We start from the raw sequence: 144,179 nt of genomic DNA, 5'->3' as shown, positions 1-144,179 counted from the left end.
GCCTAGGACTTTTTTTTTAATTTGTGTGAGTGTGTGTGTGTGTGTACTTTGGATCAACATTGATAATCATGGATTCGTTGTATCACTAATGAGTTGCAGATCACAAAGTAGGTTGCTGACATTATTGCCTTACTCTTGTGGATTTTTCTAACACCCTGGATAGATGTTAATTCACTCAAATTTACTGCTCCCAATAATAATAATAACAACAATAATAAGGATTTCTCGAATATGACGCACTTGTCAAGCTGACTATAGGGCTTAACAATGATTTTAGACTAATGTTGTAAAAAAGAAAACTTTTAATTTAACTCATATACATTCAACATGTATATATTTGAAATAATTTTGAGTGACAATGTAAATATATGCAAAATACTTAAAAAATTTCAGTTATTAGATCACATAAGTTAAGGTATAGCAACCAATCAAGTTGGTTTTACTTACCAATTCAAACTGATTATTATATTGTTATTATTATTATCATTGTTAAAATTTAATGATGTGAGGTAAATAAATGGTTTAAGGCATTTAATTGGGTTGTAGTATTTTTGAGTCTCTATTACACACAACTGGTAATCATAAAGTCACCCAATTACCTAAATCATTATGTCAAGTGTCTTGAGGTCACAGTTTTTAATTATATTTTAGAAATTTCACATCAGAATAGAAGATACACCTTATATTAGTGTATCCTGAGTACTGTTTCAGCACTGATTGCACTAATACTTTGTTAATACTCACTTTTGTACTTTTTGTTTGTTTCAGGTCATTGCGACTATGTCTTGTTTTGGGATGTGGATTCCCAGAGCTGCCATGTTCACAGACATGACCTCTAACTGGTATGTGTCCTATCATATCCTGATAATACGTAGTAGCGTAGGTTGTGCCAGCAAACTCAGATATAATTTTACATACACTTTGGCAAAAACATTCAAACTGTTTCCCCTACTTTTATTAAACATGAAAATCTGATTTTTGTAGACATTGATCCCACAACACAGTTAATACACAGATTAGGCAAGTTTGGTAAATTTGGTCCCAAGCACCTTAGTTAAAGTGGCAAATGCTTTGACAAATGGATGACCAGTGCTCTCGATTATAATCTCAGGATTTTCTTTCACCAAAACATTAAATCTAGGCTTGCATCTCAGATGTACCTTCTGGGAAATTGTAGCTGAACTTTCAGGTCTTCTTTTTAAGAAAATCCTCCTCTGTACCACTTCATCATGAAGTTGTATAATTGGTGATGCAAAATGCAAAACATGCACTGTGCACAATTTCTCCATTAACAGCCACAGAAGCCTGTAACTTCTTCTGAGTTGTCTGGGTGTCTTGGTGTCTTGGTGCCCATTATGTATGCAACCCATCATCTTGGCTTTTATATTTTTAATTAATTTATATCAAGCTGTAGAGATTTGCTTTGAGGTTGAATATAAGGAAGCCTGATTTACTTTTTGTATTTGAAATAGCATAAACAAATTAAAATGTGTGAAATATCAAATAGCCCAATTCTTTTGGAAGGCACTGTAATTCTTTTGTGGTTGCTGTGTATAAGCAGTGTTTATGTGTGCAGTTATTTTGCAGTGGTGGTTTACAAGATTATGATTCTGATAATTGAAGAGTTTGGAGGTACTGAAGCCTTTCTGAAAAGGTTTTCTGGCAAGACCTTCAAGATCAACACAGGACCATGCTGCTGCTGCTGCCTCTGTTTACCCCATGTGCCCATGTCACGGTATTTCTGTCTAATGGCTCACAAAGTGTTTGTGACAAATAACTCAAACCTATTTACCATGTGTGTCAGCTGCACTTTGTATTGTGTGTCATTGTATATCTTTTTTTAAGGCGGATGTTGTTCTTGATGAAGTTGGGAGCTCTTCAGTATGCCATTCTAAAGACAGTACTCTCTGTCCTCGCCATCATATTGTGGACCAATGACAACTTTGACCCCTCAGATGTGGGTTTGTGCACAATCTTTCTGCATTATCTCCTTGTACTCTCAACTTAAAGTCCATAATAATCTTTCTTCACTTCTTCAGCTCTCAGTCACTGGTACATCGATATGGATTAACCCATTTATTGGTGTCCTTACTCTCACCTCGCTTTGGGCTGTTGCCATCCTTTTTAACAATACAAACAGCAAGCTGAGGAGCCTCAAGATTATTCCCAAGTATGCATTCTATCAAGTAAGACAACATCCTATATGTCTTCTCCAAGGGGTACTTCACAAAATGTAGATAGTGGAGTAAATCAGGCTAGATCAATCATTTGTGATTATTACATGAAAACATGTGATACTGGGTAGCAAGGAGGTGATAAACTATGCAATGTGACTTGAACCAACCTCATCATAGCACAGAAGCCAGTGCTTGTCATAGAAATGCGCTTTGTGTGCCTTTAAATTTTCCTTGGAATATTCCCACCTCCCACAGTTTCATATTTATTCTTTTTCTCTTTTTTTACACCTGGGGCAGCCTGTCAATGTGCGTGCCGTGTGCTCGCTCACTGCAGTCTGTCGCAACAGCGATATATGTTTTTATGTATGTCCACATGAGGACAGCAAGCAGACACACCTTGCATCACAGTGGACAGTTGTAAGTTCATGTCCGTCCAAACATGGTACGTGTTCCCCAGCCATGACGTCCAGAACCAGAGATCTCAACAGCTGCAGCTGTCGGTGGCCACACCCCGTGTCAGTTAGACGCACACACCAGCGTGTCACTCTGTGTCTGTGTTATGTGATCATTCATTTTTAGTTATTTTTACTGCTATTTAGTTATTACCCTCCACACATCTACAACACATCTGCCACATGTGTTGTGGATGGGGGGAGCGCAACACATGCGCGATTCACACGCATGGCACATGTGTTGCGGGGGGAGCTGACACTCTGGCACGCCACATGTGCCTTGCTGTTGTGCAATGCCACACTTGTGGGGGCACTTAGACAAATTTCACAGCCAGCTTTAAAGGGATCGTCTGCTCACTATTTTCGTGCTAACAGTGTGAATGGCCACACATTTTCTAAGTGCCAAGTGAGTGGTGTTAGATGTTTGTGTGTGTCACCTGGAATTTTGCCGACACCTGCCGCGAGAGGGATCGAATGGGCTCTCACAGGGCACACTCTGTCTTTCAGCCGCTGGTGTGTTCAAATAGTTGTAGCAGCAGGTGTATGAGGCGTTAGAGGCAGCTACAATTTTACACGTATTGCATACAATTCCTGCTTCATGCTCAATTCAGCCACATTCGTATTATGTGTGAAGGGACCCTAATCCCCGCACTTCCGCACAATTTATCATGTCAATGCAACCTGCTTTGTTCTGCGTGGATGCCACGCTTTGTGCCGCTGGTTACCGCGTTAGATAAAATAATAATTTCATAGAGGATTAATCAATTGCTCTCAGAACTTGGGTTATGAAACCATCTCTCATCGCAACCAGAATCACAGAAAAATTATCTGCAGCTGCAGCTTGGCTCGTGCATGTCATGCGGTGGAGAAAGCATTTGGAATAGTCTCAAAGGGAATAATTTGTAATATCTGTATTGTAATGGATTGGTAAAACAGTTGCATTTTCATTCCTTGTTATGAGTTAGATAATGTATCTGTAAAATTATGTTTATTATAGATGTAACACCACCTCCTCATAATCGTTCAGATGCGCTGTGCTGCGGCAATGAGACGCACTGACTCGCAGTGACACAGTGTTTTTGAATAGATTGCACAATGTTCACGTCTAGGTCACAAAATTAATGTGTGCCAGAGATTTTGAACATTTGAAAATTTTCCTTGCGCACTTGCATGCTGCCGCACACAGCTCATGCACAGTTTACGATGACAAGAAAAGTGCAATCAACAACACTGGAACACTCACAACAAACCATGAACAGATGCAGGAACAAATGAAAATGAAACCCCAACGATGAACCAAACGGAAGTGACTTAAATACTACTACTTAATGACACACAGTTGAAAATAATTAAGACAACAGGTACAAGTACTAACAAAAAAGGAAACACAAGGGGGCAGCAAATACCACAAAATAAGATACTACCTCTAAAGAAAGCAAATAAGATGATTAATACTTCTTGAACAGAGACACAGAATGAACCAAACAACAAATGCAAGAACCAAAATCGAAAACACTGGAATGTGAAAAACACTGATAGGTAACATCACAGAGACCCAGAGGAATCATGGACAGAGACACGCCCACACTAGATGATACTAGACATATGCAAGAGACAGACGCTGGAGGGATTCACACCAAAGACACAAAGCAGGAAGACACGACGCATGATCACACAAACACCAGGCACTAACATTACACACACGATCAGACAGGTGACAGAACAAACACGCACACCAAGCTCACACAGAAGGAAGGGGGCGTGACCACCACAGAACTCAGACAGGGGAAATGGAGATGGACATGACCAGTGACCCACGACAGCAGGTGCACGTACAGACCAGAGAACCAGACAGATGAAGGAGGATGCAGGGGTGAGATACAGAGGACGTAACAGTTCAACACAGAAAAAGACACCAACGGGCAGTGGAGCGCACACACAGTTCAGTGTTAAGGGCAGTGGTTTGTAAATATATTTTAAAAGCCAAGTGGCCTCTGTGTATGAGTATGCGTGCATGGATATGGGGAGAGCTGACATTTGCCGTTTGTATTTTGGGTCAAGGATGAACACCGTGAAAATGGAAAGTTGATAGGACTAATATTTTTTGGAGAAATTAGGGATATTCGGTAATAACAGTGAACAATGGATGTTGATAATTAAATTCTGGACTCACACGCCATTGCAGCAGTGGCGGTAAATCAGGGGCGTAGGTTTGCATATGGACCATAGGGACAAGTCACAACCAATATTTTGGGATGGCAAAATAGTCCCTACCAATATTTAGCATTTTTGTTTATATAACAAAATCATTCACTATTTTTTTGCGAACTCGATACTATAATTTTAGTCGTCACGTTTTGTGTTTTCGACGTGCCAGAGTGACAGGGTTACCCATGTTGCAATTTCATTGGCTCACGTTCTTCTCACATGGACGTAAACAAAGCGCATCTCGTGGCAGGCAGTGCTTCATTTGTAAAGTGGGAGGTCCCGGAGCGCAGAGGATGGGTGGCTCCGGTGCAGTGTTGCCAGATGTACGATAATTATCGTATTTGTACGATAGTTTTGCCCTCTGTACGATGTACGATCAATAATGGGAAAAAACCCAATATGTACGATAATTTCAGTTGGTTGCCCAAACACGCATCTCTCTCTGACACCCAAGAATCATTTTGCAGGTGTTGCACTCAGGCGGCATCAAAGACACACCACACACAGGGCTGCTGCTGGCTTTGGGCTGCCGGGACAGTCATTTGAAAGCCCGCCCCCTCCGCATACAAAGTAATGAGTTCCCATCCAATCTCTGCAGGACAGGACAGGAAGATTCCCCAACCAACATCTTTTTTTTTTTTTTCGAAACTGTATTTCAACAAATGCAATAACAAACGAACAAAACACAAGAGCAAAGAGATATACAAGAAAAATAAAAAAAAAGTTCAAGTTCCTTATGGAGGTGTCAACATTTTTTCTGTGTTCAACAAAATCTGCACAAGTGTCCATGGCATCGGATGACGACAGCGACCTCGAGGTTGAATTCGACTCTTTCTAGTCTGGTAATTAACACGTTTGTGTTACTTCACAGTCTGGTAGTGCATTTGCTTGTGCATTTGCGTTCTTTTTGTGCCATAGTTTCCCCATTACTATAATTACTGTTTAAAAATGTGACATAAAATTCTTTGTAAATTAAAAAAAACGCTAAAATACCTACGTTGTATGCGTTTTGTTTGTGTACGATAATTTCTCCCAAAATACGATAATTTTGAGGTTTTGGTACGATAGTTTCATATTTCATATCTGGCAACACTGCTCCGGTGCAGAAAAACAAGAAGGGCGGGGGGGAGGGGTTGCGAACAATGCTGTGCGCCACACTTAAAATAAACTGCACACACCTTCACAAATGACACTAATACCCTGCCTTTTCCTCAAAAAATACTACATTTATGTTTGCTGTCTGTCTATGTCCTTTTCTGTCACTTTTGCGCTCTTTTTCATACTTTTCCCTCGTTTCAAAAGTCACCGAACGCACTTTACCGTAATATATGCAACATATAGCACACTGTTGGAAAGCACGGGTTCTTGGCTTGCTGTCAGTGTTGAAATTTTTCAGAGTGAGGGCTTACATGAGAACTTACGGTAATGAGAATCAGCGGCGCACTAGTGTGAAACTTCCGTGTTTTTCCTCTGCGTTATGACATCACAGGCTTACGTTTACCGTAATACACCATATATATCATTGGAAATCCCTTTTTTTTTTTTTTTTGGCAAATTAGGTTTTTTTGTTAGCTCCACAAGTATTTTTTTTTTGTTGTCTTGTTCTCTCAGGTGTAGGCCTATAGAATAGATTCGTGATTTTGGGTGCAATTAAGCTATTTGTTTGTTTGCCTACACACTTAATATTGTAAATAAAGTGTTAAATTATTCAGCATTATGTCATCATATGTTATGTATTATGCTGTACTTGTGCGTCTAATGGTATGAGTGGGTTAGGGGGTGATGGTGGTGAGCAGGGGGGCCGGGGGGGGGGGGGGGGTATTGTCCCTACCAAAGCTGAGACCAAACCTACGCCCTTGCGGTAAATCATGTATACATTAAAAGCTAAGTGGTCTTTGTGTACATGTATGTATGTATGCGCACTTAAGGGCCCTTGGGCAAAATCCTTAATCTTCAAGTTGTTCTTTGTGTGTAGTTGAATGCCTCGTGGCAGCACCTTCACTGGTGCTTCTGTGTCATTTTGTAAGTACTATACAGTGTATCATTATGCAATTATGTCACAGGTCTCACTTTGTTTCTCTTTAGATAGTACTTATACTGAGTCAGCTGCAGACGTCTATCATTAACATCCTGTCCTTGGATGGAACCATCGCCTGTTCCCCTCCGCTCTCATCACAAGCTCGTGGATCCAGTAAGCAACATGTCTGAAGTGTCTCTCTGCACCTGCTGCTGAAGTGAAATTTATCTAATGTAATCTTTTTTCCCCTCTTGCCCTCCTAAGTGTTGAGTCAGCAGCTGATGATCATGGAGATGTTCCTCATTACTCTGGCCACTCGCTTTTTTTACCGTCGTACATATGATGAGCTTCCCTCTGAGTCATGTGAGCTCGAAAATGACATCAAGACCATGACGGAGCAGACAGTCTGAGCCCAAACTAATCAGCGTCTTAACACTGACAACCGAAAGCAAAGTTACTGTATGTGTAGTTTGAACTTGTGTATTTATCGGGGACTGAAAAAATATCTTCTTTTTTTTTTAAATACAAGTATGTTGAAATGTCACTGTAATGGAAAATTATTCAAATGTAAGTGAAAGAACACAGTTTTAGGCTTGAGTCTACAGCTGATTTTGTAGATGATATTGTATTCAATGTAGTCCTAACAGTTCGCTGTGCAGGGAAGGAAGCATTAGGGCAGAGGTCTTCAACTGATTCCAGAAAGGGCCGAGAGGATGCAGGTTTTCTTTGCAACCACCCACTCCACCAGGCGATTTCACTGATAACCGATTCCATCTGCTCAAAGTGATATTAATCAGTGAAATGACACACTGAATGGTCCTCTGGGCAGAAAAAATGTTTTTGTGTTGTTAGCACATTTGTTTTGTTGTGGCTATTTGCAATGCATCTGTGTTTTTGCATGCATTGTGTGAGTTTGCAGCAGACAATTTGGTTTGTAACAGTGGCACAGATAAGTAGTTTTTTTGTTGTTGTTTTTTTTTGCTAGAATCAGTCACTTAGTGATACAGGCATAATATTTGGCATGAATGTTCTTCATAAACCAGTGTTTGAGAAAAAAGCACAAGCCACTTGAAAATCCAATACGGCGACCAGGTAGGGGTTAGTGAAGATCACACAGGGGTCAAAATTTAAAAATGCTCCAATCATATTAAAAACTATACCACATTATTTGTCTGACCATAAAGACTCCAAAAAGGTTTAGTTTGGACTATCTCTGACTGAATGTTATGGAGTTATGGGGTAAAAACAGCAAGAATTTTGATAACCAATAAGTTGCACCACTTTTTTTTTTTTTTTTTACCAAAATTGGAGCAGTTTTAACTTGTGACCTCTGGACAAACTGAAATTGATTTTTGTCACCACTTTTGTTGTTTTTACCCCATAATTCCACAGAATTCAGTCATAGATAGTCCAAACTATAACTTTTTTCAAATCTTTATGATCAGACAAATAATGTAGTATAGCTTTTAATATGATTGGAGCATTTTTACATTTTTACCCCTGTGTAAATCTTCAATTGGCTCCTACCTGGCCACCTATTGAAACTTCAAATGGTCCCATATGCTTTTTTGAAGAGTAGTGTCTAAGGAGTATTTGTGCTATTTGGTGCTTGTATCATTATTTGAAAGATTGTTTCAGTTATCTGCTGCACTTTAAGTAATGTGAAATATGTATCTGTCTTTGTGATGCCATAATGTTAGTGTTTGACATGCTGTATAAGAAATAAAGCAAAAAAAAAAAAAAAACTGTGATAAAAGAAAATATGTGGAATAAGATCTGCAGCAGACTTGTCTTCAAAATGATCATTTTGAAGACAATGGCTCTCCATGAGACAATGAGGCTGTCCACAAAGCCGCATCAAAATCCATGCTTTATTTTGTGACCCATCATGTCACAGTCAGACAAACATCACCTCTGTCTCTACTGGTTGGCAGATGTGACTAATGTTTACTAAATGTTGGTATTTCATTGAACACTGAGTGTGGATGAACATGGGAGCCAACAGTACAAACAAGAGAGAAATTCAACAGAGCCCACACCAAGATTCAACAGGTTACAGCCAACCTCAACACAAATGCCAACTCTGCAATGACATTACTTTATTTTACTTTACTTTACATTGAGGCTCATGCATTATTTCATGAGGAAAAATGTGTCTCTTTGTGCTGTTGAAATACAAAAAGATTTCCTCAGTATGGTTCTGGAGCTGTGATGAAGTTGATGTGTTCTTTCTTGGCCTGTGTTCAATTCCTCAGCCAGTGTAAATCAGTGCAAAATTAATTCTGGTGATTAAAAAAAAAAAAAAAAAAATCAACTAACCATCACAGCAGTTGCAACTATTTAAGTCTTTCAACAAAATCATGATAAAAATGCTCATCATATCAGTAGCCTCATGGCATTTATGGTAAAATCTCAGATTATTGGAATCAATTTGAACCTTATGATGTTTAACATGGTCAGCTGTCGACCTTTAAACAGCACGAACATCAACTTGACATATGAAGATTGTTGGTGCACTTACAATTAGTGCAGCAGATAACTGAAACAATCATGCAAATGGTGATAAAACCATCAAATTCAGCAGAAATACTCCTTAGACACTCTTTTGAAAAAACGGATTGGCCACTTGACTTCAATCGGTGGTCAGGTAGGGGTCAATTGAAGAATTACACAGAGGTCAAAATTAAAAGATGCTCCAATCATATTGAAAAATATTCCACATTATTTGCCTGATCATAAAATTCCAAAAAGTTATAGTTTGGATGATCTGTGACTGAATTCTATGGAGTTACGGGATAAAAACAGCAAGAATGGTGACAAAGCTGCAGTTTAATTTGGTACAGGGGTCAAAAGTTAAAGTTGCTCCAATTTTGGTAAAAAGTGATGCAAATTATTGGTTGAGCTAATAGGATTAATAAATGGAATAGTTTTGACAGTGTTGAATGCTTGGTCTCCAAAGTAAAGGTCAAACAAGGTCTACGTCTATTGGATTCTGTGACATGTGACATATGTTACCCCGTAACGTGATAAGTAAAGATGATACATGGTCCAAACTATTCCTTTTTAAAACCGTGTTAACTCAACTAGTAATTTGCATCACTTTTTACCAGAATTGGAGCAACTTTAACTTTTGACCCCTGTACAAACCGTCACTGACTTTTGTCACCTTTCTTGCTGTTTTTATCCCATAATTCCATAGACTTCAGTTACAGACCATCCAAACCATACCTTTTTTTGAATCTTTATTATCAGGCATGTAATGTGTCTTAGGTTTCAATATGATTGTAGCATCTTTTAATTTTGACTCCTGTGTAATTCTTCAATTGACCTCTACCTGAATGCCAACTGAAAATTCAAGTGGCCAATCAGTTTTTTTCAAAAGAGGATCGTCTGAGGACTATTTCTGCCGGATTTGATGCTTTTATCACCATTTGCAGGATTCCACTCTAAATATTCTCTTATCTGCTGCACTAAATTATATGGACCATGTCATACTGATATTTCCATGCTTACAAATGTACAAATTGTTTAAAAAAAGTAAAAAAATGTCCAATGTCCTTTTCTTAATAACCACAAGAGGGTGAAAGTGTTGCATCTGAAAACCGAATCATTCATGTAGAGATGAACAAGTAACTGAGGTGATTATTTTTAAAAATCAAATACTTCTTTGCTTCAAATGTTAGTCACATACATAAACATGGCCAAAAATAAAAGCCTGCTGCCTCGTCATTGTTAAGAAAAGTGTGTGTTTTTACAGTAACTGCAAGCTTTACCAGTGTACTGCCTCTAAAAAGTACTCATCCTTAGGTTTTTGCACATCTTTATTCTTATTATAATTATTATTATACAAAGTTTGGCCATTTTCATAGCCCAAAAGTAAATTGGACATACCAACATAAAGATAAAAAAAATATTTTTGATGAAAATTCTTTGCAATCAATGACTGCCTGAAGTCTGGCACTCATCACCAAATGCTGAGTTTCCTCCCTTGAGACGTGCTGCTCTCTGGGACATGCTGGGATATCATAACTAGCCTAGATACTGTGGATTGGGGTTATATTCTCTTACTTTTTCCCAGTGAATGCTACTGTTCATCGTGGATGTTTGACAATATTGATACCTTTGTAGGGGAAGAAGGTTCAAGTCTGTCAGGTCTTTGCTCTTACTGTATGGTTGTGAGACTTGGAATCTAACCAGTGACCTAACACATGGACTAGATACCTTTGGTGCTAGGTCTCCTCAGAGGTTCCTTGATTTCCACTGCAATCACTTTGTATCAAATGAGTGGTTACTTAGAGAAACACAGATGAGAACTGCAAATTGAGATGTTTTGAGCCTGACCCAGAAAAAGTATGGTGTGGTTCTCCATCGTCTGCATTCTGAGAGATCAACATTACCATTGCACCCAGTGAATCAAAATTTCACACATTCTTGAGAAATGTTAGTTTCTCAGAATGCAGACGATGGAGAACCACACTCTACTTTTTCTGGGTCAAGCTCAAAACTTCTCAATTGTCTGTTGTATCACTTGCATTGAGAGGGAACACTAGCTGTGGCATTCTGGCTGTTTGACACACTTGAAAATTTCTCTGGGCATTATTCAGCATGCAAGAGCTTCAGTGTTGATAGGTTTCAAAACATATGGGAATAATGTTTGACTTACAGTGAGGAAAATAAGTATTTGAACACCCTGCAATTTTTGCAAGTTCTCCCACTTAGAAATCATGGAGGGGTCTGAAATTTTCATCTTAGGTGCATGTCCACTGTGAGAGACATAATCTAAAAAAAAAAAAAAAAAAAAAATCCAGAAATCACAATGTATGATTTTTTTAAAATAATTTATTTGCATGTTACTGCTGCAAATAAGTATTTCAACACCTGCCAATCAGCAGAAATTTTGGCCCTCAAAGACCTTTAGTCCGCCTCTAAAAAGTCCACCTCCACTCCACTAATTATTCCAAATTAGAAGCACCTATTTGAGGTCGTTAGCTGCATAAAGACACCTGTCCACCCCACACAATCAGTAAGACTTCAACTACTAACATGGCTAAGACCAAAGAGGTGTCCAAAGACACCAGAGACAAAATTGTAGACCTCCACAAGGCTGGAAAGGGCTACGGGGCAATTGCCAAGCAGCTTGGTGAAAAAAGATCAACTGTTGGAGCAAATATTAGAAAATGGAAGAAGCTAAACATGACTGTCAATCTCCCTTGGACTGGGGCTCCATGCAAGATCCCACCTTGTGGCGTATGATCTTAAGAAAGATGAGGAATCAGCCTAGAACTGCACGGGAGGAGCTGGTCAATGACCTGAAGAGAGCTGGCCCCACTGTTTCCAAGGTTACTGTGGGTAATACACTAAGACATCATGGGTTAAAATCATGCATGGCACGGAAGGTTCCCCTGCTTAAATCAGCACATGTCCAGGCCTTAAGTTTGCCCATGACCATTTGGATGATCCAGAGGAGTCATGGGAGAAAGTTATGTGGTCAGATGAGACCAAAATAGAACTTTTTGGTCTCAATTCCACTCGCCGTGTTTGGAGGAAGAAGAATGCTGAGTACCATCCCAAAAACACCGTCCCTACTGTGAAGCATGGGGGGTGGAAGCATCATGATTTGGGGGTGTTTTTCTGCACATGGGACAGGACGACTGCACTGTATTAAGGAGAGGATGACCGGGGCCACGTATTGCGAGATTTTGGGGAACAACCTCCTTCCCTCAGTTAGAGCATTGAAGATGGGCTGTGAAGGGGTCTTCCAACATGACAATGACCCGAAGCACACAGCCAGGATAACCAAGGAGGGGCTCCGTAAGAAGCATATCAAGGTTCTGGAGTGGCCTACCTAGTCTACAGACCTAAACCCAATAAAAAATCTTTGGAGGGAGCTCAAACTCCGTGTTTCTCAGCGACAGCCCAGTAACCTGGCTGATCTAGATAAGAGCTGTGTGGAGGAATGGGCCAAAATCCCTGCTGCAGTGTGTGCAAACCTGGTGAAAAACTACAGGAAACATTTGACCTCTGTAATTGCAAAGAAGGGCTACTGTACCAAATATTAACATTGATTTTCACAGATGTTGAAATACCTATTTGCAGCAGTAACATACAAATAAATTATGATTGCCGGATTTTTTTTTTTTTTATGTCTCTCACAGTGGACATGCACCAAAGATGAAAATTTCAGACCCCTCCATGATTTCTAAGTGGGAGAACTTGCAAAACTGCAGGGAAAATATTTATTTTCCTCACTGTATTTTCAGAACATATTTTTTTGGTATCATCCCGAACCACACATTCATGGAAATCATCAGGGTGCTTTTACATACAACTCTATACACACACACACATCATGAGGGTGCTTTTACATACAACTGTATACACACACACACACACACACACACACACACACACACACACACACACACACACACACACACACACACACACACACACACACACACACACACACACACACACACATACAGTGAGGAAAATAAGTATTTGAACACCCTGCGATTTTGCAAGTTCTCCCACTTAGAAATCATGGAGGGGTCTGAAAGTGCATGTCCACTATAAGAGACATAATCTAAAAAAAAAACAAAACAATCCAGAAATCACAATGCATGATTATTTTTAATAATTTATTTGTATGTTACTGCTGCAAATAAGTATTTCAACACCTGTGAAAATCAATGTTAATATTTGGTACAGTAGCCTTTGTTTGCAGTTACAGAGGTCAAACGTTTCCTGTAGTTTTTCACCAGGTTTTCACACACTGCAGCAGGGATTTTGGTCCACTCCTCCATACAGATCTTCTCCAAATCTTTCAGGTTTGGAGATTCAGCTCCCTCCAAAGATTTTCTATTGAGTTCAGGTCTGGAGACTGACCAGGCCACTCCAGGACCTTGAAATGCTTCTTACGGAGCCCCTCCTTAGTTGCCCTGGCTGTGTGTTTGGGGTCATTGTCATGCTGGAAGACCCAGCCATGACCCATCTTCAATGCTCTTACTGAGGGAAGGAGGTTGTTTGCCAAGATCTTGCAATACATGACCCCATCCATCCTCCCTTCCATATGGTGCAGTTGTCCTTTCCCCTTTGCAGAAGAGCACCCCCAGTGTATGATGTTTCGACCCCCATGCTTCACGGTTAGGATGGTTTTCTTGGGGTTGTTCTCATCCTCTATACATGGTAAGTGGAGTTGATTCAAAAAGCTCTATTCTGGTCTCATCTGACCACATGACCTTCTCCCATGCCTCCTCTGGATCATCCAGATGGTCACTGGTGAACTTCAAACGGGGCTGGACATGTGCTGGCTTGAGCAGGGGGACCTTGCTGTCCTGCATTATTTTAAACCATGACAGCATCATGTGTTACTAATGTAATCTTTGTGACTGTGGTCCCAGCTCTCTTCAGGTCATTGACCAGGTCCTCCTGTGTAGTTCTGAGCTTTCTCAGAATCATCCTTACCCCACAAAGTGAGATCTTGCATGGAATCCCAAACCAAGGGAAACTGACAGTCATCTTGTGTTGCTTCCACTTTCTAATATAATCATAACAGTTTTTGTCATCTACCAAGCTGCTTGCGTTGTCCTGTAGTCCATCCCAGCCTTGTGCAGGTCTACAGTTTTGTCCCTGGTGTCCTTAGACAGCTCTTTGGTCTTGGCTATGGCTTATACAGGTAACAAATTCAAACAGGTGCAATTAATACAGGTAAAGAGTGCAGAGTAAGAGGGCTTCTTAAAGAAAAATTAACAGGTCTGTGTGAGCCAGAATTCTTGCTGGTTGGTAGGGGTTCAAATACTTATTTGCAGCAGTAACATACAAATAAATTATTAAAAAATCATACATTGCGATTTCCGCATTTTTTTTTTAGATTATGTCTCTCACAGTGGACATGCACCTAAGATGAAAATTTCAGACCCCCTCCATGATTTCTAAGTGGGAGAACTTGCAAAATTGCAGGGTGTTCAAATACTTATTTTCCTCACTATATATATATATATATATATATATATATATATATATATATATATATATATATATATATATATATATTTAGTAGATCCTCCTTTTGCAGAAATAACAGCCCCTAAATGCTTCCTATAGCTTCCAGTGAGAGTCTGGATTCTGGTTGAAGGTATTTTGGACCATTCATCTTTACAAAACATCTCAAGTTTGTTGGGTTCCGAACATGGGCAGCCCGCTTAAAATCACACCACAGATTTTCAATAATATTCAGGTCTGGGGACTGAGATGGTAATTCCAGAACACTGTACTTACTCCTCTGTATGAATGCCTTAGTATATTTTGAGCAGTGTTTAGGGTTGTTGTCTTGTTGAAAGATCCAGCCCCGGCGCAAATTCAACTTTGTCACTGATTCATGAACATTGTTCTCAAGAATATGCTGATATTGACTGGAATCCATGTGACCCTCAACTTTAACAAGATTCCCAGTACCTGCACTGGCCACACAGCCCCACAGCATGATGGAACCACCTCCAAAGTTTACTGTAGGTAGCAAGTGTTTTTCTTGGAATGCTGTGTTTTTTTTTCAGCCATGCATACTGTCCCTTGTTATGTCCAAATTACTCAATTTTAGTTTCATCAGTCCACAGCACCTTATTCCAAAATGAAGCTGACTTGTCCAAATGTGCTTTAGCATACCTCAAGCGACTCTGTTTGTGGTATGTACGCAGAAAAGGCTTCCTCTGCATTACAGCATCATACAGCATCTCTTTGTGCAAAGTGCGCTGTATAGTTGAATGATGCACAGAGACTCTATCTGCAGCAAGATCATGTTGTAGGTCTTTGGAGCAGGTCTGTGGGTTGACTATGGCTGTTCTCACCATCCTTCACTTCAGCTTATCTGAGATTTTTCTTTGCCTGCCACTTCGGGCCTTAACTAGTACTGTGCCTGTGGTCTTCCAATTCCTCACTATGTTCCTCACAGTGGAAACTGACAGTTGAAAGCTCTGAGACAGCTTTTTGTTTCCTTCCCCTAAACCAGGGGTGGGCAATCATGTGCCATGAAGGGCCAAAGCACTGCAGGTTTTCCTTGCTACCAGTCACCTCAGCAGGTGATTTCATTAATGATCAGGTGTTTCAGCAGGTAATTTCAAGACGACCAGGTGTTTATGTTCAAGGTAGAAGCTCATCAGCAACCCACCTGCTGAGGTGATTGGTTGCAAGGAAAACCTGCAGTGTCTCAGCCCTCGTTACCCACCCCTGCCCTAAACCATGATATTGAACAATCTTTGTTTTCAGGTCATTTGAGAGTTGTTTAGAGGCTCCCATGTTGCCACTCATTAGAAGAGATGCAAAGAGGGGAAACATTTGCAAATGGTCACCTTAAATACTCTTTCTCATGATTGGATTCACCTAGGAAGTCAAGGGTCAGTGAGCTTACCAAACCAATTTTGTGTTCCAATAATTAGTGCTAAATGTATTCAAATCAATAAAATGACAAGGGTGCCCAAATTTATGCACCTGCCTAATTTTGTTTAAATAATTATTGCACACTTTCTGTAAATACTAGAAACTTCATTTCACTTCTCAAATATCAGTGTGTAGTCTGCTATATGATATATTTAATTGAAATTTCTGTTCCAGACAGCCAATGATTTCTAAAGGAAAATCATAAAAATTATCAGGGGTGTCCAAACTTTTGCATACAACTGTATACATGTAGTTTTGCAGATATAGCTACTGATCCACTGTGCCCCTTGATTCACTGTGCCCCAGTTTCCCCTACAAAGCTTTATCATTTGGACTATGATGCAGTGGTATTAATGGAGTATCTATTCTTGCAGTTTATGTAAACAGTCATCAGACACAGAGACGAAGAGAAAGCTGTGTTCAGGGTGGGCTGATGATGGCCTCTGGCTCTGCATTGCTGACGAAAGCTGCTTAGGTCCTCAGTTGCTATGGCAACCAGGGAGAGCAGCCAGACCAAAAAAAAAAAAAAAAAAAAAACGGGCAAAGGGGAGGTGCTTTGAAGAGAGAAATAGAGGAGAAATAGCTGGATGGGAGAGACAGACAGAGGGAGAGATACAGACAACGATACAGAAACATACTGAGGGCGAGTGAGATAAAGCACGACTACAGGGGAGGGCAACGCTAACAGTTTATAAATGCTCAGTCCGCGTACTGGTGGGGACTAGTAAACAAGCAGATCGGTAAGCGGGAAGATGGATGTACAAATGGAGAACACGGACCCCCCGCCTGGTGAATCCCAGCCAAGTGGAAAAATCAGAAAAGGATTCAAGCTGTTTGGCAAACGCAAGGCAGGTAGCATCTTCTCCATTCGAAGCAAAGGAGACGGGAACAAGAAGTCACCTGTGATCGGGAGCAAAAACCAAAACGGGTCATCAGAGCCCACTGCAGCAGATTCTGAACTGGAGTCAGAGCACGGAAAGGGACAGGAGGTGAGTCAAGGAGAAAGTGAACAGGCTGAGGAAGAGCATGTTGGAGAAGATGGCGTTTTGGCTGCAGCCCCTCCTCGCGCCTCTGTTTCCTCAACCGGGTCAGCTAAGTCCCTCAGTTTCTTGTCGTTACTGAGGGGAGGCCGAAGAGGAGCAGGGGACCGCAGAGTTCAAACCGTTTCCCAACCGGTGGAACGACAACGTCGTGGGCTGAAGGGTCTCTTTGGCAGTGTTCGGTTTCGTGTGAAAGACAGGGAAGGCCAGGAGGAAACGCCTCCAAGCCCACTTCTCATGTCATCCCGCACCAACAGTGTGGAAATCATCAAAGAGGACCTTCCCCTCACCCCCAAATCCCAGTCACGCTCTGTGGGAAGCCCCAAGTCAGAGCCTGCCAAGGAATTAACGCTACAGGACAGCTCAGCTACATCTTTGTCAGAGAAACTAACTCTCCAGGTGACATCAGGCAATAAAACTAATGAGCATGTGACGCCATTACCCACCCCTGAACCACCCATGGTACCAGGCGATAACAGTTTGAGCTCCTTGCTGGCAGACCTGTCCTCTCTCTTGACCTTTGACTCAATCTCAGGGGGTGGAGACATCATTGCTGATGTGGAGGCAGAGTGGGGCAAAGCCAGCAGTATCATCAGTGCTGCTGTGACTGAGGTAACATCTCCATCCGCAACACTGCTACCCAAAACCACCACCTCTACACCACTAACTTCAACACTCATGAGCATGGCTACTTCAGTCAAACCCTCTCCACTAGCTTTCTCCAATACATCCCCAACAATATCCTTTACTTCTACAACAAAGACAACTTCAGCCTCATCCCCCAATGCTAAGCCGAGCATCACCAGTACTTCAGTCAAATCTTCCTCTTTTACTACTAGTTCAGTCACATCAAGCATGGACTCTAGTCCAGCTACTGAAAGTACTTGCGTTCCACCTAAACCAATGTCTACACTCATACCGCCAACAAAACCTTTAACTCCTCCTGTGACATTAACAAGTGTTTCAACTCCCCTTATATCAGCGACTCCAGTAACACTAAAATCCACGGCAAGCTCCACCTCTACTCTTACTACAGCTCCTCTAAAATCCACAGCTGCTGTTATCCAAACTCCCTCAATTAGTCCAACTCTGACTTCTTCCTCTGCCAAGGTAGCTACAGAGATCACTGCACTTCCGCAAATTACTACTCCAGTAAGTACGTCTAGCCATGTGGCACCACCTCCTCCTGCTTCAACTAAGGCACCACTAGCCCATAGCCCGCATTTAACCCATTCTCCACCTGCCAAATTGAATTCAACTGTCTGTTTGAACTCACAAACCACCTCTTCAAACATACCACCACAAGTGTTAATTGCAGAAGAATCTAAACTATCAGTGCCAGTGGCATCAATGGACACTTTAACAACACAAATCTCTGCTCCGGTCCCAATTGTCTCCCCCAAGATGGCAACAGTTCCTACATCAAGACCAATCACAACCTCCGTACCAGTGAGTTTCTCCAAGCCTCCACCCTCCCTGGGTCTGGTGGAGTTCAGTGCAGTTTCTCCCTCTCCTGTAAGAGATCTTTGTTCTTCCAGTACACCACCAATCACAGCTTCAACTAAAACTCAACCATGCCCTGCTTATGAACAAACTCCCCCTTCTTTAGATAGGATTTCAACCACCACAGTCTCTTTAGACAAGATGCAACATGCTTCAACATCTAGTCTACAATTCGAGTCTCCTGCTGTCATAGCTAAAGCTTCACCATCACCCCCTGCTCAGGTCACTAAACTGCTTCCAGCTGCTGCTTCTTCTGCATCTCTAACTCCAGCACCTTTGCTTGGTGAAGCTCCAGCCCCTGCTAAAATCAAAGCAAGTGGACTTTCCATTGTAGATGGTCGTTTGGCTATGCTGAGTAGCGCAGATGCTCATGGGGCTCAGGTGTCATCATCCAAAACAGATGAACTGCAGATTGACTCACGCAGCAACCTCCAAGCCTCCACCAAAGAAAGGAGGACACAACCAGCAAAGGCAGCAGGGCTGAGTAAAATACCTGTGGTTGGAGGAGGTCGATCAGGGAAGTTACCTGTACGGGACAACCAACATGTCGACAACGAAGGGGGTGTGGACCCTCCTACTCCTGTCCTACAAGAGGAGCACCTTTTCAGCCCACATGATGAAGGTAGCAAAGACAAGATCATTGATGTTGAAGTTAAAGTTCCCACTTCAAAACAAACACATGAGGAGAATCAGGGGGCTCATCAGCAAAAAGTGGTCACCAGTACACCACGTGACTCCAAGATCCCCGTCAAACATGCTGCACAATCTCACGGTCAAACTAAAGAGGCCCCGCGCACGAAGATACCCGTGTCCAAGGTTCCTGTTCGCAGGAGTGGTAATAAAACTGCAGCAGCATCTGGAAGCACCCAGATAAGAAAATAAAAAGTACTGGATCAGTCACCAACACATTTTAGATTTACTGCAGCTTTTCCAACTTTTAGAACAACAAGCCCTTTTAAAAATCCATGTTTCCATATTGGATTTTTTTCCTCTCTTTTTTGGCTTGTTATTCTGCCATCTCTCTCAAGTACATCACACTGTTAGTAGTCCAATAATAACAGAGTGGAGGAGGCTGATACATAAGCACAAAACATCTCCACGAGGACTGTCAGCTCTCTGGTGCTGAGCCAATCATACCGACACTGAAGACGGGACGGGATCGGCATCCGCAGTAATTAAAGACAAGCAAGTGAGCGGATCTTCTAAGAGTGACACAGGAGAAACACACAACACGGATGAGTGCCTTTAACAGGTGCTTTTCTTACAGATACCCAAAATAAAAATCTTTTTTATTGGACTTTTAACATTTATTACTCCCACTTTTTGCAGGACCCATCAAACCGTTCTTTCCAGCAATTCTCTTTGATAACGTTGAATCCCTTTACCTTTTCTCAACAGCAGCTCTCTATAAATAAATGCAACAAACCACTTCACATTCCACCAATCTCTTGATGTATGTAGCAGAAATGTTGTCAGTTTTTGCACAACTTTGTTGACGTGTACAGCGCCTGCTCGTAAGTGATACGGTCGTATCTCACTGTGATGAAAGGGAGGAGAAATGGATAACGGACAGGAGCCATTGGGAATGGCACAGAATTTCTAATTTGAGTGAGACTGAGATGAGATCATCAGCTCTGAAACTGGCACATCCCTATCCTTTCCCTGCAGATAATGAGATTAAGAGAATATCTGTGTATAGTCTTATATGTGTTGTTATGTTTCCTATTTAATCATTCATAACAATAATAAAAAATATGAGTGTTCCTTAAAGGTCAGCTCTGTTTTAGATTTGTGTGTGTGTGGATATATATATATATATATATATGCTCCAAATGGTATGATTTGTTGGTGAAATAGGCCTCCAGGCAAAATGTCTTTTCCTTGGTTGGGGAAGACGATTGTTCCAATCGACATGACTTTGGAACATAAATGCCTTGGTATTTTTTGAGCATATTTTGGAAAGAACATGACTTTTATGCAACACAACCAAGATAACTGAAACTTTCAGGAAATTTACTGGACCTTTGTAGGATTTATTAAGCTTTTTACAACCCCTGGCAAAAATTACGGAATCACCGGCCTCGGAGGATGTTCATTCAGTTGTTTAATTTTGTAGAAAAAAAAGCAGATCACAGACATGACACAAAACTAAAGTCATTTCAAATGGCAACTTTCTGGCTTTATGAAACACTATAAGAAATCAGGAAAAAAAATTGTGGCAGTCAGTAACGGTTACTTTTTTCGACCAAGCAGAGGGAAAAAAATATGGAATCACTCAATTCTGAGGAATAAATTATAGAATCATGAAAAACAAAAGAACGCTCCAACACATCACTAGTATTTTGTTGCACCACCTCTGGCTTTTATAACAGCTTGCAGTTTCTGAGGCATGGACTTAATGAGTGACAAACAGTACTCTTCCTCAATCTGGCTCCAACTTTCTCTGATTGCTGTTGCCAGATCAGCTTTGCAGGTTGGAGCCTTGTCATGGACCATTTTCTTCAACTTCCACCAAAGATTTTCAATTGGATTAAGATCCGGACTATTTGCAGGCCATGACATTGACCCTATGTGTCTTTTTGCAAGGAATGTTTTCACAGTTTTTGCTCTATGGCAAGATGCATTATCATCTTGAAAAATGATTTCATCATCCTCAAACATCCTTTCAATTGATGGGATAAGAAAAGTGTCCAAAATATCAACGTAAAGTTGTGCATTTATTGATGATGTAATGACAGCCATCTCCCCAGTGCCTTTACCTGACATGCAGCCCCATATCATCAATGACTGTGGAAATTTACATGTTCTCTTCAGGCAGTCATCTTTAGAAATCTCATTGGAACGGCACCAAACAAAAGTTCCAGCATCAACACCTTGCCCAATGCAGATTTTAGATTCATCACTGAATATGACTTTCATCCAGTCATCCACAGTCCACGATTGCTTTTCCTTAGCCCATTGTAACCTTGTTTTTTTCTGTTTAGGTGTTAATGATGGCTTTCCTTTAGCTTTTCTGTATGTAAATCCCATTTCATTTAGGTGGTTTCTTACAGTTCGGTCACTGATGGTGACTCCAGTTTCCTCACATTCGTTCCTCATTTGTTTTGTTGTGCATTTTCGATTTTTGAGACATATTGCTTTAAGTTTTCTGTCTTGACGCTTTGATGTCTTCCTTGGTCTACCAGTATGTTTGCCTTTAACAACCTTCCCATGTTGTTTGTATTTGGTCCAGAGTTTAGACACAGCTGACTGTGAACAACCAACATCTTTTGCAACATTGCGTGATGATTACCCTCTTTTAAGAGTTTGATAATCCTCTCCTTTGTTTCAATTGACATCTCTCGTGTTGGAGCCATGATTCATGTCAGTCCACTTGGTGCAACAGCTCTCCAAGCTGTGATCACTCCTTTTTAGATGCAGACTAACGAGCAGATCTGATTTGATGCAGATGTTAGTTTTGGGGATGAAAATTTACAGGGTGATTCCATAATTTATTCCTCAGAATTGAGTGAGTCCATATTTTTTCCCTCTGCTTGGTCTAAAAAAAGTAACCGTTACTGACTGCCACAATTTTTTTTCCTGATTTCTTATAGTGTTTCTTAAAGCCAGAAAGTTGCCATTTGAAATGACTTTAGTTTTGTGTCATGTCTGTGATCTGCTTTTTTTCTACAAAATTAAACAGCTGAATGAACATCCTCCGAGGCCGTTGAATCCATAATTATTGCCAGGGGTTGTATGCGTTCTGTTTTATGTGTGTGTGTGTGTGTGTGTGTGGGGGGGGGGGTCATCACCCTGCATGTTGACTGAAAACATCTTATAGAAAGTGATTTTACGTTTCTTTTGGGGGGATAAACTAGGTCTGCCAAACAGACTTGCTTGATCCTTCAACTTTAAGTTGGCTGCTGATTGCCCCACCTCCTACCTGAAGAGGAGGTGTCTCTTGCTGCGTCTTACTTCAGTGGCCGCATCCTTTGAAGGCTGTGTTCTAGTATGAAGATCAATCCTTCCAGTCTAGCCTATGGAGAATTTTGCGATTACATTGTTATCTTATCTCACCCCTAACGCCTCTCACCTAGCAACCCTGTCAGCTGCATGCAACAAGCTAGCATAGTGGGCATAACCCATAGTTTAATAATCATTTTCAGTGTTTATTTATACTAATAAACTTTGCTCATTCACGAATGTCAAAATTTAGACAAATTTTAGCTACAATTTTGTCTTGAGGGGGAAACGTTGTGATATGACTCTTAAGATTGGTTGGGCTGCAACAGATACATCTGTTCCTTCCTTTTGGAAAGAAGGCTGCTTTTTCGGCTGCATTCCAAGAAGCCTTCAAAATGAGGCAACCTAGTCAGGCCACTATGACACATGCAGTCCAGCCATGCAGCCTTCAAAGGATGCATTTCTTGAATGGAGACACGGACTATATACCCCTCTGCTTTGCAAATTGTGTGTGCATGTCACACGAGCACACACTAGCTCAGTGGACACGTGTGAAAGAAGAATGAGGACTGTTCTGCTCTGACCTATGTCACAAAAGCTAAAATGAGCTGTTTTGTTTGTAATGGAGGAGTTTATGTTATTTATTTTTTTGCACAATATGACCCCTTTAAATAAGGTGGCAAGATAACAAAGTGTGAACAAAGATGTCAGACAGTCTTGCCTTACTATAGGTGGAGTATACCCTCTGGAGATACGTATGGACAAGAAATGACATCCTTGGCGTTTCAGAGGAAAGTGAGGGTCGAGACAGACGAAAAAGGACAAACATGTTTGTTATCACTGACAAACGCCCACAGCAGCTCAACATCTTACCACGGCATGAGCTAATAGAGTCCTCGGGAATATCGTCATCCGCTCTGCAAGCTCGCTGACCTGAATAGCAATCGTCTGAATGTTAGCAGAGCCCAGCCAATCAGCTGCAAGGGAAAACGCTTACACACATAACTTATCAGGAAAATAGTTTTGAAAGATGTTTCATTGCTATTCTTAGAGTATGATTATATGCTTAGCATGACTGCCGTTTGATATCGTTGATGCAGAAAAGGGCCAGAAATAAAGGTTTGAGTTGTTCTAGCAGCAGAGGTCAAAGTGAAAGCTCAGATTAAACCCGTGAAGCTGAGCTGAGTCACAGGTTAAGCAGAGGCTTGTGTTAAAAATAAGAATAATTAAAAAAAAAAAAAAAAAAATCAGACTATCTTTGCAAAGGTGACACAAAAAGACTGTTGTTTTGTGTGGGAAGCTGGAGGCTGGGAGAAGAAAGAGAAGAAAGGAGCTTCTTTTTTCATTTAAAATCATGAGGAGGTCACTGCATCAGGTGCTGCTGCAGGAGTCCAGACAGCAAAAGAAGGTTCAAACCATCTGTGGGAAAAGAAAACAAACCACCCAAGGCTCCAACATAACACACAATCTCTTCTTAGTAACCCCTGTGATTTCTGATTGAGATATTTAGGATGTACAGTTGTGCTCAAACATTGACATAACCTGGTGGCAGAATTTTTGCTTTTTTGGCCATTTTTAAGAAAATATGACTGACAACACAAAAACTTTTTTCACTCATGGTTAGTGGTTGGGTGAAGCCATTTATTGACAAACAACTGTGTTTCCTCTTTTTAAATCAAAATGACAAGAGAACTACCCAAATGACCCTGATCCAAAGTTTACATACCCCTGTTCTTAATACTGTGTATTGCCCCCTTTCAAATCAAATCAAATCAATTTTATTTATATAGCGCCAAATCACAACAAACAGTTGCCCCAAGGCGCTTTATATTGCAAGGCAAAGCCATACAATAATTACAGAAAAACCCCAACGGTAAAAACGACCCCCTGTGAGCAAGCACTTGGCGACAGTGGGAAGGAAAAACTCCCTTTTAAAAGGAAGAAACCTCCAGCAGAACCAGGCTCAGGGAGGGGCAGTCTTCTGCTGGGACTGGTTGGGGCTGAGGGAGAGAACCAGGAAAAAGACATGCTGTGGAGGGGAGCAGAGATCAATCACTAATGATTAAATGCAGAGTGGTGCATACAGAGCAAAAAGAGAAAGAAACACATAGTGCATCATGGGAACCCCCCAGCAGTCTAAGTCTATAGCAGCATAACTAAGGGATGGTTCAGGGTCACCTGATCCAGCCCTAACTATAAGCTTTAGCAAAAAGGAAAGTTTTAAGCCTAATCTTAAAAGTAGAGAGGGTGTCTGTCTCCCTGATCCGAATTGGGAGCTGGTTCCAAAGGAGAGGAGCCTGAAACCTTATAAGTAAGAAGAAGAAATTTAAATTCTATTCTAGAATTAACAGGAAGCCAATGAAGAGAAGCCAATATGGGTGAAATATGCTCTCTCCTTCTAGTCCCTGTCAGCACTCTAGCTGCAGCATTTTGAATTAACTGAAGGCTTTTCAGCGAACTTTTAGGACAACCTGATAATAATGAATTACAATAGTCCAGCCTAGAGGAAATAAATGCATGAATTAGTTTTTCAGCATCACTCTGAGACAAGACCTTTCTAATTTTAGAGATATTGCGCAAATGCAAAAAAGCAGTCCTACATATTTGTTTAATATGCGCATTGAATGACATATCCTGATCAAAAATGACTCCAAGATTTCTCACAGTATTACTAGAGGTCAGGGTAATGCCATCCAGAGTAAGGATCTGGTTAGACACCATGTTTCTATGTTTTGTGGGGCCAAGTACAATAACTTCAGTTTTATCTGAGTTTAAAAGCAGGAAATTAGAGGTCATCCATGTCTTTATGTCTGTAAGACAATCCTCCAGTTTAGCTAATTGGTGTGTGTCCTCTGGCTTCATGGATAGATAAAGCTGGGTATCATCTGCGTAACAGTGAAAATTTAAGCAATGCTGTCTAATAATACTGCCTAAGGGAAGCATGTATAAAGTGAATAAAATGGGTCCTAGCACAGAACCAGTGTTGCCACAGTTACTTTGAAAAAGTAATCCAATTACTGATTACTGATTACCCCTTGAAAAAGTAACTTAGTTACTTTACTGATTACTCAATTGTAAAAGTAACTAAGTTAGATTACTAGTTACTTTTTTAGTTACTTTCCCCAGCTGCCGACAACAACCCTCTGCCATCTCAACATGACAATGATACCTGTTTTGCCAAAACTTACTTTATAGTCACCCTTTCTTGACTTCAATGAAAATAAATACTTGTTTTATAAAAAGTAAAATAAAGACCTCTTTCTTGACCTCATATTTAACTGTTGACAGCACTGTAACAGTAAAACTTGCAATTTTGAACCTACATTGTTTATAAATGTAACTATTAAATTCATTCTAGCATTTTTCTAACATTTAAATTCTCTCTAAATATTTTACTTGTCGAAATTAATATTATTTTAAGTAGTAGTAGTAGTTGTAGTAAAAAAAGGCTTCAAAACTGGACCTTTAATCTAGGGGTGTTGTGAGGGGGGCACATCCCTCCCCCACGCCCCCATTCCATCTGGATTCGCCCCTACTTTGGCGTTTGAGCACAAAGAATGGATAACATTTATTTATGCAGAAAACGTGACCAGATTTACAGGTAAGAAAGTTTTATTGTGTTTTCACATCATGTGGTCCTCAGAAAGAGAGTTTAGGTGCATTTGAGTGGAAAATAGTGTTAGTTGTTGACGTGTCGCGGAGGATCAGCTGTTTTTAACGAGACGATATGGAGCGGCTCAGCTCAGAATTCTAAATAAAGGAGGAAAAAAAGTATAAAAATGTCTTTGTAAAGCTCAGTGCAGGTGTGCTGATCACCGCGCTTTAAGAGGAGATGACGAGTCGAGCAGCTGCAAAAAACCGCGGATGAAAAGCTCACAGCTCACTGAAAGTGGGCAGTTCAGTCGAACCCCGACCTCCTGCCCACGGACCAAGTTTAACGCTGCTATCGACCCACAATGAAAAATAATAGTAACGCACAGTGACATGGAGAAGTAACTTTAATCTGATTACTGATTTGGAAAGATTAACGCGTTAGATTACTCGTTACTAAAAAAAAGTGGTCAGATTAGAGTAACGCGTTACCGGCATCACTGCACAGAACCTTGTGGAACTCCATAATTAACTTTAGTCTGTGAAGAAGATTCCCCATTTACATGAACAAATTGTAATCTATTAGATAAATATGATTCAAACCACTGCAGCGCAGTGCCTTTAATACCTATGACATGCTCTAATCTCTGTAATAAAATTTTATGGTCAACAGTATCAAAAGCAGCACTGAGGTCTAACAGAACAAGCACAGAGATGAGTCCACTGTCTGAGGCCATAAGAAGATCATTTGTAACCTTCACTAATGCTGTTTCTGTACTATGATGAATTCTAAAACCTGACTGAAACTCTTCAAATAGACCATTCCTCTGCAGATGATCAGTTAGCTGTTTTACAACTACCCTTTCAAGAATTTTTGAGAGAAAAGGAAGGTTGGAGATTGGCCTATAATTAGCTAAGATAGCTGGGTCAAGTGATGGCTTTTTAAGTAATGGTTTAATTACTGCCACCTTAAAAGCCTGTGGTGCATAGCCAACTAATAAAGATAGATTGATCATATTTAAGACCGAAACATTAATTAATGGTAGGGCTTCATTGAGCAGCCTGGTAGGAATGGGGTCTAATAGACATGTTGATGGTTTGGAGGAAGTAACTAATGAAAATAACTCAGACGGAACAATCGGAGAGAAAGAGTCTAACCAAATACCAGCATCACTGAAAGCAGCCAAAGAGAACGATATGTCTTTGGGATGGTTATGAGTAATTTTTTCTCTAATAGTTAAAATTTTATTAGCAAAGAAAGTCATGAAGTCATTACTAGTTAAAGTTAAAGGAATACTCGGCTCAATAGAGCTCTGACTCTTTGTCAGCCTGGCTACAGTGCTGAAAAGAAACCTGGGGTTGTTTTTATTTTCTTCAATTAGTGATGAGTAGTAAGATGTCCTAGCTTTACGGAGGGCTTTTTTATAGAGCAACAGACTCTTTTTCCAGGCTATGTGAAGATCTTCTAAATTAGTGAGACGCCATTTCCTCTCCAACTTATGGGTTATCTGCTTTAAGCTGCGAGTTTGTGAGTTATACCACGGAGTCAGGCACTTCTGATTTAAGGTTCTCTTTTTCAGAGGAGCTACAGCATCCAAAGTTGTCCTCAAAGAGGATATAAAACTATTGACGAGATAATCTATCTCACTCACAGAGTTTAGGTAGCTACTCTGCCCTGTGTTGGTATATGGCATTGGAGAACATAAAGAAGGACTCATATCCTTAAACCTAGTTACAGCGCTTTCTGAAAGACTTCTACTGTAATGAAACGTATTCCCCACTGCAGGGTAGTCCATCAGAGTAAATGTAAATGTTATTAAGAAATGATCGGACAGAAGGGAGTTTTCGGGGAATACTGTTAAGTCTTCAATTTCCATACCATAAGTCAGAACAAGATCTAAGGTATGATTAAAGTGGTGGGTGGACTCATTTCCATTTTGAGCAAAGCCAATCGAGTCTAATAATAGATTAAATGCAGTGTTGAGGCTGTCATTCTCAGCATCTGTGTGGATGTTAAAATCGCCCACTATAATTATCTTATCTGAGCTAAGCACTAAGTCAGACAAAAGGTTCGAAAATTCACAGAGAAACTCACAGTAACGACCAGGTGGATGATAGATAACAACAAATAAAACTGGTTTTTGGGACTTCCAATTTGGATGGACAAGACTAAGAGTCAAGCTTTCAAATGAATTAAAGCTCTGTCTGGGTTTTTGATTAATTAATAAGCTGGAGTGGAAGATTGCTGCTAATCCTCCGCCTCGGCCCGTGCTACGAGCATTCTGACAGTTAGTGTGACTCGGGGGTGTTGACTCATTTAAACTAACATATTCATCCTGCTGTAACCAGGTTTCTGTAAGGCAGAATAAATCAATATGTTGATCAATTATTATATCATTTACTAACAGGGACTTAGAAGAGAGAGATCTAATGTTTAATAGACCACATTTAACTGTTTTAGTCTGTGGTGGAGTTGAAGGTGCTATATTATTTTTTCTTTTTAAATTTTTATGCTTAAATAGATTTTTGCTGGTTATTGGTGGTCTGGGAGCAGGCACTGTCTCTACGGGAATGGGGTAATGAGGGAATGGCAGGGGGAGAGAAGCTGCAGAGAGGTGTGTAAGACTACAACTCTGCTTCCTGGTCCCAACCCTGGATAGTCACGGTTTGGAGGGTTTAATAAAACTGGCCAGATTTCTAGAAATGAGAGCTGCTCCATCCAAAGTGGGATGGCTGCCGTCTCTCCTAACAAGACCAGGTTTTCCCCAGAAGCTTTGCCAATTATCTATGAAGTCCACCTCATTTTTTTTTAACATCAACGACAGCTTGGAGTCTTTTGTGGTGGTTGTGGACGAGGCTCTCTGATGGTAAAGCTGCCACTGAATATGTCTTGGACTTTATTTACATTCCTTACAAAGAAATACAAACAGTATGGCACTTTACGGTAAATCTGCATGGAGTAGACAGTTCTTAAAAACTGAGAACTGGATGATCATAAAATAAAATGTGTGGCATAATATTTCCTGTTTAATTCAGAGTTTTCTCCATGAAGGGTTGATAAAAACCGTTAAGTAATGTTTGTATTCAGGTTGTGTTGGTTGGAACATAGACACTTCGATAAACTGACAATTTCTTAGCAAACTGACAAGGATTCAAATGTATTCAAATTTGGATTTGCCCCCCCCCCCCCCCCCCCCCCAAAAAGTCACAATCTAAATCTAAATCTAAATTGCAATCTAAATCGTCAGCCTGTAAAGTACTTCAGGATGGACAGCATTTTGTTGAACTCATTATGAGTTAATTAAAGGTTGACTGATAGGCAGATAACTTGTAACTTTACACTCTACAAAACTTTATTTATGGAAAGAGCACCCTCAAATTACTCCAACACAAGTGTTTAAAAACACTTGTGTTTAATTTAAAAAAATTAAACATTATTTAATTTGTTTTAAATGTATTTTTTATTTGTTGTTTTGCTTGCCTGTCTAAAGAAGAAGAAGAAGAAGAAGAAGAAGAAGAAGAAGAAGAAGAAGAAGAAGAAGAAGAAGAAGAAAACACTACCTGGAAAAATAATCTAAATCATCAGCCTGTAAAGTACTTCAGGTTAGATAGCATTCCCCCCGACTCATTATGAGTTAATTAAACTTTGACTGATAGGCAAATAACTCTTTATTTTTTGGAAAGAGCACCCTCAAATTACTCCAACACAAGTATTTCATTTTTTTAAATTTATTATTTATTTGTTGTTTTGCTTGCCTGTCTAAAGAAGGAGACGAAGAAGGAGGAGGCGAAGAAGAAGAAGAAGAGGGAGAAGAAGAAGAAAACTACCTGAAAAATAATCTAAATCATCAGCCTGTAAAGTACTTCAGGCTAGATAGCATTTCCCCCCCCTACTCATTATGAGTTAATTAAACTCTGATTGATAGGCAGATAACTCTTTATGTTTTGGAAAGAGCACCCTCAAATTACTCCAACACAAGTGTTTAATTTTTTTTAAAATTTATTATTTATTTGTTGTTTTGCTTGTCTGTCTAAAAAAGAGAAGAAGAAGGAGGAGGAGAAGAAGAAGAAGCGGGACAAAAATAAGAAGGGAGAAAAAGAAGAAGAAGAGGAGGAAGAAGAAGAAGAAGAAGGAAAAAACACTACCTGAAAAATAATCTAAATCATCAGCCTGTAAAGTACTTCAGGATAGATAGCATTTTCCCCCTACTCATTATGAGTTAATTAAACTTTGATAGGCAGATAACTCTTTATTTTTGTAAAGAATATCCTCAGATTACTCCAACACAAGCGTTTTTTATTTTTGTTTGTTTGCTTGTTTGTGTAAAAGAAGAAGAAGAAGAAGAAGAAAAAAAACCCCCTGAAAAATAATTTAAATCATCAGTCTGTAAAGTACTTCAGGATAGATAGCATTTTCCCCTACTCATTATCAGTTAATTAAACTTTGATTGATAAGCAGATAACTTGTAATTTTACACTATAGAAAACTTTATTTTTGGAAAGAGTACCCTCAAATTACTCCAACACAAGTGTTTTTATTTATTTTATTAATTTTTTTTATTTGTTGGTTTGCTAGCCTGTCTAAAAACAAACCCAACTTAATTTTCAGCTACAGTTTCTGGACTCCCATGGCCTACATGTGAACTACAACTTTATTTTATAAACAGAATTCCCGATGACGGATTTCTGGAATGCTGATTTTTGCCATTTCCCAGAAGTGTTGTTTTGGTTCTTATTAGCTTTTGCAGTAAACTTAGATTTGTCCAGCTGCGCAGCACAAACTCTCCCAGTGTATCACGTTGATGTGCACATAGTTGCACTTTTGTCCTTGTGGGAACGACTTCGCCCCAAATGCAGTGTGTCAGACATGACAACACCCATAATGCACCGAGGCCGCCTGTACAGTCTGTGAGTGTTTGTGTCTGCATTGGCCTCCGGAGAAACAATGCCTCTTTAGAACCTAATTTAGCATGATTCATTCTGTGTTTCCATGCCAACTCTACTAGGTCAACCAGTGAGAAGCTGTGTGTGTGAAGAGGAGGCAGACTTTAAATACATGTGTCCTTAATGAGCACTCTCACAGTGTACATCTGTTAATAGAGCATTAACTTATTGAATTAAACACAAACTGTTGTTTCAAAGATGTTTCTGTGCATTTATGCACTCAGTGGGCAGAAAAATAGACACGTGCACTATGCAGTGAAGCATGTTACAGCAGCAAACACGTGGCAGGGATGATGTGTTGGACTGTTTCATATTTAAATATATAGAGGAGTCACAATATTAGAAACATGCTACAATATAAGCAGTTTAGCAACAGCTAACCTCACAGTGAGGCTGACACAGTGGCAATTAAATTTAAATTTTTAATCTTATTCAGTACAGGAAAGTTTAATAGGTAGGACCATTTAAAATCATGACGTGTTAGTACAGGTGGCTTGTGTTCATGCTTCTTATTGGTGCAACAACCTGTAAAGCAAAACTTCAGCAAAGCTTTTGTTCTATTTACATTTGGATCATAAATCACAATAAATATAGTGCTCATATATTCAGCAGAAAAAAAAAAACACTGTCTGCATCAGATTTTGAGCCCCACCTCCAGAACACCCTCCCCACAGGCATCTCAATGTCTAATGTTGTTTTTTCATTTACTTGAAAACCAGTAAAATTATATATATAAAAAATGTAAAAATCATCCACATCAGTTTTTGTTTGGATTTAATTTGGTCAGACCCGATGCTTCCAGGAATAAGACAGAGTTTCATGCTGTTCATCAGAATCATCACTGTCGATTAACAAAGCTAGCAGCTTGTTGAAATCTCTCGTTAACGCTCTGAGCCTTAAATGGGATGTGAGGGAAGTTGTTCTTAACATTGAAGTGGATTTTCTTGGGTCACTCGGAACAGGTCAGGTCTGGGGGCTTGTGCCAGTGCCACGCATCAGTGTGTAGCGGCTTGCTCTGCCTTGTGTTTCTGTTGTGACATCTCCCACTCGCTCTCCTTGGGACACAAACTCATGATCTCCAGCATGGGAGGCAGACGCTCTGTCCAGTCAGCTAAAACTTGCTCTCTGGTCCAAGTGGCCAGAGTATCCTTTAGCTGTTGGGGGGGAGTGGGGGGTGAGGCCTTTTGACCATAAACATTATATACATAGACGCCTCATGGACTGCCACTTCCTGTTGGAGCTAACATATCAATGCAGCCGCCATCTTGGATGGGTCCCTATTGCGCCCCCAGTGCATTTTTACCACGGAAAGTGCATCCCCAACTACAATAATCCGTACCTCCCCGAATTTTTATCCGATTTTCCCACAGTTGGGTTTGTTGGAAACAGCAGAGATTCAGTTATGATACAGGATGCTGTCACACATAAAAATACATACTTTCATGCTGAAAGACTTTGTCTTATGCTCTTTAACAAAGACATATTGTATGGCATATAGATAAATGTATAAATGAATTAATTTTATAATTTAGTAAAGAAACAAGTCTGGATTGTTCATTTGAATTTATTTCTCTATCTCTCTCTCTCTCTGTTTCTCTCTCACACACACAAACATACACACACGGGGGACATCACTTTAATTTCTTCTGCTTCGCTCACCAAGTTTTGTTACAAAGATGAACATTTTTTTCAAGGCCAGGAAAAGTTCCAGGTCATTCCAGGGTCTTAAACTACCTTGTGTTGGGAAAGTGTAGTGACACGGACCCACAACAGGGGGCGTAAAACAACGGTCAATAGATGAGCCAAAAGGTAACAATTTAATGTTGTGAATGTGCACAACGAAATACAGACAATCACAGAATTTGATATCAGTCAATATACAGAGGTGACGTGTGGGCAGGCTCGAGGATAGAAGACGTCTGTCCAGAGAAGAGTCGGGTCCCACACGATTTCCACTGCCAACGGATCTGAAGTACGCCGGAGTCGCCACGTCCTGAGTCCCCAGGTGGCCACCGTCTCCAGCTGTCAGATCTGGTACTGCTGGCAGGAGGCAGAAACAGTTAACGGTGGGTGTGTGTACACATACCCAGCAAACAGTCAACAAAAATGTTCTCTCTGTAGTCAGGTGGGAATAACACCTCCACCTCAATCACAAGTTCACAGTTATGCAAGGTCAGTCTCACTTTATTGCAGTTCGGAGTGAGAAGTGAAATCCGTTCACTTCTCCACCATCCACAAACTCAGCTGTAAGTAGCGAGCGAACACCTGCAAACAGTCAGAAATGCGAGAGAAAAACAACGTGCGTTCGGCACAAACACGGCTGAGAGTATTACCTTCGGGTAGTCGATATCTCGGCAGTGAGGTGGAGATGCTGCCCGGCTTATATGGTGGTGGTGGTTGATGAGTGACAGCTGGCGTTGATGATGAATGACAGCTGCCACTCCCGGTTGCTTCTGGGGCGGATGCGCCCTCTCGTGCCTGAAGCCCGCACTTCAGGCAGGGCGCCCTCTGGTGGTGGGCCAGCAGTACCTCCTCTTCAGCGGCCCACACCGACACCTTGTTAGTTTTGCAACTGGGGCTGGGGAGCTAAAACCCTTGAAAAAGAACTGTTTTGCACAAAAGCGCATGACAAGTGGATAGAAATGCACACAAATGCTATCTTTCTTTTTCCACATTAACGACAATTCGCTTAAGAGTTGCAATACCAGTTGGATGGAAACACAGCTAATGAGAGAGAGTACCAGTTCCTGCTGTAATAGCGTTACACGTAAGTATTGTTTGTTACGATGACATAATATTACAAATGGTAAAATAAACAAAATTATTGTTCAGTCTTACTTGTGAAAGGTAATCCCACACAATCTGGTTGCTATACTGCACTGGCTTTTGCAACCATAAGCAGCACAAAGTAGTTCCAGTTGCAGAGGTCCCCAAAAACTGAGGATCATTCCCAGGGAAGCATGTCACACCTTCTATGTCAGATCTCTCTCCATTAACAATTGTTTGTTTGACACAAAGTCATTGGTACCCAAGGATTCTCCAATGAGACCTGGTACCAAACATCCAATCACTGTTAGGTCACTGGTTAGTGTCCAAGTCTCAGAACCATTTAGTAAGACAGGAAGCACCAGGACCCTTGAAGCATGGGTGTTCATTCTCCTACAAAACACATCTATCATGTGACCTCATGATTCCATTAGCTCTTTAGGTCGGCATTATCCCCCAGGTTTTTTTGTATGTGCATCACACTGGATGCTGAACCGTTTGATGGGTCAGATGGGAACTATTTCTCCTGCTCTTGGAGTGTGAAACCTAATACCTTGTGGTTTTTACCTTTTCACATGTTGGAACGGACCTTTTACCACGGTATTTAACTGAAAATCAAAGACATCAATTTCCTGGTTGGAGCAGAATTGTTTACTCCTGTCAACCCAAACATCAACATGTGCAACAGCAAAACTATTTACCTTAGGTCACACTTAAACGATTTTCCTGCCTAATAACATAAAAACATTTTAATTCAGTTGGTTCAACTTAATTAAACTTGTAGCGGATGAAGCAAATCACATTTTGCACACTTCAGTTAAGCCCCTTTCACACCGGGCCTACGTAGAGTTGCATTGTGTTGCATATATTACACAGGAATCAATCAATCAATCAATCAATCAATCAATTTTTTTATATAGCGCCAAATCACAACAAACAGTTGCCCCAAGGCGCTTTATATTGTAAGGCAAGGCCATACAATAATTATGTAAAACCCCAACGGTCAAAACGACCCCCTGTGAGCAAGCACTTGGCTACAGTGGGAAGGAAAAACTCCCTTTTAACAGGAAGAAACCTCCAGCAGAACCAGGCTCAGGGAGGGGCAGTCTTCTGCTGGGACTGGTTGGGGCTGAGGGAGAGAACCAGGAAAAAGACATGCTGTGGAGGGGAGCAGAGATCGATCACTAATGATTAAATGCAGAGTGGTGCATACAGAGCAAAAAGAGAAAGAAACAGTGCATCATGGGAACCCCCCAGCAGTCTACGTCTATAGCAGCATAACTAAGGGATGGTTTAGGGTCACCTGATCCAGCCCTAACTATAAGCTTTAGCAAAAAGGAAAGTTTTAAGCCTAATCTTAAAAGTAGAGAGGGTGTCTGTCTCCCTGATCTGAATTGGGAGCTGGTTCCACACGAGAGGAGCCTGAAAGCTGAAGGCTCTGCCTCCCATTCTACTCTTACAAACCCTAGGAACTACAAGTAAGCCTGCAGTCTGAGAGCGAAGCGCTCTATTGGGGTGATATGGTACTACGAGGTCCCTAAGATAAGATGGGACCTGATTATTCAAAACCTTATAAGTAAGAAGAAGAATTTTAAATTCTATTCTAGAATTAACAGGAAGCCAATGAAGAGAGGCCAATATGGGTGAGATATTCTCTCTCCTTCTAGTCCCCGTCAGTACTCTAGCTGCAGCATTTTGAATAACTGAAGGCTTTTTAGGGAACTTTTAGGACAACCTGATAATAATGAATTACAATAGTCCAGCCTAGAGGAAATAAATGCATGAATTAGTTTTTCAGCATCACTCTGAGACAAGACCTTTCTGATTTTAGAGATATTGCGTAAATGCAAAAAAGCAGTCCTACATATTTGTTTAATATGCGCTTTGAATGACATATCCTGATCAAAAATGACTCCAAGATTTCTCACAGTATTACTAGAAGTCAGGGTAATGCCATCCAGAGTAAGGATCTGGTTAGACACCATGTTTCTAAGATTTGTGGGGCCAAGTACAATAACTTCAGTTTTATCTGAGTTTAAAAGCAGGAAATTAGAGGTCATCCATGTCTTTATGTCTGTAAGACAATCCTGCAGTTTAGCTAATTGGTGTGTGTCCTCTGGCTTCATGGATAGATAAAGCTGGGTATCATCTGAGTAACAATGAAAATTTAAGCAATACCGTCTAATAATACTGCCTAAGGGAAGCATGTATAAAGTGAATAAAATTGGTCCTAGCACAGAACCTTGTGGAACTCCATAATTAACTTTAGTCTGTGAAGAAGATTCCCCATTTACATGAACAAATTGTAATCTATTAGACAAATATGACTGCGTATGTTGCAGGCATGGGGGAAGCTTTGGCCCGCCTCTTCATCTTCTGTGGTTTGATCCGTCTCTTCTTCTTCTATGGATTTGAAGCTTCACTGCCAGCAAAGTTCACCAGAGTCCAACGGGCTGAATAAAATCTACCAGTGCAGGTATGTACTGATAAAAACATAAAACGATTTTTTGCCGGACTGGAGTGCAGTAGCCTATAATTGCGGAGGCTTGGTGTACAGTAGCACAGTGTTATGAAGACTTGCATACAGTAGCAGAGTTTTCTGTAGACTTGCGTAGAGCACTGGACCCGGTGTTCTACGCCAAATGTCCGCGAAAAATTAAACGTTTAAAACTTTGCATTTCGAGGACCCCTTTGCGTCCCTCAGCATATTGCCACATAGGGCTGCATAAGCTCAGCGTAGTCATTACGCCTCATTCCACAACTCTATGTTGGCCTGGTGTGAAAGGGGCTTTAGTCTGACAGTAAAAGTCTCATTGCGTGTACTCAGCAAGGGCTGAGTTGGAACTGCTTACAAAAGATCCATGTAAGTTATTACTTTAATTATTTGTAAGTTAAATGACACAAACACACAGCATTTAAACATCAGTCACTTCAAAATTTATTATTTGTATTAAAACACGACACATGCCAGTTATAAAAAAATCTTCAGCATAGTATTGACTACAGTGCCCATTATTCATACACAAAATACAAAACATTAAATGTATTCAAAATATATATAAAAGTGGTAGTTTTTCTTTGGTTTCAAGGCTTGAGTCTGGTAGCAGATGACACGTGGGCCTGTCGGATGTCTTCTTTCAGAAGATAACATCATCTCTGCGTCGCAGGCTGAACTACTTTTTGCTGTCTTTAACAAAAACCGTCAGACGAGGAACAGTGAGCCCTGCTGCTTTTGGACCCACAGCTGGTCTCTAAGTGCTGAAGCAATATTTCATCACAGCATGCAGCCCAACTGTTCAGGCAAACACCACACAATAAATGCATGGATTTGCTAGCATATTCCCAATAAAACAATCAAATCATCCCTTTGTTTCCAAAAAGGCAAGTCCTACATTTGATATGTAAGTGCTTACAAATGCACATATTTGATACATAACCAGGAGTAAATATAGCTTTATTTCTTTATTTATTATTTATTTGTCCTGTTCTTTTCAAATGCAGCTGCTCATGCACTGACCATTTTACAGCATTACATCATTCCAGAGCAATAACAACCCCACATCAAGGCCCTCTGCTGGTGGAAAAATTCCATGATACGACACAGAAAATATGACTGTTGCGCATAATGATGACGTCTTCTGCAGCCCCTGTCGAGTGATGGAGATCACTGCACAGACATTCATCTTCAATTTAAAGTGGAATTTGTGTGATTTGGATACTTTAATGATGAAACCCCTGCTAAAAAAAACATATCTGATCAACCTCATTATTATTTGAGCCAAATTTCATATACACACCAGCAACTTTTTTTTTTTAAATCAAACACCCGTTTTTTTCTGGCTTATTTTAAATCTTATTTGGAGACCTTAAAACATTGCACTAACAAAAAAGCTTTAAAAACAAAAATATTAAGAGAATTTAACTTCTAATCTGTCTTTTATGTATCCCTGTTATGTAAGCTCTTCATTTTAATGCATTTCTTTGTTATGTATGCACACTTCGAGCCATTGTTCTGTTTAACCTGTATTGTTCATATTTGTGTGAATAAACAATTTAAAAAGTTCGCTGCACAGTGGAAGGTGAAACATAGTGCCATCTGGATCAATGAATGTAGGTACTAATTAGTGAGTTTATGCACCAATGTAGAAAATTTGCAACATAAACATGTTAAGAATAAGTTAAGACTGCAGAAAGGGTTTGTAGTTACAAATTAAATTTGCATATGCAAACAAAGGCTGACATGACTTTTTTTTTTGGCAGTAACAGAAGTGGTTCAAATTGAATATTTTGATTAAGACAGAGCAGAATTCTCTGAGAACCTGGATTTCTACAGTCATGTATTATTATACTGACTATAGCTACTAAAAGGTTGGATTGGAGTGTTGTGGGTCACTTGCTTGTTGCTCTCTTCCCTTGCTTTTGGTAACTGGGACTGTTTGCTCTGGATTGTAGGTCGGGGGTTGTGACCCGTTTCTTGGTCTGGGGAGTGATGCGGTGTTTTTTGGCTTACGGGTCCTTTGAAAGGTCGTGAATGAGGTTGTGTGACACAGTTGAGTGACACAAACTGTGGCTGACAACAGTTAATTAAAAACAGCGTGTTCGACCAGTGAGCGGCGTCTGGTGACTGTTAGAACACACATCATTATGATAATATTAATATGGATTAACTTGTTAATACAATGAAAAAAAAGATTTTTGAATAATTATTAAGTAGATATCTTTGGATTACTTGATCAGTTTATTTATTTATTTGTTTTTTTAATTGCTTTTTTTGGCTGATCAGCAGTCTCAAGCTCAGTTATGGTTGCTTTAGCATGAATTCAAAGGCAAAAACAAACAAAACAAAAACCCAAATTCTGATCATCCTGAGTGACATAGTAAACCTGAACTTGTGTAAGTTGAATTATTATTATTATTATTATTATTATTATTATTATTATCAGAATTATTATTATAGAAATATCACCTCATTATACTGTTTAAAACACATAAACATAACTAACAAATACGTGGACATATACATTACTGTGAAATGTAAATTGTGAAATCCGAGGAAAATTTGCAGTGGGTCAGGGGGTGCAGCCCCCAAGGAGCCCAGCCCCCGTAGGGCCCCAGAAACCAAATTAATTTTGTATCTAATGATACATATAATTTAAAATATTTAAATGATCGTAGATTCAGCCTTTCATTGGAACTGTTAATGATTATGTTGAAATAACAGAATATGACGTGGAAGTACGACCTGGAATGATTTTCCTTTTAATTGTAAACCAAATTATGCATTAACTCATAACAATTAAAGTACATGAAATTCATGAAGACTGTTAAAGCATTTCAAAAACTACAGCTAAAGCTTGTAGAATATTTTGAAAATCATGAAACAATATCAATAACATACCTTAAAATAAAAAAGTCACAAATTCTTGTGGGAATTCCTGTAAATCCATTCAAAGCCACAGTGTCTTTTTTTTCCAATGAAACAAAGTCTTGATAAATAAAAAAGTCACTTATATAATTGTGTGAATTACTGTAAATCCATTCAAAGCTAGTCTTTTTTTTAATGATAGCAAGTCGACATTAATAAAAAGTCACATAGTATTGTCTGAAATCCTGTTTGAACAGCACAATGTTTATTTTCTAGGGAGAGAAAAATTCCTACCATGTTTCTTGAGGGCACATGATGCAGTTCGCTTTTCCCGTTTCTTTTATCTTTCAGTTCATGAGGATGACTTTAAATTCAAGCCAGTGCCAATTCCATGGATTCTTGATTTGTTATCCAACTTTTTCACACCGTCTTTCTCGCCAACACAAACACCCCCACCCATGACTGAATCTGTGGAATTCCTCGATTCGGGGCATTTTCACAAATAAAGTTCAAAACACTGCTGAAAAAGGCCTTAAAGTCATTGTTCCCTTATTGAAAGTGCAGTAGTAAACAAAACAGTTCCCTCATGATAAGTTTGTTCATAATTAGGCTGAACTGTCAATTTGTGATGGAGTAAATCAAACTCTGTGTTTGCTACAAATTTAGACTTCATGCAAGTGCAAACAACCTATGCGCTGGTTGCCAGCAGGGTATTGTAATTGCCTGTGTGTGTGTGTGTGTGTGTGTGTGTGTGTGTGTGTGTGTGTGTGTGTGTGTGTGTGTGTGTGTGTGTGTACACAATAACTTGGAAAAGGGTTAACAGGCTTTCATCAAAATTGCTAAGAATATTTCTCGGGTGATGTTATTTTTTTGGATTAATGTTTGCAGCGAAGGTCAACATTGGCAAAACTATAGTCATAAAAACACATTTTTCCACGATATCTCCACAACCAGTAGGGCTGGAGAGATGATGTAAAGCTTATATTAGTCACTAAACCATTTGAAATCAAATGGTGTGAGCTGCGTGGTGTGAGATGTCATGTTATCTGAAAAACATATTTCCCATGATATCTCCACAACCAATAGGGCAAACGAGGTGATCAAACGATCATATCAATCAGCTCATCATTTGTCATGATGACATCACTGCAGTGTGAAAAACACATTTTCTAAATGTCCTAAATGCTCTAAATGTGCAGGCGCAGGTTACGCATTGTCCTTCCGATACCTTTCATTGAAAATGTAGTGTTCAATATATTCTTTTGTTCAAAGCTTTGTCAGTAAAAACAAAATGTAAGTGAAACATTATTGCCTGGATGTACCGATGATTCACTCACTCAAGTAAAAATGAAGAAATAGCTTGATGATGAAAGTGGTAAGTTGATTTTGCTGACTGAAGACCCATTTTGATAGTAAACATGGGCCTGCTCTTGTACTTGTACCTGCAGATGACTGTAAATTTTTCATGTGACAAAGGACCTCCAGCTGCTGGTAGAAGTTACACCATGAAATGCATGTGTCCCTCAGCTCCTGTAACAATAACATCCATCCAGATCCGCATGGCCTCAGGAGATGGCGCCACCATGTAGTAAACGCGATCATGGGTCTTCACACTGAAGGTCAGCGATGGGTTGGGGCTCTAGGATGGAGAAGTGAATGAGGAGAGGGGACAAAAAGAGATGGAGGAGGACAAATGGAAGAAGAAAAACATGGATTTGAACAGTGAGACAGTTGTGTTGCATACATACATACATACATATATATATATATATATATGTAGGGAATAACCCTGTTGTGTCTGATGGTTTGCGGACATTAATGCTGGATTTTACTGTCGCAAAGTTTTACCGCTGACGCATTAGCGGAGCCAGCAATATGTAATCCAGCATTAATCTCTGCAAATCATCAGACACAAGGGGGTTATTGCCATTCTAATCCAATTCCATCATCTGCACAGTTTATTTTTCTGTAAGTAATTCCGTCGGCGAAGCTTACCATAGCAACAGTGTCATCACTCCAGCACCATTATTGACATCTGTGTAGCAAAGTGGTCAGGACGCGGAGTAATACATCAAATGTGAAACGGTCGAATATTCTGCCACCGTCAAATTGATATTTTATGGTCGGAAATCTCAGACGATTAACCAATCAGATTTGCGGAACAAATGTAACTGAATTACTATATATATATATATATATATATATATATATAATATATATATATATATATATATATATATATATATATATATATATATATATATATATATATATATAAATCAACTTATGCCTTCATATCAGTCAACTCACCTTGTGTGCATTCTTTAAATGGTCATAGTACACCTCCTCTATGGCTTGGAAGTAAATGACTCCTTTCATCTTGGTTTCATGTTTGTCTTCAACACAGAACATAAACATGACTCATTCACAGCATCCAACATATCACAGTTTAGCTTCAGTGTTATCTCACCTGCATAATATGTCAAAGTCCGGCGATTCTGGTCAAAAACAAACCATCGTTTCTTCCACGTCTTGATCTTTCCACCCATCTTGACCAGGAAGCCACGACAGGTTTTATCAGTGAGGGCTAGATGGAAGCAGGCAGCTGGGTTGTGTCCAGCTGCCTCAATGTGGCCGTGAAGATCAAAGTCATCTTTCCTTACAGGGTGGTAGCGTGTCAGGAGCCGCGACTGTGCACAAACCATTAACATGAAATGACAGATGTAGCATAAATGGTGCATGCTCCTTTGGTCAAAGAGTGGTTATATCCAGAGGTGGGACGATGTCATCATCAAGTCACTCTCAAGTCATGAATCAGCAAGTCCCAAGTCATAATGACCACCAATTGTTTGCAAGCTGACTTGAGACTTGACTTGGGACTTGCAGATTGATGACTTGAGAATGACTTGATAGTGATTTCGTCCCTATCAAGGGACGAAGCTACCAAGAATGTTTGTGGTTATCAACTGTAATATCAGCTTTCAGCACTGGGGGGCACTATGTGGTTCCACCTGCAGCCACACGCAGCTGGATGTACCAAGGTGAGATCAAAACTAATACTAGCGCACTTTTTTAACTGGCATGCAAAACAATCTGCCTGTTCCAGAATTCTCACTTTGCTTGGCCTTTGATTAGCTGCTTTATAGCTTCTAAACACCATCAAGAGCTAATAATGGTTTCTGTCTCATCTTCTCTCAATCTCATATCATAAGGCATATAACTGCAATTAATCAGTGATAGCAATTTTAATTAAGGCCTCGGACAATTGATTGATCCAGATTGATGTTAAATCCACTCATTCACATGCACATTTACCAGGTCAGGCCTGAGAGCACGTACTGGTGATGTGAGTCACTGCATCCACCAAACTACAGAACCACCTTGGCTGCTGGATAGCGTTCACCAAGGCAAGGTTCATTCTCACCTATCAAAAATATCTATCTGTATACTACAGCCAGGTGAAATATGGGCATGTCCTTCACCTTCTCTAACCGCTGCAGTCCACAATACTGAGGCCCCATGTCCATATACTGCTTTTTTCTGAATGCCAGCATCTTTTTTTAATTGCTCTAAATGAGAACGGAGCATATGCTGGTCTATGTAGTCACCCTGAGAAAATGTGCCACACCCAAAGTTTTATTTCAGAGTGCTTCATGTTTTTTGTGCAGATGCTCAAAATTCACTAAACTTATTAGAAGAGCACTGTGATGTTACTGCAGTGCCACTTCAGGCAACCAATCAGACAGAACAAAACTTTCAGCCTGATGGAAGAAAAAGTTTAGATGTTGCCATTTTTTGCAGGCAGACAGCTGAATTGTCACTCAAAATATTCCACAATATAAGACAAACAAAACAAAACAAAAAACCCTCATCTGTAATGGCAGATTAGACAGACACTACGTTCCTGCTGAGGGTGAGTGCTTTTTTATCATCATACTTTCTAACCTAGTCATTAGCTGTTTATTGTTTATTGTTGCTGTTTATGAGGACTGATTTTTCTTTTCAGAATCCGCTGAGCTGAGGTACTGGGATGAAGCATTTTTGGGCACCTTCACAATGCTTTTCTGCAAAAAAAAAACAACAAAACAAAAAAAAGCTACTGTATATGGAATACAGACAAGAAGCCTGTAAGACACCTGAGTGCTAGATCATAACTAGAGAATCTCACCACATAGCCAAAATGCCATAGCCCATTATGAATTTTATTTTATTTTTTTTAATATTGTCACATTTAGCCCTCTTTATACATTTCTGTCTCACATGCTTGCTTGCCTCTACTGGTGGTTGGCTCTCACTGCGGTATTGTATCACTTCCTGTTCCGGAGCACAGCGGTGTTTTTTCTGTATCTGTTAGCTGTTAATCTGCGCAGTTAGATTGATCTAGTTATCTAGATTACGATTTGTTTCCCAGTGTAATCTTTACGTGCCTTAACTAAAGCACTCCTTCTGCTGAATCACCTCGAAATTATTTACACATTATTCACTTTGCGTGTTTTTAGGAATCCGCTAGCTTAGCGTAGCTACTAGCTCTTAGCCGATTTAGCATGGCGGCTTCTCCTGTCTCTCCTGCACTTTTCTGCTCTGGGTGTGAAATGTTTAGTTATTCCTCGGCCTCCTTTAGCAGTAATGGTACTTGTAATAAGTGTAGCTTATTCGTAGCTTTGGAGGCCAGGCTGGGCGAATTGGAGACTCGGCTCCGCACCGTGGAAAATTCTACAGCTAGCCAGGCCCCTGTAGTCGGTGCGGACCAAGGTAGCTTAGCCGCCGTTAGTTCCCCCCTGGCAGATCCCGAGCAGCCGGGAAAGCAGGCTGACTGGGTGACTGTGAGGAGGAAGCGTAGCCCTAAACAGAAGCCCCGTGTACACCGCCAACCCGTTCACATTTCTAACCGTTTTTCCCCACTCGACGACACACCCGCCGAGGATCAAACTCTGGTTATTGGCGACTCTGTTTTGAGAAATGTGAAGTTAGCGACACCAGCAACCATAGTCAATTGTCTTCCGGGGGCCAGAGCAGGCGACATTGAAGGAAATTTGAAAACTGCTGGGTTAAGGCTAAGCGTAAATTTGGTAAGATTGTAATTCACGTCGGCAGTAATGACACCCGGTTACGCCAATCGGAGGTCACTAAAATTAACATTAAATCGGTGTGTAACTTTGCAAAAACAATGTCGGACTCTGTAGTTTCTCTGGGCCCCTCCCCAATCAGACCGGGAGTGACATGTTTAGCCGCATGTTCTCCTTGAATTGCTGGCTGTCTGAGTGGTGTCCAAAAAATGAGGTGGGCTTCATAGATAATTGGCAAAGCTTCTGGGGAAAACCTGGTCTTGTTAGGAGAGACGGCATCCATCCACTTTGGATGGACGCAGCTCTCATTTCTAGAAATCTGGCTATTTTCTTAAATCCTCCAAACCGTGACTATCCAGGGTTGGGACCAGGAAGCAGACGTTGGTAGTCTTACCACACCTCTCTGCAGCTTCACTCCCCCTGCCTCCCCTCATTACCCCATCCCCGTAGAGACGGTGCCTGCTCCCAGACTACCAATAACCAGCAAAAATCTATTAAAGCATAAAAATTCAAAAAGAAAAATATATAGCACCTTCACGGCACCACAGACTAAAACAGTTAAATGTGGTCTATTAAACATTCGGTCTCTCTCTTCTAATGTCCCTGTTGGTAAATGATATATAATTGATCAACATATTGATATATTCCTGCCTAACAGAAACCTGGTTAAGCAGGATGGAATATGTTTAGTTTACACTGAGTCAACACCCCCGAGTCACACTAACTGTCCGAATGCTCGTAGCACGGGCCGGGGCGGTGATTAGCAGCAATCTTCCATTCCAGCTTATATTAATCAAAAACCCAGACAGAGCTTTAATTCATTTGAAAGCTTGTCTATTAGTCTTGTCCATCCAAATGGAAGTCCGAAAAAAAACCAGTTTTATTTGTTATTATCTATCGTCCACCTGGTCGTTACTGTGAGTTTCCTCTGTGAATTTTCAGACCTTTTGTCTGACTTAGTGCTTAGCTCATATAAGATAATTATAGTGGGCGATTTTAACATCCACACAGATGCTGAGAAATGACCAGCCTTCAACACTGCATTTAATCTATTATTAGACTCTATGGCGTTGCTCAAAAAGTAAATGAGTCCCACCCACCCCTTTAATCATAGCTTAGATCGTGTTCGTGACTTTATTGTATGGAAATTAGAAGACGTTAACAAGTATTCCCTGAAGCCTGTCCCTTCTGTCTGATGCAGGTGTTTTAATACAGTTTACGATTTACTCTGAGACTATCCCGATGGGGGGGGGGCAGTAGGCAAGTAAGTTTCATTACACTAGAAGTTCTTGGTCAGAAAGCGCTGTAGACTAGGTTTAGAGGATATGATCCCTTCTTTATGTTCTCGGTATTATGCCATATAACACACAGTGCAGCATAGATACCTTAACCCTCGTAAGGGAGATAGAGTACTGCGTCAATAGGTGTGTGAACATCCTCATTGAAGACAGCTTTGGATGCTGTCGCACTCTGAAAAAGAGAGCTTCAATCAGAAGTGTCTGACTCCCCTGGTATAACTCTCAAATCGTAGCTTACAGGCAGATAACCGTAAGTTGGAGAGGAAATGGCGTCTCACTAATTTAGAAGATCTTCACCTTAGCCTGGAAAACGATCTGTGCCCTATAAAAAGCCCCTCCTGAAAGCTAGGACATCTTTCTACTCATCACTAATTGAAGAAAATAAGAACAACCCCAGGTTTCTTTTCAGCACTGTACGCCAGGGCTGACAAAGAGTCAGAGCTTCTATGAGCTGAGGTATTCCATTAACTTTAACTAGTAATTGAGTTCCTTGACTTTCTTTGCAACAAAATTTTAACTATTAGAGACAAAATTACTCATAACCATCCCAAAGACGTATCGTTATCTTTGGGCTTCTTTCAGTGATGCGGTAGTTGGTTAGACTCTTTCTCTCCGATTGTTCTGGTCCTGTCTGAGTTATTTTCATTAGTTACTACTTCATCCAAACCATCAACATGTGTATTAGACCCCATTCCTACCAGGCTGCTCAAGGAAGCCCTCACCATTATTTAATGCTTCGATCGTAATATGATCAATCTATCTTTGTTAGTTGGCTATGTACCACAGTGCTTTGAAGGTGCAGTAATCAACCATTACTTAAAAAGCCTACACTTGACCCAGCTATCTAGCTAAATTATAGGGCCAATCTCCAACCTTCCTTTTCTCCTCAAAAATTCTTGAAAGGGTAGTTGTAAAAACAGCTAACTGTCATCTGCAGAGGAATGGTCTATTTGAAGAGTTTCAGTCAGGTTTTAGAATTCATCATAGTACAGAAACAGCATTATGAAGGTTTACAAATGAATCTTCTTATGGCCTCGGACAGTGGAACGCATCTCGTGCTTGTTCTGTTAGACCTCAGTGCTGCTTTTGATACTGTTGACCCTAAAATTTTATTACAAGACTAGCATGCCATAGGTATTAAAGTCAATGCGCTGCGGTGGCTTTGAATCATATTTGTCCTAAGAGATTACACTTTGTTCATGTAAATGGGGAATCTTCCTTCCACAGACTAAGTAATTATGGAGTCCACAAGGTTCTGATTGCTAGGACCAATTTTTATCACTTTATATATGCTTCACTGAGGCAGTATTATTAGACGGTATTGCTTAAATTTTCTTGTTACGCCAGATGATACCCAGCTTTATTCTATCCATGAAGCCAGACGAACACACACCAAATAGCCTAAACTGCAGGATTGTCTTACAGACATAAAGACATGGATGACCTCTAATTTCCTGATTTTAAACTCAGATAAACTGAACGTTATGTACTTGGCCCCACCAAATCTTAGAAAACATGGTGTCTAACCAGATCCCTTACTCTGGATGGCATTACCCTGACCTCTAGTAACTGTGAGAAACTTGGCGTCATTTTTGATCAGTCCTTATGTCATTCAAAGCGCATGATAAACAAATATGTAGGACTGTTTTTTTGCATTTACGCAATATCTCTAAAATCAGAAAAAAAAAGGGCTTGTCTCAGAGTGATGCTGAACAACTAATTCATGCATTTATTTCCTCTAGGCTGGGACTATTGTAATTCATTATTATCAGTTGTCCTAAAAGTTCCCTAAAAAAGCCTCGTTAATTCAAAATGCTGCAGCTAGAGTGCTGACGGGCTAGAAGGAGAGAGCATATCTCACCCATATTGGCCTCTCTTCATTGGCTTCCTGTTAATTCTAGAATAGAATTTAAAATTCTTCTCTTACTTATAAGGTTTTGAATAATCAGGTCCCATCTTATCTTGGGACTCGTAGTACCATATCACCCCAATAGAGCGCTTCGCTCTCAGACTGCAGGCTTACTTGTAGTTCCTAGGGTTTGTAAGAGTAGAATGGGAGCAGAGCCTTCAGCTTTCAGGCTGCTCTCCTGTGGAACCAGCTCCCAATTCAGATCAGGGAGACAGACACCCTCTCTACTTTTAAGATTAGGCTTAAAACTTTCCTTTTTGCTAAAGCTTATAGTTAGGGCTGGATCAGGTGACCCTGAACCATCCCTTAGTTATGCTGCTATAGACGTAGACTGCTGGGGGGGTTCCCATGATGCACTGTTTCTTTCTCTTTTTGCTCTGTATGCACCACTCTGCATTTAATCATTAGTGATCGATCTCTGCTCCCCTCCACAGCATGTCTTTTTCCTGGTTCTCTCCCTCAGCCCCAACCAGTCCCAGCAGAAGACTGCCCCTCCCTGAGCCTGGTTCTGCTGGAGGTTTCTTCCTGTTAAAAGGGAGTTTTTCCTTCCCACTGTAGCCAAGTGCTTGCTCACAGGGGGTCGTTTTGACCGTTGGGGTTTTACATCATTATTGTATGGCCTTGCCTTACAATATAAAGCGCCTTGGGGCAACTGTTTGTTGTGATTTGGCGCTATATAAAAAAAAAATTGATTGATTGATTGACATGACTTGGCATCTAAACATCAGCCTAAACATTAGTCTAATTATCAGGTGTGTGTTCAAGCTAGGGTAGGTAACTCTGTTCAGAAACACTTTTTGTTGTATTGGGTGAAATGGTCCATCTATCCTAACAGTCATCAATACATTATGTATTCAGAAAAAGGAACGAAAAAAATCAGACGTCTGTAGCAGCTGTAGAATTGATAAAACTCCGACCAGTATAAGCCCCGTGGGGCGCTCTCAAATAACCAATCAGATGCCTTCATGTCTAGTTCTTTCTGGTCGCGTCACCAGGCTCAACGCCCCCTCTGTCCCTCTCTCCTCTGCATATGCACACTCATCTTGTTTCACCGAAGAAGTTCACTTCGGTACAATGGCAGAGGGAATACAGCCGAAACTACCACTTCCACTGGATTGTGCCATGTCGGATTAATCACTTTCTCTGCAAATTGGCCGTGGAAAATGGCTGTAATCACTTCTTGAATCACAGAGGTCCGCCCCAGCTTCAGCCATTCGCGCGCGTGCCTAACAAGCTGCATTTTGAGCTGTCTAAGAAGGTAATTATTTGTCATGTTTACATTGTCATAGCTTGTGCAGCTTGTCAACTGGAGCAAAGAAGAAGTGAACAGAGCAAGTGGTGACGTTAGCGGATTGAAGCAGAGCGCAGCTCATCTGAACAATTATAACAAGAAGTTAAAACTGTTATAAACATATTTTAACAGCTGCACACAAGAACGAAAGAACACACAACTGTTTTACCAAGCCATGACAATGTAAACATGACCAATAATGACCTTTTTAGACAACTCACAGCGAGTTGGATCATCACGACGACGTGTGTGCTACTGCGCAAATCAAAGACATGCTTGTGTCAGGGGGCCTTTAGTCGGCGCTCCTCTGCCCCGCTGAGTCCCACAGTCAGATGCGCGTTCATGTTTGTGGGGCGTGGCTTTGGATGGAGCACTGACGGGGTAGGGGGGTAAGGGGTGGAACCTAGAGGAGGTGCTACTTTCAAATCTTCCTAGCTCTCCAGGACTACCAACTCTAGCTTTAAATGTTGAAACAGCATAGAAAGTAATAGCTCTGTTTAATTAAGTTTGACACCTTCACCTTACCCCAGTGTTTGTACCTGTGATCTTTGTTTTTCCCGCAGTTTAACTTCTCTCTCAACAAGCTTCTGCCTCCTGTTAGTCTCTTCTTGCAGCCGTTTCTCCAGGTCCTCCCTTCGTCTTCGCTCCTCCTCCAAAGCCTGTCTACGCATCTCCATCTCGCGCTCCTACACATATGACATAAACAAAAGGTCAAATCTTCAGATACACACAACGTAAACACTACATTATGGCTCAGTTCACAGCATTACCCTGTGCTCAAGAAGTCTCTGCTTTTCAACCTGGGCCTCTCGAAGTAGACGTTCCATTTCCTCAATCTTTGCCATATTAGACGCACTGGCACTGATGCAACAATGGAAAACATAGTTAGGAAACACAGATTTCTTGGGCAATAGATGCAGACAGCAAAGGTGAAGCAAAATGTCATCAGATAAAAAGTTAGATCGGGGCCTTAAAGTGAGCTTCCTTCTCAAACCTGGAGATGTTGTCTGGGGAACAGGCGGAGTAACTGGTCTCCAAGCTGTCAGAGCTGTCCACGCTGACCGTGTCCGATGCCTGACTGTTGTCTGGGTAGGTGAAGGAATCCAGGAACACATTGGGCTCGGAGACCATCCTACTGCAAAAATCACTCCTTCTCTGTCTGTCATCATTCATGTGCACATGACTATTGCCTGCTGACAACAGTAAGGATGAGCTTATCTCACTAAGTAAATATACTCAAGCATGAATGCAAGTCGGCAAGTCATAAATCGGTCAGTAAATATCAATAACATACTTTTAAGTCACTGCCATATAAATATTAGTATTTTTACATGGATACGTACAGAAAAGTGCTCTCTACCTTCAAATTTTGTCAATGCAATCAATCTATCTATAAAGGAAGAAACATCTGTGTGTGTGTGTGTGTGTGTGTGTGTGTGTGTGTGTGTGTGTGTGTGTGTGTGTGTGTGTGTGTGTGGCTCGCATATCTCTCTGACTGTCAGGTCAGTCTCAGCTTTAGGATATGGCTTGCGCATGGCACGATGATATGCATCTGTTATTTTGAAAAAAATTTGGGATTAATTTTCAAAACCTTTATTTTCATTACACTGTTGACACGCTCGGGAAATTGCTTCTGCAAACATCCACATGAATAAAATCAAGCACACCCTTTCTTCTTCTATGGTGTTTATTGCACCAGTTTAATTGGCTATTGTTATCTTAGCCTAGGGTGGCCAGATGTCCTCCTTTTTGCCACAAATTGAGATGGTTTCTGGTGTTATTATTGACAGTCCAGCATCAGTTTTGAAATTCATGTAAAAATGCATGTTTCAAACACTCATTTCAAAACTGAAGCTGGACTGTCAATAACAACGCCAGAAACCATCTCAATTTGTGGCAAAAAGGAGGACCTCTGGCCACCCTATCTTAGCCATAGCTGCACAATGAGTCCCATGATTTACCCAGACTCAAATATGAGTAAATTAAGTGCTTTTATTTAATTTTTTTTTTTTTTTTTTTTTTTTTACATTTTGTAAATCCAGAAATGCACTCCGTCGTCAAAATGCCAAGCGTACCTCTCTTCTTCTGTGGTGTTTAATGGCAGCCAGCATCCTTATTGTTGCATTGCTGCTACCTTCTGCATCAGTCCATTATAGCAGTACTAAATCCACTCGATGAGTCCAGTGTCTTTCAAGTATTTAAAAAGCCGACACTTCCCCCTCTCACTTGACCTTATGTCTAAAACTGTATGTAGATCACCTAAACAAATTTATATTTATTACAATATTCCACCATACATAGCCATTACTTTACCTCAAAAAGAAATCTAACCAGATAGAGCCTTCAGAACACTTTTAAAGATCATTACTGTTGATCATTACTGATCATTACATCGTACACAAGTTTCGAAATGACAACTTATTCGAAAATTTTATTTACAGACTTGTAACAGAAGTATCGAATTAACATTTGATACCAAAGGTTTCCCACTTTGTCTCTTGTTTTCCGCACAGTTCAATAATTGATGACATGTTCAATCCATGCTCATCTTCTTTGGATTACAGCTGCAACACGCACACTGAAGTTTGTGATGACATTGCCACACATATCAAGAGGGATGAAAAGAAATACGGAGAATCCCTCTGTCTGTCTGTTAAAACTATGTAAGTGTAAGTACATCTCTTTGTACATCCCATCTTCAAACACAGCCTCATACGACCGCCCATGACAAATCTACTTAAGCTCCCAATTTTCTATAGGAATACAAACTTCCTACAGGCACTGCACTAGTGTTTATAGATAAACTATTATTATTATTACTAGTAGTGCTGCTATTAGACATGTTTGATATCTGTGATGCTCTGTTCTTCATGTAACGTTCTCTAGAAATACTTTCACATAACAAATATAATCTACTTGCACATTGATGCATGTTGTTACCACCACAGCTTTCAGATACACTTTTCTCTGCACAGCCTGAGGTTTATACACAAATCTGATGCCAATAAGATGCGACAGTTTGGTGTGTGACTCACTTTTGGGAAGGCGGCGGGTGTTCAGCTCCCGTAGGGGGAAGCTGAAGCCTTGTGGGATGACGTTGCCACAACTAGAGCTTTGAGCCAAAGGGAGGTGACCCTGAAAGCAAGCAGCAGTACACATACTGATCATGTCAAGAATTCTAAACCTCTGTCATTCACAAAGTATACCATGAGCTGAATGGGTGATGCATGATCTGAACAGAGGTTCTGAACAGAGTAAGCTGCCTTATTTTGGATTTTTTTAAACATCAAAATATTGTTGCATTATGATTTCAAAATCAGTGTTACACCTGCATACATTATATTAATACTGTTGTGTCATTATTCCATGCATAACAGATCTCTATATAAAGTGGCTGACAGAGACCACACTTCCAAACTGAGACAATGATAACAAATGCAGAAATCACTTACAGATAAAAAAAAAAAAAAAATACCTGCATTAGTTCAACAAGAGGTAGTTGCAAAAAGAAAAAAAACTTGTAAAAAAAAATGTTTGCAAACAAGGAAAACACCAACAAATATGACTTCTGGTGTCGCAGACCAAACGGTCCCCCCCTAAAAATGTTCCCCCTTAAATACCCCCCCGCCTTCACTGCGCCTACACTGTCCATGCATCATTTCGGAGCGTCAGCAGGAATTCACCGATTATCACCTCATTTCTGCTTCAAACGTCACTCCAGTCATCATCTATCTCAGCGACAGATATCTGAAGCTTTTGTACAACAATCATTTCCACATAAATTCAGCATTATTTCATGATAAAAGGCCGGGGACCGATCAGGGCGCCACAGCAGTGTGTCTGAGTCTGACTGTCTGAGTCTGACTCTCTACACCCAAAGCGATCAAAGGGAATAATGTGATTATTATCCATCAGATGACAAAGTAAAACCTCATAAATCATTCTGAAGTCAGTTTTAAGCAGAAATGAGGCGATAATTGGTGAATCACTGCTGACGCTCCGAAATGACACATGCGTAGCAGCACATCAGATTCAGATGTGCTGGTGTTGCGCTCCGATCGCTCCCCTGTCTTTTATTATGAAATAATGCTGAATTTATATGGAAAGGATTGTTGTACAAAAGCTTCAGAAATCTGTCGCTGAGATAGATGATGACTGAAGTGAAGTTTGAAGCAGAAACGAGGTGATAATCAGTGAATCATTGCTGATAATCAGAAATCATGCATGCACAGTGAAGGCAGGGCGGACCAATTTTTAAGGGGGACTGTTTGGTTGGTGACACCAGCACATGCAACAATTTGATTAGATAACGTGCCTGCTGCAATTTCACACAACACACCCAAAACCCAGATGTGTCGCAAAGCTCTGCAACACAACAAAAGTCTTAACAACACAAGAACGTTTCTGCCTGCAGGTCTTTACTCTTCAGTGCATTGCAACATTGTCTTTACAAATGAATTATACTTCTAAGCTCACTACATTTTAATATTTTATTTGGATTGGGTTGAAAATTAGAAGCTAGTTTAAAGTAACCCAGGCGTGAAAGTGTTTTTGTGTTGTGAGTACTTGTGTTGTGGAGCTTGCCAAAGCATCTGGGGTTTGGGCGTATTGTGTAAATTTACAGCAGATGCAGACTCTTTATCAGATGTAATGTTACATGTGCTGTTGGTTCTATTTGCATTTGGAAGAGCTTGTTTTTTAAATTTGGCAGATTTTTTTCAATGCAAACACTGGTGTTGCTGGTTTGGAACTGTTGTGGTGTAACCTGGCCACCGTACTATTATGCCCAAAAACCCAAAAACAGTAGTAGTAGTAGTACTAGAAAATAATACAACAAAATAACAAAACTGTTGTGACTGTAGATGTTTGCCTTAATATCTCTGTCCTTTCAGAATTTGCATGGTTTTACTTTTTCCCCACAGGGGTCAGGATTGATGTTGCAGATAAACTGCAAAACATCTGAGGTGTTTCCACAGTTAAAATAATGGCTGGTCCATTTCCATCCTCAAAAACATCCAGAAGTGAGGATGTTTTTCAAGAGGAACAACAAATGGACATACAGTCAGATCAGAGTGTTCAGAGTGTTGTTGGGAGATTCCTAAAACAACACAAGGGGCTGCCAGCAGGGTGCAGTAGAGCGGTCCAGTTTGCAAGGAGCAGTGTATAAGGAAGTCAGAGGTAAGCCCGTGTAATGCACATGACATATTGTCTCATTATGAGCTGTTATTTAATGAGCAGGTTTGTGATACAGCTCTGTCACTGACATTGTACTTCCACCTAAAAAGTGAATAGAGTCTCCTGGAAAGATCTTACGGAGTCATGAGGTCCCTGGACAGCAGTATTTGGCAATGATGACACCTTTGCAGGAGAACAAGGTCCTGGTCTTTCCTGTCTTTCTCTGCCATTGTAAGACTTGATGACTTGTCTTTGGCACTAGGTCTTTTTGGAGGATCCCCGGGTACAACTGGATTGGCTTTGTTTCAAATGAACAGGTATGTTCAAGTGAGGTGTATCACTTACATCATGAAGGAACTGCAGCGATGACATTTTAGCCATGTAGCCAGAGGTGGGAAACCCATGTGTCGCCTAAAACAGGCAATTTCACTAATCAGCTCATCTGTCTGCGTGATGAGTTGAACTAATTGCAATAACCTGGTTTCGTGGGTGGATGGAACAAGTATGTGTTATGACTGTTACTTTCTAAATCATCATCATCATCGTGTTCCCTTTTCTGGAGATACTGACTCCTTAGGGTCCATCTATTGTATCCAGTAGACACAGAGGTTGGTCCTATCCATCATCATTATCTGTGGAACATCTAACCCCAACTGTCTCTCCAACCTCATCCAACTCAGGGGACGTTTGTCAAAAACTATCTGTTTCTTTATGTCTCTGTTATCCATCCTGCAGACATGAGCCAGATATTTTAATCACTGGTGTAAGCAGAAGGACTTGACTGGTTTTGTTTCAGTAATGAAGTGCAGGTCTGTATTTGAGAGTTTGAGTCTCCACTCCTGTTTATCATTATTCATATTTTTCTTTCAGCTCATCCTTCTGTCTTCTGTATCAACCTTTCTGAAGCTGAGATTTTCCACCTCTGCATGTGGTGCATTTCTCTGGACACAATCCAGCGTAAAGGTTCCTCAGGTGTGAAGGACCTCAGCATCTGGAAAAAGCTAAGGGGATGCCCACTTTTTACCTGGCTGCAGCAGGTGGAAATTGTCTACCTGTTGTCGCCCTGGCTGGTTGCTATTGGGCACTTTGGGCTGTTCTGTGGTGTGATGGATGTGGCAATGTGTGGCATTAGCACATGCTGCTGGACCTAATGTGGAGAAGGTGAAATTATGGCATCTATCTTCCTTGCTATGCCATCACTAAGGGACCTTTGACCAAGGTCCTTAATCCCCAGTCACTCCATGAACATCACCATACCAAGTACATTGAATTCTTTAGTAGAGAAGCTTGAATCTTTGACTGGAAGTCGAAGATTCAAGCTTCTCTACTATGGAAACCACCTGGACAACTGGGAGCCTACACAGATACATTGAATTCTCTTAGACTGAAAACTTTTACACAGTGCTAAATAATGATGTGCCATCATCTTAATTCTCTATAAGATGCTCCACCATAACAAGCAACACTCAGCTCCTCCTAACAAATTGTAACAGCTTTCCCCCAACTTACAATAAACCTTATCAACTAAATGTTCACTATGTGATGTGGAAAAATGATAAATACAGTATAGAGAAGCCAGTGCAAGGTGGAGGCCAAGCAGTTACATGAGCTTGTTTCCAGGCTAGAGGATTCCTGATTCAAGGCCACCCCTGCCCATTCTCCACGTGATATGGAGTTGCCTCAGGAAGGGCATCCGGTGTAATACTTGTGCCAAATCAACATACCACAGGAAGGTATAGAGGAGGACTTTCTTTCACAAAAACATAAAATCTAGGCTTGCATCTCAAATGTACCTTCAAATTGTAGTTGAACTTTCAGATCTTCTTTTTAAGAAAATCCTGCTCTATACCACTTCATCGTGAAGCTGTATAATTGTTGATACAAAATGCAAAGCTTGCACTGTGCACAATTTCTCCAGTCACAGCCATAGAACCCTGTAACTTTTTCTGGGTTGTCTGGGTGTCTTGGTGGCTTTCCTCACTCTTCTTCTTGCACAGTCACTCAGTTTATGAGAACTGTCTACTCCATACAGATTTACCGTAGAGTACCATACCGAATGTATTTCTTCATAATTGATGTAAATGAAGTCCAGGACATATTCAGTGACTTGGAAATGTTCATGTATCCATCCCCTGACTTGTCTGAAGAAAACTGGCAATAAAATTGATTATTTACAGGTATTATACCAAAGTTGCCATTACTTATGCAATCCATCATCTTGCCTTTTGTATTTTTAATTAATTAATATCAACTTGTGGAGATTTGCTTTGAGTTTAAGGACAATCATTTTAGACGCTTTTTATTTTTTTGTAGTTTTTTGTAGTTTTTGTATTTGAAATGGCATAAACAAATTAAAATGTGTGAAATACCAAGTGGCCAAATACTTTTGGACTGGACTGTATATACGAATGAAAAATTTTTAAATAAAGGATAAAAAACCTTAATGAATGCCACATCCTTATTTACTGGAAGATTTTGCTGAGATTTGAAACAAAGTCTATCTTGAATTTTGCTTTGAGTTTTTTGAAAGATTGGTCACTCCATTGAATTGGCCAATCACAATCACAAAAAAAGAAGCTAGGATTTTGAACAAGCTCATGAGATTTAAAGCACCTTAGGGGACAGCGTGCGTCCGAACGTCCGGCCGTAGGAGACAGGAAGCTGCTCTCTCCTTTTAAGAGGTAGGCTGTCACTGGGGTGGGAAGGGCTGTCTTTGTTGCTTCGCCTTCTGTCCTTCAGGGAGTGCAAATGCTGCAGTGATCACACAAATTACAAGAACATTTGTCACACAGAGGCCAGTAATAATAATAATAATAATAATAGATTATTTTCAGAGGTAATGATGGCTAACAGAAGATATAAACACCTCCTGCTCTACCTCTTTGTTCACTATGGGGTTGTTTATGAATGTTTGTCCCTCAGATAACTCTGCATATTTTCTGTCCAAAGACATCAGCTTCTCTTTCTCCTGCAGATATAAAGTTCACCTCATAAATAACATGAAATATGTAGGATATCAATTTGAAAATATTTGTGTACCTTCTCAAGCATGATCAGTAAATTGTTTTTCTCTTTCTGGAAGTTTTCTCGGTCTTGCTGAGCCTGTAAGGTAATCTGTGTGGATTGTTTCTTCAGCGTCATGATTCGATCCTGTGAGAAACAAAAACACTTGTCACATACAGGACACATTTTCCACAAAATCTGCACGTAGGAAAGATGTGAAATCACATCGAAATGGAGGAGTTTTACTTTGAAGCAGCAGCTGAGTGAATTTGGCAAGGAAATTTCATTCTTCTGCCACTGATGTATTTATTTTACAACAGCTGCATCACTACATTTGACATAAAATTTTTCTGAGCCAGTATCTCGTGAAAAACAAACAAACAAACTTGGATTATATGTTTATTGTTATTAATGCCAGTGCTGGTGTTATGCACAAATTTGAACCTTTTTATAAAGAATAAGATTAATTACAACAAACCATGTTACAAACTGCAATCTACAAAGAACAACAAAGCAATATAAAAGATGCACCATAAAAACTGAAATAATTTGTAGACTTTATTTGGTCTTCTGCACTGCTTTTTAAATTTTATTCCATGTTTTGTGTTTGTCTTCAGCATATCAGAATCATTGCTATTATTATTTTATTTTATTTTTTTATCATATCATATCATATTGCTTCTTTTATATGTACATCAACAGTAGTGTTGTTTTGCATGTAGTTATGCCTGCGGCTGCATATGGACTTTAAAAATTCACAAGTGTTCAGATGTACAGCAGCAAATATTATAGCTTCCACAAAAGCTGTTTTAGCCACAGAGTCAATAAAATGTAATGATACCAGTATAGAAATATGACATGCCATTAAAAAGCACCATTCTAGGTTTGGAAATTTTACACCCAGCAGCACATGTGAGGATCTTGTTTTTAGTCCTGTGTGTCCATTCAGCTTTCTCTCTGTATATGAAAAAAATAACTCAATGAGTTTTGACCTGATTTGGTCCAAACTTGGTGAAATCATTGAGCATTAACAAAGTAAAACCTGATGCAATTTTGACAGAACCTGGATAAAAGTCATGGTCATAGGCAGTGTTGCCAAAGTAACTTTGAAAAGTTACTTCATTATTTACTTTATACAGTTACTTCATTAGCAGCTGTGGACAACTTGTTGGCAGCTGCTGAATGTAATTAATAAAGTAACTCATAATCTAACTTGGTTATTTTTAAGATTTAGTACTCAGAAAAATAATTATTAGTTACTTTGCTGATTAGTTACTTTGCTGATTGCTCAATCTTAAGAGTAACCAAGTTAGATTACTAGTTACCTTATTAGTTACATTACTTATTTGTTGCAAGTTTTCGGCAGCTTCTAATAAAGTAATTGCATAAAGCTGCTAATAAAGTAACTGTATGAAGTAACTGTATAAAGCAACACAAAAAGTAACCAAAAAAGTAACTTTTTCAAGTTACTTTGACAACACTGGTCACAGGACAAGAGCAACACTTTGCCTCAGTGGTTAAGTGTGGTTGCTATGTCACACTAATCTGAAGTCATATATTGTTTTTCTGTTCCCATGAACTTTGATCTCAAGGTCATCAAAGGTATTAAACATGGTGGAAGGGTTGTGTGTTAATGAAGTATAAAATAGTTCCATTCTGGACAGAAATTATTAAATGTTAAGGCCACACAAAGCCGCATGTATTATAGATGGATCATGATGAATAAAGTTGACTGAATTTGCGTCAGACATGTGAGGTGCAGGTGTTCTCTCTCAGCGAGCCCTTCTAGTTTTGTTTGTTATCTTTTCAATTCTCTACATGATCTTATAATTTTGTTTGCAGATCCTGTGCAATCTGAATGTATTGACAGTCTGTACAAAATGCTATTACTACAATGATGTTTTGTTGCATTGACAGTTGTTCCAAAATCTACCACGTCACGTGTACCCTGTTAACTGTTTCTCTGCAGCCCAGCAGTGTTAGATGAGACGTGCTACATGCACCCTCACAAAATGTTACGCGCTCTACCTTGCGTGTGACTGTAGCACGTTGATACTCAGCGATTTCTCTGAGCAACACCTGATTCTCCTTTTCCTCACTCTGATTGACCTCTCTCTCCAACCTCTGGAAATCCAGTTCTTCCAAACATTTCACCTGCACCTCAACTTCCTGGGAAGCAGACACAGAAACATGCAAACACGTGAAAAGCTTAAAGTAAATGAGTTGATGAGACTGTGGAGCAGAGTATAGAATTGATAGAATTATCACAGAATTATGAAGATCAACTGCAGATGTTTGTGGGTGAATCGCTGTAAAATTTTTGGAGCCTTAAAAATAAAGTTTAAAGTTTATATGTAGTTTATATTTATGCATTAGCCATACTTTTATTCCAGTTAAAAATCTGATGATAGGAGCTTCCGTGCAATACCTGTGCGGAGCGTTGTTTTGGTCTCTATCACTCACTCACTCACTCACACACACACACACACACACACACACACACACACACACACACACACACACACACACACACACACACACACACACACACACACACACACACACACACACACACACACAGTAGTAGATGAGAATCAATACCACGACCCTTCAGTCAAACGGGTCCATATTATCCACCTTTTCAGCAAGCTAATATACTGTAAGTCACAAATTATCACAAAACAGTCACGTTAACTAAGATGATGAAACAACCAGTTTTTGGTGGTTCTACTTTTGTCTGACTTAGTGCTTAGCTCAGATAAGATAATTATAGTGGGCGATTTTAACATCCACACAGATGCTGAGAATGACAGCCTCAACACTGCATTTAATCTATTATTAGACTCTATTGGCTTTGCTCAAAAAGTAAATGAGTCCACCCACCACTTTAATCATATCTTAGATCTTGTTCTGACTTATGGTATGGAAATAGAAGACTTAACAGTATTCCCTGAAAACTCCCTTCTGTCTGATCATTTTTTAATAACATTTACATTTACTCTGATGGACTACCCAGCAGTAGGGAATAAGTTTCATTACACTAGAAGTCTTTCAGAAAGCGCTGTAACTAGGTTTAAGGATATGATTCCTTCTTTATGTTCTCTAATGCCATATAACAACACAGTGCAGAGTAGCTACCTAAACTCTGTAAGGGAGATAGAGTATCTCGTCAATAGTTTTACATCCTCATTGAAGACAACTTTGGATGCTGTAGCTCCTCTGAAAAAGAGAGCTTTAAATCAGAAGTGTCTGACTCCATGGTATAACTCTCAAACTCGTAGCTTAAAGCAGATAACCCGTAAGTTGGAGAGGAAATGGCGTCTCACTAATTTAGAAGATCTTCACTTAGCCTGGAAAAAGAGTCTGTTGCTCTATAAAAAAGCCCTCCGTAAAGCTAGGACATCTTTCTACTCATCACTAATTGAAGAAAATAAGAACAACCCCAGGTTTCTTTTCAGCACTGTAGCCAGGCTGACAAAGAGTCAGAGCTCTATTGAGCTGAGTATTCCATTATCTTTAACTAGTAATGAGTTCATGACTTTCTTTGCTAACAAAATTTTAACTATTAGAGAAAAAATTACTCATAACCATCCCAAAGACGTATCGTTATCTTTGGCTGCTTTCAGTGATGCCGGTATTTGGTTAGACTCTTTCTCTCCGATTGTTCTGTCTGAGTTATTTTCATTAGTTACTTCATCCAAACCATCAACATGTTTATTAGACCCCATTCCTACCAGGCTGCTCAAGGAAGCCCTACCATTATTTAATGCTTCGATCTTAAATATGATCAATCTATCTTTGTTAGTTGGCTATGTACCACAGGCTTTTAAGGTGGCAGTAATTAAACCATTACTTAAAAAGCCATCACTTGACCCAGCTATCTTAGCTAATTATAGGCCAATCTCCAACCTTCCTTTTCTCTCCAAAATTCTTGAAAGGGTAGTTGTAAAACAGCTAACTGATCATCTGCAGAGGAATGGTCTATTTGAAGAGTTTCAGTCAGGTTTTAGAATTCATCATAGTACAGAAACAGCATTAGTGAAGGTTACAAATGATCTTCTTATGGCCTCGGACAGTGGACTCATCTCTGTGCTTGTTCTGTTAGACCTCAGTGCTGCTTTTGATACTGTTGACCATAAAATTTTATTACAGAGATTAGAGCATGCCATAGGTATTAAAGGCACTGCGCTGCGGTGGTTTGAATCATATTTGTCTAATAGATTACAATTTGTTCATGTAAATGGGGAATCTTCTTCACAGACTAAAGTTAATTATGGAGTTCCACAAGGTTCTGTGCTAGGACCAATTTTATTCACTTTATATATGCTTCCCTTAGGCAGTATTATTAGACGGTATTGCTTAAATTTTCATTGTTACGCAGATGATACCCAGCTTTATCTATCCATGAAGCCAGAGGACACACACCAATTAGCTAAACTGCAGGATTGTCTTACAGACATAAAGACATGGATGACCTCTAATTTCCTGCTTTTAAACTCAGATAAAACTGAAGTTATTGTTCTTGGCCCCACAAATCTTAGAAACATGGTGTCTAACCAGATCCTTACTCTGGATGGCATTACCCTGACCTCTAGTAATACTGTGAGAAATCTTGGAGTCATTTTTGATCAGGATATGTCATTCAAAGCGCATATTAAACAAATATGTAGGACTGCTTTTTTGCATTTACGCAATATCTCTAAAATCAGAAAGGTCTTGTCTCAGAGTGATGCTGAAAAACTAATTCATGCATTTATTTCCTCTAGGCTGGACTATTGTAATTCATTATTATCAGGTTGTCCTAAAAGTTCCCTAAAAAGCCTTCAGTTAATTCAAAATGCTGCAGCTAGAGTGCTGACGGGGACTAGAAGGAGAGAGCATATCTCACCCATATTGGCCTCTCTTCATTGGCTTCCTGTTAATTCTAGAATAGAATTTAAAATTCTTCTTCTTACTTATAAGGTTTTGAATAATCAGGTCCCATCTTATCTTAGGGACCTCGTAGTACCATATCACCCCAATAGAGCGCTTCGCTCTCAGACTGCAGGCTTACTTGTAGTTCCTAGGGTTTGTAAGAGTAGAATGGGAGGCAGAGCCTTCAGCTTTCAGGCTCCTCTCCTGTGGAACCAGCTCCCAATTCAGATCAGGGAGACAGACACCCTCTCTACTTTTAAGATTAGGCTTAAAACTTTCCTTTTTGCTAAAGCTTATAGTTAGGGCTGGATCAGGTGACCCTGAACCATCCCTTAGTTATGCTGCTATAGACGTAGACTGCTGGGGGGTTCCCATGATGCACTGTTTCTTTCTCTTTTTGCTCTGTATGCACCACTCTGCATTTAATCATTAGTGATCGATCTCTGCTCCCCTCCACAGCATGTCTTTTTCCTGGTTCTCTCCCTCAGCCCCAACCAGTCCCAGCAGAAGACTGCCCCTCCCTGAGCCTGGTTCTGCTGGAGGTTTCTTCCTGTTAAAAGGGAGTTTTTCCTTCCCACTGTAGCCAAGTGCTTGCTCACAGGGGGTCGTTTTGACCGTTGGGGTTTTACATCATTATTGTATGGCCTTGCCTTACAATATAAAGCGCCTTGGGGCAACTGTTTGTTGTGATTTGGCGCTATATAAAAAAAAAATTGATTGATTGATTGATTGGTGACACTTTAAATCAAAAGCAGCTACCGCTGACCACACCCATTCTCTAATCAGAGAAGGAGCAGGACCAATATAATGGCTGTAATAGTCCATCTCCATTCCACAGACAGTGTAGGCGTGTCTCAAGCAGTGTGCAGGGGTGTAGAATTGGCGTTCCATGACATATGTCACGAAAACATAAAACAAGCCATTTAATGGCTCCACTTGCACATATAAAAATGTGGGTTTGAAGATGTCTAATGTGAAACCTTAACTATATTTACTGCGAAAAGTAAATAAAGAGTGATTTTGTGTAAAACTACCCCTTTAAATGGGTAACCCACTTTGCTCTTTTAACTGACAGTTTGTTGTTTTAGAAAAAAATAAACATAATTCATGTTGACCTTTTTTTGCTAAAAGGTATTTTTGCTATCACATTTATTTTTCACCGTATCAGGGTCAGATATCAGATTTTTAAAAATCTTTTAAAATACACATGGTTGTAATTCTGTGACCCATGTAAACATTTGGTCAGGGTTACCTGGATTGCAACATAAGAATAAAAGAAAAAAGTTGTTATTTTTATGTGCACAGAAGAAGGTCAATAGATGTGAAAGACGCATGGCTAAGATGAGAGGAGGTTTATGAAGTAATGATGGAATCACTTATTAGTGCTTTTCTGTGAGTGTTGAGTTTCTTTTACTTTTTTGAGTGTGTGTGTGTGTGTGTGTGTGTGTGTGTGTGTGTGTGTGTGTGTGTGTGTGTGTGTGTGTGTGTGTGTGTGTGTGTGTGTGTGTGTGTGTGTGTGTGTGTGTGTGTGTGTGTGCTTGACTTGAAACTTGATGCTGTGATATGAGGAGGTCTGGTTTTGCTTCTCACTGCTCACATAAACTATCCAGCAGATTTTTACTTCGGCTTGTGAAGGAGACACTGAGCAGTGCCGCTGCTGAGTCAATCAACCAACATTCTGTTTACTTTGTTGCAGGGGGATTTATGTCCCGGTCGCAGACCGAACGGTCCCCCCCCTAAAAATCTGTCTGCCCTGCCTTCACTGCGCATGCATCATCAGCTGCGGTTCACCATTTATCACCTTGTTTCTGCTACAAACTGCACTTCAGTCATCATCGATCTCGGCGACAGATATCTGAAGCTTTTGTACAATAATCATTTCCACATAAATTCAGCATTATTTCATCATAAAAGGTGGAGGAAGCGATCAGAGCACCGCGGTGCACTAGCTGATGCGTTCACTGTGCGTCAGTCATTGCAAAGTGTCACCCAAGTAAGGCTTTGCTTCTGCTTAAAAGTAACTTTGGAATGATTTAAGAGGTTTTACTTTGTCTTGATGGTTAATAATCCTATTAATCCATTTGATCACTATGGGTGAAGAGAGTCTATCTCAAGGGGGCTGCTGTGGTCACAAATGAAGCATGCACAGTGGAGGCAGGGTGGACCAATTTTTAGGGGCGGACCGTTCGGTCTACGACACTGGCTCTGATTTCTGTTGCACATTTATGATGTCTTGGTTGTGCAGATGTTTGTTAGCAGACCTTGGTGGCAGCTGTGCAGGTCCTGCTTGTGATGACCTTTGTGTGATTTTGCATTTCCACTTGGTAAGCTGATTTATTTGTTTGGTGTTAGAGGAAATGAAACAGTCCAGTTCAGAAGAAGCTGACATCATCTCTGAGTTGTTCCTCACCCTCACCTCTGACTCATACTGTAAAGTCTAGAATGTAATTGGTGATCACTACCCTTTGCTCAACTCCAAATTAAGGCAATGTGAGAACAGAGGAAATATGCAAGAGGAATTTTTTTCCCCCCCCTCCAGTTGTACCCCTGACGTCTTTGTGAGGTTCGTCTTCTCAGCACTCGGAATCTTTTCCTTGAGTTGGTTGAGAAGCTCATTTTCCCTCTGCAGCTCTACTGTCTCTGATTCCTCTTCCCCCTCCAGCAGAGCACACTCTACCTCCATCTGCAGCAAAAAACAAACAACTTTCCTGTCACTTAATTCAAACAATGTCAGTAAATTTATCATAATTTGTAGCATTGACTTATTCAACAGAAAATTCATCACAATTTTTTTTTTTTATCCAGTTCACAGCCTATTACAAGCATATTACAAGCCTGATCTCACTCTTGCAGGGCAAGAAAGGATCGCTCTCATGAATCATTTTTAAGGACAATGGAAGGATATTTCATTGTCCAGACACAGAAAGATGAGGTTAGTAAGTATCAGCAATGAGTCTGAGAACTGGGCGTGACTAATGGTAACTTGTTCTCAAATTATTTGTGCTTGACTAGTTTTCATATGTGTGTGTGTGTGTGTGTGTGTGTGTGTGTGTGTGTGTGTGTGCGTGTGTGCACGTGTGCACGCACACACATTCATGCACATGCACATATGAGGGACGAAAAAGTGTATACACAGGTCCTACACTGAAAAAGAACCAAATTAAAAATTTGTTTCAGTTGGTAACATCTAAATTAATTAATTTGTTTGAACTTGATTAAAAAGTTAGATCAGCTCTAACTAGCAGTTGATCCTGGGACTCCGGCAAGGGTGGTTGCATTTCCTCCTCTCTCCTCTGTCTCTGCTCCAACCTTCAAAAGCCCTATTTCATCAGACTGTGAATTCTTCAAAACTACATTTGGATTAACCATGGAGTTGATCAGCTGGTCTCTGAACACTAATGACACCATTTATTCAACAATGAAATCAGGGCTGGGGGACCCTGCCTGCCCAGATGGAACCTACCCTGTGGACTGTATTCTCGATGCCTGGAAGAAGTGGCGTGTTGCGTCAAAGACTTATTTATATTTGGTTTTATTGTAGGAGGGCTGGTACTTATTGGTTTATGTGCTGCCCTGACATACCAGAGAATTGGCAAGACAGCTGCTACCAGAACCATAACCCCTCATCTGTCCATCATGATTAATGAGTTGGGCAAGGCGATACAGTCTCAGAGTGCGTTAACCCTTGAACTCAGATGTGAGTTGGATAACATCTTGGAGCAAATGTACGCCTTGCAAAGGAAGATGTCAGAGACTAGGGAATATTCATAAATTGGATTTAGTCGGTTAGAGGAGCTGCAAATGTGTTTCTCTGCTTAACCCTAAACATGGCAGGCTTATCAGCCTCCAAAGGTCAAAATGCCCCGCTGTTTTCCTCCAGAAGAATTTCTACGGCCTTGGTGAACCATTTGGCTGCCCCTTTTATCTTCTGCCCTCCCCGACAGTCTGATGTTGTCAAGGCAACTCTAGACATTATGCACACACTGACAGAAATTGATACAAACTCATCTCATCTGCACACGACACACCTGTGTATTTGTGCCAAATTTGGTGGTTGCATCACCATTTGAAAGATTTTTTTTTTCAGTTATCCACTGCACTATGTAGCTTGAAGACACGTTTAACATTGCAAAGTTATTCAAGCAGTACTAGATACAATCTGAACACTGAGGTGCTCAGGAATAGGCTGCTTTCATGTGTACACAGTACCTCTCGGACGGACTCCTCCATCTGGTTGTCCAGGTCCTTGATCTTCTGCTCCAGCTCCTCTATGTTGTTCAAAACTTGAATCCTTTCTTCCTCGATTTGTTTAAATTCCTTCTTAAGCTGCACAGTGTCCAGGGCCTGCAGTGACATCAGGAATGTAGCTATAAGCTCGTCTTGACTTCACGTTGTGCTGCAGAATCCATTTTATATGAATAGTTCAACTGACTCAAGACACTTGTAAAACTGTATACATATAAATGCATATATAAACATGAAAAAAACATCTTAATTATTCCTGCAGGAGCATATTTTGGTGTGTACCTCTGCCAAGGACTTTATATTCTTGTGCCAACTCTATCATCCAGAAACAAAAAACATTACATTTTGATTATGAACCATAATCTTTCTCAAAACTCTTCACCACATTTGGATCTAGATATTGCTAATATCCAATGAAGATCAAGCCACAATGACAGTCAGGTAAGGTCTTGCAGCATGCGCTGGTGCCACACATTGAAACATCCACAGCTCCATGAAACCGGCGTGGATGGGAACCACGCAGGTAGACAACTGATAGTATCGAGGACAAGACAGGAAAGACTTGGGACTCTGAGAGTTCAACCTTCTTTCTCTTACAAAGGCATCAGAATTGCTAAATATCTGTCCAAAAACCTTATCATACTACGATCTCTTGCCACACGTCTCTCAAACTCAAATGCCATTAAATGTCATTGCCGACTGGATTTCAATAAATTTCGGTGCATCCAGAAAGTATTCACAGCGCTTCACTTTTTCCACATTTGGTTATGTTACAGCCTTATTCCAAAATGGATGACATTTTTTTTTCCCTCAAAATTCTACATGCAATATCCCATAATGACAATATGATTAGTTTTTTAGATTTTGCAAACTTACTAAAAATAATAATTAAAAAACTAAGAAATCACATATACCTAAGTATTCACAGCTTTGCCATGAAGCTCAAAATTGAGCTCAGGTGCATCCTGTTTACAGTGATCATCCTTGAGATGTTGCATACAGCTTAAATGGAGTCCACCTGGGGTAAATTCAGTTGACTGGACATGGTTTGGAAAGGCACACACCTGTCTACATATAAGGTATCAGAGTTGACAGTGCATGTCAGACTACAAGCACAGAGTTTGATTGGGGCGGTGCACATGTCAAACAGTAACACAGGTGTCAGGGAGGACAAAACCTGTGGAGCAGAAGGGCAAAAGCTCACTTGATCTTGATTTTCAGTATGAATATAGATTGTAAGAGCAGGCATCACAATCCTTTTGGCTAGTTTGGTTTTAAGCGGGAGGCATCAGAAAAGTTACCACAGGGATAACTGGCTTGTGGCGACCAAGCTTTCATAGCGACGTCACATTTTGATTCTTCCATGTCGACTCTTCTTGTCATCATGAAGCAGAATTCACCAAATGTTGGAGTGTTAACCCACTAATAGGGAACGTGAAAGAGTCTAACACGCTTGCGAGTCGAGGGGTGGCACGAAGCCCGTGGTGCAATGAAAGTGAGTGGCACGTAGTCATCCTCCCACAGATGGTATTGCACCATTGGCTCCTCAGCCAAGCATATACACCAAATCATGAAGAAATTCACGTTTTGTGACTTAGATTTTGCGAGACCTGCATTCACGTTTCGGAAGATATTTTTTCAGTATTCACATTTTGCAATTCATGGTTTGTGAATAATTCATGATTTGGGGGGTTAACATCATAATCAAGAAGACCTGAGGCTGTAATTGCTGCCAATAGTGCCTCAACAAAGTATTGAGCAAAGGGTGTGAATACTTACTGTATCTCTACACATTCCCCACTTTCAGTACACACAGATACACTTCTGATGGCTGAGTCCTGGAAGTCATTGAAAGCCTGGTCCTTATTTTTGACCCAGGACAATTGCAAACCCAGATACTCTCATTCTCCGCTCAGCTTCTTAAATGCTTGCAATCCAAATACTGATTCCCTAGTGGCAGTGATTAATGTTGTTTCCAGACATAGAAACCAAGACATTAAAATAATTTACTAAATATAAAAGATCATGCAAAGAAAATGTTCAATCTGGGTGCAGAAGTGAATCTGGTTCATCCTGTGGGAATAATGGCATACAAAAACTGTGGTACTTTGTGTAGAGTTGTTGTTTTCAGAGCAGCAACTTGTACTGGACACACAAACACACAGCATCATTCACACAGACACAGAAGGTTGTTGACAAGGCCCTTTTCCTATCCTCGGGTTCGGGTTAATGCAAGGTAGAGGATCTGTGTGTTATACTGTCAGATAAGTAAGTAAGTAAAGTTTATTTTTATAGCACAGTTCAAGATAAAATCACAAAGTGCTTTACAATGGTAATAACATAAAAATAGAACTATAGAAATTAAAACAGCAGTGACAAAATAAAACTATAAAACTAATTAAAAGAAAGCCTGTACAAATGGGAGCAATGAACCACCAGATGTGGGCCTGAAGCCCACATCTGGTGGTTCCTCATCCCCTGTGGCAGAGGTATACCCTCTGGTGAGAGATGTTCCAATTGTTTATTGGGATTAAAATGGCAGAAAATAAAAAAATGAAAACTGATGATTTTCAGACAAAACATGCACTTTTAAAGACATACGTTAGCAAGATGGAAGAAACGTAAACAGCAAAAATAAATAAATAAATAAATTAAAAATTCTAAATTATATCCCCTCCACTAAATCAAGAAAACCCTCAATGCTTGGCAAATTTCCAAATATTTATAGCTCCCGGCCCCAGAAAAAATAAAAGTGGCCCCCAAACAATATTTTGCCTATGGCCCCTTGTTGCCTACTGGCCCTAGCGGTATCTATGACATTTACTAGCCATGTCTTGCACAGTCCTGTCATTCAGTTTTTATAAAATTTTGCCTTGTCATATTATAAACTATTCAGAAATGTGATTAATATATTGTTCAGTCAGTTGTAAGACTAGATCTAAAAATGCAAACCCTTTACGCAATTGCTAACTTAATATCTGAATAGCAATTATGTTTGCTCGCATAGTGCAGTAAATGCAATGGCTCTTCATGCTAAACTGACTGGAAAATGAGTTGAGCTTATTTATGTATGAGCTCTTCATATAGTCAGCTAATATGCATTCATCAGGTAATGCTGTGCAGTTACCTGGTTAACGAATTTAACATAATAATATAGTATAATACTTATACTCAGGTATGACTTATACACCTAAAAATCATACATTTGTTATTCATAATAATAATTATAGTAACTATTTATGTATATAGGATTTTCACAGGAATGAAAGCACTAAACAAAATAAACTCCAATATTAAAATAATACGAGGGCTGTCAATAAAGTATAGGTCCTTTTTATTTTTTTCAAAAACTATATGGATTTCATTCATATGTTTTTATGTCAGACATGCTTGAACCCTCGTGCGCATGCGTGAGTTTTTCCACGCCTGTCGGTGACGTCATTCGCCTGTGAGCACTCCTTGTGGGAGGAGTCGTCCAGCCCCTCGTCGGAATTCCTTTGTCTGAGAAGTTGCTGAGAGACTGGCGCTTTGTTTGATCAAAATTTTTTCTAAACCTGTGAGGCACATCGAAGTGGACACGGTTCGAAAAATTAAGCTGGTTTTCAGTGAAAATTTTAACGGCTGATGAGAGATTTTGAGGTGATACTGTCGCTTTAAGGACTTCCCACGGTGCAAGACGTCGCAAAACTTCTCTGTTCTCTCACGACGTCCTGGATCAGCAGAGCCTGAAATGTGGAGGTTTTCAGCTTGAAACAGGCTGACGATGGCGCCTGAGAGCGCTGTGCGTCACTGACTTTCTGTACGTCATGTGACCTATAATAGGAAAAAAAAAGTGTTTCCATTCAACTTTATCAAAATAAGGCTTTTTGAATTGCCTGAAAAGTCACCTCATGCGAGTACCAAAATGTTTTTGAGATATTTGAGAGTTTTGTCAAAATAAATGTTTTTCCTTTGAATTTGCTGCTTTAGTTTGTGCAACTGGGAAACCAGCCAAGCAGCTGAGGCAAGACCCAAAAGAAAGTTATTATGTCACCAAGCTTACAGTCCCGCCCATGTTGTTAACTATTAAGATGTCATTTTCTGTTGTAAGTGCAGCATAGTGCTGAGAAAGATTAATAATATTCTCTCAACTAACAGTAACATTTTATACATGATTATTTAGGGAAGGGGGCAACATATTTGGCTTCTGCAGGGTGCAATAAATAAATATAAAACAAACAAAATTTTTTTAACGAGAGCACCAAGATCGTAAAGCGCAAACCTCCACCAACACTAGTTTCAACAAAATTTTACCTTAGAAAAAAAATTTCTAGGTTAAAGTCCTGTTAGAAGTGGCTTTATATAAGATAAATTAGATTATGATTAAATGTTAGGAGTATGTATTTAATTCATTCACTTGAATCAAAGGGTTTTTTTTTGTGGTGTCAGGTTTTTCCACCTTTTTCGGTTTCTGAATTCTTTTTCAGATAATTTTCACAGAACATTGGTTATCTCTGCTATGCACAATTTGCCATTGCTTTTTGCACTTGGTGTTTCTGATTGATAACTAGAAGATTGACCTCCATCCAGTTTTGGTGGTGTAGGTAAATCCATAGCGAAAAAATGAGAATGATTGAGGCGCTTTTGATTGAGATATAATGCAAAATGTACACCAAATGGGCTTTTCAAAATTAAATTTAAATGTCCAAAAAATACACGATCAAGATCAGATCCAGCTCAAACTTTGTCAGGCGTCAGTGCGTGCCAATCTGCACTCCACTTTCAAATATGAAAGAAATTTGATCTTTTTTGACAGAGTTACAATTTTTTGAAAATTCATTCAACATTCAGTGTTAAAGGATAGGGATTTTTTTCCCAATATTCCAAGATTTTTCCTGACTTTGACCTATGACCTTGGAAATTTAATCAATTCTTGCCTATGAGGATCTGAATCATCTGTAATAACAATTTCATTGTGGGTTCCAGTCTGTTTACAAACAAAAAAACGGGCGAAAACATTTGTTCATTAGTGGAGGTAATACAATTTTAAAAATAAATAAAAAGAACTTGAGGACCAGGAGTACAAATGGACACTTTTTGGTGTTTTTAAACAATAAAAGCAGATATTGGCTATTTTTTGCCTGAGACTGCTTTGCCAAGTGAAGACTCTTTTTTTTTTTTTTTTTGGCTGAAGAATACAATGACAGCTGCTGTATTAAATCACCCAAAGCTGGATCACTGACAAGAGACAAGATTCTTTGCTACTTTATGTCATGGAACTTTTTGCCAGTGCCCTCCACTGTCAGTCACACCACAGAGTGAATATTCCTACACTTGGTATCAAACTAACAGTCACACTGTATTTCAGTCTTCTTGTGCCTTTTCTGTATCATCAGGCCTTCTTCCTGCAGGATGAATGTGACGCAGGAGCTCCAGGATTTATACAGTTTCCTTACTGGTTTGTAAGTTTCTAAGGAATGTAAAAGACGCAGGAGAAGAGAGACTCGACAATGACTGTAAACCTCTGTCACAATGTGCAGGAAAACACATCAGTTACTGACTGATTTCATGTGTTTCTCTATAAACAAAAGCAAACAACTCCAGAAAATATTCTGTTAATTGTCAGCATAAAGTTGAAAACATCTGGAAAAATGCATGCCTTTTCCATGCATATACACTAGAATTCTTCCACAGCTTTTGTGCGCAACCACACATATAAACACGCACACACACACACACACACACACACACACACACACACACACACACACACACACACACACACACACACACACACACACACACACACACACACGTGCATGCACTAAACTCTCCGTGGGTTAAAGTCATTTCCTGTGCCCCCCTCCTCCTTGAAGAGTTTGAATGGCCGAGTGCTGCAGGAAAACTAGAACATCTTCATTAAAACCAGACACACCGTTAATCTGTGAGTGCTGCAGACTGGAAAAACCCCTCAACGTTTTTACACACACTCTCGCTCAGCAACTCTGAGACTGAAGAGGAGGTGGACAGATTTGAATTTTATTCTACCTTCTTTGCTCAGTTGAAGCCCTTTTATAGCAAATTCTGTCCAGTAACCTGTTTGTTTGTTTGTTTGTTTAGACGTTTGAGCATGTTTTCTGTCATTACCCTGCGTATCAGCAAAATGGTGAAAGCGTGTATTTGTGGACAAGATAACTCAAAAATGGTTGGATGGATTTCCTTCAAACTTGGTGGGAACATTACTTGGATAGATGTTTAGATGTGATTAGATTTTCAAGTAGTTTGGTCAAAGGTTAAAGTCAAGGAAAACATGATCCTAAAACACCTTTTTTATATATCTCAACAACCTAGAAGCCTAGCTGGATCAAATATAGTGAGAATATTAGAATGATAGAAATGATTAGATTTTTGGGCAGTTTGATCAAAGGTTAAAGTCAAGGAAAATAGGATCGTAAAAAATTATATATATATATATATATATATATATATATATATATATGCATATTTCAACAACCAAGAAGCCTAGATGGATGATCTAAAGCATATATTGATCAGCAAAATATTTCTGATTGATTGGTATGATTGATTTCATAATGAGGTCACACAGAAGTCATATGGTGAAGTTATACATACTCAAACACACCATATGTGTATTTACTTGTGCATTATTATGGTGGTGTGTGGAGCACTCAGGGTTCACACTTCATTTTAGTCCAACGTTCTTCACATTCTGTGTCATTGTAAAACTGTAGTAAAATGGTGGATGTTCTTACTTTGGCCCTGTGGTGAGTGGAGGGTGAGGGGACATTGCTGTGCAGACTGACTGAGGGTGAGTGTGGCCGGGCCTCTCTGAAGCCACTCTGCTGTCTCTGCTGACAGAGTTGTTGCTCATCAGCATGTGGGTAGTCCCTGGGTCTGGCCCCAAAGCAGTTCTCTTGAGCGGTGCTGCTCGGAGAGTCTGAGAATACGGACTCATCGTCTGACACCTGCAGCTTCTCTAACTCCTTGTTGATCTTCTGCAGGTCGGACACCGCGGAGCCCGCTGACTCTCTCTTCACTTGGCCAAACTCCGTGCACAGATTCATGATGGTCTCGAGACGCTGGCACTCCTGCAAACAGAGAGGAGGAGGAGGAAAACATAGCTGCATATAAGGTCAAAATCAAAGGAGAAATGCAAATAGTTCAAATACATAACAGTTGCCCTGGATACTGTTTTTGTTTGTTTTTGTTGGGTTTTTTCACACTGGCATTTCAAAACACAAAAATGCCATTGGGTTTTGAATTATTTTCAGTGCTAACTTTCTTAAAACTTTGTCAAACAAGGTACAAGCAATAAAACTTTACAGCAAGGGTCTCAACCATAAGGCCTATGGGCCGGTTATGGCCACAAGTCAGCAACTTATGGGTCTTTCGCTCATTAAACACAACCTGCATGATAATACTTCCTTTGTGTTGTCTGTTTAACCATCTGAGGTCAAGTATTTATACTCATATTGTATTTTCATTTATTTAATTTGTTGTTATTTCTGTTATTTCTTGTTTAATTGTCTTTTTGTTCCTCAAAATGTTAGTAACAGATTTTAATGAAATGTGACAGAGGAGTGAACACTGAGTGAAACTGATTCCATTTTTTTGAAATTGTTAAACTGTGCATTGGTGAAACGGCACCTCCCCACCTGCATTTCACCTTGTCTAATAGGACTGTTGAGGTATGCTATATGTTGGCGCGCTCTAGTTTTTTCCTTTGGGAGGAAATGATGCCCCACCCCCCCACCCCCCCTTGAAAAACTGCATCTGGTTACTGGCACATGTACAGTGTACTTTAATGATGAGGCCACTGCTTGGAGTTTAAAAGTACTAGTAAGTCCCTTTGGCGTTTCCCTTGTTTCCACTCAGGGTCGCCATAGCAGATACTATTACTCTTGAATTTAAAAAAGTCAAACATGAAAGAATGTAACTCACCAGTCTCTGCACTTTCTGTTCCTTGAGTCGTTCATCCCTCTGGTGTTGGTGGTAGTCTTGCAGCTCTTCTTTGCCGTTCAGAGAGCTGATGCTGCCTACTCTCTGCCCTGGACTTAGCCCACCTTTGCCAAAGGACAACCTGCTGTCACCAAAGCCCAGATCTAAACAAGCACTGTCCAGATCTATGCCCAGAGAGCTCAAAGAGCCTAGGCTGGCCCTCTTGGGGGTGTTGGGCATGCTTGCCGGGACGGTCACATCTGGTGGTTGCTCAAGTGAGGATAGACTGCGCCGTGGCATTGCAACTGGGCCCGTCCCTCTGTGGGAACTCACTGCGTGGCGTGAAGGTAGTGAGAGTGCAGGTGGGTCTGTGGCGTGGTGGAGCCGTGGCAGAGACCGGCTGTGCATTCCGAGACTATTGAGGGAGCCTGTGGAATACTTCCTCTGCCGGGATTCTGCTCCAGCTTTGCCTTGAGAGTAGATCCGGCGACCCATGCGAGGACTGGAGGGCATACTTGCTGCTCCACTTTTGGCCCTGGGAGAACAAGGTACGGGCTCCCCGTAGGAGGAGAGAAGAGAGCGTCCATCTGCTATGTTAGAGAGGAGTAAGCTGTCTTGTGATTGGTGACGAGAACTGGCGTGACGGAGAAAGCCATTAGAACTTAGCTGGCGTTCACCCTGGCGGGGCGATGGGGGCACACTGCTGCTGGTTATGTAGGAGAGGGTTCTGGAGGCAGATGGTGGGCGATCGGCACTGCCAAGTACCGAAACTGGCCTGGTAGGCTGCATGCCAACAGGAGAGGGGACATTGAGGTCCTTACAGCCACATTCTGCTGCTCTTAGACAAGCCTCCAGAGCGCTCTTCCTGCGCTGCAGCGTCTCCATCAGTTCTTTTAGCTCTGCCTTTGAGCGGGAGCCTCTCAGCATTGTCCCACCCGCTAAACCACTGTTGCCGTGTTCAATCTTCATACAGTCTGCAAGAAAAGAACAAAACTGACAGAGCATGTAATCCTGACACCTTTGTGGGCTCTGATTCAGGTTTACTGTAGCTTATTTAATAACACCGTCTCAGCTAAGAGAACAGCTATCACACATGTGCTGAGCAAGAGGGGAGAAAAACCACTGAAGAATGTATACTCGTAGAGTTTTGAACCCAACACAAACATTGGCTCGACCAGCGGTTAGGCCTCATCTAAAAATGGAATAATGCTGGTGGGCCCATATAAGAAAGAACGCAAGAGTTACAACTACAAAGAAGACCAAGAAGACCCCTTCCTCCACAGGACAAGCATCTCAGCAAACAATCTGCTGACAGTGTCCTCCTTCATGCGTGGCTGGACACTCAATAAACCTATAACCACAGTGGTCATGTGTTATTAATTTAAGTTTATCTTGTATGAAAAACACAAACTGTTCACACACTGAAAAAAGAGAATAGTTGAACCAACTTAAAAAAATTACAATTGGTAAAACCTGAATGAATTAAGTTGTTTGAACTTACATTTGTAAGTTAGATCAACTGTAGATCAACTCTAACTTACAAACTTAAGTTGAAACAACTTAATTCATTCAGGTTTTGCCAATTGTAATGCTCTTTTAAAAGTTGGTTCTATTTTCAGTGTATTAACTACTGGAGTTACAACTAGACGTGGGCCGATAACCAATTTCATGGTATACTGCGGTATGAAAAACCCACGGTATCAAAACCACTAAAGTTTTCCGTTATACTGTCCCTACGGTGTGAGCGGATTATGAGAATTGTTGACAGGCAGAGCGGAAGCGGCTGCTGCCGCCCTTCCCCCTAGCGTGCACCTTTGTCTCTGTTTACAAACAGGCAGCTAACGTTAGCTAGCTCTGCATCATGGCTGAAGGAGGCAAAGCCTGCACTGAACTTTCCCTCTGTCTAAAAGGACCAAGCTGGCTGTATGGGATTACATGGGCAGACTCCAACAAATTGGAGGAAGGAGGTCGTCCAACATTTTTTTTGTTTTATTTTCTGCGGAATAGCCCTTCAAACCAAAAACGGTAGTAACAAAGTACCGTAGCTATGGCCTGTGTCAGACGTGGCGCGATTCAAGATACCCGTAAAGGATTACATGGAAGGAGTAAACTTTATCCCATCTTTGAAACCACTGAGAAGTTCAAGTGGTGGACTCGAGTCGTGCTTGTGGTCGACCAAATTTCTCCCTCAAACATGTCAAGAAGGACAAATACTTCTATTCCAAGCACTTTGTTGGTGAAGCTGGGCCAAGTATTTGAGCATCCGGAGTTCCGGACCTTATTCCAGCCACGTTCTCCCTAAGCAAGTAAGTCATGTTTCCCATGAGGCAGATGCTACATGTCTAAAAGAGTGACTATTATTTTGGTATTTTCTCTAAAGTTATCAGTGGTATAGTGCTCGTAGCGGAAAGCATTGTGTCAATTAGTGCACCTGAATCATGCGCGCTTCATATGCAAATAGCCACAATGTTGTTAAAGCACTTTACCGTGATATCGTGAAACGATGGTATTTTTGCCCACGGTTATCATACTGTCCAAATCTCATACCAGCCCATGCCTAGTTACAAGATAATGCATAACAATATAAAACAACTTATTAACTTTTTGGCACAGAGACAATTGCATGGTCATTTAACACAGTTTTCTTCAAATTCCGATGTAGGACGTGAAGCCTATTGGTGCCAGTGCTTATTCTCGGATTCAGCAGAATGAAGCGGATGAGAGTCTACGACTCCCCTGTGGCAGGTTGACGCAGGTTACTTCCCCAACCAAAGCCAGTGCCCACTTGTCCATTTACAACTGGGTGGACTGGGACAATGCAGACTGAGTGTCTTGTTCAAGGACACAGACAGGTAGTGTGACCAGAAATCAAACCCAGGTCTACATATTATTAGGCCAGTCCCTTATCCCACTGAGCTACCATCTCTACTTCTGCTTTACTGTTTTTCTTCACAGTGATCATGTCTTAATTGCCTGTCTGTGCAGCAAGGCTAGGTTGATTATCCTCTTCATTTTAAATAAAAGTCAGTGCAGCTGGAAAGTATAGACCTAATCCACAAGTGTTACATTTAAAGAGAGCAGCCTAGGCTTCTGTTCATTAGGCTTGTTGATGGTCTGTGTTTCTGAGGTGTTTATACTCTGACAACTTGCAAATCGCTCATTCTCCATTACTTCCCCAAGGAACAAGATGCAATTGAGCTCACATTTGATTCTTTTTGAAACAGTCATTACAACTTCTTGTTCCTGTCTCACAGCATCCTGGTTGGAGGTGCCATGGGGTTAAATAGGGAGCCAAATGATTAAATGTTTTGCAGAGAAACCTCAGATTTAGAAAGTTCATTCATGAAGATTTGACCTGTTGCAAGTAGCACTCAAGTACAGCAGGAGCTAAACCCTCTGTACTTATCCAAGCTTTTAACTAGTAACCAAAATAACTGGCACAATACTGTGATTCATGTGCATCGTGTGTAATATATCTGTTCACTGGAACCAGATGATCCCAATCACAGATTAAGATAAGATAAGAAAAGATAAGATAAGATAAGATAAGATAAGATAAGATAAGATAAGATAAGATAAAATGTTTCTTTGTTACTCCTGAGTCCTGCATGGGGAAATTTGCAGTGCCATATCAGCAGTGGTAATAGTAATTGTGCAACTGCATGGCAGAGTAAAATGTGCAAATCGAAGTCAGGGTAAATGCCTAGGCATGGCAAATCAAAAGAATGGAAAAAATAGAGAAACACTATATACAGTACATTGTACATAAGCAGGGCAAAGGTACATTGTATGCAGTGGGTATAATAAGTTGTGTTATCTGGGTTTCTCGACCTGGTATATGAAGCCAACCATCACAAACCTAGAAGTTACAGTGGACACTGATTTGAAATTCCACAGTCATATTAGGGCTGTTGTTCAATCAATCAATTTCAATCAGTTTTATTTATATAGCGCCAAATCACAACAAACAGTTGCCCCAAGGTGCTTTATATTGTAAGGCAAGGCCATACAATAATTACGTAAAAACCCCAACGGTCAAAACGACCCCCTGTGAGCAAGCACTTGGTGACAGTGGGAAGGAAAAACTCCCTTTTAACAGGAAGAAACCTCCAGCAGAACCAGGCTCAGGGAGGGGCAGTCTTCTGCTGGGACTGGTTGGGGCTGAGGGAGAGAACCAGGAAAAAGACATGCTGTGGAGGGGAGCAGAGATCAATCACTAATGATTAAATGCAGAGTGGTGCATACAGAGCAAAAGACGAAAGAAACACTCAGTGCATCATGGGAACCCCCCAGCAGTTTAAGTCTATAGCAGCATAACTAAGGGATGGTTCAGGGTCACCTGATCCAGCCCTAACTATAAGCTTTAGCAAAAAAGAAAGTTTTAAGCCTAATCTTAAAAGTAGAGAGGGTGTCTGTCTCCCTGATCTGAATTGGGAGCTGGTTCCACAGGAGAGGAGCCTGAAAGCTGAAGGCTCTGCCTCCCATTCTACTCTTACAAACCCTAGGAACTACAAGTAAGCCTGCAGTCTGAGAGCGAAGCGCTCTATTGGGGTGATATGGTACTATGATGTCCCTAAGATAAGATGGGACCTGATTATTCAAAACCTTATAAGTAAGAAGAAGAATTTTAAATTCTATTCTAGAATTAACAGGAAGCCAATGAAGAGAGGCCAATATGGGTGAGATATGCTCTCTCCTTCTAGTCCCCGTTAGTACTCTAGCTGCAGCATTTTGAATTAACTGAAGACTTTTCAGGGAACCTTTAGGACAACCTGATAATAATGAATTACAATAGTCCAGCCTAGAGGAAATAAATGCATGAATTAGTTTTTCAGCATCACTCTGAGACAAGACCTTTCTAATTTTAGAGATATTGCGTAAATGCAAAAAAGCAGTCCTACATATTTGTTTAATATGCGCATTGAATGACATATCCTGATCAAAAATGACTCCAAGATTTCTCACAGTATTACTAGAGGTCAGGGTAATGCCATCCACAGTAAGGATCTGGTTAGACACCATGTTTCTAAGATTTGTGGGGCCAAGTACAATAACTTCGGTTTTATCTGAGTTTAAAAGCAGAAAATTAGAGGTCATCCATGTCTTTATGTCTGTAAGACAATCCTGCAGTTTAGCTAATAGGTGTGTGTCCTCTGGCTTCATGGATAGATAAAGCTGGGTATCATCTGCGTAACAATGAAAATTTAAGCAATGCCGTCTAATAATACTGCCTAAGGGAAGCATGTATAAAGTGAATAAAAATGGTCCTAGCACAGAACCTCGTGGAACTCCATAATTAACCTTAGTCTGTGAAGAAGATTCCCCATTTACATGAACAAATTGTAATCTATTAGATAAATATGATTCAAACCACCGCAGCGCAGTGCCTTTAATACCTATGGCATGCTCTAATCTCTGTAATACAATTTTATGGTCAACAGTATCAAAAGCAGCACTGAGGTCTAACAGAACAAGCACAGAGATGAGTCCACTGTCTGAGGCCATAAGAAGATCATTTGTAACCTTCACTAATTGTTGTGTGGGCCGCCAGAAGAGGAGGTACTGCTGGCCCACCACCAGAGGGCGCCCTGTCTGGTGTGCGGGCTCCAGGCACCAGAGGGCGCAGCTGCCTCACAGGAGCAGCCAGGGTGACAGCTGTCACGCATTACCTGCAACAGCTGTTACCAATCATCTGATCGGCAGGAGTATATCAGCAGGACAACGTCTCCACCTCTTTGCCGAGATATCGTTTCTACCGAGAAGGTAACGTGCTCAGCTGACTGTTTAACAGTGATCTTTGTGACTTTTGTGCATTGCTCTGAGAGTATTTTCCAACGAGAGGTGGAGGTAACTTACCTGCCGTTCGGATTCCTGGGTGCGAACGCGCCCTCCTTTAATTGTCCTTTGTTCCTCGCCAGCAATACCAGGTCCGACACGCGGAGGCAGTGGCCATCTGGGAGTTCGGGACTTGGCGGCTCCAGTATTCCCGGGGTCTGGTGGCGGAGGAAACCGTGTGGTTCCGGTTCTACTTTGGAGAGGCGTCTCCTATCTTCGAGCCTGCCCACACGACACCTGTGTGAATTTGACTTTGTCCATTATTGTAATCTGTTGTTCTTGTTGTGCATTTTCACAACAGTAAAGTGTGTTATTTGACCTATTCCATTGTCCGTTCATTTGCGCCCCCTGTTGTGGGTCCGTGTACTTACACTTTCCCAACAGGATATCTCGGCCAACGTCATGGATCCCGAGGGGCGTCAACCGGCTGTTGAACGGCCAATGGAAGAACAGGGCACACAGGCGTCCGCAGGAGGAATGGTCGGTGAGTTGCAGCGGATCCTCACCGCTTTCACGGCTCGGTTGGATTTAATGACCGAGCAGAACGTCCTCCTTAACCGCAGGGTGGAGGCTCTCACCGCACAGGTGGAAGCACGCCCTCAGGGCGCTGCTGCGGCTCTCCCTCCTGTCGACCCTGTGCGTAACAGTGACGTTCCACAGGTCGTTCAATGCCCCCTCCCACCTTCCCCGGAAGCATACATAAGCCCTCCAGAGCCGTACGGAGGTTGTGTGGAGACGTGCGTGGACTTCCTTATGCAGTGTTCGCTCGTCTTCGCACAACGTCCTGTCATGTACGCGACTGATGCTAGCAAGATAGCTTATGTAATAAACCTGCTTCGCGGTGAGGCACGCGCTTGGGCTACAGCGCTCTGGGAGCAGAATTCACGGCTCCTTCTGACATATGATGGGTTTGTGAGGGAGTTCAGAACAGTGTTCGATCACCCAAATAGAGGAGAGACCGCTTCAGCCGTGCTGCTGTCAATGAGACAGGGGCGCCGGAGCGCAGCTGCCTATGCAGTCGACTTCCGCATCGCGGCTGCGAGGTCCGGCTGGAATAGCACTGCCCTCTGCGCCGCCTTTGTAAACGGACTGTCGTTGGTCCTAAAGGAGCACCTGGTGGCTAAGGACGAACCGCGAGATTTAGATGGGCTTATTGATCTAGTTATACGATTAGACAATCGGTTAGAAGAACGCCGTTGGGAACGAGACGAAGGGCGTGGCCGGGCACGTGCCGTCCCTCTCCCTTCCGGTTCCGACCGCGTCCCGCCCTCCCCATGCTCCACGGCCCCTACGCTCCGTGTGGTTACAGCTCCCCCTGCTGACGAAGCTATGGACACGAGCAGGGCCACATTTAGGGCGCCAGATAGACAGAGGAGGCTGGCCCGCGGAGCGTGTTTTGTTTGTGGCTCGATAGAGCACTAAGTAAGAGACTGCCCCGAGCGGTTAAACACCAATGCCCGCCCCTAGAGACTGGGCTAGGGGTGGGCCGAGACATTCACGTGGGACACACCCACATTGCCACACGACTCCCAGGTACAATCCTTTATGAGGATTTAACCCTGAAGGCCCCAGCACTGGTGGACACGGGCTCTGAAGGGAATCTGTTGGACAGCAGATGGGCCCGGGAGATAGGGCTCCCTCTGGTGGCGCTTACCTCGCCTGTGCAGGTGCGGGCACTAGATGGCTCCCTACTCCCTCCAATCACACATAAGACACCACCTGTAACTCTGGTGGTGTCAGGAAATCACCGGGAGGAGATCGAGTTTTTTGTGACTCCTACTACCTCCCGTGTGATTTTAGGGTTCCCCTGGATGTTAAAACACAATCCCCGGATCGATTGGCCGTCCGGGGTAGTGGTTCAGTGGAGCGAGACCTGCCATCGGGTATGTTTAGGTTCCTCGGTTCCTCCCGGTTCCCAGGCCAAGGAGGAGGTCAGAGTCCCGCCCAATCTAGGGACGGTGCTGGTGGAGTACCATGACCTTGTGGATGTGTTCAGTAAGGATCTGGCGCTCACCCTTCCCCCCCACCGTCCGTATGATTGTGCCATTGATTTGGTTCCAGGCGTTGAGTTCCCGTCCAGCAGGCTGTACAACCTCTCATGACCTGAGCGCGAATCAATGGAGACCTACATCCGGGACTCTTTAGCTGCCGGGTTGATCCAGAATTCCACTTCCCCGATGGGTGCAGGTTTCTTTTTTGTGGGAAAAAAGGATGGCGGACTACGTCCATGCATTGATTACCGGGGGCTGAACGAAATCACGGTTCGTAACCGATACCCATTGCCCTTGTTGGATTCAGTGTTCACGCCCCTGCATGGAGCCCAAATATTCACGAAGCTAGATCTTAGAAATGCGTACCACCTGGTTCGGATCCGCAAGGGAGACGAGTGGAAGACGGCATTTAACACCCCGTTAGGTCACTTTGAGTACCTGGTCATGCCGTTCGGCCTCACAAACGCCCCCGCGACGTTCCAAGCATTGGTTAATGATGTCTTGCGGGATTTCCTGCACCGATTCGTCTTCGTATATCTAGACGATATACTCATCTTTCTCCGGATCCTGAGACTCATGTCCGGCATGTACGTCAGGTCCTGCAGCGGTTGTTGGAGAACCGGCTGTTTGTGAAGGGCGAGAAGTGTGAGTTCCACCGCACATCTTTGTCCTTCCTGGGGTTTATCATCTCCCCCAACTCCGTCGCTCCTGATCCGGCCAAGGTTGCGGCGGTGAGAGACTGGCCCCAACCCACTAGCCGTAGGAAGCTGCAACAGTTCCTCGGCTTTGCAAATTTCTACAGGAGGTTCATTAAGGGCTACAGTCAGGTAGTTAGCCCCCTGACAGCCCTGACCTCACCAAAAGTCCCCTTCACCTGGTTGGATCGTTGCGATGCCGCGTTCAAGGAGTTGAAACGACGCTTCTCGTCTGCACCCGTTCTGGTGCAGCCCGATCCTAGTCGCCAGTTGGTGGTTGAAGTGGACGCCTCGGACTCAGGGATAGGAGCTGTGCTTTCCCAGAGCGGGAAGACCGATAAGGTCCTTCACCCGTGTGCCTATTTTTCCCGCAGGTTGACCCCGGCCGAACGGAACTATGACGTCGGCAATCGAGAACTCCTTGCGGTGAAAGAGGCCCTTGAAGAGTGGAGACACCTGTTGGAGGGAACGTCCGTGCCATTTACGGTTTTCACTGACCACCGGAACCTGGAGTATATCAGGACCGCCAAGCGGCTGAACCCCAGGAAAGCCCGCTGGTCACTGTTCTTCGGCCGTTTTGACTTCCGGATCACCTACCGTCCCGGGACCAAGAACCAGAGATCGGATGCCTTGTCCCGGGTACATGAAGATGAAGTCAAAACGGAGTTGTCGGATCCACCGGAACCCATCATCCCGGAGTCCACTATCGTGGCCACCCTCACCTGGGACGTAGAGAGAACCGTCCGGGAGGCCCTGGCACGAAGCCCGGACCCCGGAACTGGGCCGAAGAACAGACTCTATGTCCCACCAGAAGCTAGGGCTGCAGTCTTGGACTTCTGTCACGGCTCTAAGCTCTCCTGTCATCCAGGGGTGCGAAGAACCGTGGCAGTTGTCCTGCAGCGCTTCTGGTGGGCGTCCCTAGAGGCCGACGTCCGGGACTATATCCAGGCCTGCACCACCTGCGCCAGGGGCAAGGCTGACCATCGCAGGGCTTCGGGACTGCTCCAGCCGCTGCCCGTGCCCCATCGCCCCTGGTCCCACATCGGCCTGGATTTTGTCATGGGCCTCCCGCCGTCCCAGGGCAACACCACCATCCTCACGATAGTGGACCGGTTCTCCAAGGCGGCCCACTTCGTGGCCCTCCCGAAGCTCCGGACGACCCAGGAGACAGCGGACCTCCTGGTTCACCACGTCGTCCGGCTGCATGGGATCCCAACAGACATCGTCTCCGATCGCGGTCCCCAGTTCTCCTCGCACGTCTGGAGGAGCTTCTGCCGGGAACTGGGGGCCACGGTGAGTCTCTCATCCGGGTATCATCCCCAGACCAACGGGCAAGCAGAACGGGCCAATCAGGAGATGGAGCAGGCCTTGCGTTGCATGACAGCCGCGCACCCGGCAGCCTGGAGTACCCATCTGGCCTGGATCGAGTATGCCCATAACAGCCAAGTGTCTTCAGCCACCGGCCTCTCCCCTTTCGAGGTATGTCTGGGGTACCAACCTCCTTTGTTTCCGGTGGTTGAGGGAGAGGTCGGTGTGCCCTCGGTCCAGGCCCACCTACGGAAGTGCCGCCGGGTGTGGCGTGCCGCCCGTTCTGCCTTGCTGAGGGCCCGGATGAGGACAAAGGCCCATGCAGACCGTCGGCGGACCCCGGCCCCTACGTACCGGCCAGGGCAGGCAGTGTGGTTGTCTACCAAGGACATACCTCTTCAAGTGGACTCCCCTAAGCTGCAGGACCGGTATATCGGTCCGTTCAAAATCATCAAGGTCATCAGTCCAGCCGCAGTGAGGCTTCAGCTTCCGGCCTCACTGCGGATCCATCCCGTTTTCCACGTGAAGAACGCTCCTGGGTGAAGAGGAGCTTCATCCTGGACCCGGCCCTCCTGGCCGATTTCTACCTCCGCCACCCGGACAAGCCTGGTCGGGCGCCAGGAGGCGCCCGTTGAGGGGGGGGGTCCTGTTGTGTGGGCCGCCAGAAGAGGAGGTACTGCTGGCCCACCACCAGAGGGCGCCCTGTCTGGAGTGCGGGCTCCAGGCACCAGAGGGCGCAGCCGCCTCACAGGAGCAGCCAGGTTGACAGCTGTCACGCATTACCTGCAACAGCTGTTACCAATCATCTGATCGGCAGGAGTATATCAGCAGGACGACGTCTCCACCTCTTTGCCGAGATATCGTTTCTACCGAGAAGGTAACGTGCTCAGCTGACTGTTTAACAGTGATCTTTGTGACTTTTGTGCATTGCTCTGAGAGTATTTTCCAACAAGAGGTGGAGGTAACTTACCTGCCGTTCGGATTCCTGGGTGCGAACGCGCCCTCCTTTAATTGTCCTTTGTTCCTCGCCAGCAGTACCAGGTCCGACACGCGGAGGCAGTGGCCACCTGGGAGTTCAGGACTTGGCGGCTCCAGTATTCCTGGGATCTGGTGGCGGAGGAAACCGTGTGGTTCCGGTTCTACTTTGGAGAGGCATCTCCTATCTTCGAGCCTGCCCACACGACACCTGTGTGAATTTGACTTTGTCCATTATTGTAATCTGTTGTTCTTGTTGTGCATTTTCACAACAGTAAAGTGTGTTATTTGACCTATTCCATTGTCCGTTCATTTGCGCCCCCTGTTGTGGGTCCGTGTACTTACACTTTCCCAACACTAATGCTGTTTCTGTACTATGATGAATTCTAAAACCTGACTGAAACTCTTCAAATAGACCATTCCTCTGCAGATGATCAGTTAGCTGTTTTACAATCTACCCTTTCAAGAATTTTTGAGAGAAAGGAAAGGTTGGAGATTGGCCTGTAATTAGCTAAGATAGCTGGGTCAAGTGATGGCTTTTTAGGTAATGGTTTAATTACTGCCACCTTAAAAGTCTGTGGTACATAGCCAACTAATAAAGATAGATTGATCATATTTAAGATCGAAGCATTAAATAATGGTAGGGCTTCCTTGAGCAGCCTGGTAGGAATGGGGTCTAATAGACATGTTGATGGTTTGGATGAAGTAACTAATGAAAATAACTCAGACAGAACAATCGGAGAGAAAGAGTCTAACCAAATACCGGCATCACTGAAAGCAGCCAAAGATAACGATACGTCTTTGGGATGGTTATGAGTAATTTTTTCTCTAATAGTTAAAATTTTATTAGCAAAGAAAGTCATGAAGTCATTACTAGTTAAAGTTAAAGGAATACTCGGCTCAATAGAGCTCTGACTCTTTGTCAGCCTGGCTACAGTGCTGAAAAGAAACCCGGGGTTGTTCTTATTTTCTTCAATTAGTGATGAGTAGTAAGATGTCCTAGCTTTACGGAGGGCTTTTTTATAGAGCAACAGACTCTTTTTCCAGGCTAAGTGAAGATCTTCTAAATTAGTGAGACGCCATTTCCTCTCCAACTTATGAGTTATCTGCTTTAAGCTGCGAGTTTGTGAGTTATACCACAGAGTCAGGCACTTCTGATTTAAAGCTCTCTTTTTCAGAGGAGCTACAGCATTCAAAGTTGTCTTCAATGAGGATGTAAAACTATTGACGAGATACTCTATCTCCCTTACAGAGTTTAGGTAGCTACTCTGCACTGTGTTGGTATATGGCATTAGAGAACATAAAGAAGGAATCATATCCTTAAACCTAGTTACCGTGCTTTCTGAAAGACTTCTAGTGTAATGAAACTTATTCCCCACTGCTGGGTAGTCCATCAGAGTAAATGTAAATGTTATTAAGAAATGATCAGACAGAAGGGAGTTTTCAGGGAATACTGTTAAGTCTTCAATTTCCATACCATAAGTCAGAACAAGATCTAAGATATGATTAAAGTGGTAGGTGGACTCATTTACATTTTGAGCAAAGCCAATTGAGTCTAATAATAGATTAAATGCAGTGTTGAGGCTGTCATTCTCAGCATCTGTGTGGATGTTAAAATCGCCCACTATAATTATCTTATCTGAGCTAAGCACTAAGTCAGACAAAAGGTTGTTAAATCAAGCTTTTTTCATTTGAGGCAGCTGGCCAAAATAAAGCCCATTCTTTTTGAAGTATCACTTTGAGGCAGTAATTCATGCCTTTATGACTACTTGGCTGGATTACTGTAATGCACTGGAAGTCCATGATGGTCTATGATGGGGGTTAGTGTGTCCTCCATTGTCCGTCTTCAAATGGCACAGCATATTTGACAAATAGCATATTGGATAAACTACGTTACGATCCAAGCCAGACTGTGCAAAGCAATGTGGAAACCATATTTGTACTGGGTGACACCGGAGTGATCAGGCCCTCATGGTGTGAGTGAGAAATTTTGCACCTAAACCATGATTATCTTGCAAACCAAGAGAAGAGACTGGACTTAATTTTTGTTTGCTACCAGTTACCAAAAATCAGGGAAAGAGGTGTTTAAAAACCATAGCAACAGCTGATGTCCAAAGCTGAACTCCATGTTTTTTTTGTTTTTTTTTCTCTGTCCGAGGAACAAACAACAGATGGATCCAAACTGAAGGGCTTGGATGAACTGTAAGGTGGAAGACCTGAGGCGGGTGCTGCATGCTGCAGTCTTCATGTAAGAGGCCCACTAACGATGTGGGCGACCCCTGCCTGTGGTGCTGACGTCTGTGCAGCTACACCCATGAGTGCAAATGAAGGTCGACTGCGGCAATTGCAAAATGACTATGTTTGAAGACTGTATCTGAAGACCCAATCCCAAATTTTTTTCCTTACCACTGTCGCCTCTGTGCTTGTTCTAGGGCAGGGCTCTTCAACTCCAGTCCTTGAGGGCCAGTGTCTTGCACATTTTAGATGTGTCTCTGCTTCAACACACCTGAGTCAATTTATGAGGTCATTAATAGCACTCTGGAGAACGTGACTGCATACTGAGGAGGTAATTCAGCCATTTGATTCAGGTGTGTTGGACCAGGGACACATCTAAAAGGTGCAGGACACCGGCCCTTGAGGACTGGAGTTGAATACCCCTGTTCTAGGGGTTGGTAGGTTAGACCTTACTTGTGTGAAGCGCCTTGAGGCAGCTTTGCCACTTGATTTGCCTCTGAAATGAAATGAAAATGAAACGTATGTCTACGGAACACATTTTGTCACAGGTAATTTATAAATGTATTTAGTGACAGAAGTAGATATAGTGCTGCAGATAAAAGAATATCTACAGAGGATTCCTTTAAATGATTCCTATGACCCTATTAATATTAATGGGTGAGTTGGATCCGCTGGGAGGGGAGGACGCCGGTCAGACCTGGCAGGCCCAAATGTATTGTGAGGGTCTGCTGGGAACGACTGGCGGAACCCTCCGGGAGAGCTTCTCCCAGATCCCGGGGGAGATTGGAGACATGGAGTCCGAGTGGACCATGTTCTCCACCTCCGTTGCTGATGCGGCCCCTTGTAGCTGTGGTCGCAAGGTCTCTGGTGCCTGTCGCGGTGGCAATCCCCGAACCCGGTGGTGGACACCGGAAGTAAGGGATGCCGTCAAGCTGAAGAAGGAGTCCTACTTATCTTTGTTGGTAGGTGGGACCCCAGAGGCAGCTGACAGGTATCGGCAGGCCAAGCGTGCCGCAGCCTGTGCGGTCGCAGACGACCGCAGCAGGAGCTTGGTTTGCATTGCCGGTAGTAAGTCAAACCTGTTTCCAGTGCACACTGGCCTCCACCAGGGCTGCCCTTTGTCACCGGTTCTGTTCATTATTTTTATGGACAGAATTTCTAGGCGCAGCCAGGGTGTAGAGGGGGTCTGGTTTGGGAACCACAGAATCTCGTCTCTGCTGTTTGTAGACGATGTGGTTCTGTTGGCTTCGTCAAATCAGGACCTTCAGCGTGCACTGGGGTGGTTTGCAGCCGAGTGTGAGGCATCCGGGATGAAGATCAGCACCTCCAAATCCGAGGCCATGGTTCTCGACTGGAAAAAGGTGCTTTGCCCTCTTCAGGTCGGTGGAGTGTCCTTGCCTCAAGTGGAGGAGTTTAAGTATCTCGGGGTCTTGTTCACGAGTGAGGGACAGATGGAGCGTGAGATCGATAGATGGATTGGTGCAGCGTCTGCAGTGATGCGGTCACTGTATCGGACCATCGTGGTGAAGAGAGAGCTGAGTAGGGGGGCAAAGCTCTCGATTTACCGATCGCTCTACGTTCCAATCCTCACCCTTGGTCATGAGATTTGGCTCATGACCGAAAGAACGAGATCGCGGGTACAAGCGGCCGAGATGAGTTTCCTCCGCAGGGTGGCTGGGCGCTCCCTTAGAGATAGGGTGAGGAGCTCGGTTACTCGGGAGGAGCTCGGAGTCGAGCCGCTGCTCCTTCACGTCGAAAGGAGTCAGTTGAGGTGGCTTGGGCATCTTTTCCGGATGCCCCCTGGACGCCTCGCTGGAGAGGTGTTCTGGGCACGTCCCTTTGGGAGGAGGCCCCGGGGAAGACCCAGGACACGCTGGAAGGATTACATCTCTCGGCTGGCTTGGGAACGCCTTGGGGTTCCCCCGGAGGAGCTGGGGGAGGTGTGTGTGGATCGGGAGGTCTGGGCGGCTTTGCTTGAGCTGCGGCCCCTGCGACCCGACTCCAGATAAAGCAGAAGAAAATGGATGGATGGATGGATTCCTTTAAATGATAATGCAAGCACCAAATTCCAAAAAGATATAGTTTGGACTATCTATGACTAAATGTTATGGAGTTATGGGGTAAAAACTACAAGAATGGGATGTTTGGGGTCCCATGCTGGAATTGTTGAACTGTGACCTGATCCTGGATAAGTGAGTGAGTGAGTGAGTGACTTCTCTGGATAATGTGTCAAAATCCAATTTCACACAACAGATTACTAAAGTACAGGACTCCCGTCATTTACTCCTATGCTTATTTGTACCCAAAATAAATATGGCTAAAGCCATGAAATGTGGAGGTGGAGTGATGTCATGCTAACTAGGAGGATGGCGTCTTACCTGAGCCATAACCCAGTGTGGCAACAGCACTCCTTTGAGGAAGCATGTTCTTCATCGGACAAACATGTGTCTTTTGATCTGATCTGAGAACACAATGCAGCCAGGCTCTAAGTGCTCCCTGTGAAGAAAATAAACAATTTATTAATCAGTAAACATACTGTATGTGGTAGAAGGCAGGAACTCAGTGTATAAAATAGAAGGTATCATGTTAGCTAGTCATACCACATTATATCACTTGATAAAATTCTCTGTTGAACTACAAATTGTTTAAAAGCAAATATATACAGTTTCCAGTCTGTTGTAAGTTAATGTAGGAGAGTACAGTTATGTTCTGCTTGCAAACATGCTAGCTAGCTAGCTTTCAGCACAGTCATTACCTTGGCTCTTCATGCTAGCTTATAGTGGTAGTTGTTATAGTAGCCTAACTAGATAAACCTTTTGACTGAACAGTTGATACATGTGATTAATGAAATACTCTACATATGCGGTCACTTCCTGCAAATGTTATTTTTTTTTTTTTTTTTTTGTGTGGGCTAGCACTTGCGAGTCCAATCACCAAAATGGCGCTCCATGATAATTTGTTCAAAATAATGTTCCAGAAATTTCTTAGATAATTCTATGCCACACTTTGTAATGCAAATTAAAATATTAATACTGACTGTATTTCACATCCAGGCTGCATTTGGTAAATCTTTCATGATGTTCTCAACCAATTTTATACTGTTGGATTGTCTTTCAAACACAATTGTGATTACACACATCAATAAACTTAAAAAATAAACCAGGACTGTACTTATATATATAAACAACAACAACAAACAAATCTATACACTATTCTGACACTGCAACCAGCCAATTAAAAGTCAAAGCTATCTAAGATTCCAACAGACATGTATTCAGTATATGCTATGAGTCATAATTAATACATGAAAGTAGTTTAAAACCCAACACTTCATATTGAAATACAAATAATAATGTACCAACCATTATTTCATTTTTTTTTCTAAAACTGCCACAGTATCCCTTCATACAGATCAAAAATCACATAATGAATGGAGTGAGTTTATATTCGTATGTCACAGTTCCATGCAGGGTTTTCATGTATCCCATAATCCCTTTTGCGCCAGAGAGTCACTGCAGTCAAAACAACATAGAGATTCCACATGATAACAATTGTAAATGAATATTATACTACAAAAATGTAATTTTTTATGCTTTTCATTACGTTAATAAGAGACTGCTGCATGATACCCTGAAAACTTGCTAAAACAATTATACCAAATAATCCGTGTCTGCTACGTTTAATCTGTGTGGAATTTAATAAATGCAAACCGAATTTCAGACATATTATATATATTAGTCTGGAACAAAGAGGACAAACAGTGTTGCAAAGAACAATAATCAAGACGTTAAAGAGCAAACTTCACTTTCCCCCAGAACGACATGATCAGGAAGCGAGCGTAGCTCACAGCAGCGCCCATTGAAAATAACGGAGAGACAACCTGTGATTCTCGCATGTTTACATAAAATAAATGCAATAGCAACATCTAAAAACCCAGAGAATATATTCATGAAAGTTTTAGGCACAATATAAAAATAGTTTTTTGTTGCGATGTTAATGGTGTTGTCCATGTGCAGCGTTTAAAGTGCAGCGTGATCAGAGCGTCTCAATGCAGTTCTCAATGTTACTGAGATCTCGCAGCGCGGCAACCTCTCCGAGGTTTTGCGAAATTTGAAACCTGAAAAGGGTGGATTCAGTGTGGACCCCGAAGCACGTATGTTTACACGTATGCATTATTCACCTATTCACTCACTGATGTCAGCCAGCTACCATACAAAGTGCTCATCTGCACATCTTGAGCAGCTTGGAGATTAAAGACCTTCCACAAGGACCCCTTAGTGATTTTCCTGTCTGATCAACAAACTGAACTCATGACCCTTTGGTCACAAGCCCACTTGTGTAACCTTAAGGTCATCAATCAATCAATCAACTTTTTTCTTATATAGCGCCAAATCACAACAAACAGTTGCCCCAAGGCGCTCCATATTGTAAGGCAAGGCCATACAATAATTATGAAAAACCCCAACGGTCAAAATGACCCCCTATGAGCAAGCACTTGGCAACAGTGGGAAGGAAAAACTCCCTTTTAACAGGAAGAAACCTCCAGCAGAACCAGGCTCAGGGAGGGGCAGTCTTCTGCTGAGACTGGTTGGGGCTGAGGGAAAAAACCAGGAAAAAGACATGCCGTGAAAGGGGGCAGAGATCGATCACTAATGATTAAATGCAGAGTGATGCATACGGAGCAAAAAGAGAAAGAAACAGTGCATCATGGGAACCCCCCCACAATCTACGTCTAAAGCAGCATAACCAAGGGATGGTCCAGGGTCACCCGATCCAGCCCTAACTATAAGCCTTAGCGAAAAGGAAAGTTTTAAGCCTAATCTTAAAAGTAGAGAGGGTATCTGTCTCCCTGATCTGAATTGGGAGCTGGTTCCACAGGAGAGGAGCCTGAAAGCTGAAGGCTCTGCCTCCCATTCTACTCTTACGAACCCTAGGAACTACAAGTAAGCCCGCAGTCTGAGAACGAAGCGCTCTAATGGGGTAATATGGTACTACGAGGTCCCTAAGATAAGATGGGACCTGATTATTCAAAACCTTATAAGTAAGAAGAAGAATTTTAAATTCTATTCTAGAATTAACAGGAAGCCAATGAAGAGAGGCCAACACGGGTGAGATATGCTCTCTCCTGCTAGTCCCCGTCAGTACTCTAGCTGCAGCATTCTGAACCAACTGAAGGCTTTTTAGGGAACTTTTAGGACAACCTGATAATAATGAATTACAATAGTCCAGCCTAGAGGAAATAAATGCATGAATTAGTTTTTCAGCATCACTCTGAGACAAGACCTTTCTGATTTTAGAGATATTGCGTAAATGCAAAAAGGCAGTCCTACATATTTGTTTAATATGCGCTTTGAATGACATATCCTGATCAAAAATGACTCCAAGATTTCTCACAGTATTACTAGAGATCAGGGAAATGCCATCCAGAGTAACGATCTGGTTAGACACCATGCTTCTAAGATTTGTGGGGCCAAGTACAATAACTTCAGTTTTATCTGAGTTTAAAAGCAGGAAATTAGAGGTCATCCATGTCTTTATGTCTGTAAGACAATCCTGCAGTTTAGCTAATTGGTGTGTATCCTCTGGCTTCATGGATAGATAAAGCTGGGTATCATCTGCGTAACAATGAAAATTTAAGCAATACCGTCTAATAATACTGCCTAAGGGAAGCATGTATAAAGTGAATAAAATTGGTCCTAGCACAGAACCTTGTGGAACTCCATAATTAACTTTAGTCTGTGAAGAAGATTCCCCATTTACATGAACAAACTGTAATCTATTAGACAAATATGATTCAAACCACCGCAGCGCAGTGCCATTAATACCTATGACATGCTCTAATCTCTGTAATAAAATTTTATGGTCAACAGTATCAAAAGCAGCACTGAGGTCCAACAGAACAAGCACAGAGATAAGTCCACTGTCCGAAGCCACAAGAAGATCATTTGTAACCTTCACTAATGCTGTTTCTGTACTATGATGAATTCTAAAACCTGACTGAAACTCTTCAAATAGACCATTCCTCTGCAGGTGATCAGTTAGCTGTTTTACAACTACCCTCTCAAGAATCTTTGAGAGAAAAGGAAGGTTGGAAATTGGCCTATAATTAGCTAAGATAGCTGGGTCAAGTGATGGCTTTTTAAGTAATGGTTTAATTACTGCCACCTTAAAGGCCTGTGGTACATAACCAACTAACAAAGATAGATTGATCATATTTAAGATTGAAGCATTAAATAATGGTAAGACTTCCTTGAGCAGCCTGGCAGGAATGGGGTCCAATAAACATGCCAATGGTTTGGACGAAGCAACCAATGAAAATAACTCAGACAGAACAACCGGAGAGAAAGAGTCTAACCAAATACCGGCATCACTGAAAGCAGCCAAAGATAACGATACATCTTTGGGATGGTTATGAGTGATTTTTTCTCTAATAGTCAAAATTTTGTTAGCAAAGAAAGTCATGAAGTCATTACTAGTTAAAGTTAATGGAATACTCAGCTCAATAGAGCTCTGACTCTTTGTCAGCCTAGCTACAGTGCTGAAAAGAAACCTGAGGTTATTCTTATTTTATTCAATTAGTGATGAGTAGAAAGATGTCCTAGCTTTACGGAGGGCTTTTTTATAGAGCAACAAACTCTTTTTCCAGGCTAAGTGAAGATCTTCTAAATTAGTGAGACGCCATTTCCTCTCCAACTTACGGGTTATCTGCTTTAAGCTACGAGTTTGAGAGTTATACCACGGAGTCAGACACTTCTGATTTAAAGCTCTCTTTTTCAGAGGAGCTACAGCATCCAAAGTTGTCTTCAAAGAGGATGTAAAACTATTGACGAGATACTCTAACTCCCTTACAGAGTTTAGGTAGCTACTCTGCTCTGTGTTGGTATATGACTACCATCACTACCTTTGTATGTAGACCTTTCAATCTACAGATCACAGAGATGAAGCAACATCATGGAAAGTTCAATCATCATGGTTCTTTAAACCTTCTTTCAAAAAGCATGCAGTAATCTTTCAATTCAAGAAAATGTTTTTGGATGCAGGTATTCAAATGGTAAAATGGGAAAACCTTCCTCAAGTAGAAAAACAGATCCAGAGGAAAGTTTTTAGACTCATGTGACACAGCTGGTTCAGTTTTACCAAGGAAAACTAAATCTGAAAAGCAGCAATTGTTTTTTTTTTCCCATTTCCCCCAAAGTCAAGACGAGTCCTTAAAACTGTTCATTTATTAAGGAAGCAATGAGGCTGAGGTCTAGTGCCACTTTAGAAGCTGAAACACTTTTTCAAAGGTGATGAAACAATTAGTCCGTTAACCACAACACTAACAAATCATCTTATAAAGCTGGTTCTCAATTCTCAAATCTTTTCTCTATTTTTGTTATACGTTTAGGTATGTCATCCTGGACTAGAAGCAATTCTAATTTAGAATTAAAAGGTGGCTGTAATTAAAATTGTAATTAGGAGCTACTTTTTCACAGAATAACTCTTTTGTTTTTTGTTTTTAACATTTTCCACATACTTGACCTTAATGTCAGGGAACGTAGGTCACTATAAAATGCTGTCTGACATTTTGGTGAACTAGGTAATAATACTTATGGGCATGAAAACAGTAGGGGCTACAGCAATCTGACATTTGACCATAAGGACCTTGACCTTCACCCAGTGCTTGACCTATGACTGTCCTTGCCAGGGCCATTCTGGAATTCACCTAAGTGTGAGCTACTTTTAGCACAAATACATCCATCCATCCATCTTCTACCGCTTAGTCCAATTAAGGGTCGCAGGGGGCTGGAGCCTATCCCAGCAGTCATAGAGCGTGAGGTGGGGGTACACCCAGGACAGGATGTTAGTCTGTCGCAGGGCCACAAACAGACAAACAAACACAGACACACCCACACACACACCTACGGACAATTTAAAGACTCCAGTCCACCTAACCCGCATGTCTTTGGATGTGGGAGGAAACCGGAGCACCCGGAGGAAACCCACGCACACACGGGGAGAACATGCAAACTCCACACAGAAAGGCCACGGGAATTGAACCCATGACGTTCTCGCTGTGAGGCAACAGTGCTAACCACTAAGCGCACAAATACATTTTAATGTCAAATTCTTTGACCTTTATGATAGTTTTGGGGTCAACCTTCAATGACATACCATGTTTGGTAGAAATTAGCAAAAGGATCTAAGGGAAGTAGGCCAGCTAACAAACAAGCAGACATTAGGAATGAATGAAGTGTTTGATCTTTGGCAAATTTGATCTTGCCTGGGCAATTGGACAGCTGTGCCAAGTTTGGTATAAATCAGAGTAAAAAATGTAAATTTTGACATTTGACCCCAATGACCACAAATTTTGCCAAAACAAACCTTGTAAGTGCAATTCTGTGGTCAACCTTTAACCACATGCCAAGTTTGGTGGAAATTGGCAAAAGGACCTGGGAGGAGTAGGGGAACAAATACACAGACATTGCTGCAGTTACAGTATGATGCTTTATTTGTATTTTGGCACTCCAGCTCAATTCATGTCCAAATGGTATAAGCAGGGGCGGCATCGCGGGGGGTGGTGGGGGGTGGGGGGGGTGGGGGGCTGCACGGAAACGATGAAAGCCATCAGGTGCCCAATTTCGAAAGAAAAAGAAAGAAGAAAAGGAGAAATGAGCAAAGAAGAAAAGGAGAAATGAGCAAAGGAAAAAGATATGTATTGATTTACGTATCCCCGCAGCTTCACAGTGCTTTAAACTCTGTGGACGTTTATTAGCGAAGCAAAGACTGCAGCGAAACGAGACGAGTCATTGGATAAATGCTGGGCTTTGTCCCGCCCATCGGACGGTCAGCGTGTCTGGGGGTCTATGGGGCAGTGGGCTGGCCTCGGCCGGCCCGGACGCTCAGCTTCTGCATGATGATTGGATGATCTGTCTGAGGCTGAATCCCTTTTTGATTGACAGCAAAATTAGCAAATCAGCGATCTTTTGGTGTAAACATCTGTGGGAGCATTTTTTAATTTTCATTCTGTTCTGAGTTGAGACGGAGAGTGTTAACTTCTTCACTTGTTACTTATGATACACAATAGTGTTTGTTATTTCTTCTTATGTGTACAGTAATGGGTATAGAATTTACCTGTCGTTAGTTCATTTATTTATGATACATGATTGCGCTTTACCATTTTTACCACTTTAATATAGGGTTAGGGTTTTTTTGTACATTTTTTGTCACTTCATGGTATTCTGTAATATACAGATTAACTTCTTTTGTTATTTATATGGTGCGACTTTAATGGCAGTTTAAGTCTTGTTCATTATGGTGAATGGTACTCTATGATAATGCAAAGTGCACTCTGTTGGTAAAACTGAATGACGTGCAATATTTTGACCATCGGGTGGTGCTGTAGTGCAGTTGTGCTTTCTTAAATACCTGTACTGTACATACCTGTACTGTACATAGTTGTAATGTGAAGTCACTGAGTCTTTTGTTTTTTTTATGTTCAAAAACTTTATTTAAGTAATTATTGTTTATCTTTGTGTTTGTTATTGCAGTAGACATTAAAACTAGAAATTTGTTCTTGAAAATAGCTGTTGTGAGTTAATTTGTGGGATTGTGGGTGTTCTGGACGAAGTTAGTGTTTTCATGGGTGGTGGGGCGGAGGTGGTGGCCACGTTAGAGTGTGCGGGGGGGGGGGGGCGCACGCCGGGGGTTTCGCCCGGGGAGTAAATCACTCTAGGACCGCCACTGGGTATAAGGCCTAAAAAGGGTAAATATTCCTGTTATTAAAGTCAAAGGTCCAATGGAAATATTCATTCCAGGGACCCAAGCTGCCATACGTATATTTTTGGTTCTGCTTCAATAACTGGGATGGTTTCTGTGGTGTCAGCAAACAAACAAAACAGCAAATAAAATAAAACCAGTGGGCACTCAGACAGCATATACTCATGCCAAGACTCAATAGTCCTCTGTGCTAATCCGAGTTAAAATGCAGACGGTGGTACCATTTCACCAAAGTACAAATAACACAGAAACAACAAGACATCATAAGAAAAATAAATCAATAAAAAATTAAGAAAACTAAAAAATTAACCTGAATACACATAAAATTTTATCAACTCTTTTTTGAGCGAGGCTACCCGCTTTAGTTTCACTGAAGTCTAATGTAGAGGTTTTTTCCACAAAACCTGTTAACAAACAAAAAGGGCTAGAACATACTAACTTCCCTTCAATGAACTATGGCCACTCTTATTTTGTCTAGATTTATTTTGAGTCATTTTAAATAGCATTTTGACATTTTTGCATATTTTTTTTGCACAAATGACCGCTTACCTCTTCAAAAGACCTTCAACCTACAAATCTTCTTCGCATCTGGAAAGTATTCACAGCGCTTCATGTTTTCCACATTTTATTATGTTACAGCCATTCCGAAATGGAGTAAATTAATTTTTTTTTCCCCTCAAAATTTTACTCACAATGCCCCATAATGACAAGAATGAAAAGGTTTTTCTTGAAAATTTTACAAATTTATTAAAACTAAAAACTAAGAAATCACATTCAACCCCAATTCCAATGAAGTTGGGACATTGCGTAAAATGTAAATGAAAACACAATACAATGATTTGCAAGTCCTCTTCAACCTATATTTGATTGAATACAACACAGAGACAAGATATTTAATATTCGAACTGATAAACTTTATTGTTTTGTGCAAATATTTGCTCATTTTGAAATGGATACAGGCAACACATCTCAAAAAAGCTGGGACAGTGGTATGTTTACCACTGTGTTACATAACCTTTTCCTCTAACAACACTCAATAAGTGTTTGGGAACTGAGGACACTAATTTTTGAAGTTTTCTAGGTGAGATTCTTTCCCATTCTTGCTTGATGTGCGACTTCAGTTGTTCAACAGTCCGGGGTCTCCGGTGTTGTATTTTGCGCTTCATAATGTGCCACACATTTTCAATGCTACAGGTCTGGACTGCAGGCAGGCCAGTCTAGTACCCGCACTGTTTTACTAGGAAGCCATGCTGTTGTAACACGTGCAGAATGTGGCTTGGCATTATCTTGCTGAAATAAGCAGGGACGTCCCTGAAAAAGACGTTGCTTGGATGGCAGCATGTGTTGCTCCAAAACCTGGATGTACCTTTTAGCAGTGATGGTGCCATCACAGATGTGTAAGTTGCCCATGCCATGGGCACTAACACACCCCCATACCATCACAGATGCTGGCTTTTGAACTTTGCGCTGGTAACAATCTGGATGGTCTTTTTGCTCTTTTGTCCGTAGGACACGACGTCCATGATTTCCAAAAACAATTTGAAATGTGGACTCATCAAACCACAGCACACTTTTCGACTTTGGGTCTGTCCATTTCAAATGAGCTCGGGCCCAGAGAAGGCGGCGGCGTTTCTGGATGTTGTTGAAGTATGGCTTTTGCTTTGCATGGTAGAGTTTTAACTTCAATCAATCAATCAATCAATCAATTTTAGTGTAGTGCAGTGCCATATCAGCAGTGGTAATAGTAATTGTGCAACTGCATGGCAGAGTAAAATGTGCAAATCGAAGTCAGGGTAAATGCCTAGGCATGGCAAATCAAAAGAATGGAAAAAATAGAGAAACACTATATACAGTACATTGTACATAAGCAGGGCAAAGGTACATTGTATGCAGTGGGTATAATAAGTTGTGTTATCTGGGTTTCTCGACCTGGTATATGAAGCCAACCATCACAAACCTAGAAGTTACAGTGGACACTGATTTGAAATTCCACAGTCATATTAGGGCTGTTGTTCAATCAATCAATTTCAATCAATTTTATTTATATAGCACCAAATCACAACAAACAGTTGCCCCAAGGTGAATTATATTGTAAGGCAAGGCCATACAATAATTACGTAAAAACCCCAACGGTCAAAACGATCCCCTGTGAGCAAGCACTTGGCAACAGTGGGAAGGAAAAACTCCCTTTTAACAGGAAGAAACCTCCAGCAGAACCAGGCTCAGGGAGGGGCAGTCTTCTGCTGGGACTGGTTGGGGCTGAGGGAGAGAACCAGGAAAAAGACATGCTGTGGAGGGGAGCAGAGATCAATCACTAATGATTAAATGCAGAGTGGTGCATACAGAGCAAAAAGAGAAAGAAACACTCAGTGCATCATGGGAACCCCCCAGCAGTCGAAGTCTATAGCAGCATAACTAAGGGATGGTTCAGGGTCACCTGATCCAGCCCTAACTATAAGCTTTAGCAAAAAGGAAAGTTTTAAGCCTAATCTTAAAAGTAGAGAGGGTGTCTGTCTCCCTGATCTGAATTGGGAGCTGGTTCCACAGGAGAGGAGCCTGAAAGCTGAAGGCTCTGCCTCCCATTCTACTCTTACAAACCCTAGGAACTACAAGTAAGCCTGCAGTCTGAGAGCGAAGCACTCTATTGGGGTGATATGGTACTATGAGGTCCCTAAGATAAGATGGGACCTGATTATTCAAACCTTATAAGTAAGAAGAAGAATTTTAAATTCTATTCTAGAATTAACAGGAAGCCAATGAAGAGAGGCCAATATGGGTGAGATATGCTCTCTCCTTCTAGTCCCTGTCAGTACTCTAGCTGCAGCATTTGAATTAACTGAAGGCTTTTCAGGGAACTTTTAGGACAACCTGATAATAATGAATTACAATAGTCCAGCCTAGAGGAAATAAATGCATGAATTAGTTTTTCAGCATCACTCTGAGACAAGACCTTTCTAATTTTAGAGATATTGCGCAAATGCAAAAAGCAGTCCTACATATTTGTTTAATATGCGCATTGAATGACATATCCTGATCAAAAATGACTCCAAGATTTCTCACAGTATTACTAGAGGTCAGGGTAATGCCATCCAGAGTAAGGATCTGGTTAGACACCATGTTTCTAAGATTTGTGGGGCCAAGTACAATAACTTCAGTTTTATCTGAGTTTAAAAGCAGGAAAATAGAGGTCATCCATGTCTTTATGTCTGTAAGACAATCCTGCAGTTTAGCTAATTGGTGTGTGTCCTCTGACTTCATGGATAGATAAAGCTGGGTATCATCTGCGTAACAATGAAAATTTAAGCAATGCCGTCTAAAAATACTGCCTAAGGGAAGCATGTATAAAGTGAATAAAATTGGTCCTAGCACAGAACCTTGTGGAACTCCATAATTAACCTTAGTCTGTGAAGATGATTCCCCATTTACATGAACAAATTGTAATCTATTAGATAAATATGATTCAAACCACCGCAGCACAGTGCCTTTAATACCTATGGCATGCTCTAATCTCTGTAATAAAATTTATGGTCAACAGTATCAAAAGCAGCACTGAGGTCTAACAGAACAAGCACAGAAATGAGTCCACTGTCTGAGGCCATAAGAAGAACATTTGTAACCTTCACTAATGCTGTTTCTGTACTATGATGAATTCTAAAACCTGACTGAAACTCTTCAAATAGACCATTCCTCTGCAGATGATCAGTTAGCTGTTTTACAACTACCCTTCAAGAATTTTTGAGAGAAAAGGAAGGTTGGAGATTGGCCTATAATTAGCTAAGATAGCTGGGTCAAGTGATGGCTTTTTAAGTAATGGTTTAATTACTGCCACCTTAAAAGCCTGTGGTACACAGCCAACTAATAAAGATAGATTGATCATATTTAAGATCGAAGCATTAATTAATGGTAGGGCTTCCTTGAGCAGCCTGGTAGGAATGGGGTCTAATAGACATGTTGATGGTTTGGAGGAAGTAACTAATGAAAATAACTCAGACAGAACAATCGGAGAGAAAGAGTCTAACCAAATACCGGCATCACTGAAAGCAGCCAAAGACAACGATATGTCTTTGGGATGGCTATGAGTAATTTTTTCTCTAATAGTTAAAATTTTATTAGCAAAGAAAGTCATGAAGTCATTACTAGTTAAAGTTAAAGGAATACTCAGCTCAATAGAGCTCTGGCTCTTTGTCAGCCTGGCTACAGTGCTGAAAAGAAACCTGGGGTTGTTCTTATTTTCTTCAATTAGTGATGAGTAGTAAGATGTCCTAGCTTTACGGAGGGCTTTTTTATAGAGCAACAGACTCTTTTTCCAGGCTAAGTGAAGATCTTCTAAATTAGTGAGACGCCATTTCCTCTCCAACTTATGGGTTATCTGCTTTAAGCTGCGAGTTTGTGAGTTATACCACGGAGTCAGGCACTTCTGATTTAAAGCTCTCTTTTTCAGAGGAGCTACAGCATCCAAAGTTGTCTTCAATGAGGATGTAAAACTATTGATGAGATACTCTATCTCACTTACAGAGTTTAGGTAGCTACTCTGCACTGTGTTGGTATATGGCATTAGAGAACATAAAGAAGGAATCATATCCTTAAACCTAGTTACAGCGCTTTCTGAAAGACTTCTAGTGTAATGAAACTTATTACCCACAGAGTAAATGTAAATGTTATTAAGAAATGATCAGACAGAAGGAAGTTTTCAGGGAATACTGTTAAGTCTTCAATTTCCATACCATAAGTCAGAACAAGATCTAAGATATGATTAAAGTGGTGGGTGGACTCATTTACATTTTGAGCAAAGCCAATTGAGTCTAATAATAGATTAAATGCAGTGTTGAGGCTGTCATTCTCAGCATCTGTGTGGATGTTAAAATCGCCCACTATAATTATCTTATCTGAGCTAAGCACTAAGTCAGACAAAAGGTCTGAAAATTCACAGAGAAACTCACAGTAACGACCAGGTGGACGATAGATAATAACAAATAAAACTGGTTTTTGGGACTTCCAATTTGGATGGACAAGACTAAGAGTCAAGCTTTCAAATGAATTAAAGCTCTGTCTGGGTTTTTGATTAATTAATAAGCTGGAATGGAAGATTGCTGCTAATCCTCCACCTCGGCCCGTGCTACGAGCATTCTGGCAGTTAGTGTGACTCGGGGGTGTTGACTCATTTAAAGTAACATATTCATCCTGTTGTAACCAGGTTTCTGTAAGGCAGAATAAATCAATATGTTGATCAATTATTATATCATTTACTAACAGAAACTTAGAAGAGAGAGACCTAATGTTTAATAGACCACATTTAACTGTTTTAGTCTGTGGTGCAGTTGAAGGTGCTATATTATTTTTTCTTTTTTAATTTTATGCTTAAATAGATTTTTACTGGTTATTGGTGGTCTAGGAGCAGGCACCGTCTCTACGGGGATGGGGTAATGAGGGGATGGCAGGGGGAGAGAAGCTGCAGAGAGGTGTGTAAGACTACAACTCTGCTTCCTGGTCCCAACCCTGGATAGTCACGGTTTGGAGGATTTAAGAAAATTGGCCAGATTTCTAGAAATGAGAGCTGCTCCATCCAAAGTGGGATGGATGCCGTCTCTCCTAACAAGACCAGGTTTTCCCCAGAAGCTTTGCCAATTATCTATGAAGCCCACCTCATTTTTTGGACACCACTCAGACAGCCAGCAATTCAAGGAGAACATGCGGCTAAACATGTCACTCCTGGTCCAATTGGGGAGGGGCCCAGAGAAAACTACAGAGTCCGACATTGTTTTTGCAAAGTTACACACCGATTCAATGTTAATTTTAGTGACCTCCGATTGGCGTAACCGGGTGTCATTACTGCCGACGTGAATTACAATCTTACCAAATTTACGCTTAGCCTTAGCCAGCAGTTTCAAATTTCCTTCCGGAAGACAATTGACTATGGTTGCTGGTGTCGCTAACTTCACATTTCTCAAAACAGAGTCGCCAATAACCAGAGTTTGATCCTCGGCGGGTGTGTCGTCGAGTGGGGAAAAATGGTTAGAAATGTGAACGGGTTGGCGGTGTACACGGGGCTTCTGTTTAGAACTACGCTTCCTCCTCACAGTCACCCAGTCGGCCTGCTTTCCCGGCTGCTCGGGATCTGCCAGAGGGAAACTAACGGCGGCTAAGCTACCTTGGTCCACACCGACTACAGGGGCCTGGCTAGCTGTAGAATTTTCCACGGTGCTGACCTGAGTCTCCAATTCGCCCAGCCTGGCCTCCAAAGCTACGAATAAGCTACACTTATTACAAGTACCATTACTGCTAAAGGAGGCCGAGGAATAACTAAACATTTCACACCCAGAGCAGAAAAGTGTAGGGAGAGACAGGAGAAGCCGCCATGCTAAACCGGCTAAGAGCTAGTAGCTGCGCTAAGCTAGCGGATTCCTAAAAACACACAAAGTGAATAATGTGTAAATAATTTAGAGGTGATTCAGCAGAGGGAGTGCTTTAGTTAAGGCACGTGAAGATTACACTGTGAAACAAATCGTTATCTAGTTAACTAGATCAATCTAACTGCACAGATTAAACAGCTAACAGATACAGCAAAACACCGCTGTGCTCCGGAACAGGAAGTGATACAATACCGCAGTGAGAGCCAACCACCAGTAGAGGCAAGCAAGAGCTCGCAACCACCAATCAAAGTGACATTGCCAAAAACGTACACTTGTAGATGTAGCGACAAACTGTGTTAACTAACAGTGGTTTTCTGAAGTGTTCCTGAGCCCACGCAGTAAGATCCTTTACACAATGATGTCTTTTTTTAATGCAGTGCCACCTGAGGGATCAAAGGTCACAGGCATTCAGTGTTGCTTTTCGGCCTTGCCACTTATGTGTAGCAAGTTCTCCAGATTCTCTGAATGTTCTGATTATATTATGGACTGTAGATGATGGAATCCCTAAATTCCTTGCAATTGAACATTGAGAAACTTTGTTCTTAAACTTTTGGACTATTTTTTCACGCAGTTGTTCACAAAGTGGTGATCCTCACCCCGTCTTTGCTTGTGAACAGCTGAGACTTTTAGGGATGCTCCTTTTATACAAAATCATGACACTCACCTGTTTTCAATTAGGTGTTCTTTGAACATTCATCAACTTTTCCAGTCTTTTTGTTGCCCCGTCCCAACTTTTCTGAAACGTGTTGCAGGCATCCATTTCAAAATAAGCAAATATTTGCACAAAAGCAAAAAAGTCTATCAGTTTGAACAATAAATATCTTGTCTTTGTGGTGTATTCAATTGAATATAGGTTGAAGAGGATTTGCAAATCATTGTATTCTGTTTTTATTTACATTTTACACAATATCCCAACTTCACTGGAATTGGGGTTGTAAGTATTCACACCCTTTACGTAATTGTTGATGCACCTTTGGCAGCAATTGCAGCCTCAAGTCTTCTTGAATATGATGCCACAAGTTTGGTGCACCTATCTTTGTGCAGTTTTGTCCATTCCTCTTTGCAGCACCTCTCAAGCTCCATCAGGTTGGATGGGGAGCGTCTGTGCACAGCCATTTTCAGATCTCTCCAGAGATGTTCAATAAGATTGCGGTCTGGGCTCTGGCTGGGCCACTCAAGGACATTCACAGAGTTGTCCTGAAGCCACTCCTTTGATATCTTGGCTGTATGCTTAGGCCTCATTGTCCTTCTGAAAGATGAACCGTCGCCCCAGACTGAGGTCAAGAGTGCTCTGGAGCAGGTTTTCATCCAGGATGTCTCTGTACATTGCTGCATTCATTTTCCCTCAATCGTGATTAGTTTCCCAGTTCCTGCCACTGAAAACCATCACCACAGCATAATGCTGTCACCACCATGCTTCACTGGAGGGATGGAGCCTGGTTTCCTCCAAAAATGACACCTGGTATTCACACCAAAGAGTTCAATCTTTGTCTCATCAGACCAGAAAATTTTTTTTTCTCATGGCCTGAGAGTCCTTCAGGTGCCTTTTGGCAAACTCCAGGTGGGCTGCCATGTGCCTTTTACAAAGAGTGACTTCCGTCTGGGCCACTCTACCATACAGGCCTGATTGGTGGATTGCTGAAGAGATGGTTAATTGATTCATTTAATTCATTTTATTAGGAAACGGAGCTTGCTGTGGCCTCAACTTTATTGCGATTCTGGGTCTTTTGTTGAAGCTTGGGGCTGGTGGGCAGTGATCACCTTGGTATTTGTTTTATTTTTCTTGTTGCTTAATGCTGACAAATTCAACTGTGTTTGTTGTCTTTCTGATGCCTGATTTTTTTATTTGTGTGAAGCGCCTTGAGGTGATTTTGTTGTGATTTGGCGCTATATAAATGAAATGAAATGAATGGTTGTTGCTCTGGAAGGATTTCCTCTCTTCACAGATGAATGCTGGAGCTCTGACAGAGTGACCATCAGGTTCTTGGTCACCTCCCTGACGAAGGCCCTTCTCCCCCGCTCGCTCAGCGGTCAGCTCTAGGAAGAGTCTTGGTGGATCCCAACTTCTTCCATTTATTATGGGGTGTTGTGTGTAGAATTTTGAGGGGAAAAAATTTTTATTCTATCCATTTTGGAATAATGCTGTAACATAACAAAAAGTGAAAAAAGTGAAGCGTGGTGAAGACCTAAAAAAATAAAAAAATAAAATAAAAATGATCTCCAGGTTAAGTTCAAGCTACATGATGAAAATAAAATGAAATACGCGTAAACAAAAATGCATCTTCTTAATACAGAAAGCGCAGATCAAGCTGAGCAAGACAACTATTCATTTCTATGATATGACACAACACATGAATATTTAGATGTGGCATGTATGCTTCACACACACACACACACACACACACACACACACACACACACACACACACACACACACACACACACACACACACACACACACACACACACACACACACACTGCTGAGAATGTGATCCAAGATTTTCTGGTCCTGCTGTCTGGAGACAGGGCCTACAGGAAGTAGAGTATCCTTTTACACAGTCACACAATCAATCAGCATGAGTTCATACTCCAGACCTCCAGAAAAAAAAAACAAACAAAAAAAAAAAAAAATGGGGGAGAAAAACAGCCTGACTCCAGGAGTTTTAACGGCATCACCCACACGTTCACAGACCCAGTCAATCATAAACACAGTAAACAATCTGAAGAATGAGCACAGATAAGCTGCTATGCAATGACATGCACGCACACATGCACTGTCAAACCAACAAATCACATATACAGCAAATCCGAAAAGTCAGGCCAAAGAAAATCCACAGCTGTTAACAACTTTATGCAGCATTAAGAACTCACACACAAAGTCAGACTTACTTATAAATGTTGTGCCTGTTCAGTGTAACTCAGCTGAGATTAAATACAAATAGTGCGTGCAACAACTCAGCTTGGAGGAGTTTTTATTTTCTTAACTAAACATTCAGTCACATCAACTTTTTTAGAGACTTTCTCACTGTCAGCATCAATGCAATACACAATATTTAAGAGCTAATCGACTGATTGGTTACATTTAAATAAGAAATTATGATGACAGTGAAATAAAACGCAGCATCTGGAGCATCACTGATCCTATCGAGTGACATTTTAAAAACAGAGCAACAAACCTTCTATCACGTTCACATAGTTGAGCTTGAGTTTGTGCTCCGGTGTCCGAAAACTGAAGTCCTCCTTCTCCTTAAGATATGGCAAAGTAATCCCAAATATCATCCCATGACAAAGAGTAGAGCCCCTCTCCCTCCTCAAGTGTGTGACTGCTCACCCCAGGAAAGGAGAGACAAACACACACACACACAGAAAGAGAGAGAGAGAGAGAGAGACTGACTGACTGGGGTTTCTGCTGCTCTCCAGTTAAAGAATTGCTTCAATGTGCAGATGAGCAAAGAAACAAACAGGGGCAAAAGCCACAACAAAGACAAGAAATGATAGAGAACCCATTACAAGTTTATGTGTTGAGTTACTCAGTCAAAATGTTCTGGGTTTCAGCCCTGGCCTGTCTTTGTGCATGCAACACATTTCACAGTGTTATAGGTGACAATGTAATCTTTAGACGTCAACGTTTATAGAACAGCTGAGTGGATCCTTGTCATTTGATTGGTGCTTTGTAAGTCATGTGACACGGATTATTCGTCCTTATGTGTTGCGTTACATTTAGCATGAAATTGGTTCCATTTACTGTGCAAATTTGGTTCCATTGTTTTGTACCATTGCACACTGTGATCACCGTCCACTAGTGGGGGCTGTGTGTAGCTAAACATGGCGGAGTTTGTTTTGTTGACAGATGACAATTTGAAGGAGCTAATTGATGGTGCTAAGTCTTCTAACATACATACACACACACCCAGAAACAAATCCATTATGCTGTAAGCCGTCTGGAGGTATGAAGAGCTGTTAAAAAGTTTGTGTTGGACATCAAAGCATCAATGAACACCAAAATGTAAGTCCCTTTTCTATTGTTTATAAATTAATATAATATCAAATGTCAAGCATCTATTTTAGGAGCCGTTATATATAAGGATTAAACAACGAGAAGCTGTGCATTATACGGTTTGACATGCATGACGCGGAGTCTAAAAACACCACGACGCGTCATATTTTGGCCATAAATATTAAAATTCACTTGAAATCCATGTTTTATCGCATTTCTGTCATTCACCTGTCAAAACACAGCTGATGTGCGCCAACTGATTTGCGTGTTGCTATGGTTGACGACCACAGCGGAGTGATTATAACAGTGACTTAACTCGCCGAACTATGTGTGCGTATACACGAAAATAATGCACGCCAGTTAGACATGGATTTCTCACTGACCATGGTAAAAACAAAAATAATGAATGTTTTCATTCTTTCAATGGAGCAAATATTTAATTCTGTGAAAGCAAATGCAAAAGTTTGGGCACCCCTGATAATTTTCATGATTTTCCTTTATAATCATTGGTTGTCTGGATCAGAATTTCAGTTAAATATATCATATGCAGACAAACACACTGATATTTGAGAAGTGAAATAAAGTTATAGTATTTACAGAAAGTGTGCAATAATTATTTAAAACAAAAATTGGGCAGGTGCATAAATTTGGGAACATTTGTCATTTTATTGATTTGAATACATTTAGCACTAATTGCAATGCAAAATTGGTTTGGTAAGCTCACTGACCCTTGACCTCCTTACACAGGTGAATCCAGTCACGAGAAAGGGTATTTAAGGTGGCCATTTGCAAATGTTTCCCCTCTTTGCATCTCTTCTAATGAGTGGCAACATGGGAGCCTCTAAACAACTCTCAAATGACCTGAAAACAAAGATTGTTCAACATCATGGTTTAGGCGAAGGATACAAACCCTTACCAAAAAAATAGTACTTATAAGTATATAAAAAGTAAACTAGAAGTATACTTGAAACATACTTGCATATACTACTTTTGGTAAGGGAAAAGCTATCTCAGAGATTTCAGCTGTCACAGTTTTCACTGTGAGGAACATAGTGAGGAAATGGAAGACCACAGGCACAGTACTAGTTAAGGCCTGAAGTGGCAGGCCAAAAAAATCTCAGATAAGCTGAAGCGAAGGATGGTGAGAACAGTCATAGTCAACCCACAGACCTGCTCCAAAGACCTACAACATGAGCTTGCTGCAGATAGTGTCTCTGTGCATCGTTCAACTATGCAGCGCACTTTGCACAAAGAGATGCTGTATGATGCTGTAACGCAGAGGAAGCCTTTTCTGCGTACATGCCACAAACAGAGTCACTTGAGGTATGCTAAAGCACATTTGGACATAGCCAGCTTCATTTTGGAATAAGGTGCTGTGGACTGATGAAACTAAAATTGAGTTATTTGGACATAACAAGGGGTGGAAGGCATGGCTGAAAAAGAACACAGCATTCCAAGAAAAGCACTTGCTACCTACAGTAAAATTTAGAGGTGGCTCCATCATGCTGTGTGGCTGTGTGGCCAGTGGAGGTACTGGGAATCTTGTTAAAGTTGAGGGTCACATGGATTTCAGTCAATATCATCAGATTCTTGAGAACAATGTTCATGAATCAGTGACAAAGTTGAAGTTGCACCGGGGCTGGATCTTTCAAAAAGACAACGACCCTAAACACTGCTCAAAATCTACTAAGGCATTCATGCAGAGGAACAAGTACAACGTTCTGGAATGGCCACCTCAGTCCCCAGATCTCAATATTATTGTGGTGTGATTTTAAGTGGGCTGTCCATGCTTGGAAACCAACAAACCTGACTGAACTGGAGATGTTTTGTAAAGAAGAATGGTCCAAAATACCTTCAACCAGAATCCAGACTCTCATTGGAAGCTATAGGAAGCGTTTTTATAGGCTGTCATTTCTGCAAAAGGAGGATTTGCTAAATACTGATATATTTCTTCTATTGGGGTGCCCAAATTTATGCACCTGCCTAATTTTGTGTAAAGAATTATTGCACACTTTCTGTAAATCCAATGAACTTCATTTCACTTCTCAAATATCACTGTGTTTGTCTGCTATATGATACATTTAACTAAAAATGCTGATCCAAACAACCAATGATTTATAAAGGAAAATAATGGAAATCATCAGGGGTGCACAAACGTTTACATACAACTGTATTTAACATCTACACTTTACTTTCACCATTCAGAAACGCATGTTAGAGTTAGGTCTATGTTTAGAGTCAGAATAATGACTGCGGAGTATGTCTGAATATACACAAATTCATCTGACAGATATGTAAGAACATGCACTATTTTTTTTTTTTTACATTACTTTTTCATGCATTGCGCTACCATTTTTTCAGGTCTAAAGTCCATGGCAATGTCATTCTGATAAATGGTGAAAAAGTCAGGCAGCCTCACATGACGGGTCGATGTGTGTATGCACTCTGTGTGCAGGCATTCACATCAGTGCCTCACAGGACTCTAAAACTGAATTGAGACTTCAAACATGGTTTAAAATGAAAATGTAGATTGGTGATAATACTTAATTAAGATGCATTTATTATTATTATTATTATTTTGAGAACCTGTGCTAAAACACACACTCTCTCTCTCTCCTCTCTCTCGTCTCTCCTATCTCTCCTCTCTCTCTCTCTCTCTCTCTCTCTCTCTCACACACACACACCACACACACCCACACACTCCATTTCCAAGTATAGTCAAGCTCCATTTCCAGTAGACTGAAACAGTTTTTAACTTACCTTAAAAGTACTGCAGGTGATAGATCTTGTTGTAGACCTGCGGACTTTGGACACTTGTGTGTGTGGACCATCTCAAAGGCTGAAACAGCCACACCGTATGTGCATAGTTGTACATAGTGCTCAGTGAACAATCTTAACATGTAGCAGAAGCAACCTATTTTAATCCAACTGTCATAGTGATACAATACTGCGGTATTGTATCACTTCCTGTTCCGGAGCACAGCGGTGTTTTTCTGTATCTGTTAGCTGTTTACTCTGCGCAGTTAGATTGATCTAGTTATCTAGATTACGATTTGTTTCCCAGTGTAATCTTTACGTGCCTTAACTAAAGCACTCCTTCTGCTGAATCACCTATAAATTATTTACACATTATTCACTTTGCGTGTTTTAGGAATCCGCTAGCTTAGCGTAGCTACTAGCTCTTAGCCGATTTAGCATGGCGGCTTCTCCTGTCTCTCCCGCACTTTTCTGCTCTGGGTGTGAAATGTTTAGTTATTCCTCGGCCTCCTTTAGCAGTAACGGTACTTGTAATAAGTGTAGCTTATTCGTAGCTTTGGAGGCCAGGCTGGGCGAATTGGAGACTCGGCTCCGCACCGTGGAAAATTCTACAGTTAGCCAGGCCCCTGTAGTCGGTGCAGACCAAGGTAGCTTAACCGCCGTTAGTTCCCCCCTGGCAGATCCCGAGCAGATCGGGGAAAGCAGGCTGACTGGGTGACTGTGAGGAGGAAGCGTAGCCCTAAACAGAAGCCCCGTGTACACCGCCAACCCGTTCACATCTCTAACCGTTTTTCCCCACTCGGCGACACACCCGCCGAGGATCAAACTCTGGTTATTGGCGACTCTGTTTTGAGAAATGTGAAGTTAGCGACACCAGCAACCATAGTCAATTGTCTTCCGGGGGCCAGAGCAGGGCGACATTGAAGGAAATTTGAAACTGCTGGCTAAGGCTAAGCGTAAATTTGGTAAGATTGTAATTCACGTCGGCAGTAATGACACCCGGTTACGCCAATCGGAGGTCACTAAAATTAACATTAAATCGTTGTGTAACTTGCAAAAACAATGTCGGACTCTGTAGTTTTCTCTGGGCCCCTCCCCAATCGGACCGGGAGTGACATGTTTAGCCGCATGTTCTCCTTGAATTGCTGGCTGTCTGAGTGGTGTCCAAAAATGAGGTGGGCTCATAATAATTGGCAAAGCTTCTGGGGAAAACCTGGTCTTGTTAGGAGGACTTTGGATGGAGCAGCTCTCATTTCTAGAAATCTGGCCAATTTTCTTAAATCCTCCAAACCGTGACTATCCAGGGTTGGGACCAGGAAGCAGAGTTGTAGTCTTACACACCTCTCTGCAGCTTCTCTCCCCCTGCCATCCCCTGCATTACCCCATCCCCGTAGAGACGTGCCTGCTCCCAGACCACCAATAACCAGCAAAAATCTATTTAATCATAAAATTCAAAAAAAAAAAATAATATAGCACCTTCAACTGCACCACAGACTAAAACAGTTAAATGTGGTCTATTAAACATTAGGTCTCTCTCTTCTAAGTCCCTGTTGGTAAATGATATAATAATTGATCAACATATTGATTTATTCTGCCTAACAGAAACCTGGTTACAGCAGGATGAATATGTTAGTTTAAATGAGTCAACACCCCCGAGTCACACTAACTGTCAGAATGCTCGTAGCACGGGCCGGGGCGGAGGATTAGCAGCAATCTTCCATTCCAGCTTATTAATTAATCAAAAACCCAGACAGAGCTTTAATTCATTTGAAAGCTTGTCTCTTAGTCTTGTCCATCCAAATTGGAAGTCCCAAAAACCAGTTTATTTGTTATTATCTATCGTCCACCTGGTCGTTACTGTGAGTTTCTCTGTGAATTTTCAGACCTTTTGTCTGACCTTAGTGCTTAGCTCAGATAAGAGAATTAGAGTGGGGCGATTTTAACATCCACACAGATGCTGAGAATGACAGCCTCAACACGGCATTTAATCTATTATTAGACTCTATTGGCTTTGCTCAAAAAGTAAATGAGTCCACCCACCACTTTAAATCATATCTTAGATCTTGTTCTGACTTATGGTATGGAAATAGAAGACGTAACAGTATTCCCTGAAAACTCCTTCTGTCTGATCATTTCTTAATACATTTACATTTACGCTGAGGGACTACCCAGCAGTAGGAATAATTTCATTACACTAGAAGTCTTTCAGAAGCGCTGTAACTAGTTTAAGGATATGATTCCTTCTTTATGTTCTCTAATGCCATATAACAACACAGTGCAGAGTAGCTACCTAAACTCTGTAAGGGAGATAGAGTATCTCGTCAATAGTTTACATCCTCATTGAAGACAACTTTGGATGCTGTAGCTCCTCTGAAAAAGAGAGCTTTAAATCAGAAGTGTCTGACTCCGTGGTATAACTCACAAACTCGTAGCTTAAAGCAGATAACCCGTAAGTTGGAGAGGAATGGCGTCTCACTAATTTAGAAGATCTTCACTAGCCTGGAAAAGAGTCTGTTGCTCTATAAAAAAGCCCTCCGTAAAGCTAGGACATCTTTCTACTCATCACTAATTGAAGAAAATAAGAACAACCCAGGTTTCTTTTCAGCACTGTAGCCAGGCTGACAAAGAGTCAGAGCTCTATTGAGCTGAGTATTCCATTAACTTTAACTAGTAATGACTTCATGACTTTCTTTGCTAACAAAATTTTAACTATTAGAGAAAAAATTACTCATAACCATCCCAAAGACGTATCGTTATCTTTGGCTGCTTTCAGTGATGCCGGTATTTGGTTAGACTCTTTCTCTCCGATTGTTCTGTCTGAGTTATTTTCATTAGTTACTTCATCCAAACCATCAACATGTTTATTAGACCCCATTCCTACCAGGCTGCTCAAGGAAGCCTACCATTATTTAATGCTTCGATCTTAAATATGATCAATCTATCTTTGTTAGTTGGCTATGTACCACAGGCTTTTAAGGTGGCAGTAATTAAACCATTACTTAAAAAGCCATCACTTGACCCAGCTATCTTAGCTAATTATAGGTCAATCTCCAACCTTCCTTTTCTCTCAAAATTCTTGAAAGGGTAGTTGTAAAACAGCTAACTGATCATCTGCAGAGGAATGGTCTATTTGAAGAGTTTCAGTCAGGTTTTAGAATTCATCATAGTACAGAAACAGCATTAGTGAAGGTTACAAATGATCTTCTTATGGCCTTGGACAGTGGACTCATCTCTGTGCTTGTTCTGTTAGACCTCAGTGCTGCTTTTGATACTGTTGACCATAAAATTTATTACAGAGATTAGAGCATGCCATAGGTATTAAAGGCACTGCGCTGCGGTTGGTTTGAATCATATTTGTCTAATAGATACATTTGTTCATGTAAATGGGGAATCTCTTCACAGACTAAAGTTAATTATGGAGTTCCACAAGGTTCTGTGCTAGGACCAATTTTATTCACTTTATATATGCTTCCCTTAGGCATATTATTAGACGGTATTGCTTAAATTTTCATTGTTACGCAGATGATACCCAGCTTTATCTATCCATGAAGCCAGAGGACAACACACCAATTAGCTAAACTGCAGGATTGTCTTACAGACAGAAAGACATGGATGACCTCTAATTCCTGCTTTTAAACTCAGATAAACTGAAGTTATTGTACTTGGCCCCACAAATCTTAGAAACATGGTGTCTAACCAGATTCCTTACTCTGGATGGCATTACCCTGACCTCTAGTAATACTGTGAGAAATCTTGGAGTCATTTTTGATCAGGATATGTCATTCAAAGCGCATATTAAACAAATATGTAGGACTGCTTTTTTGCATTTACGCAATATCTCTAAAATCAGAAAGGTCTTGTCTCAGAGTGATGCTGAAAAACTAATTCATAGCATTTATTTCCTCTAGGCTGGACTATTGTAATTCATTATTATCAGGTTGTCCTAAAAGTTCCCTAAAAAAGCCTTCAGTTAATTCAAAATGCTGCAGCTAGAGTACTGACGGGGACTAGAAGGAGAGAGCATATCTCACCCTATATTGGCCTCTCTTCATTGGCTTCCTGTTAATTCTAGAATAGAATTTAAAATTCTTCTTCTTACTTATAAGGTTTTGAATAATCAGGTCCCATCTTATCTTAGGGACCTCGTAGTACCATATCACCCCAATAGAGCGCTTCGCTCTCAGACTGCAGGCTTACTTGTAGTTCCTAGGGTTTGTAAGAGTAGAATGGGAGGCAGAGCCTTCAGCTTTCAGGCTCCTCTCCTGTGGAACCAGCTCCCAATTCAGATCAGGGAACAGACACCCTCTCTACTTTTAAGATTAGGCTTAAACTTTCCTTTTTGCTAAAGCTTATAGTTAGGGCTGGATCAGGTGACCCTGAACCATCCCTTAGTTATGCTGCTATAGACGTAGACTGCTGGGGGGTTCCCATGATGCACTGTTTCTTTCTCTTTTTGCTCTGTATGCACCACTCTGCATTTAATCATTAGTGATCGATCTCTGCTCCCCTCCACAGCATGTCTTTTTCCTGGTTCTCTCCCTCAGCCCCAACCAGTCCCAGCAGAAGACTGCCCCTCCCTGAGCCTGGTTCTGCTGGAGGTTTCTTCCTGTTAAAAGGGAGTTTTTCCTTCCCACTGTAGCCAAGTGCTTGCTCACAGGGGGTCGTTTGACTGTTGGGGTTTTACATAATTAGTTGTATGGCCTTGCCTTACAATATAAAGCGCCTTGGGGTAACTGTTTGTTGTGAGTTTGGCGCTATATAAAAAAAGTGATTGATTGATTGATAGTCAATCACTATTCTTTAAATGTAATAGCAAAGTTAAAAGTGAATAGCAATACACCTGGTTCCAACGGATTGCAGCTCTTAAAGGAAGTAATAGATGACAATCTGATTGGTTGATTTATGATGTACTCACAACAGAGCCATGATTACTTAGGCATCTTATGCCAGGCTCCTTATGTCCAGCACTCTGGTTTGCACTGAGTTTTTGTGGCACTTAAATAGCAGAAAGGTCCCAAATGCATTTTCATCCATCCATCCATCCATCCATCCATCCATCCATCCATCCATCCATCCATCCATCCATCCATCCATCCATCCATCCATCCATCCATCCATCCATCCATCCATCCATCCATCCATCCATCCATTTTCTATACCCACTTATTCCAATTAAGTATCATGGGGGGCTGGAGTCTATCCCAGCATTCATAGGATGTGAGGCGTGGTACACCCTGGACAAGACGCCAGTCTGTTGCAGGGCCACATGCAGACAAAAACATTGACACCCGCACCTACAGTCAATTTAGAGTTTCCAATTCACCTAACCTGCATGTCTTTGGATGTGGGAGGAAGCTGCAGCACCCGGAGGGAAACCACGCAAACATGGGGAGAACACTGAAACTCCACACAGAAAGGCCCCAGGTGGAAAGCGATCCCTCGACCTTCTTGCTGTGAGGCAACAGCGCTAACCATTCAGCCACCATGCTGCCCCAAATGCATTTGCACCACCTCTTACAGACCAAACATTTAGACTGTCAAGATAGGGCCCTGAATATCCTTCAGTTCTGAGGCTCTTCTCTGTAACTGCTTCTGACCTCTAATGTTGTAGCCACAAAGCAATCAATTTCATGATGTTATCACTGTCATATTCCACTCTGCAGACACACAAGGTCTAATTCCAACACACACACACACACACACACACAAATCACATATTGCTAAGTACTGTGTAAAATTTTTAAGCATCCCAAATTTGATGACCAGGAGTGGCTTAAGGGTTTCATCAAAGCAAGTCAGGTCTGAGAGAGTGCACTGAAGCATGTCGCCACATCCACCAGAACCACAGAAACCACCCTAAGTCCCGGATGACAACCACCAATGCAGACACACTGATCCATCCACACTTCTCCAATGCAACAACTGTCTGTGTGAAAATGTGTGTGTTTGAGAGCTTAGCTGACTTTATGATTGTTGTTTTAGCAGTATGGGAGGCTGGAGGCGGCCACACGCTTTGTTTGATGCCGAGCCAATTTACTCCACTTCTTGACAAATGGCCATACAGGCAAAGAGGACAAACTGTTACAAAACTGTGTCCACACTGCAGCAAATTCAGTCAATATCTGACAGAAAGTCTGTGTGTATAATCAGTAAAAGCAATGTAGAAACTGGAGTATGAGACTGAGTGCAATGAATGAAAAATCGCTGCGGGAAAATCCCCAGAATCCCAATGAAAATACTGAAACACAAAACTCTCATCCAAGAACACTGACATGACATCATAGGAGGGGGATGTGGAGCTCAGCCTGATTACTTCCAGATACAGAGCCGGGGTCTTTGTCCAGGCACACTCATTCTTCACGAATCAAGGCGACTAAAAGTCCCACAAAAGCATAAATTTAATTGCAAACACATAACTTTAATGTGAAAGAGTACTGGAATGTGCTGGATAAAGGTGTAGTTTTATTTCTGCACACATTAATTCGATCTCCACACCAGCCGAGTGTAGAGCAAGAGCTCGTGGAAAAGTGGCTGAAGCGAGACAGACTGCAAAACGATGTGACGAGAAGTGGGAGTGGGTTTGTGATTAACTCTGGTAATAATCGGGAGGTCTGAGTCACAGGAGTCTGAGTCCAGAAAGCACATCGGTGACACGACGCCTAAAACAATTTGTTTTAATGTCGAATCCTGATCCAGTATGTTTGCCTTCTCCAACTGGACTTTGTTTTTAGGTCGACTCCTGTTTTTTCCTCTCTTGTTTAAACTGACACTCCAAGTGTGAAACAACGCCTCCAGATACTAATTTTCAGCGCCATGACTGGAGCTCCTTACTTGGCTTAATTAAAAAAAAACATTTTCTCTTGTCTGTATATATCACCCTAGTATGAGTCACAGCTGACTCATACCATTACAGATATACACTGATCAGCCATAACATGGTGACCACCTGGCTAACATTGTGTAGGTCTCCCTTGAGCCACCAAACAGCCCTAACCTGGCGAGGCATGGGCTTCACTAGACCTCTTTCACCAAGACGTAAGCAGCAGATACGTCTGTTAGATCGGACCACACAGACTAGCCTTCGGTCCCCATATGCATCACTGAGCCTTGGCTGATGGTCATCGTTTTTCCTTCCTTGGACAACTTTTGGTGGGTACCGACCACTACAATCTGGGAACATCCACAAGAGCTGTGATTTTGGAGGTGGTTTGGCCCAGTCGTCTAGCCATCACAATTTGGCCATTTAGTCCATGGGCTACTAGGGGTCCCCATGGTCACAATCTGGCGTCACAAACAGGATGTGGGTAGTCACACAACATGCTTAAATGCACCTGTGACTTCGGGACAAAGTCAAAAATGGTGGGGAGATATGTAGCGGGATGAAGGTCCCGGTCCTGATTGAAAAGCCGTGCCCGCTAGCTTGGCTAACGGGGAATTCCCCTTTGGCTGACCTGGTAGAGGAATGGTCTTTAGTGCGAGCCGTCTGGGTTCGATCCCACCGCTGTCCTAGCCACAAAGGTCCTGCAGTCACATTAACATCAAATAAAGTGGCACAAAATATGAGTTATCTTGTCTGACCCCACTGAATGAACATACTGAAAAATTAGGGTTAGGGGAAATGAATTGATCAGACCACACATTTATCATTTTAATATCTGGACCAATTAGGTTTCATTTGAAAGGTCTTGAAGTCCCGTAACTTTTGGTATTGAATAAATGTTGGTGGTGTCATGGGTTTGAAAATATAAGCCAAAAGGTCACGTGTACTCGAACTAAGTGAAAATTCACCACCTTTCCAATTTAAAATGCTGTTGTGGCCAAACCGGTTGGAGACTTTCAGCCAAACGTTCAGATGTTTAAGGCAGGCTGTAATGATTAGGCTGAATCTGAGTCAAACAGAACCCCAAATAAGCAGGCAGCCAGGACACAAAACTGAGGATACAAAACCATGGTGCTTTAATAATCCAGGAGTGAGAACAAAAGTCAAACAAGCAGGTGCAAGTATGAAAGTACAACAAGAAATCCAACACTAAAACACAGGGTGGAGAAAATAAGCGGGAGGTGCGTAGGGGAAGATAAAACTAAAGACAGCTGACAACATGGTGCACGATTAACCAAAATGAGTACTTACAACGCATAGCAAATACAAGGGAGACCACAAGACCAAAACACCATGATACATGAGCGAAATGTAATGTTAATTGACTGGCCTCAGAAGGACAAAGGGAGTGGCTTAAAGCAGTAAAAACAAATGAGTAACAGGTGCAAAAATACAAAAAGACATTGACATATTTAAAAAAAAAATAAAACCCACACACCATATAAACACCGCATTTTATTGAATCCTTCTTATCAAGTGGGCAATGCAAGTATAATCCATCTGTTCCTCTGTAGATGACCCATGGTCACAGACATACAGTCATGAAATGACATGAATGAGAAGCAGGGTGCTCTTATCATGTCCACATGTGCTGGCGGCATGTCCAGTCGGCCCTGCGCGCATCTTGTCGACTGCTCACCGCAGGACAAACACCGCGTCATGTGGAACAGAGCTCACCTGGGGATATGACATTCAGATCGCCCGCTGTATGTTATGATCTGATGGTCCATTTCATCTGGGGTAGCCTGTCAATGTGTGCGCCGTGCGCAGAGGGTTGCTGCAGAACATTGCAACAGCAATATATGTTTTTATGTATGTCACTGGAGGACAGCAAGCAGACACATGCGCGTCACAGTGGACAGTTGTTAGTTCATGTCTGTCCAAACACTACGTGTTCTCCAGCCTTGACGTCCAGAACCACAGATCTCCACAGCCGCTCCTGTGGACTGCCACACCCCCTGTCAGTTCAGCGCACACACCAATGTGTCACTCTGTATCTGTGTTATGTGATCATTTATTTTAAGTTATTTTTACTGCTATTTAGTTATTCCCCTCCACCCATCCGTAACACATCCGCCACATGTTGCGGTTGGGGGGAGTGCAACACATGCGTGATTCACACGCACGGCACATGTGTTGTGGGGGAGCCGACACTCTCGCATGCCACATGTGCCTTGCTGTTGTATAAAGCCACACTCGTGGGGCACTTAGACAAATTTCACATCCACCTCAACAGTGACCGTCTGCTAACTGTTATCATGCTAATAGTGTGAATAGCCACACATTTTCTAAGTGTCAAGCGAGTGGTCTTAGATGTTCGAGCGTGTCACCTGGGAATTTGGGCCGATACCTGCAGCGAGATAATCGATGGGCCTCACTGGGCACACTCTGTCTTTCAGCCGCTGGTGTGCGCAAATAGCAACAGGTGTACGAGCCGGTGGAGGCAGCTAGGATTTTACATGTTTTGCATACGATTCCCGCTTCATGCGTAATTCATGCGTAATTCGACTACATTTGTACTTTGTGTGAAGGGGCCCTAAAGGAGATACACTGCACCATCAGAAAGGGTGACTATGTTTTTTAAAACTATTGCTGTTCTATTACTTGTGTATTATACGAGGTCTGTCCATAAGTATCATACCTTTTTTATATTTTTCAAAAACTATATGATTTGAATCACGTGTGATTACATCAGCCAAGCTTGAACCTTCGTGTGCATGCGTGGTTTTTTCCAAGCCTGTCGGTTGCGTCATTCGCCTGTGGGCAGGCTTTGAGTGAGCACTGGTCCATCCCTCCCGTCGGATTTCTTTTGTCTGAGAACTGCTGAGAGACTGGCGCTTTGCTTCCATGAAATTTTTTTCAGAAACTGTTAGAGACAGGCAATTTGATACCATTCGATAGATTCAGTTGGATATCGGTGAAGATTCTGTCGGCATCACACGGATTATGGACTGTTAAAACCTTTTTAAAGACGGCCCACAGCGGTGAAGGGCGCACGGCGCGCCGAGCGGCCATTCGACAGGCTGGATCGACCAGATCATTTCTAAAACTGAACGCTGTGTTGATCCGGGACATCATGTGACTACCACAGAAATGGCAAGACAGCTGGACATAGCACTTTTGTGGCACATTCCACTGTTACGTGCGGAGGAATTCACACTCTGCATGAAGCAGCTCAGGATGCGCAGCAAAAAAAACACACCATTTCCGACAGGCGTGGAAAAACTCACGCAGCGCACGAAGGTTCAAGCTTGGCTGATGTAATCACACGTGATTCAAATCCATATAGTGTTTGAAAAATATAAAAAGTACGATACTTTTGGACAGACCCTCGTACGTATACATTACAGTAACGGCACGTATATAGTAGGCATTTGACATGAAGATGCATAATTGTTCATTTACTCCAAACTCTGTTGCCCACCACTGCTGGGAAAATAAAAATTCCTAATCATGCCCCTGCCTCCATCTACCATCTACCCCACCTAGGAAATAAAAAAAAAAAAAACACCTGGAATAGTAGAAAAGACCTCCTACAGCTGCTGGTAGCGTATGCCCTTTCTGATGCTTTTACCCTACAATAAAATCTAAACCAATTGGCTTTACAAGTTTCAATGATATTTATGTTAAGAAGACTGACTGAAGCTCTTAAAGAATTTTACAGGAGTGCCTTCTCTTTGACTTGTAAAGGTTTGTTTGTGCTGATTTACAGTACTTTGGTTGTTCGTCTGTTTTATTAAGTCTTGAGATGTGTATGAGTCCTGGGTTAAGTGCTTTCTGGTCCTTCCCTGTCTGGATTGGACTGGAGCTCATCCTTTCCTTCCACCTTTGATCCTAACAGCTTTTCTTCTTGTTTTATTTCACTATCCGCTGGTATTAGGGACACACTGCAGTCTTCTGGGTTTTTGGCAAAGTGCCTGCCCCGTTCATGCTGTGCTGGAAACTGTAGGTGTCTGTTTCCATTCGCTCCATGCTGTCCACTTAAGTAAGAAGCTGCAGCGTTCAGATCTTTTGTCAACTCCAACTTCAACAACAACCACTCTGTTGTGTATACGTGGGGCCATCCTGCTGGCTATAAAAACAAATGTCACTTAAATAGGCAATGTATAAATAAATAAATAAATTACTACATTTGTTTAAATAGCAATACCATAAATATTTGTTCAGTCTACTTCAAATCAGCTTCAAATAATTTAGAAAACCTACCATATGGGTAAATAATGCATGTTTTAGATGGCTTACACAATATTTAATAATTACTTTAATTAATTAATTTACTTGAAAAAAATCTGTATTAAGTCGAAGGACCTGGTGGTGGACTTCAGAAGACGAAAGGCCCTGTCCGTACCCAGTTATCATTAATGGAACTGGAGGTGGACATTGTGGACTACTACAAGTACCTGGGTGTCCACATTTAGGACAAACTGGACTGGACTATAAACACAGATACTGTGTGTAAGAAAGGTCAGAGCCGACTGTACTTCCTCAGAGGCTCAGATCTTTCAATGTCTACAGAAATATGTTGCAGATGTTTTATCACTCAGTGGTCTCCAGCATCATCTTCTACGCTGTAGTGTGCTGGGGCAGCAGGCTGAAGGCAGCTGACATGAACAGACTCAACAAGCTCATCAGGAGAGTTTGCTCTGTCCTGGGGTGGAGCTAGAGTCTGTGATGGAGGTGTCGGAGAGGAGGATGTTGAGGAAACTGCTCACCATCTGTGACAACACCTCCCACCCCCTGCATGCCACACTGACATCCTGTCAAGCACCTTCAGCCAAAGACTGAGGCCAGCACAGGACACCACAGGAGGTATTTCCGACCTGTGGCAATCAGACCTGTCCTCCTTCTTCTGCAGGATGAATACATAATACATGATGATGAGTTTTTAGTTACTTAGGAGCTATGTACAATGCGTCAACATCTTGTACAAGTGCCTTCAGTATTTTGCATAAACATGTTGTACTCACTGTTCTCACTGTAAAAAAAAAAAAAAAAAAAAAAAAAAAAAAAAAGCACTGTTTACTGTTAATGTTTCGGCACTTTGGCAAAACAATTCCTTCAGGATTAATAAAGTTCTTATTCTTATTCTATTCTTAATTTTGACAATGTGATGCTGGTAAAAGGTGTTAAAGTTGCAGTCTGCAAATCAAAAGAATTGCAAGTGAATCAAGTGAATTTACATTACTGTGCAAAACCTTAGAAATATTTCTGATTATCATGATTATTATATTATTATAATATATATATTATATTATTTATAAATGATATTTGATATTTAGCATGTTTTTAGTCATGCCATTCTGAGTAGATGTTACTGACATGATGTTCCAATGCTGTCAACAGCTACAGTTTCTACTGAATGTCATTTGAACCTTTTATCACTTTTAAACACAATTTATTCACATATTCATCATCACTTACTCATATTCATTTACTTATGAATATCTTACACACCTGTTTGTCTCACACACTGAAGTAAAGCTATATGACGGTGAATAAGACAAAGGTTGCAGAAGCTGCAGTGCTCCACCATGGACCGATGTCCACTTTGGTTGTCCACACCTGCCACACAAACACGTCACACATTGTCAGGGGAAACTTTAGTTTTTAACTCTTCAGCCCACTAGGGCTGCAGTGATGTCATCAGCTTTGTCATCCATCTCCATCCATCCATCCTGTCCTTGCCCTGCTTTCTGCACATTTGTCAGAGAAACTAGACTATTGGCTCAACTTGAAATGTTCGGGCTTAGGTTAACATTAAAGCCTATTGATTTGGGGACTATTGGAAACTATTTATTAATCTAAATTTGCGTGTGTGTGTGTGTGTGTGTGTGTGTGTGTGTGTGCAATAACACCTGTTGTAAATTCCTGATTGTTGCCAAACTTACTCTGTGTAGTAGATCAACTCCAACAGTCCAACTTATTTTAGGATCAGAGGTCAAAATCAGAGCTTTTTTTTCATGACAAATTGCTTGTAGGCATGATAACATTTGCTGTGCACATTGTTCCCTACTGTTACGTCAACCCAAGTCCAAGAACGTCACTGATTTTGGTGCTCGGGTCAATGGAATATGAACATGAGATTAAAACAGAAACACATGAATCAAATACTCCTTGTTGGTGCCTCGGTGATGTTACTTTGGTTTGGACTGTGTGTCTCGCGCTGCAGGCCTGAGAATGTGCACGTATATGTGCCGGAGAGTTGTGGACTCGCTGGTTTGTAAAGTGAGAGCGTTCCCTCTCCCAGCAGGAGACGGCTTTGGTCCAGTTCAGGCGTGGCCCTCCACATATTAAAGGTGTGGTTTTGATCTGCTGTCGTATCGCAGGATAACTGTGGGTTCATTGGATGAGGAGAACGTCCAGATGAGGGAGAAATTGTGGAGGCTGGACGGGGCGATGCATGGGATTAACAGCGTGTGGCCTCTTCCTGCATAATGCCTCTCGCAAGATATTTTTCATGCTTTATTATAATACCTAATAATAAGTAGTTAATTCAATTACAATATTACTTATTATTAGAAATAGTTTGGATGATTTTTTTTTTATTTATTAATTTTGCTGGTTATTTCTATTGAGCAGGTACTTCAGTCTTTAAGGAACGTTCAAACAATAGAGTGAGGCAAATAACTGAAACCGTTGTTCAATGGTGATGCAAGCAGCAAATTTGGCACAAATGCTCCCTAGACATCACTCTTTTGTAAAAGCAGAATGTCCACTTGAATTTCAATAGGTGTGCAGGTAAGGGCCAATTGAAGAATTACACAGGGATCAAAATTATAAATGCTCCAGTCATATTGAAAACTAGATCACATTAATTTGTCTGATCATAAGATTCCAAAAAGGTATAGTTTGGACAAACTATGACTGAATTCCTGTGGAGTTATGGGGTAAAAAACTGCAAGTAATGGTCAAAAAGTTAAAGGTTGCTCCAATGTTGGTTAAAAGTGATGCAATTAATTAGTTGAGCTACCAGGTAGAAATGAATTGTTGTGACTGTGTTGAATGTTTGGTGTCCACAGTAAGGGTCAAACAATATCAACATCCATTGGTTTCAACTATGGCCTGCAGCTGTTGATTATTTTAGTAATCAAGTATTCTATCGATTATTCTGGCATTAATCGAGTAATCAGATAAAAAGGACTTTTGCGTTTAAAAACATTAACAGTTCAGGGGCTCTCCCTAAGTAATGGCACAATGTCACTGCGTCATCATGGAGATTGTCAAATTTAGTGTATCCCTTTCTGTGTTCCTGGGTAATTATTTTATTTTTTCCCATCTTTACAAGTTTTGGCTCTTTCCTGGTGTCAGGAGCTCAGCCAGAGTCTTGACATTTTGCTGAAATGGTGATGGGATGTGGCTTTCTGTTTTTGTTTCCCCCAACTTGTAAATTTAAACTGGGTCCCTGCATGAATTTCGTTTTAACATCTCTCTGTGATTCAGCCAATGCATTTCATTTTCAGCTGGAGGCTGAACATGCAGCCTCACAGTCACTGCTTTTTATTATATTTTGAGTTCCCGTGTTTGTGAAGCATTGTGGTTGCCCAAAAAGCGAAAATTAAAACTCATTGCGAGTCTAAGCAAACACAGAAGACAGAGCTGTGTGAGGGCAGTGCTGAGCCGCTCACAACCGGGCAGAGGGAGGCAGCAGCCGGCCGCCATAGAGCGGCCCAGCGGACGAAACAGTGTTTAAACAAAAAAACAAACACACTGCTTTACTTTAAATGCACAGTAAGCTATTTCAGATGATCAGCGTGGACCGTCTTTTTCCTAAAAGCTTTATTTCACCCTGTTTGTCGTGTGGAAAGCTGCAGCTTTTGTGCTAATTTGATTAGCGCTGCTCTGCTTCTTCTTCTGTTTGTTTTTCTGGGGACATTACAGTAGAGGTGGGCCATACCGGGAATTCTGGTATTGATCCAATACCAAATAAATACAGGCCCAGTATTGCTGATATCGATACCGATACTTTTTCATATTTAAGCTTCATAGATCCAAAGGATCCAAAAGACCTAGGATAGAATTTCACCAAACATTGTATGTAACAACAAAATACTTTATTATCATAATGAACATTTTTGTTAAAAAAATATCACTCAACACAACTTAAAACAAAATCTCCTGAGGTAGAGGGCTAACAAACCACAATACAAGGGTGCGCTGCTCCGTGTTGTGTGGACACAGTGCAGCGCTGCTCTTACAGACAGAGAGTAGACTTTGATGAATCTGCGTGCGCAGCCAGTCAGTGCGTGCGGGAGGAGAGAAAAAAGCTTGAGTATCGATCTTTTTACACGAGGATCATTCAATAGCAATACCAGCATTTGTATACGATATTTTCGATATTAGGATCGATCCACCCCACCTCTACATTACAGCGCCACACACAGGCCTGGCATATGTACTACAACGTTAAATGAAGCTTCGAGGCACAGAATTTGCCTCGAACATTTTTGTAATCGAATTATTCAAATTACTCGAATTACTCGACTAATCATTTCAGCCCTAGGTTCAACGGCATATAACATAGGTTACCCTGTAATATGATAATAAGCATGACACATAATGCAAACTATTGCTTTTTAAACTCTATGCTCAACCAATAATTAGCACGTTTTTCTTTTTACTAAAATGGAATAACTTTTGATCTCTGTTAAAACTGAAATTGACCTTCTCACCATGTGTGCTATGTTTTTAACCCCAAAACCTCCATAGAATTCCAATCAATCAATCAATCAATTTTTTTATATAGCGCCAAATCACAACAAACAGTTGCCCCAAGGCGCTTATATATTGTAAGGCAAGGCCATACAATAATTATGTAAAAACCCAATGGTCAAAACGACCCCCTGTGAGCAAGCACTTGGCTACAGTGGGAAGGAAAAAACTCCCTTTTAACAGGAAGAAACCTCCAGCAGACCGCTCAGGGAGGGGCAGTCTTCTGCTGGGACTGGTTGGGGCTGAGGGAGAGGAACAAGGAAAAAGACATGCTGTGGAGGGGAGCAGAGATCGATCACTAATGATTAAATGCAGAGTGGGTGCATACAGAGCAAAAAAGAGAAAGAAACAGTAGCATCATGGGAACCCCTCCAGCAGTCTAAGTCTATAGCAGCATACATTCATTCTTTATCTGTTGTACGAATAATGGCAAACCTGGGTTTGAGTCCCCAGTCACACTACCCGTCTGGGTCCTATGAATATGTGATTACATGGCAGAGGTAACTCTATTATTATGAAACCAAACCTTGTTTTTTCTGAGATGCAGTCCACACCTGGTCTGGTCAGCTGATACAAAAGAGCAGAAGTAGGTATAGTCAGAGGCTTACCGAGAACTTCAGCGTGCTCTCCACAGTGAAAAGACCCCTGTGGTCTGTGGTTTTAATGGTATAACTTTTTAGTGCTCCATGGGCAGAGGGGGGGTCTGTGGCCCACATCACCTGAGGGACGGGGAAGATGTTGTGAGAGGAACAGGACACCGTCTCTTCGGTCATCTCCATGTTTACTGAATTGATGAGTGCTGGAAGGAAGTATGAGAGATACGTAATTGCGTATAGGTTTAGCTTATGAAGGACCATATGATGAATTTGACATGTTTGAAATCAATATATACAACATACATAACATGTTAGTATTTACTGAAACATACAATGAAACAGGATATATATAGAGTCAACAGGACAATCCAACCACCAAAGACTCTAAAACCATTACAGACCACCAGACTGGCTGGACTGACTATAGGGCCTTCTCTTTCTCCCAGCACAATGGGAGGTGATGGTCTAGTGGTTAAGCATTGGGCTTGAGACCAGAGGATCTTTGGTTCAAATCCCAGCCTGAACGGAACATCACTAAGGGCCCTTGGGCAAGGTCCTTAATCCCCTAATTGCTCCCAGTGTGTAGTGAGTACCTTGTATGGCAGCATCCACACATCGGGGTGAATGTGAGGCATTAGTTGTAAAGCGCTTTTTGTACAACAATCATTTCCACATAAATTCAGAACACTGATTATTAGCTAACGTTGCTAATTACATTTTGGACTCACACGCATTTCCAGCGGGGGGCAGTAAATCATTTTTATATTAAAAACGTGAGTGTAAGTGCATATAATTGTAAATAAGTTAAAAATACATGGACAACACAAGAACGTGAAAACACTTATTTCCACTGTGGTCCATTTAAAAATCAAATGACAAAATAGAAGTAATAATAAAATAAACATGATAATAATGGTAATATTAATAATAATAATAATAATGTTAATAATAACAGTGTGTATATGATAACAATGGCCTAACCAATATATAAATACATTAAGTAAATTAACATTAAAAATGACATAATTAACAGGAAATAAAAGGACTGAGTTCCTCTTAAAAATTGTTGAGGTCTAAGATCCTAAAAACATTCTGGACTCACACGCCATTCCAACTCATTGCTAAATTTATTACCACCCTTAAAAAATGTCACCTAATATTTTATAAACACTACCCAATGTAGAGCCTGTGGATTCCCACCATTTAATTCTATTGACTCTCAGGGGTGGGCGTCGAGGGCCGAGACACTGCAGGTTTTCCGTGTAACCAATCACCTCAGCAGGTGTGTTGCTGATGAGCTTCTGCTCTGAACATAAACACCTGGTTGTCAATGAAATCACCTGCTGAAACACCTGATCTTTAATGAAATCACCTGCTGAGGAGATTGGTTGCATGGAAAACCTGCAGTGTCTCGGCCCTTTATGGCACATGATTGCCCACCCCTGCGACGAGATGGAGGCCCGGGCCGATCCACTCATTCACTGGCTGTTGCCAGAGCGCTGCCATCTTGGTTAGCGTCTAACAACCAGACATAAATAGAAATCAGTGTGGGCATGATCAATGTTTTTAAGAGTTTCAGGATAAATCTGCATTTTCCATACTATTGCTGTGACGTTCGATTTATTCAAACTCAGTCCTACATTTGTTCAGCCACTATTTGTCAAAACAATTACAGAAGAGGATCAGACTATTTATATAACAGACTTGAATGAATCTGTACGTCCCAGTCCAGATAGAAAATAATACCATCAGTTTGTCAAGCACATTGTGTCTGCCATGACAGCAGATACTAGTCTGATCCTTAATTAATTTCATTATGAAGTTAAAGATGGGAAATAATCAAGGGTGAAAGCAAGAGTTTCACATGTGTGCATCATCAAATCAAATCAATTTTATTTATATAGCGTCAAATTACAACAAACAGTTGCCCCAAGGCGCTTTATATTGTAAGGCAAGGCCATACAATAATTACGTAAAAACCCCAACGGTCAAAACGACCCCCTGTGAGCAAGCACTTGGCAACAGTGGGAAGGAAAAACTCCCTTTAACAGGAAGAAACCTCCAGCAGAACCAGGCTCAGGGAGGGGCAGTCTTCTGCTGGGAGTGGTTGGGGCTGAGGGAGAGAACCAGGAAAAAGACATGCTGTGGAGGGGAGCAGAGATCAATCACTAATTATTAAATGCAGAGTGGTGCATACAGAGCAAAAAGAGAAAGAAACACTCAGTGCATCATGGGAACCCCTCAGCAGTCTAAGTCTATAGCAGCATAACTAAGGGATGGTTCAGGGTCACCTGATCCAGCCCTAACTATAAGCTTTAGCAAAAAGGAAAGTTTTAAGCCTAATCTTAAAAGTAGACCTTTTGGCAAACTCAGTGGGTGCCATGTGCCTTTTACAAAGGAGTGACTTCCGTCTGGCCACTCTACCATACAGGCCTGATTGGTGGATTGCTGAAGAGATGGTTAATTGATTCATTTAATTCATTTTATTAGGAAACAGAGCTTGCTGTGGCCTCACTTTATTGCGATTCTGGGTCTTTTGTTGAAGCTTGGGGCTGGTGGGCAGTGATCACCTTGGTATTTGTTTTATTTTTCTTGTTGCTTAATGCTGACAAATTCAACTGGTTTGTTGTCTTTTGATGCCTGATTTTTATTTTGTGTGAAGCGCCTTGAGGTATTTTGTTGTGATTTGGCGCTATATAATGAATGAAATGAATGGTTGTTGCTCTGGAAGGATTTCCTCTCTTCACAGATGAATGCTGGAGCTCTGACAGAGTGACCATCAGGTTCTTGGTCACCTCCCTGACGAAGGCCTTCTCCCCGCTCGCTCAGCGGTCAGCTCTAGGAAGAGTCTTGGTGGATCCCAACTTCTTCCATTTATTATGGGGTGTTGTGTGTAGCATTTTGAGGGGAAAAAATTTTATTCTATCCATTTTGGAATAAGCTGTAACATAACAAAAAGTGAAAAAGTGAAGCGTGGTGAAGACCTAAAAAAAAAAAAATAAAATAAAAATGATCTCCAGGTTAAGTTCAAGCTACATGATGAAAATAAAATGAAATACGCGTAAACAAAAATGCATCTTCTTAATACAGAAAGCGCAGATCAAGCTGAGCGACAACTATTCATTTCTATGATATGACACAACACATGAAATTTAGATGTGGCATGTATGCTTCACACCACACACACAACACACACACACACACACACACACACACACACACACACACAAACACACACACACACACTGCTGAGAATGTGATCCAAGATTTCTGGTCCTGCTGTCTGGAGACAGGGCCTACAGGAAGTAGAGTATCCTTTTACACAGTCACACAATCAATCAGCATGAGTTCATATCCAGACCTCCAGAAAAAAAAACAAACAAAAAAAAAAAAAAAAATGGGGGAGAAAAACAGCCTGACCCAGGAGTTTTAACGGCATCACCCACACGTTCACAACCCAGTCAATCATAAACACAGTAACAATCTGAAGAATGAGCACAGATAAGCTGCTATGCAATGACATGCACGCACACTGCACTGTCAAACCAACAAATCACATATACAGCAAATCCGAAAGTCAGGCCAAAGAAAATCCACAGCTGTTAACAACTTTATGCAGCATTAAGAATCACACACAAAGTCAGACTTACTTATAAATGTGTGCCTGTTCAGTGTAACCAGCTGAGATTAAATACAAATAGTGCGTGCAACAACTCAGCTTGGAGGAGTTTTATTTTCTTAACTAAACATTCAGTCACATCAACTTTTTTAGAGACTTTCTCACTGTCAGCATCAATGCAATACACAATATTTAAGAGCTAATCGACTGATTGGTTACATTTAAATAAGAAATTATGATGAGACAGTGAAATAAAACGCAGCATCTGGAGCATCACTGATCCTATCGAGTGACATTTTAAAAACAGAGCAACAAACCTTCTATCACGTTTCACATAGTTGAGCTTGAGTTTGTGCTCCGGTGTCCGAAACTGAAGTCCTCCTTCTCCTTAAGATATGGCAAAGTAATCCCAATATCATCCCATGACAAAGAGTAGAGCCCCTCTCCCTCCTCAAGTGTGTGACTGCTCACCCCAGGAAAGGAGAGACAAACACACACACACAGAAAGAGAGAGAGAGAGAGAGAGACTGACTGACTGGGTTTCTGCTGCTCTCCAGTTAAAGAATTGCTTCAATGTGCAGATGAGCAAAGAAACAAACAGGGGCAAAAGCCACAACAAAGACAAGAAATGATAGAGAACCATTACAAGTTTATTGTTTGAGTTACTCAGTCAAAATGTTCTGGGTTTCAGCCCTGGCCTGTCTTTGTGCATGCAACACATTTCACAGTGTTTATAGGTGACAATGTAATCTTTAGACGTCAACGTTTATAGAACAGCTGAGTGGATCCTTGTCATTTGATTGGTGCTTTGTAAGTCATGTGACACGGATTATTCGTCCTTATGTGTTGCGTTACATTTAGCATGAAATTTGGTTCCATTTACTGTGCAAATTTGGTTCCATATGTTTTGTACCATTGCACACTGTGATCACCGTCCACTAGTGGGGGCTGTGTGTAGCTAAACATGGCGGAGTTTGTTTTGTTGACAGATGACAATTTGAAGGAGCTAATTGATGGTGCTAAGTCTTCTAACATACATACACACACACCCAGAAACAAATCCATTATGCTGTAAGCCGTCTGGAGGTATGAAGAGCTGTTAAAAAGTTTGTGTTGGACATCAAAGCATCAATGAACACCAAAATGTAAGTCCCTTTTCTATTGTTTATAAATTAATATAATATCAAATGTCAAGCATCTATTTTAGCCGTTATATATAAGGATTAAACAACGAGAAGCTGTGCATTATACGGTTTGAATGCATGACGCGGAGTCTAAAACACCACGACGCGTCATATTTTGGCCATAAATATTAAAATTCACTTGAAATCCATGTTTTATCGCATTTCTGTCATTCACCTGTCAAAACACAGCTGATGTGCGCCAACTGATTTGCGTGTTGCTATGGTTGACGACCACAGCGGAGTGATTATAACAGTGACTTAACTCGCCGAACTATGTGTGCGTATACACGAAAATAATGCACGCCAGTTAGACATGGAATTCTCACTGACCATGGTAAAAACAAAAATAATGAATGTTTTTCATTCTTTCAATGGAGCAAATATTTAATTCTGTGAAAGCAAATGCAAAAGTTTGGGCACCCCTGATAATTTTCATGATTTTCCTTTATAAATCATTGGTTGTCTGGATCAGAATTTCAGTTAAATATATCATATAGCAGACAAACACACTGATATTTGAGAAGTGAAATAAAGTTTATAGTATTTACAGAAAGTGTGCAATAATTATTTAAACAAAATTGGGCAGGTGCATAAATTTGGGAACATTTGTCATTTTATTGATTTGAATACATTTAGCACTAATTGCAATGCAAAATTGGTTTGGTAAGCTCACTGACCCTTGACCTCCTTACACAGGTGAATCCAGTCACGAGAAAGGGTATTTAAGGTGGCCATTTGCAAATGTTTCCCCTCTTTGCATCTCTTCTAATGAGTGGCAACATGGGAGCCTCTAAACAACTCTCAAATGACCTGAAAACAAAGATTGTTCAACATCATGGTTTAGGCGAAGGATACAAACCCTTACCAAAAAATAGTACTTATAAGTATATAAAAAGTAAACTAGAAGTATACTTGAAACATACTTGCATACTACTTTTTGGTAAGGGAAAAGCTATCTCAGAGATTTCAGCTGTCACAGGTTTTCACTGTGAGGAACATAGTGAGGAAATGGAAGACCACAGGCACAGTACTAGTTAAGGCCTGAAGTGGCAAGGCCAAAAAAATCTCAGATAAGCTGAAGCGAAGGATGGTGAGAACAGTCATAGTCAAACCCACAGACCTGCTCCAAAGACCTACAACATGAGCTTGCTGCAGATAGTGTCTCTGTGCATCGTTCAACTATGCAGCGCACTTTGCACAAAGAGATGCTGTATGATGCTGTAACGCAGAGGAAGCCTTTTCTGCGTACATGCCACAACAGAGTCACTTGAGGTATGCTAAAGCACATTTGGACATAGCCAGCTTCATTTTGGAATAAGGTGCTGTGGACTGATGAAACTAAAATTGAGTTATTTGGACATAACAAGGGGTGGAAGGCATGGCTGAAAAAGAACACAGCATTCAAGAAAAGCACTTGCTACCTACAGGTAAAATTTAGAGGTGGCTCCATCATGCTGTGTGGCTGTGTGGCCAGTGGAGGTACTGGGAATCTTGTTAAAGTTGAGGGTCACATGGATTTCAGTCAATATCATCAGATTCTTGAGAAACAATGTTCATGAATCAGTGACAAAGTTGAAGTTGCACCGGGGCTGGATCTTTCAAAAAGACAACGACCCTAAACACTGCTCAAAATCTACTAAGGCATTCTGCAGAGGAACAAGTACACGTTCTGGAATGGCCACCTCAGTCCCAGATCTCAAATATTATTGTGGTGTGATTTTAAGTGGGCTGTCCATGCTTGGAAACCAACAAACCTGACTGAACTGGAGATGTTTTGTAAAGAAGAATGGTCCAAATACCTTCAACCAGAATCCAGACTCTCATTGGAAGCTATAGGAAGCGTTTTTATAGGCTGTCATTTCTGCAAAGGAGGATTTGCTAAATACTGATATATTTCTTCTATTGGGGTGCCCAAATTTATGCACCTGCCTAATTTTTGTGTAAAGATTATTGCACACTTTCTGTAAATCCAATGAACTTCATTTCACTTCTCAAATATCACTGTGTTTGTCTGCTATATGATACATTTAACTAAAAATGCTGATCCAAACAACCAATGATTTATAAAGGAAAATAATGGAAATCATCAGGGGTGCACAAACGTTTACATACAACTGTATTTAACATCTACACTTTACTTTCACCATTCAGAAACGCATGTTAGAGTTAGGTCTATGTTTAGAGTCAGAATAATGACTGCGGAGTATGTCTGAATATACACAAATTCATCTGACAGATATGTAAGAACATGCACTATTTTTTTTTTTTTACATTACTTTTTCATGCATTGCGCTCCCATTTTTTCAGGTCTAAAGTCCATGGCCATGTCATTCTGATAAATGGTGAAAAAGTCAGGCAGGCCTCACATGAGGGTCGATGTGTGTATGCACTCTGTGTGCAGGCATTTCACATCAGTGCCTCACAGGACTCTACAACTGCATTGAGACTTCAAACTGGTTTCAAATGAAAATGTAGATTGGTTGATAATACTTAATTAAGATGCATTTATTATTATTATTATTATTGGAGAACCTGTGCTAAAACACACACTCTCTCTCTCTCCTCTCTCTCTCTCCCTCTCTCTCTCTCTCGTCTCTCTCTCGTCTCTCTCCTCTCTCACCACACACACACACACCACACACCACACACTCCATTTCCAAGTATAGTCAAGCTCCATTTCCAGTAAGACTGAACAGTTTTTAACTTACCTTAAAAAGTACTGCAGGTGATAGATCTTGTTGTAGACCTGCGGACTTTGGACACTTGTGTGTGTGGACCATCTCAAAGGCTGAAACAGCCACACCGTATGTGCATAGTTGTACATAGTGCTCAGTGAACAATCTTAACATGTAGCAGAAGCAACCTATTTTTAATCCAACTATCATAGTGATACAATACTGCGGTATTGTATCACTTCCTGTTCCGGAGCACAGCGGTGTTTTTCTGTATCTGTTAGCTGTTTACTCTGCGCAGTTAGATTGATCTAGTTATCTAGATTACGATTTGTTTCCCCAGTGTAATCTTTACGTGCCTTAACTAAAGCACTCCTTCTGCTGAATCACCTATAAATTATTTACACATTATTCACTTTGCGTGTTTTTAGGAATCCGCTAGCTTAGCGTAGCTACTAGCTCTTAGCCGATTTAGCATGGCGGCTTCTCCTGTCTCTCCCGCACTTTTCTGCTCTGGGTGTGAAATGTTTAGTTATTCCTCGGCCTCCTTTAGCAGTAACGGTACTTGTAATAAGTGTAGCTTATTCGTAGCTTTGGAGGCCAGGCTGGGCGAATTGGAGACTCGGCTCCGCACCGTGGAAAATTCTACAGTTAGCCAGGCCCCTGTAGTCGGTGCAGACCAAGGTAGCTTAACCGCCGTTAGTTCCCCCCTGGCAGATCCCGAGCAGTCGGGAAAGCAGGCTGACTGGGTGACTGTGAGGAGGAAGCGTAGCCCTAAACAGAAGCCCCGTGTACACCGCCAACCCGTTCACATCTCTAACCGTTTTTCCCCACTCGGCGACACACCCGCCGAGGATCAAACTCTGGTTATTGGCGACTCTGTTTTGAGAAATGTGAAGTTAGCGACACCAGCAACCATAGTCAATTGTCTTCCGGGGGCCAGAGCAGGCGACATTGAAGGAAATTTGAAACTGCTGGCTAAGGCTAAGCGTAAATTTGGTAAGATTGTAATTCACGTCGGCAGTAATGACACCCGGTTACGCCAATCGGAGGTCACTAAAATTAACATTAAATCGGTGTGTAACTTTGCAAAAACAATGTCGGACTCTGTAGTTTTCTCTGGGCCCCTCCCCAATCGGACCGGGAGTGACATGTTTAGCCGCATGTTCTCCTTGAATTGCTGGCTGTCTGAGTGGTGTCCAAAAAATGAGGTGGGCTTCATAGATAATTGGCAAAGCTTCTGGGGAAAACCTGGTCTTGTTAGGAGAGACTTTGGATGGAGCAGCTCTCATTTCTAGAAATCTGGCCAATTTTCTTAAATCCTCCAAACCGTGACTATCCAGGGTTGGGACCAGGAAGCAGAGTTGTAGTCTTACACACCTCTCTGCAGCTTCTCTCCCCCTGCCATCCCCTCATTACCCCATCCCCGTAGAGACGGTGCCTGCTCCCAGACCACCAATAACCAGCAAAAATCTATTTAATCATAAAAATTCAAAAAAAAAAAATAATATAGCACCTTCAACTGCACCACAGACTAAAACAGTTAAATGTGGTCTATTAACATTAGGTCTCTCTCTTCTAAGTCCCTGTTGGTAAATGATATAATAATTGATCAACATATTGATTTATTCTGCCTAACAGAAACCTGGTTACAGCAGGATGAATATGTTAGTTTAAATGAGTCAACACCCCCGAGTCACACTAACTGTCAGAATGCTCGTAGCACGGGCCGGGGCGGAGGATTAGCAGCAATCTTCCATTCCAGCTTATTAATTAATCAAAAACCCAGACAGAGCTTTAATTCATTTGAAAGCTTGTCTCTTAGTCTTGTCCATCCAAATTGGAAGTCCCAAAAACCAGTTTTATTTGTTATTATCTATCGTCCACCTGGTCGTTACTGTGAGTTTCTCTGTGAATTTTCAGACCTTTTGTCTGACTTAGTGCTTAGCTCAGATAAGATAATTATAGTGGGCGATTTTAACATCCACACAGATGCTGAGAATGACAGCCTCAACACTGCATTTAATCTATTATTAGACTCTATTGGCTTTGCTCAAAAAGTAAATGAGTCCACCCACCACTTTAATCATATCTTAGATCTTGTTCTGACTTATGGTATGGAAATAGAAGACTTAACAGTATTCCCTGAAAACTCCCTTCTGTCTGATCATTTCTTAATAACATTTACATTTACTCTGATGGACTACCCAGCAGTAGGGAATAAGTTTCATTACACTAGAAGTCTTTCAGAAAGCGCTGTAACTAGGTTAAGGATATGATTCCTTCTTTATGTTCTCTAATGCCATATAACAACACAGTGCAGAGTAGCTACCTAAACTCTGTAAGGGAGATAGAGTATCTCGTCAATAGTTTTACATCCTCATTGAAGACAACTTTGGATGCTGTAGCTCCTCTGAAAAAGAGAGCTTTAAATCAGAAGTGTCTGACTCCGTGGTATAACTCACAAACTCGTAGCTTAAAGCAGATAACCCGTAAGTTGGAGAGGAAATGGCGTCTCACTAATTTAGAAGATCTTCACTTAGCCTGGAAAAAGAGTCTGTTGCTCTATAAAAAAGCCCTCCGTAAAGCTAGGACATCTTTCTACTCATCACTAATTGAAGAAAATAAGAACAACCCCAGGTTTCTTTTCAGCACTGTAGCCAGGCTGACAAAGAGTCAGAGCTCTATTGAGCTGAGTATTCCATTAACTTTAACTAGTAATGACTTCATGACTTTCTTTGCTAACAAAATTTTAACTATTAGAGAAAAAATTACTCATAACCATCCCAAAGACGTATCGTTATCTTTGGCTGCTTTCAGTGATGCCGGTATTTGGTTAGACTCTTTCTCTCCGATTGTTCTGTCTGAGTTATTTTCATTAGTTACTTCATCCAAACCATCAACATGTTTATTAGACCCCATTCCTACCAGGCTGCTCAAGGAAGCCCTACCATTATTTAATGCTTCGATCTTAAATATGATCAATCTATCTTTGTTAGTTGGCTATGTACCACAGGCTTTTAAGGTGGCAGTAATTAAACCATTACTTAAAAAGCCATCACTTGACCCAGCTATCTTAGCTAATTATAGGTCAATCTCCAACCTTCCTTTTCTCTCAAAAATTCTTGAAAGGGTAGTTGTAAAACAGCTAACTGATCATCTGCAGAGGAATGGTCTATTTGAAGAGTTTCAGTCAGGTTTTAGAATTCATCATAGTACAGAAACAGCATTAGTGAAGGTTACAAATGATCTTCTTATGGCCTTGGACAGTGGACTCATCTCTGTGCTTGTTCTGTTAGACCTCAGTGCTGCTTTTGATACTGTTGACCATAAAATTTTATTACAGAGATTAGAGCATGCCATAGGTATTAAAGGCACTGCGCTGCGGTGGTTTGAATCATATTTGTCTAATAGATTACAATTTGTTCATGTAAATGGGGAATCTTCTTCACAGACTAAAGTTAATTATGGAGTTCCACAAGGTTCTGTGCTAGGACCAATTTTATTCACTTTATATATGCTTCCCTTAGGCAGTATTATTAGACGGTATTGCTTAAATTTTTATTGTTACGCAGATGATACCCAGCTTTATCTATCCATGAAGCCAGAGGACACACACCAATTAGCTAAACTGCAGGATTGTCTTACAGACATAAAGACATGGATGACCTCTAATTTCCTGCTTTTAAACTCAGATAAAACTGAAGTTATTGTACTTGGCCCCACAAATCTTAGAAACATGGTGTCTAACCAGATCCTTACTCTGGATGGCATTACCCTGACCTCTAGTAATACTGTGAGAAATCTTGGAGTCATTTTTGATCAGGATATGTCATTCAAAGCGCATATTAAACAAATATGTAGGACTGCTTTTTTGCATTTACGCAATATCTCTAAAATCAGAAAGGTCTTGTCTCAGAGTGATGCTGAAAAACTAATTCATGCATTTATTTCCTCTAGGCTGGACTATTGTAATTCATTATTATCAGGTTGTCCTAAAAGTTCCCTAAAAAGCCTTCAGTTAATTCAAAATGCTGCAGCTAGAGTACTGACGGGGACTAGAAGGAGAGAGCATATCTCACCTATATTGGCCTCTCTTCATTGGCTTCCTGTTAATTCTAGAATAGAATTTAAAATTCTTCTTCTTACTTATAAGGTTTTGAATAATCAGGTCCCATCTTATCTTAGGGACCTCGTAGTACCATATCACCCCAATAGAGCGCTTCGCTCTCAGACTGCAGGCTTACTTGTAGTTCCTAGGGTTTGTAAGAGTAGAATGGGAGCAGAGCCTTCAGCTTTCAGGCTCCTCTCCTGTGGAACCAGCTCCCAATTCAGATCAGGGAGACAGACACCCTCTCTACTTTTAAGATTAGGCTTAAAACTTTCCTTTTTGCTAAAGCTTATAGTTAGGGCTGGATCAGGTGACCCTGAACCATCCCTTAGTTATGCTGCTATAGACGTAGACTGCTGGGGGGTTCCCATGATGCACTGTTTCTTTCTCTTTTTGCTCTGTATGCACCACTCTGCATTTAATCATTAGTGATCGATCTCTGCTCCCCTCCACAGCATGTCTTTTTCCTGGTTCTCTCCCTCAGCCCCAACCAGTCCCAGCAGAAGACTGCCCCTCCCTGAGCCTGGTTCTGCTGGAGGTTTCTTCCTGTTAAAAGGGAGTTTTTCCTTCCCACTGTAGCCAAGTGCTTGCTCACAGGGGGTCGTTTTGACCGTTGGGGTTTTACATAATTATTGTATGGCCTTGCCTTACAATATAAAGCGCCTTGGGGTAACTGTTTGTTGTGATTTGGCGCTATATAAAAAAAGTTGATTGATTGATTGATAGTCAATCACTATTCTTTAAATGTAAATAGCAAAGTTAAAAGTGAATAGCAATACACCTGGTTCCAACGGATTGCAGCTCTTAAAGGAAGTAATAGATGACAATCTGATTGGTTGATTTATGATGTACTCACAACAGAGCCATGATTACTTAGGCATCTTATGCCAGGCTCCTTATGTCCAGCACTCTGGTTTGCACTGAGTTTTTGTGGCACTTAAATAGCAGAAAGGTCCCAAATGCATTTTCATCCATCCATCCATCCATCCATCCATCCATCCATCCATCCATCCATCCATCCATCCATCCATCCATCCATCCATCCATCCATCCATCCATCCATCCATCCATCCATCCATTTCTATACCCACTTATTCCAATTAAGTATCATGGGGGGCTGGAGTCTATCCCAGCATTCATAGGATGTGAGGCGTGGTACACCCTGGACAAGACGCCAGTCTGTTGCAGGGCCACATGCAGACAAAAACATTGACACCCGCACCTACAGTCAATTTAGAGTTTCCAATTCACCTAACCTGCATGTCTTTGGATGTGGGAGGAAGCTGCAGCACCCGGAGGGAAACCACGCAAACATGGGGAGAACACTGAAACTCCACACAGAAAGGCCCCAGGTGGAAAGCGATCCCTCGACCTTCTTGCTGTGAGGCAACAGCGCTAACCATTCAGCCACCATGCTGCCCCAAATGCATTTGCACCACCTCTTACAGACCAAACATTTAGACTGTCAAGATAGGGCCCTGAATATCCTTCAGTTCTGAGGCTCTTCTCTGTAACTGCTTCTGACCTCTAATGTTGTAGCCACAAAGCAATCAATTTCATGATGTTATCACTGTCATATTCCACTCTGCAGACACACAAGGTCTAATTCCAACACACACACACACACACACACACAAATCACATATTGCTAAGTACTGTGTAAAATTTTTAAGCATCCCAAAATTTTGATGACCAGGAGTGGCTTAAGGGTTTCATCACAAGCAAGTCAGGTCTGAGAGAGTGCACTGAAGCATGTCGCCACATCCACCAGACCACAGAACCACCCTAAGTCCCGGATGACAACCACCAATGCAGACACACTGATCCATCCACACTTCTCCAATGCAACAACTGTCTGTGTGAAAATGTGTGTGTTTGAGAGCTTAGCTGACTTTATGATTGTTGTTTTAGCAGTATGGAGGCTGGAGGCGGCCACACCGCTTTGTTTGATGCCGAGCCAATTTACTCCACTTCTTGACAAATGGCCATACAGGCAAAGAGGACAAACTGTTACAAAACTGTGTCCACACTGCAGCAAATTCAGTCAATATCTGACAGAAAGTCTGTGTGTATAATCAGTAAAAGCAATGTAGAAACTGGAGTATGAGACTGAGTGCAATGAATGAAAAATCGCTGCGGAAAAATCCCCAGAATCCCAATGAAAATACTGAAACACAAAACTCTCATCCAAGAACACTGACATGACATCATAGGGAGGGGGATGTGGAGCTCAGCCTGATTACTTCCAGATACAGAGCCGGGGTCTTTGTCCAGGCACACTCATTCTTCACGAATCAAGGCGACTAAAAGTCCCACAAAAGCATAAATTTAATTGCAAACACATAACTTTAATTGTGAAAGAGTACTGGAATGTGCTGGATAAAGGTGTTAGTTTTATTTCTGCACACATTAATTCGATCTCCACACCAGCCGAGTGTAGAGCAAGAGCTCGTGGAAAAGTGGCTGAAGCGAGACAGACTGCAAAACGATGTGACGAGAAGTGGGAGTGGGTTTGTGATTAACTCTGGTAATAATCGGGAGGTCTGAGTCACAGGAGTCTGAGTCCAGAAAGCACATCGGTGACACGACGCCTAAAACAATTTGTTTTAATGTCGAATCCTGATCCAGTATGTTTGCCTTCTCCAACTGGACTTTGTTTTTAGGTCGACTCCTGTTTTTCCTCTCTTGTTTAAACTGACACTCCAAGTGTGAAACAACGCCTCCACATACTAATTTTCAGCGCCATGACTGGAGCTCCTTACTTGGCTTAATTAAAAAAAAACATTTTCTCTTTGTCTGTATATATCACCCTAGTATGAGTCACAGCTGACTCATACCATTACAGATATACACTGATCAGCCATAACATGGTGACCACCTGGCTAACATTGTGTAGGTCTCCCTTGAGCCACCAAAACAGCCCTAACCTGTCGAGGCATGGGCTTCACTAGACCTCTTTCACCAAGACGTAAGCAGCAGATACTTCTGTTAGATCGGACCACACAGACTAGCCTTCGGTCCCCATATGCATCACTGAGCCTTGGCTTGATGGTTCATCGTTTTTCCTTCCTTGGACAACTTTTGGTGGGTACCGACCACTACAATCTGGGAACATCCCACAAGAGCTGTGATTTTGGAGGTGGTTTGGCCCAGTCGTCTAGCCATCACAATTTGGCCATTTAGTCCATGGGCTACTAGGGGTCCCCATGGTCACAATCTGGCGTCACAAACAGGATGTGGGTAGTCACACAACATGCTTAAATGCACCTGTGACTTCGGGACAAAGTCAAAAATGGTGGGGAGATATGTAGCGGGATGAAGGTCCCGGTCCTGATTGAAAAGCCGTGCCCGCTAGCTTGGCTAACGGGGAATTCCCCTTTGGCTGACCTGGTAGAGGAATGGTCTTTAGTGCGAGCCGTCTGGGTTCGATCCCACCGCTGTCCTAGCCACAAAGGTCCTGCAGTCACATTAACATCAAATAAAGTGGCACAAAATATGAGTTATCTTGTCTGACCCCACTGAATGAACATACTGAAAAATTAGGGTTAGGGGAAATGAAATTGATCAGACCACACATTTATCATTTTAATATCTGGACCAATTAGGTTTCATTTGAAAGGTCTTGAAGTCCCGTAACTTTTGGTATTGAATAAATGTTGGTGGTGTCATGGGTTTGAAAATATAAGCCAAAAGGTCACGTGTACTCGAACTAAGTGAAAATTCACCACCTTTCCAATTTAAAATGCTGTTGTGGCCAAACCGGTTGGAGACTTTCAGCCAAACGTTCAGATGTTTTAAGGCAGGCTGTAATGATTAGGCTGAATCTGAGTCAAACAGAACCCCAAATAAGCAGGCAGCCAGGACACAAAACTGAGGATACAAAACCATGGTGCTTTAATAATCCAGGAGTGAGAACAAAAGTCAAACAAGCAGGTGCAAGTATGAAAGTACAACAAGAAATCCAACACTAAAACACAGGGTGGAGAAAATAAGCGGGAGGTGCGTAGGGGAAGATAAAACTAAAGACAGCTGACAACATGGTGCACGATTAACCAAAATGAGTACTTACAACGCATAGCAAATACAAGGGAGACCACAAGACCAAAACACCATGATACATGAGCGAAATGTAATGTTAATTGACTGGCCTCAGAAGGACAAAGGGGAGTGGCTTAAAAGCAGTAAAACAAATGAGTAACAGGTGCAAAAATACAAAAAGACATTGACATATTTAAAAAAAAAATAAAACCACACACCATATAAACACCGCATTTTATTGAATCCTTCTTATCAAGTGGGCAATGCAAGTATAATCCATCTGTTCCTCTGTAGATGACCCATGGTCACAGACATACAGTCATGAAATGACATGAATGAGAAGCAGGGTGCTCTTATCATGTCCACATGTGCTGGCGGCATGTCCAGTCGGCCCTGCGCGCATCTTGTCGACTGCTCACCGCAGGACAAACACCGCGTCATGTGGAACAGAGCTCACCTGGGTGATATGACATTCAGATCGCCCGCTGTATGTTATGATCTGATGGTCCATTTCATCTGGGGTAGCCTGTCAATGTGTGCGCCGTGCGCAGAGGTTGCTGCAGAACATTGCAACAGCAATATATGTTTTTATGTATGTCCACTGGAGGACAGCAAGCAGACACATGCGCGTCACAGTGGACAGTTGTTAGTTCATGTCTGTCCAAACACTACGTGTTCTCCAGCCTTGACGTCCAGAACCACAGATCTCCACAGCCGCTCCTGTGGACTGCCACACCCCCTGTCAGTTCAGCGCACACACCAATGTGTCACTCTGTATCTGTGTTATGTGATCATTTATTTTAAGTTATTTTTACTGCTATTTAGTTATTCCCCTCCACCCATCCGTAACACATCCGCCACATGTTGCGGTTGGGGGGAGTGCAACACATGCGTGATTCACACGCACGGCACATGTGTTGTGGGGGGAGCCGACACTCTCGCATGCCACATGTGCCTTGCTGTTGTATAAAGCCACACTCGTGGGGCACTTAGACAAATTTCACATCCACCTCAACAGTGACCGTCTGCTAACTGTTATCATGCTAATAGTGTGAATAGCCACACATTTTCTAAGTGTCAAGCGAGTGGTCTTAGATGTTCGAGCGTGTCACCTGGAATTTGGCCGATACCTGCAGCGAGATTAATCGATGGGCTCTCACTGGGCACACTCTGTCTTTCAGCCGCTGGTGTGCGCAAATAGCAACAGGTGTACGAGCCGCTGGAGGCAGCTATGATTTTACATGTTTTGCATACGATTCCCGCTTCATGCGTAATTCATGCGTAATTCGACTACATTTGTACTTTGTGTGAAGGGGCCCTAAAGGAGAACACTGCACCATCAGAAAGGTGACTATGTTTTTTAAAACTATTGCTGTTCTATTACTTGTGTATTATACGAGGTCTGTCCATAAAGTATCATACCTTTTTATATTTTTCAAAAACTATATGGATTTGAATCACGTGTGATTACATCAGCCAAGCTTGAACCTTCGTGTGCATGCGTGAGTTTTTCCACGCCTGTCGGTTGCGTCATTCGCCTGTGGGCAGGCTTTGAGTGAGCACTGGTCCATCCCTCCCGTCGGATTTCTTTTGTCTGAGAACTTGCTGAGAGACTGGCGCTTTGCTCCATGAAATTTTTTTCAGAAACTGTTAGAGACAGGCAATTTGATACCATTCGATAGATTCAGTTGGATATCGGTGAAGATTCTGTCGGCATCACACGGATTATGGACTGTTAAAACCTTTTTAAAGACGGCCCACAGCGGTGAAGGGCGCACGGCGCGCCGAGCGGCCATTCGACAGGCTGGATCGACCAGATCATTTCTAAACTGAACGCTGTGTTGATCCGGGACATCATGTGACTACCACAGAAATGGCAAGACAGCTGGACATAGCACTTTTGTGGCACATTCCACTGTTACGTGCGGAGGAATTCACGCCTCGGCATGAAGCAGCTCAGGATGCGCAGCAAAAAAAACACACCATTTCCGACAGGCGTGGAAAAACTCACGCATGCGCACGAAGGTTCAAGCTTGGCTGATGTAATCACACGTGATTCAAATCCATATAGTGTTTGAAAAATATAAAAAGTTACGATACTTTTTGGACAGACCTCGTACGTATACAT

General features: G+C 41.5%; 3 protein-coding genes across 3 annotated transcripts in view; 2 read left to right on the top strand and 1 right to left on the bottom strand.

Annotated features, from left to right (window-relative positions):
- The window catches only part of LOC117516585 (organic solute transporter subunit alpha-like), a 9,720-nt gene extending 2,196 nt beyond the window's left edge, over positions 1–7,524 (top strand). Inside the window, exons 3-8 of the mRNA XM_034177447.1 lie at positions 769–842; positions 1,577–1,735; positions 1,846–1,957; positions 2,040–2,186; positions 6,923–7,028; positions 7,119–7,524. Coding sequence (XP_034033338.1) covers positions 769–842; positions 1,577–1,735; positions 1,846–1,957; positions 2,040–2,186; positions 6,923–7,028; positions 7,119–7,264 — 744 coding nt within the window. The 3' untranslated portion in view covers positions 7,265–7,524. The remainder of the gene's footprint in view (positions 1–768; positions 843–1,576; positions 1,736–1,845; positions 1,958–2,039; positions 2,187–6,922; positions 7,029–7,118) is intronic.
- Positions 7,525–16,822: 9,298 nt separating this feature from the next.
- Positions 16,823–20,602, top strand: si:ch211-244c8.4 (APC membrane recruitment protein 2). Its single transcript, XM_034178474.1, has one exon. The coding sequence runs from the start codon at positions 17,042–17,044 to the stop codon at positions 19,712–19,714; it is 2,673 nt and encodes an 890-aa protein (XP_034034365.1). The 5' UTR covers positions 16,823–17,041; the 3' UTR covers positions 19,715–20,602.
- A 19,031-nt stretch (positions 20,603–39,633) lies between these two features.
- phldb2a (pleckstrin homology-like domain, family B, member 2a) lies at positions 39,634–106,799 on the bottom strand. Its single transcript, XM_034178473.1, has 17 exons — positions 106,665–106,799; positions 89,697–89,814; positions 74,283–75,253; positions 73,094–73,429; positions 66,306–66,440; positions 64,642–64,779; positions 59,211–59,351; positions 57,219–57,329; positions 57,058–57,147; positions 56,793–56,930; positions 52,040–52,139; positions 49,999–50,197; positions 49,775–49,865; positions 49,544–49,690; positions 41,911–42,130; positions 41,751–41,836; positions 39,634–41,079 (listed from the first exon to the last, which is right to left on the bottom strand). The coding sequence occupies exons 2-17, from the start codon at positions 89,749–89,751 to the stop codon at positions 40,939–40,941; spliced, it is 3,099 nt and encodes a 1,032-aa protein (XP_034034364.1). The 5' UTR covers positions 89,752–89,814; positions 106,665–106,799; the 3' UTR covers positions 39,634–40,938.
- Between the last annotated feature and the right edge of the window lie 37,380 nt (positions 106,800–144,179).

The sequence above is a fragment of the Thalassophryne amazonica genome, chromosome 9 (genome assembly GCF_902500255.1).
Source record: "Thalassophryne amazonica chromosome 9, fThaAma1.1, whole genome shotgun sequence".
In the NCBI taxonomy this organism is placed as follows: Eukaryota; Metazoa; Chordata; class Actinopteri; order Batrachoidiformes; family Batrachoididae; genus Thalassophryne; species Thalassophryne amazonica.
This window is presented reverse-complemented; position numbering and strand designations above follow the sequence as displayed.

What these genes read in the sequence shown, in the direction of transcription:
- si:ch211-244c8.4 (XM_034178474.1), top strand. Translation starts at nt 17,042, where the DNA reads ATGGATGTACAAATGGAGAACACGGACCCCCCGCCTGGTGAATCCCAG.
- phldb2a (XM_034178473.1), bottom strand. Translation starts at nt 89,751, where the DNA reads ATGAAGAACATGCTTCCTCAAAGGAGTGCTGTTGCCACACTGGGTTAT. An exon ending in TACTGATCATGCTTGAGAAG is followed by an intron (nt 57,148 to 57,218) that starts GTACACAAATAT and finishes TTATATCTGCAG; the next exon opens with GAGAAAGAGAAGCTGATGTC. An exon ending in TCCCCAGACAACATCTCCAG is followed by an intron (nt 49,866 to 49,998) that starts GTTTGAGAAGGA and finishes TTGTTGCATCAG; the next exon opens with TGCCAGTGCGTCTAATATGG.